Source organism: Tauraco erythrolophus, chromosome 15 (assembly GCF_009769465.1).
Source record: "Tauraco erythrolophus isolate bTauEry1 chromosome 15, bTauEry1.pri, whole genome shotgun sequence".
Taxonomy (NCBI): Eukaryota; Metazoa; Chordata; class Aves; order Musophagiformes; family Musophagidae; genus Tauraco; species Tauraco erythrolophus.
The window spans coordinates 17,942,487-18,083,823 of NC_141479.1; the positions used below are offsets into that span (position 1 = coordinate 17,942,487).

General features: G+C 44.1%; 5 protein-coding genes across 5 annotated transcripts in view; 4 read left to right on the top strand and 1 right to left on the bottom strand.

The window, feature by feature from the left end:
- The first annotated feature begins 1,701 nt into the window (after positions 1-1,701).
- On the top strand, positions 1,702-63,065 carry PLCG2 (phospholipase C gamma 2). The gene is made up of 32 exons (XM_086620684.1): positions 1,702-1,927; positions 16,771-16,911; positions 19,539-19,632; positions 22,215-22,262; positions 26,289-26,373; positions 27,136-27,219; positions 28,678-28,721; positions 29,916-29,988; positions 31,020-31,121; positions 31,299-31,417; positions 32,807-32,892; positions 33,858-33,978; positions 35,471-35,639; positions 37,523-37,627; positions 37,847-37,936; positions 38,961-39,139; positions 39,984-40,184; positions 41,461-41,580; positions 42,900-43,080; positions 44,386-44,454; positions 45,675-45,784; positions 46,578-46,674; positions 47,575-47,641; positions 47,889-48,046; positions 50,688-50,790; positions 51,764-51,973; positions 52,551-52,696; positions 53,702-53,816; positions 55,065-55,232; positions 55,854-55,942; positions 59,337-59,521; positions 60,313-63,065. The coding sequence occupies exons 1-32, from the start codon at positions 1,732-1,734 to the stop codon at positions 60,353-60,355; spliced, it is 3,798 nt and encodes a 1,265-aa protein (XP_086476810.1). The 5' UTR covers positions 1,702-1,731; the 3' UTR covers positions 60,356-63,065.
- A 4,710-nt stretch (positions 63,066-67,775) lies between these two features.
- SDR42E1 (short chain dehydrogenase/reductase family 42E, member 1) lies at positions 67,776-70,305 on the bottom strand. Its single transcript, XM_009988721.2, has 2 exons — positions 70,232-70,305; positions 67,776-68,883 (listed from the first exon to the last, which is right to left on the bottom strand). The coding sequence occupies exons 1-2, from the start codon at positions 70,297-70,299 to the stop codon at positions 67,776-67,778; spliced, it is 1,176 nt and encodes a 391-aa protein (XP_009987023.2). The 5' UTR covers positions 70,300-70,305.
- A 21,480-nt stretch (positions 70,306-91,785) lies between these two features.
- On the top strand, positions 91,786-100,166 carry HSD17B2 (hydroxysteroid 17-beta dehydrogenase 2). The gene is given in 7 exon segments (XM_009978280.2): positions 91,786-92,059; positions 96,517-96,729; positions 97,011-97,067; positions 97,070-97,132; positions 97,135-97,194; positions 99,621-99,758; positions 99,859-100,166. Coding segments are annotated over 7 exon segments (1,113 nt in total).
- A 25,535-nt stretch (positions 100,167-125,701) lies between these two features.
- Positions 125,702-135,949, top strand: LOC147527764 (maestro heat-like repeat-containing protein family member 7). Its single transcript, XM_086621260.1, has 19 exons — positions 125,702-125,786; positions 126,104-126,198; positions 126,409-126,534; positions 126,645-126,724; positions 127,051-127,165; positions 127,915-128,019; positions 128,440-128,620; positions 129,315-129,409; positions 129,578-129,727; positions 129,803-129,815; positions 129,933-130,086; positions 130,326-130,473; positions 130,649-130,786; positions 130,932-131,108; positions 131,504-131,659; positions 132,010-132,111; positions 132,311-132,419; positions 132,593-132,652; positions 135,843-135,949. The coding sequence occupies exons 1-19, from the start codon at positions 125,702-125,704 to the stop codon at positions 135,947-135,949; spliced, it is 2,196 nt and encodes a 731-aa protein (XP_086477386.1).
- Positions 135,950-137,122: 1,173 nt separating this feature from the next.
- LOC147527765 (maestro heat-like repeat-containing protein family member 7) overlaps positions 137,123-141,337 on the top strand; it is a 10,236-nt gene continuing 6,021 nt past the window's right edge. Inside the window, exons 1-10 of the mRNA XM_086621261.1 lie at positions 137,123-137,207; positions 137,525-137,619; positions 137,830-137,955; positions 138,066-138,145; positions 138,471-138,585; positions 138,869-138,973; positions 139,337-139,441; positions 139,862-140,042; positions 140,750-140,844; positions 141,013-141,162. Coding sequence (XP_086477387.1) covers positions 137,123-137,207; positions 137,525-137,619; positions 137,830-137,955; positions 138,066-138,145; positions 138,471-138,585; positions 138,869-138,973; positions 139,337-139,441; positions 139,862-140,042; positions 140,750-140,844; positions 141,013-141,162 — 1,137 coding nt within the window. The remainder of the gene's footprint in view (positions 137,208-137,524; positions 137,620-137,829; positions 137,956-138,065; positions 138,146-138,470; positions 138,586-138,868; positions 138,974-139,336; positions 139,442-139,861; positions 140,043-140,749; positions 140,845-141,012; positions 141,163-141,337) is intronic.

The following is a 141,337-nucleotide window of genomic DNA, read 5'->3' on the forward strand; positions in this document are numbered from 1 at the left end:
TGCTGCAAATATCTGTTCTTGTGTTGATATCTAGATTGTCAATACTTAGGACAAAATGGATTACCAGATACTTCTTATGGTGTGGAAATTAAATTATCCTCAGTTTCAAGAATGAAAGGTTTAACTTCCAGCTCACATAGAACTAATGAGATTTTTATGGAATGTAATTCTACACGTACCCTAAAACAATAGAGAAATTCCTGTAGGAATGGTGATTTCTGGTAAGAGCTACCTCTGTCTCTATAAGTTAAAGAAAATCTGCATGAGCAGAGGTATCTCACTGTATAAAATAAATAAAAGCAGATGTGATGCTTGAAAGGAATTTGATTGGGTTGAAGTGCACGTTTTTTGATGTCTTAGGAGACTCCTGAAGTAATCAAATCAAGATAAGGGTTTGAACTTTGTTTAAGGAAGTCTGTCTTACGTTGGACCTACCAGTGCTGGGTGCTCTTTTCTCAGGAAAAAACAGAATTGCTATTCGAAGGCTTCATAGGTGTGTTCTTACTTAGTGCTATGAGGGACTGTTTCGGTAAAAGTGCATTTGGACAGAATGTGTGGTGTTACGCTTGCATTTTACATCTGATACGTGTGTATAATTCGTGATACACTTACTACAGAAAACCTGCTCGATATTACAAAAGAGGATTCTATTCCTAATTGTACTGGGTATCGTTTTTGGCTGTCTAATCAAGAGTTGCTTTTGTAACCGTCCCATGAAGTAATCCTTCCTTGTCCACCTATGATATTGGCCAAAAAGTTGGAGGCTTTGTAAGTGAAATAAGCTGCCATGGTTAAAGCAATTTGTGCAGTATAATTGCATTTACAATTGCTTTTTGCTTAGGAGAGGATGTACAAAACGTGGCAGAAAATGCCACAGAGATACCAAATATCAAATATTGGTCCTTTAGAAGAAGTTTTTAACGTAGTACTGCTTTAGTTTGAACACTTTTTTTTTTCCCCAAGTTTCTGTTGTGTTCCTTAGTTTTACTTAAACGCCTTCTTTATTACGACTGAGGTATTATTTTCTCTGGCATTTCAGTGCTTTGCTTTCTTTGCATTTTGCTCTTTTGTCCTTATTACTCAGGTATACTTACATTCAGTGTTTCTTCCAGGTCTTCTTTTTTTTTTTTTTTTTTTCTGTTACAATGATAAGCCTTTAGAGATGTAAACCTGTATTTGTAGTGATGGGGGTGTACACACAGTTGAAGATGTGCATATGTAACAGCGCACAGGGAGTTACTCCCCTCAATGTAATTTTTGTGTATTTTGGCTAAACAGAACTTGGCTTACTTTATTTTGATCTGGAACACTGTGTACTTCTGTGTACTTCTTGGAAGACTGAGGAAGCAGTTAGTGGTATGGTGCAGCTAGAAGAGAGGCACTGGTCTTGCTGAGAAATTTATATCACAATTCATTGCATGCAGTAGCTGCTCCACCCAGCACTTTGTAATAGATTTTGCAGCAGCGTGTCTCCAAAATGTCACTGATACCACCTTACGTAAGACTGTTGGTACTTTCAGGATAAAACAGCAAGGATACTTTTACTGTAAGCCGTATATCTGCCTTGTATTTGAATGGGCAGGAGTTTCTATTAGGTAGCTTTAACTTACACAAATGTGATTTTTAAAGAAATAAAAATGCTGTTTTAAATATTCACTTTTCTCTCTTTTCTTTCTTTTTTTTTTTTTCAGGACACTGAAAACCATAGAAGTTTGATTTAAAAAAAAAAAAATGCCCAGAAAAAGTATAGACTATGGAGTGCTGCCAGAGTATGAGAAAAGCCAGATCAAAAGGACTTTGGAGTTGGGAACTGTTATGACAGTATTCAGTCTTAAGAAGAGCAGTCCAGAAAGGAGGACTATTCAAGTCATAATGGAAACCAGGCAGGTGGCATGGAGCAAGACAGCTGACAAGATTGAAGGTTTCTGTGAGTATTTGCAAAGTGTACCGTACTAATTAATCAATGTAATTGTCAAATATTGATTTTAATGAGCCTTTGTTAACATTCTGAAGTTTTTGGCTGAAAAGAGTTTGGTCATCTGCTGAGAATATTCTGAATTGTTGCAATGTAGGTGAAGAATCTTTTGCAGCTCTTTATTTAGGTGTCTAATGTTAGTTAAATATGATTAAGGTGCTTTTACCCTAAGCTCTGTTCTCCAAGTTTTCATCTTTGAATATGATGGTGCTTGTGTTCTTTGAATTGAGTTGCTGAGTGACAGCTGTTTTCCATCACTAAGCATCAAGATGTCTTGTAAATTCAAGTGAGTAATATTTCTTTACCCCTTCTCTCTCCAGAAAGAAAGAAACCTCCAAATACAAGGAAAATGGATTCAAATCTGTTTTCTTAGGGAAACTGCTGGTTTGGGATAGAAATCATTATTTAGGATTGTTATTGGAAAGTACCAGTGACTTAGGAGGATATAAAGCCGTGAGGTACAAGAGATGGTTTCAAGGTCTTGAGTTGATACTAGCTCTTTAGTTGATACCTGAACTGACTAAATCCACTATTTATAACAAGGTTGAGAAGTAGAAGGGCAGTAAAGCTACATAGGACTGCAAAAGCTATGGTAGAAGAATAAAGCGAGACTAATCCTCAGTTCCTACTGAGTATGGCTGACGTCAACCAAGCTCAGCCTGTGCTTTTTGGGATTTGTATGGCTCCTGTTAGTATAATGTAATTACGGTGCTTGTCTATGACTATATGGTAACTTTTAAAAAATTTACTACGGGCATGATTTTACTGTGCGACTGCTAAATGGTGATTGTCAGGGATTTCAGTGAGAAACAAGTTCATCAAAGCCTGAGAGAAGAAAAAGTGTTTATGAATATGAGAGAGACTGAGGCATAATTAAGGGGGGGGGGGGGGACACAACAATAGGAAAAGCCATAGATATGGAGAATAAAGCAGATGTTTCTCCTGTAGTATCTTATTGTTTTGGGGGTTTAACTACACATATGTGAATTCCAGGGGGGAAAAAACCCTACAGGGTACTGTTTCAGTGCTGCCCCATGCACAGAGTGACTGTGACTGGCACCAGTTACTCCTGTAGTGCAACAGACAGGAGCCATGCTCCTGGTGTTCTCTCTGGATGTGAGTACGCACTAACGTGAGAGAAACCGAGAGGGAGGAGAATGGGGCTTGTTTGTTGAGTTCTGGATTTTTAGAAGGTTTTTTTTTTGGTAAATACACAGTAAGTTAAAAATGCATTGATCTGTAAGGTTGCAAAGACAGGCACTCAGAAATTGCATGATTTTTGGATTGTCTGTGCAGCCTCCCTTCATGCTCCTTACTTACAAGTATTAAATCTCTGTCTGCTCCTGTTTCCGCTGGTGCCTGTCTCATTCCTTGTGCAAACTGGACCTAAAACTGGAAAAGTAATGTAGTAGAATGAAAGACCTGTTGTCTGGAGGATGTTTTTATTGTTGTTGGTGAAAATATGGTCATATGCAGTGTTCTGGGAAAAAGCAAACAGGTTTAGACACCTCAATTAACAGGTACTCTGGATCATAATCTTGCAGTGCCCCAGTTTATCATGTGGAAAATGAGGGTAATTATCCCTTCCTATAATGACATGTGTGAATGCAAGTACATTACTGGTTTTGATACGCTCAGATCCCCAAGTGAGGTGTTTCCAAAAAAAAAAAAATCCTGAGAAGAGATGAATAATTCAGTTATGAAAGCATAGTTTGAATATGTGTAGCAAATAGAGCCTGGGGTTACACACAGAGCAGTAAGATTAAAACAAAATAGAAAATGACCACTTAGTGGGTGAACAAGGCATTAGTGTCCTCTGGCAAAACCAGTATGTGATCATGTAGTTGAGGACTTACTGTAGCCGTTTGTACAGAAGGGCCAAATTTAGAGCTGTGCATTCCAGATTTTGGGGTCAGCTTTCTCAGTGCTTGACTTGTAATCTTCTTTTATGAAAGCTTCCTGGGGGTGGTGTGTGTTTGTGGTTAAATACCCTGATAATTAAATAGTTTGCTCTACGCATAGATTTTAACACTTTTAGAAATAGGTGATTATTGTAATTTGACTTTTACACCTGGATAATCCAGCAGGATAGTGACTTCCTTCCCAGTTACACAGGCAGTCATTACTAGAACTAGGGAATATAGCTATAGACCTGTGATTTACCCAAAAGCCATCTGCCTCTTTTCCCAAAAATTGTAGTACTGTAGCAGTTTTTAAATTGAGGAACATTAAGTAACCTTTGTAATGATGGAAACTTTAAGTCTGAGAATATGTCATACTCTAAAACATGAATATGCAAAATACTGTTTTTGTTGTCTTAAAAAGCAACAAATCTGCCCAAACCCAAAACATTTTGCAGACGTTGTTTCAGAATGTGATATGAACAGTTGTTAAAATTTACCATGAACTGTGTCTGATCTACTTGAAATGAAAGTCAGGGCAGTTTAACTTACTCACAGTGTTTTTACTGAAGAGGAAGGAAATATTTTATTTATTTATTTAAATTTTGCTATTATTTCTTTTGACTGAGACTCAGGATTCCTTTTTGCTTGAAAAGGGGAAAAATTACGGATTTGAAGCTTTCATATTTGATAATTAAATGGATGGGCTTCTTGAATACCAATGAGAGGAGAATTAAAATTTTAATTTCTCTGAGGCTATACTGAGGAGATACCAGCTTTGTGACAGGAGAAAAGTTGTTTTGGCTTGTATATGTGAATGACCCCAAGTGTTCACTGGTGAATTGTATTGAATTTTTGTGAAAAATAAACCTCATGTTTTTGGGGTGGTTTTTTTTTAGTGGCTGAGGGTATGGAATTATCATCTCAAGTACTATATTGTTTAATATACTTGTGCTGTACAAGAAATAATATTTGTGATGTGATCTTAATGGTTGTTATTTGCATGTGTTACAGTCCAATGAGAATTAATATTGAGTTTGGGTGAGAAAGTTAAGGTGGCTTCCTTTGTGTGTGTGTGCCTTTTCACTGAAGTTTGGCAACTGCTCTTTACAGAAGCTGAAAACTGAATGTTTGCATCTAGTATGGAGTTTATGTTTATAAATCAGGTAGTGAGGAGAGTTCTTAAGCTTTGGGACACAAAAATAGGCTGCTAATAGATAGAGAGGGTGGAGACCAACTTTATACTTTATTTTAACACTCTTCCTTTGGAAAGGCTAAAAAAAAAATTTTTTTTTCTCTCCCTAACTGCCCTGTATAGTGTTGGGAATTTTGGATGTTGTAGTGCTGATTTTGCTTGCTGGTGAACTGTAAACGTGTGAAGGGAACTCAAATTCCTCTAAGCTAGAGTTGCTTGTAGTTAATTACAAGAACCTTTTTCAAGTTTGGTTAATATTATTTTGGAAGTGATTTAAGTTAAGCCTCACAATTACAAAAAGGCAGCTACTGTTATTCTGGAATAAAATGACCTGTGCAAGGGAGATGTGGGATTAGCTATACTGATAAAAATGTTTAGACAACCTCATGGCCCCGAAAGTGGCAGTACTGTGTATTTTAAATTGCATTACTCTTGAAAGAGTCCCTTTAGTTAAAAACCTGTCAATATTTTGTTCAGAATAGAGCAAAAGAGTTGCTAAAATTATGGCTATTTCCTGCTCAGTGCAGATGTGTTTCTCTGGATGAGTAAGTAAAATGGAGATACCTTTCTTTAAAATACTCTTTCTAGACCCGGGCTTTGGTGTAGTAAAAAGCGAGGATTTGCAAAGGCTAGGAAATCTGGTTTAAACAGTCTCTGTCTTCATTGTGCGGCTCAGACCACACAGTATCTAAGTACTGAAGGTTTTACGTTGATCTTCTGAAAGACTTGAGTCACCATATCCAAAAGGGATTTTCTAACAAAAATGAACAGGGGAGAAATCTCTGTATTTTCCTCTGAATGAAACAATACAGGTTGTTTGTGTCCTTTAGGGAAGGATATGCTAGTTAAACAGTAGATCAAAAGCCCAAATCTTAAGCTAATACATGTCAAGTAAATCCTCTCATTTCAATAGAGCAACTGAGGTTCTTAGTTACTTTTTTTTTTTAGCTTGGGAGTTACTGTGGTGCTGAAAATGGTGCTACGCAATTTCTTAATTCTTCAAATACAAAGTCTTATTTTAGCTTCTGGTAAGTACTAGCTTTACAAATCAGAGAGGGAGCATTATGTACCAGCTCTTCTACTATTGCCAGTCCTCCCTGCCCCCCTGCGAGAGAGGGGAAGGAGCAAACCCATCAGTGTCCGCTCACACCCTTCCTGAGTTGTCCTAATTGTATTGGTAACCTGTTCACGAACACTCTTTCATGTAGAGCTATGCAGCCAAGAGTTGTTCAAGTGAGTTCTTGGATGGTATTGCAATTTTTGTGAGGTCAAGCTAGCTGTTGAGCTTGTCCAAGCTAATCAGACTTGCTGAAGACAACAGATATTGCCATTTGTAGGGAAACTGATCCTCTTGTACAATCTGCGTTTCTTGGTTGTGATTCTGATTGTGTACGGTCTGTGACTCTAGTGTTGTAAAATGTAATGCTTTGTAGGCCCAAACAAAGATTAAGTTAAGTGACTGTGGGGTGTCTTTACTTTCTCCTGTAAAGTTAGGAGAGACTGGTAAATGAGCATCTTTCAAGAAAAGTTAAATAACTTTTTTCCATGTTTTCAGTTTTGTGGGAGCTTCAGGTTTCCTTCTAGATGAAAGGAGAAAGATTAGCGATGGAAAGAGAGAGGCTGCCTGCCCTGGAGTGATTTTCAGGTTTAGTGGAGGCCAGGAAGGTTTTTAGTGCTGCTGCTCTTCAGTCATCTGCTAAGACTGAACAGTACCTTACGTATGCCTTTCCTACATCAGCTGGGTCCAACACAACCTGTTGTCAAAACTGAAATGGATAGAAGGGAGCAATGCACCTTCGAGAAGTGTTTTCATCGTGGATGTTTGGCATGCAGGGTTTCATTAGTGTATTGAAATGGATGCCAGCAACAAGTGCTTCCTTATGTAGGCCTGCAGAGAGCTATGCAAATAGCTGAAGGAAGCAGGTCTGAGCTAGATGTGACTGTGTTCACCCATGCTTGGGCTTCTTTTAGTCATCTTGCTATTGTTCTATACATAGAGACATTTTAGTTGCCCTAAGAGCTCTAAAATCATCTGAAGGAAACACTTGTAAACATTGCGTACAAAATGTCGGAGTTTTTTCTTCTGCCTCTTACTTATTTATGGCATTTCTTTTTTATTCTGCATTGTCTTTATTTTAAACTGTTAAAGATAACCTAAAGTTTGCTGGGTAGGCTGTGGGACTGCTTGTGGGGCTCCAAATCTCAGCGCCGTTGATCCGAAGTTACCTAGGTCATCAGTGCCAAAAGATTGGTTTAACCTCTGATGACAAATGTTTTTCCCTTGAGGAGTTGTGTGTTTTTCGTTTTGGTTCCCCAACCCCATTCCCACCCCATTGTGCTTTGTATGTTGTGATGTCATATTAATGCTTCATCAGATCACCCATGCTTTGAAGCCATTGTGTTTCATTCCTCCCCCCCCCCCCATTTATATTTCTTGGTATGCACACTAACTCTGGTTTTGGTGGAACTCCTGTCATTAATTTCAGTAGGACACATTTTCTCCATTTCTTAGATGAGAAGTAAGGTTTGGTGAGCATTGCAGCAGTACTGCCCCATGGATAGACTGACCCGGCGAAAGGTTAGTGACTGATGCAGAATGCGTGGGGTCTTGGGGACTGAGGGTCATAAACAGGAACGGTATTTTTGACTGTGTGTGAAATAACTCTGAGGTGATATTTCCACAGCCTCATATTGAGTGCATAACTTACAAGGATAGTGAGTCAGTTGGGAGAATGAAAGGCTCCTCCAGAGCAAAGTTTAGTTCCTACTCTGAATTACTGTCTGCTGGAGTCTCTTGCTCTGGCCATTGAATGTATAAAAAGCATAATAACACCAGCTTCCTAACTCTGAGGCTGTGTGAGGTTTTTGTACTTTATTTCTTTCATCTATACAGTTAGTTTGAGTATGTGAGTTCTGTTGCAAAGCATTGTAAATGTAAAAATGTAATTTGAGGAATTTTGAGTGTAAAAGCACAGAAATAAAGGAGTACTTTTTGCATGGCCATGGGTCTAAAACCCGTGGCACTAGTTCTGCAGCTGGTATCAGATACCATAGCTAGGAAGAATAAACAATCTCTTAGAAGTCTAGGGTGGACCACAGTCTTCCCCCACCACTTTTCCTCGCAGTAGCACAGCCTGACTTAGAAGCTGCTTGGATCTAGGGAAGGCATTTGTCAACTTTGATTGTGTAGCAGGGCAAGGTGTATGGTGAGGAATGTGTTTTTCGTCGAGTGCAGGTGGGACCCAGTATGACTTGGTATGGGTTGTTTACCCATAGGTTTTACTGACCGTTGTACGTTCATGTGTTTGCAATTTAACAACTACAGATCTTCATAACTATAGTAGAGCTAAACTAACTTTTGCTTTACAAACACGAGAGAAGGAAGCTTCAGTTTCCTTGTACAGAGGGAATTTATTTGCTTGTTTAGTTTGTAATGGGCCCTTTTCTTGCAGAAACTAATTTATGCATACTAGATACATGACTGTGAAGCTGTGACTTAACCAGCATGATTTATTGCAGTGTGTTGCTCAGCACATTGCTTCCTTATGGTTCTGCTGTGTATTTTTATTGTATGTTTACCCTTTACAACTGTGCGTGGGTCCACATGGTGGCCCTTGGCTCACGCACACCCTGGGTTGTTTCCCCCCACTTCAAACTGTCACAGGCTGGCCACAGAATGGATGAGTGTGTTGTACGTCCTCATGGTATCTGGCTTCTGCCTCCATGTCCCCTACTCTTCTGTGCTGTTTCTTTGGTAGGATCCCAAATGGCCCACAAACAAGTGTGCTGTCATCACTGAGATAGCAGTGGAGGGAACTACTGGGCAGTAGTGAAAGGCAGAGGGATAGGAAGGAGTGGCCAAGAGTGAGAAGTGCTTGTTAGTGCTCTGCTGAGAGACGTGTCTGTGTGACTGGCACCTGGGATTTGCTGACTAAGAGTACGTTTCAGTACTCCCAAATTTCCCTATATTGTGCTATGTACATTTATATGCATGTGAATAAATTAGGACCCAAAGAGGTTATGGTATTTAAGCTTGTAGAGCAAATAGGTGGCAAGGTGTAGATCTCCAGGAAGCTGATCCATAATTTCACTCTCTATCAGATGCAAAGTGCTTTAAGCATAATGCTTAAGGGAAAGTTTGTGGTGACTGGAGTTTGATTAGTCACTGGAAAATATGTGAGTTTCTGCATAATCTTCCATGAATCCTTATGTTAAGTGATGATTCACAGCCAGAAGAATTTATGCTCTGAGAAATCCGTGGTGCCTTCCTTGAATGTGCAAGTGTGTGTTTCTCTATGATACAAGCATGCTTGTTTCAACAAAGATTCTGTTGAGGACATAAGATGATTTCTCTTTTTTGATTACTTAGGAAATTTTTTTTTCATATGAAGAGGCGACCTGCTTTTGTAAAATGATTTAAACCATATTTTAATTCCTTAATCTTTGGAAAAGAAAGATCACTTTTTTTTCTTAATGTTCTTGATTTATCACAAAATACTCAAGAAAAAAAGTCTAGTGACCATTTAGTTGTGCAGGCACACACAAGAAGTAGGTTTAAAGCATTAGAGGGCCATGTTTAGGGAAAAGGCCATGTAATATATCAGCTGTTGAAATGCTCTTTCTGTATGTAGACCGAGAGGTTAGGGTGTAGGTAAGGTTGAAAGAGAAAAGGAAACAGATGTGTTTGTATTCATTTATTCTGAAAACTTTCTGTTTCTCAGAGGATGAAGCACCTGTGTTTGGGAATGGCAGAGATGCAGACCTCTTGTTAAAGTAATTGCAAAATTATGAAACAGGGAATAAAGGCTACTTAAATTGAGGCTTTTGATGCTAATGATATGCCTCAGTATAACACATAGTAATAATATCTTTTTTCTTGAGTCCAGACCTTTATTAATGCAGTAGGAGTATCTGATACCTTTTTTTCATTTTTAAAAGAAAGATATGACCGACAATGCATAACATTTTAGTTTAGGGTTAACATAGACTGCTAATTTCACATTGCCTGTCTTCTCTTGGTTTTTCTGTAATATTTTTTCCAGAATTTGTAGAACAAAATGACTGTGGCCCACTTTTAAAATACATTTACCATCTCAAATTTGTTTAGTGCTACTGATCTTTCATTTAGCCTATGAAAAAGAGTTGTTAAGTTCACTTGAGATTTTCTTCCTGCTGAAAAGAGGAAATTTTACAGAATTTATCCTTTAGAATATGATTTTTTAAAAACAAACATAAAACCAAGTTGAATTTTCATGTTTCACAGGTATATTAAGAATGGGAGTGAATAGAAGCGAAGAACTAACTTAGTAAATTCATGTTACATCTAGAATTAGAACTTGTGGGAGCTGCTCTTTTTTTTCTTGATCTGCAAGATTGCACTGTGTTTCTGTTTTCAGATTGTGTTCCATTGCCAAGCAGAATTCACTAGTTTCTGCAAAATGTTGCACCTGGATATTTAATGATTAAAACTTACTGGAGAAGCAGTAATTTAATGTAATGACAATCTTATGTATGTTGCCACAGGTGTGATGCACTTCTAGCTAACAAGTTTGGTTTTTTTTCTGATCATCTTTGTTGTATTTTGTGAATGTTATCCTGCAGCATGTTCTCCTTGAAATTAAATTTTACTAATTTTACTTTTAAAATGTTTGCTAAAATTACCTGTCAAAGAGAGCAAATTTTCGTTCCGTGCATCCTTTTGGCTGTCAGATATGTTAGGAAACTTAAAAAACTAACACCTAAAAGACCATTTGTGCAAGAGACTTACATTATTGAACATAAATATTTTTTTTTCCCCATAGGTTAAAAAGCTAAGTCATTAAATTAGTAGAACTGTTAATGCCAATGTGAACTTCCTCTGTAGTGGAAAGCTTCTTTCTTTCCTTCAGGAGAAGATAGTATAAACGTTTACAGCATCTGTACCTTTCTGAGAGAAGTGATGAATATCCACATACTTTGCTGAGGAGTGTGAAATGAGTGCTTCACATGGCTTGAATGTTAGACTTGACCTTGCTTGTTTCTAGTAGTGACTTTTATTTTACTCCTATCAGAATTTCTTTCTCTCTGAATTTCCTTACTGTTTCAGACCTAAAATAATAAACTTAACTCACAGTGAAAACCCGAAGTCCATATTCTGTCATTTTCTTTCTGTTTTGTATTCTGAACACTATTAGAAAACAGTATGTTATTGCAAAAGTGAATCCACTTCTTGGTCTTTGTGGAGTGTCTTTTCAAAGGAACATTAAAATTCACCTTTTTTCTGTTTTGAAATTGCTATTTTTTAGTTGTTACCCAGGGGATCTTTGTGTAAATCTTCAGCTGAGTATTTAGAGCTTGGTTTCTGTGGTCAAATGAAAAAATGAACATGTGTAGCCTTTAGCTGTTTTCAAATCATTTCTTCCCTTTAGCAGCTCAGTTCTGCAATGTTTAATGCTAACTTAGAACGACCAGACTTCCTGTCGTGGCCAGCCAGCGAAACGAGGATGGAATGAACTTCATAGGCCCCTCATGTGATTGATCAAAGTGAGCACAAGATGCAGAAACTCCAGTAGACTTTCCCCAAAGTCAGTTTTACATGGCAACATTTTTGTTTTGTTTTGTTGTGTGGAGTAGAATGTAAACTTTTATGGGCACATACTTAAATTTTACTCTATGTTATCTCATTTTGTGAAGGTGCCTTTTGATTTTTAATATGAAACCAATAGCCATTTGAGATGTATGGCCCCTTGAATTCAGAGATTGGGCTGGGAAGGGGTGTAATATGTTGTTGCCTTGCTGAGCAATTCAGTGAGAAGATATTAATTGAATGGTAATTTGTTGTTACTGTACATGACAGGTCTGTGTGACCTGATTACTTAAAAACTTGTGGATTTAAAAGGTGCACTTCGCTAGAGCTTATGTCAGACACACAGCTAAATCCCCAGAGGACTCCTTGGAAAGGTACTCGTGTGCTTTCTCAAAGTGCACTATACTGTTTCTCATATTCCACCCTGTAACTGTGTTTTCAGATAATTTTGTGGCTTGCCTGTAACGACTTCCTTGGGCCACTGAATGTCTTGCTAAATTTCACTGTTTGTATGATCTGAATTACTTTCCATGCCACATCTGTACTGTCATGCTGCAGAAGATTTCTGCTTTCATGTGACTTAGTCCTTGCCTGAGAGAAGCCTCACCTTGTTCCCTTTAGAGTTGCACAAGCTCCATGTTTTGTTGCTGCTCTGAATAAAACAGGCTGTTAAGACACACCTTGTGTAGTTAATCTTTAATTCTGTGGAAGTGAGAATAAAGCCATTGTCCTCACTAACCACTGTGAAGTACATTTGCAAAAGGATACTAAAGGCTTTCTTCATCCACTGGATGCTCATTCGCGCATAGCCTATGTTGCAGGAAGCAGTGTCTGCCTTTCTGAAATGAAACCTTCTTTGGAATATTTTGTAATGCAAATTGTTAAAAAAATAATAATGGGTTCTGAAAACTGGTTCTTAAGTGCAGAATGTTGCTATGTATATATACACACACATGAAAATGTGAATATATTCATATCAAGAGTGCCCACCCCATGCATCGATCCACAGCATTTAGGTGGTCAGATCCCTTATTTTCCTCTCTGAAACATTGCCTTCGGTCTTCTTGAGACTTACTGAAAATACCTGATGAAGTAAATAATGCTCATAGCCTGATTTCCAACTCTGTAAGCCTCCTTTGAATCTCTCTGTAGTCTTTTTCTTCTCCTATGTATGTAACTCAGAGCTCTGATCCAAGCATTGTTTGTGGCCATAGACACTGAAAGACTCCTGGATACTTTGGACTTCGAATCAGGAGCCTTATCTTAAAAGAATCTGTAGTCCATAATGCCAGTCTCAGCTGAATTTTTACACTGTTTATCAAGACTTTTCTGTGAAGGTTACCTTGCTAGGTTGACTGCCTTGTAGGGTTTTCTGGCATCCCATTTATATACAATCTGCCTGACTGTCCAGCCTACAATTACCTGATTTGGCCAAAGCTGATCTATGCCAACATGCCTTCTGACAGTGAACTTAAATGGGTATTTCCAGCTAACATGAGGTGTTCTGCTGTTGGTGTTGGCTGGTTTTAAGCAGGGACCCTTCCCTATCCCAGTTGCCTGTTTGGGTGCTGAACAGTTGCGCTCACGACTGGAGATGTGTGTTGCAAGGAGTAGGGCATAGAGAGGCACAACTACTGCCTTTGAAGAGCAGTGCTGGTTTGTTCTCTTCTTCTGGAATGAGGAGCACAGTGGTGGCGTGTACAACAATGTAATGTTCTTTGCAGTTCTCCTGTTCACGTCATTCTCTACCTGTGTTTACCTTATGTCTTGTCTTCTGCTCAGCTTGCGCAGCACCTACTGTAGTGGAATCCAAGTTCTGTTTTAGTGTCTGCCTCTAAGTGTAACTGAAGGAATGGTAACAGCAATTCATACCTGGAAGTGTGTGGCTAAATGCGATCGCTACTGCCAGATTGTCTGAACGGAGATCAGTGGAGATGTCGAGGACTGAAAGTTTGTTAAGTTCGCATCAGTAAAGAGCTCTAGCAGGAGTTCTGGAAGGCATTGGGCAATTAATCTGTGCAGTCTTTGGAAAGTAGCTATGTAGTAGTGTAATGATCCATTGAATTAACTGATCTGCCGAACAACACACAACAGCAGGAGCTGAATGAAGTACAGCAGCTTCAGGGTCTGAACTGCCACGAATACTGTGCGTCCAGATCAGAGCCTGAAACAGGGTGGTAATTGAAGGTGCCTTGGAGTCGGGTCTCGTTAAAGAGCCACTTGAGGGAGCTGTCAGAATCAATAGGTGGCTGATGAGGCTGCCAAGGAGATCGTTTTAACCCCTGGAAATAACCACATGAAAGAATGGATGAAATGTAAACTAGTATTGTAGGGTTTCTGGAGTGGCACTAGACTTCTAAACTCTTTGGCTGGGGACAGAATGCGTTGAGAGTGTCCTCCTTGTGTTGCTGGGTGTGAGTCAGCTTCTCTGCAGGGCATGTGTTGGTTTATGTTTCTTTGGGAAATACATTAATCTCTTGCACTGTTTTATGGAAATCGCACCTGTAAGCGTATTGGATTTGATCCAGAACTGCAACCTGCGTATGTCCTGCAACCTGCATATGTCCGGGTCTGTGCTTTGGAGTATCTGTCTGCCAAGCCACATCAGGATACAGCTCTGCAATTTGCACATGGGATTGAGATGGAGGAAGGTTCCAGTACTTCCAGGCAGTGAGCAGATAGTGTCTGAGGTGCTGTTCTTGTAGTTCTGGCACAGACATGAAGTTACATTTTAGTTGTTCAGTGACCGATTGTGCTATAAAAAGTTCACAGTATCTGCCTAACAGCTAAATTGGTACAGTTGATTTACTAATCTGAGTCTGAAATATGTTGCAGCTTTTCCTGGCCTGTTCCTTTCTCTGTTCAGTTGAGATCAGCCATTCTGGCCTTAGTGGGCGTCATGTGGAGGGTGCCAGGCGACTCCAGGCTACCTGGGGAGACGGCAAGATCTTAGCACGAGACCAAAATTTATGCTTGCTGTGCATGTTTCTCAGTAATCTCTTTTTCAAAGATCAGTTGGAGAAGCAATGATATGTTTACCAATGTGAAACCTGTGCATACAAAAATCCTTGTGCCTATATGTTCACACAGGAGAATGTGCTGGTAGGGTTGAAAGGTCGTAATGCAAGGAGAAGAACTGTAGTGAGTACATGTAACTGAGGGGAGACATTGGGTAAGTTTGTTCATTTCAGAGGTCAGTATGAGGTAAGAGCCACTTGAAATGACAACAGCAATGTAGGTTGTGAAATCTGTTTTATCACTGCTTATAGTTTATACTTTGAGGGATTATTAGTGGTGTGGTGTTTATAGGTGTGGATTTACAGGAGTCTGAAATGAAAGGTGTTCTTCACTTTGAAGTTCATGGTGCGCAGTCCCATGCCATTTATTGCAGCCGTGCAACCTCCTTCCCTCTCCATTTGAGTACTTTCTATCTCTGCATCCCGATTCTTCTTTGCTGATATTAACATGAATTGGTGGGCTTAGGTCATATTTTTCATATGGTGGCATTTTGGAATGGATATTCAGATGCATTTCTAGGGATCTAAGTGAGACTCTGGATGGTAAGGGGGTCAGAGTCATCAGTAGGATCTTTTGGTTGCTGATCTTTTATGGACATGTCATGAATTTATTTTAGTAGTTTGCACCTGAATTTAGGGCCTTGGCCAATCAAGTATGCAGATCTTGGGAGATGTTTTTATGGTTTGAGAGGGTGGCTGAGACATGGAAGTTGAGACATTAAAAGCTCTATCTTGAAGAAAATTACACTTGGAAAAATTAGTTTAAGAAAGATGCTTGTATCCTACGATTAGTTCAGGTTAACCTTTGAGGTCTCATTTTCCCAAGGTAAATTGTTCAATGCTTGGGAGAAAGGAGTGTTTGGTGGAAAGTTTGGCCTGGGATACTTTGCAGAGATTAAATTCGAAGATGATTATCAGGATTTTATTGATGAACTTCCTTGCTTGCCTCTTCCTCCTTTCCATGTTGGCATCTTAGAAACCCAGCGTTACACAGGCCGAAGCTTTAACCACTGTTCAGCTCCCCCTCCATTGGCTGTGGAGTTGTTTTTTCATTACATTATCAACTGTCCGCTGTTACTGATGAGGTGCTCATTTAAAACTGGCTTTTTATATTGCAGCATTCTTAAATGCATGGACAGAAACCTTCAGCTATTTTCCTTGGAACTTGCTAGGTCTGATAAACACATTTCAAGAGCAGCCATGGAATGTTTTTCTTTACTCTTCATCTTGTAGCTTGTAAGTCAAGACTGTCCAGAAGTAGGAAGAGCTGTTTATTTGTCTGGTCCACAGGCAGAACAAAACCACTTCCTCAGTTTTCTAATAAGTATCTTATCTTGAGAGTGCACATATTTCTATTTCAGCTGTCTCACTACTGTTACAGGCCATGTAGCAAGGGTTTGATAAAGAGAGAGCTGGCTTGAGAAAATGTGTGCTTGTTCAGGGTTAGTGCTATGCTCTAATACGTACCTGTGTTCTGCAGAAAGCATTGAGTTGAAAATGATACAGCAGGTTATATTAAATGACAGAGATCTCTTTGGAGTTCACCAGGAAAAAACTCACAATCGTTTTAATTGTTAGACTGTTTTTTCTCTTTATATTCCTACTTTAAATATTTTTCTTACAAGTGCCAGTGACTATACTAGCCAACTAGCTGACAAGATTAGCTGACTATCTAAGATCTGATGCGTGATTTTTAGGTGGCTAAGTTAGAAGTTTTGTCTTTTCTTTTATGTCTCTGAACAGTTGTCATGGCAATTGGAAATTTCATGCTCAGAGTAAATGCTGTTTGTGAAATCATGTCTTTTGTAACCCAGAGGGGCTATATGTATGCACTTTGCCTATGGATGATCAGTGATAGTGAAATGATAAAAATACAACAAGTTATTTTTCTTCTTAGTTTGGTCCTTCTCTACTGTTGGCCGTTAATAATATATTTAGTTGTGGATTCGTGGATTGTAAGCTGGTGCAATTTGCATTTCTTGCCCAATAAAGATCTGTAAGTTTATATATATAGATATTTTATATACGCGTGCAAGCTTTGAGTTGTTCATCTTATTGTTTCAGGCTCTGCTGGAACATAAGCGCAGTTGTACTGACTGAATGTTGTTTCCTTTCAGTGGATCTGATGGAAATAAAAGAAATTCGCCCAGGAAAGAATTCAAAGGACTTTGAGCGTTGCAAAGCAAAGCAAAGAGAAGAACACTGCTTTACTATTTTTTATGGTACCCAGTTTGTCCTCAACACCTTAAGCTTAGCAGGTACTTTTTTCTTCTTTAAACCTACCAATTGAACAAATCAAATATGTTGATAGAACATGATGCAAAGAATACTGCGGCTTCGACTTGTGCGGTCCAGGAGTGCACCAGATATTTAAAATCTGGAGACAGACCTTTTACTCGGCGTTCATGTCTGTGAGCTGCTGTACTTACACTATTTCAAAGCCAAACATTGCATCGTGTGAGTGTAGTTTCTGACATGCTCAGTTATTTCTAGCAAGGTAGGCTTTTACTGGTTAAATATCTCTAGTAAGGTTTTCAACACTGAAGAGCAGAGATGGCGTTGCCCTCTTTAAAGTCAGCAAAGGATTTCCTGTTGTCTTCAATGTGGTCAGAATATTGCCCTGGCATTTTTAGTCTGGCCAAATTTTTTCTGGAAACAGCCATAGAGAGTTAGACTACAGCTGTATCACAGAAAGTTTCCGATCACCTATGAGCAATTGCAGACTAATTTGGAAAAATGAAGTTCTAGTTTGGGTTATATGTGTGCCTGTCACCTGATAATACTAAACCTCTACTGAAGAAGTACTAGGGGACCATAAATAAAATTGGAAGGTGGTAAATTGAAAATAGAGAGATCCATCTGAAACAGAAAAGACGTGTCCTGTGTCTGTGGAAAGGGTTAGGGCATTTCTTATTTAAGGTGAGATTATTCAGGTCACAAAACCAAAGATTTTGAAATGAAAAGGGATATAAATTCTTGCAGTGCAGACTGAATACAGATTCTAACTAGTGGAGTTTACAAAGAAATTTCTTTTTTAAAAAGTTTGTGATGGATCCTTGGTTTAGAATCATACAGATGATTTATTTGGAGTGGTAGTTCTCTCTGTCCTGTGCAAGAACATACTTGTCCATTTAAATAGTTAAATTCATTGCAAAATCTTAATGGTAGACAAGAGGATTGCTTTGTAAGCGTTTTAATGCTAACAGTAGCTTTTTTCAAAATTGAATTAATTGCTTATAGATTGTAGTACTAGAAGGCAGTTTTTTAAGTCTGATGCACTGGAAATTGAAGACTGCTTGTGACTAATCCATTGTTACAGGCTTTTATCTTCATATAAGTTTTACTATTGTTGGCTGAAGTGTGTGAAGATTTTGAGTAAGCAGCTGTGCTTAAGTGCAGCTGTGCCAGGTACTTCAGATTGATTTCCTCTAAAAACCTTCCTGTCCCTCCTGCATGGCAGTTCTCAAACCAAGTCTCTGCCAGTGCTTTGAAAACACTTGGTACCACGAGATACGTTGCCGTAACACTGAGCTGCAGAACAACGTGATATAACTTTCAATTAAAGGGGAAATCCTTTTCCTTGTTAAAGTGCATTGTCGTGGTTTCTTAAAACAATGTAATTGTTACTTGAAGGGAATGATAGCTGTCATAAAGGGCAGAATTGTCTTGGGGGAAGAATTGGTTTGGCTGTGGTAGTGGGTGTGGGTGTTCTTTCTGAAATTGTGACTAATTGAAAAACATTTCCATGGGGAGCTGAAGCTGGGCTCTAGCTTCATCCTTGGGGGATAAAGCATTGTGTAAAAGTATGTTTAAATAAAATGTAATCTTCATCTTTTGAGAAACTGTTTTACTTTGAAGGCAGTTAAAAGAATTTACACAGATTACAGCTCCTGTGTGAAAATAATTTTTCAGAATTGGTTTGACTGGAGAATGCCTTTATGAAATTTCAGAACCAGCATGCTAAAGCAAATGGAGTTTGCCCAGCCGAAGGCTGTAATGATAGCATCTCTTCCAAGGCCCAAAAAATTGGTTTCAGCTTAACCAGTATTCCCTAGGGGAGGCTATACCCACATCATCTTGCTTTTATTGGATCAGAGCATTACCAAATATGATCATGTTAAATGATGTGGAGGACTATTCTGGTTCGGGAAATGGAAAGGCAAACTAAATTTTAAAACAAAACAAGACAGTGATAAACCAATTTGTGAAGTTGGGAGGAAGATGTACCCGGCTTCTAGTGTTAAGCCACATAAGGAATTTTAGACCTTTTCTTTTTTTTAACTGAACTTGTGTTAAAACGTGTTGTATATAAGCTACACCAGTTTTGTACATTGCTCCCTTCCTGTTCCTCTGGCCTAAGTCTAGTCTGGAACAATCTGTGTTTAGAGGCATGGTTAGGACAGACAAGAGGTGGTTACATCCATCAAAAACCAGTATTTTACAATTTTCTTGTAAGTTGCTTGGAATATAATAACCTAGCTTTATGCTCTAACACAGAGTTCTTTCGTCTGTGCACCTCAAGTTGGTCTAGATCTAGGTTTGGAGACAGAAGATAAGAAAATGAAGTTTGATTGTGTTCCTACAAGAGCTCAGCAGTAGTTTCATAGTTTTTCTGCTGAGATATTGGAACTTGCCTACCATGATAAGCAGACTTCTAAAAGGAAGTAGTTTGTGACAGAGCTTCCAGAATTAACCCTCCCACTCCCAAATTTGTGCTGGTTATTAGTTTTATTAATAGCAATATGAAGCTATGCAATGAGGTTTATCAAAGAGAAAGGTAAATCAGCGGCTTTGTATACTAGGGTTTAGATAAACATCACAAGTTATGTCTTGGTTTTGTGTTAATTTCGTTTTGATGTTTGTCATAGCATGTTATTTTTTTCAGCTGACTCTAAGGATGATGCTGATAAATGGTTGTGTGGCTTGAATATCTTGTATCAAGAGGTCATGAGCGCTCCCACACCTGCAATCACAGAGAGGTATGTGGACATATTTTCACTTTGTGAGACTTGACACTTCTTTAGAATTGAAAGTGGAAAATCTGAAAGAAATTTTTAGGGTGCAACAAGTGGTATCTGCCAGTTACCTTAAGAACAACTACTCTCCAGTTAGTGTATGATACAGAAAGCTCATATGGGAATTTGGTATATATGTGTTCTGGAATTGCACTCTGCTGCACCCAGTAACGTGGACTTGCAATTAACCTCGTTCTGTATACCAAAACCAAACCAAAAATCTCTTAATGAGATCATGTGGTGGGTTGACCTTGGCTGGATGCCAGGTGTTCACCAAAGCTGCTCTATCACTCCCCTCCTCAGCTGGGCAAAGGAGAGAAAATATAACACAAGGCTCATGGGTTGAAATAAGGACAGGGGGAGATCACTCACCAGTTACCATCACAGGCAAAACAGACTTGTCTTGAGGAAAAATTAATTTAATTTATTGCCTATCAAATCAGAGTAGAGTAATGAGAAAATAAAAACGAATCTTAAAACACTTTCCCCCTGCCCCTCTGTTCGTCTCGTGCTTAATTTGACTCCTGAATTCTCTACCTCAGCAGCACAGGGGGATGGGGAATGAAGGTTGCGGTCAGTTTATCACATATTGTCTCTGCTGCTCCTTCCTCCCCAGGGGCAGGACTCCTCACACTCTTCCCCTGGTCCAGCGTGAGGTCCTTCCCACGGGAGACAGTTCTCCATGAACTTTTCCAATGTGAGTCCTTCCCAGAGGCTACAGTTCTTCATGAACTGCTCCAGTGTGGATCCCTTCCATGGGCTGCAGTCCTTCAGGAACAGACTGCTCCAGTGTGGGTCCCCTGTGGGGTCACAAGTCCTGCCAGCAAACCTGCTCCAGTGTGGGCTCCTCTCTCCAGGAGTTCACAGGTTCCTGCCGGGAGCCTGCTCCAGCACAGTCTTCCCATGGGGTCACAGCCTCCTTCGGGGCACATCCACCTGCTCTGGTGTGGTGTCCACCACAGGCTGCATGTGGATCTCTGCTCCACCATTAACCTCCATGGGCTGCAGGGCACAGCCTGCCTCACCATGGTCTTCACCATGGGCCTCAAGGGAATCTCTCCTCTGGCGCCTGAAGCACCAACTCCCCCTCCTTCTTCACTGACCTTGGTGTCTGCTGAGTCGTTTCTCTCACGTATTCTCACTTCTCTCTCTGGCTGAAAATTGCGCAGTTTTTTTTCCCCCTTGTTAAATATGTTATCCCAGAGGTGCTACCACCATCACTGACTGGCTGGGCCTTGGCCAGAAGCAGGTCCGTCTCGGACCTGGCTGGCATTAGCTCTGTTGGGCATAGGGGAAGCTTCTAGCAGCTTCTCATAGAAGCTGCCCCTGTAGCCCCATCGATACCAAAACCTTGCCGTGCAAATCCAGTGCAGAACACAAGAACATCTGGTGTGAGTGTGTGTTGACTCCCTGGAAAATTCAAATGTCTTACGCAATCACAGTAGTCCCAATGATTCTGAGGTGCGCTTTTGTGGTTTCCCCTTTTTATTGGACCCGTTGCATTATGTGGTAGTGTCATCAGCTGACTCAGAGAGCCAGGCTGAAAATGAACTTTTTGAAGGATTACTTTTTAGCAGGCAGCCATACGATGGTGAAACCGCTCCCTTAATGCTTCTGAGGATGTTGCCCATGAAACTCCTCATGCTCAGAATGCCCGTTTTGTTTACAAGCTTCTAAGGTTGTCTCTGTACCTGATTGCTTTTCGTCACTGCTGATATTTTTGGTTTTGGTCATTGCTGTTCCCTGTTGTGAGGATACGCCCTGTTGTCCCTTGCTACCTGACCAAATTGTGGCTTTCACATTCATGTTACCTTGACCTACTTGCTGTTCCAGTTGGGGAGAAATATTCGTACCTTTTCTGATGTATTGTGTGGTGCTGCAGTGAGCTGCTGTACAGAGTGCCACTGGGTTCCAGGCTATGTTTGTGCAGCAGAGTGATTCCCACAGAGACTGAGGATAAGCTTAATAATGACATGCTGTGTTCATCCTTTAGATCAAAATTGTGTGGGTGTGTATGTTTACTATTAATGCTGCTAATAATATTTTGCTACGCACCTAAAACTGACATGCACTCTGATGAGGATTTTCTTTAAAATTCTCCAAACCCCTTTCCCTCCCTACTAATTTTTAATCTTTATGCAGCTAACAGATCTTTGAGCCAGCAGGCTCAGCTGGCATAAATCATTGACTTGATAAAGTTACTCCAGTTTAAATTAGCTCGCTTTATCCACTTTTATTTTTACAGCTTCTGGTTGCTCATTTTCTGTCCTGCCCACCCTTCCCCTTCCTGTGTTGTTTATGTGGCTTTAAAATGCAGTATTAAGCAGCAGACAAGTGTATATTTACAAACACAGTTATAAAATTGGCTGAATCCTTAGATGCTGCACTGGAAATATTTTTGCTTTATTAAAAGAGATGTGTCTTATGACTCTTAAATATTTCTATTGAATTTCATCTATGGATTTTGAGATTTCATTGGGCATATTGTCTTTATAATTCTTAGATTAACCCTTTTTTTTTTTTCTTTTTTCCCTCTTTCCCACAAGCTGGCTAAGAAAGCAGATCTATTCTGTTGATCAAACGAGAAGAAATAGGTAAGAAGCTCTCTCTTTGCTCAGTTTGTTTTTAGTGAACAATTGTTGCAGATTCTAACATGGAATGAAAAGAAATAAGTAATTCTTTGTCCAAGATGTGGAATATGGCACCCCTGAAAATGGCATTTGCTCCTGCTTTAACAACTTGAGTTTTGCCTTTTGCTAAACACAGCGTGTTTATAGCACTCAGTCCTGTTCATGTACCTGGTATAATGAGGAAGCAAATGATGAAAAATAAATAGTTTTGCTTTTGGCCTACAATTACCCTGCCAGAGTAAGGAAAGGAAGTGATCTTCTTCCAGTCTTACTGTAGAGATTCAGCTCAGCTGTGCAGGTATGTTAGGCTGCTGACTTTATAGAGGTCTTTGCCCTTTCGTAGCCAAGTTGAAGCCAGCAGCTCAGACTGTATAACCCGCTCTGAGCTTTCCTGTGCAGCTATGCCACGAGTTCTTCCTTCATTGCTGAAGCACGTTTGCGTTGGAGTGATGACACTCTACCAGAACCAGCTTTTAAAAGCTTGTTTGAGCTTTCGTAACAATGAAGCTGCATAAGCAGAGTTCAACAGGGGCTGCTAAAGATACAGGGCAGATGTTTAAGTGATTAGTCTCCCCATGTTTCAGTTCTGATGGGACCTGAACATGGCTAGTATGTGTGGTGTCTAGTTTGAAACTGGTCACAGCAGCAGTGTCAGCTGTATCCAGAGAGAGGGTTGTCCCAGCAATAATATGAATTCTTTTCTGGAGTCAGAGCTATGAGGAGAACAAAACAATATTAAGAAAAGGAGGAGATAAGAGATACCTGAGGATATTAGGGGGGAAGAGTAGGAGGAGGACTGGTGGTATGACAGGGTAGTATGCTGTGAAAGAGATACTTTAACAGTGGGAAACGGAAGATACCCTTGAGAACAGTTATAGAAGGAAGCCAAGTTTGGAATAAGGGAAAAATCTCTTTTTTTTTTTTTTTTTAGCAGTTGGCCTGGCTACATGGGCTTGTCTTTTGCCACATGTTGGAATAGACCAAAGCCAAAGAATCACCTCTGACCTGGTGCTTCTCATGTGAAAGAAGTCCCATGAGTTGTAGCTCCCAGTGTGCTGTGTAGCTTCATATGTTTGAGTTTCACTAGTTCATTTCAGGTCCATCTGTGATGTGGGTTTGTAGTTTTGCACAGCAAAGGAGACTTTTTTTTTTTAAATGAATTCAGCTGCAAACCTCTCCTTAGAGTTGCCAGAAATCATGTGATACTGAGAAGAATTTTAACCCCTCCTCCCCCATGTCTATTACTCTATTGCTCTTTGTCTGGAACATGCATTTTATTCTAAGGTGTAGAAAAGTACATGTGTTTCCTCTCATTTAGGCCTTTTCCTAACAGCAAAATAAAGTGTGGTGTTTCATTGTGTGAATGAGACCATGTTACTGCAGGAAATAACACCATTCTGCAGACAGCCTGTGGCATTGTGCAGCTGGCTTCAGTGTGAGCTGAGATGTCATTTCAAAATGGGGTTTCCTAAGCTGGTCAGAATGGTGATGGGGAAAGTATCATTCTTTACTGGATATTGGCTTGTACCTCCTGATGTGTTTTGAAAAACTAGCCCTGCAGTAAAGATACGTTGGTGGGGATCATGAAGCAAAAGCAAATGTTAAGGTAGAGAAGCTGTGGCTGACAGTATGAGTCTGCTGAAGAGGTTTCATTTGTTGCTTTAGGGTTGGTTCATCAGTACAAGGCAGTCTGGTTAGGATAAAGGGGACTTGCATTGTGGAGAGGGCCGTTTTTTGTTCTCTTGACGGATGATTCATGCTTTCAGAAAAAAATCAGAAAAGGAGTTTGGACTGAGTTTCATTGTGTTTAGTGTTGCAGTTTCTAGGAAGGTTAATTGTAAAGGTTAGGCATTCAGGCAAGTCCTGTTTCACAGGTTGAATTTTTTCCAGTGGTCATGAAGTTCCAGCTCTTTGTTTTGGCTTGCACTTGTTTGGCCAGAGGAAATTGGTGTTTGGGGTACAAATGGAGTGCTCGTTCTTGCTCCCAAAAGTAGCATTTTTTTCCAGAGGTCTGGCGACAAGGCGGAAAGCCAGGAATTTCCTGAGTTCTAATCTGGCTTTGGCATGGACTTTGGCTAAGTTCCTCCTTGCTTTGCCTTTTTCCCTCTCTACACAATGGAGATGAGAATATCTCACAGGGTAGCTGCTTGTATGGACACTGTAGAATAGAAGCATTGCTTTCATCTAGGTGCTAATTGGTTTTGTTGCTTTCAAGTGACTCTGTTCTGACGCTGTGTTTGCAGAGAGTTAATGGCTTATGAACTGCACTGTAGGTCAGGATGGAGTACCTTAGCCTTGTTTTCTCCAGTACTGTTGGTATTGCATTAGTGTTTTGTGGGCATTGGCAGTAGGACCCACAGATGTTGTGCCTGTATTCTCTTGGCTCTTCCTCACTTCCTTTTGCTGCCATGGATTCCCTTCATCTTCCACTCTAGGACTTGTCCCTGTGCCCTTCACATGTCCCAGTGTAATGCTGTGTCTTTCTCATTGAGACCTTACATCAGTGCCTACCCAGAATACCCAGAGTTTGAGACTCTGTCCTAGAACATGCAAGCTAATTTGCATTCTCTGCTATCCAAAGACAAGTTGAATAGCAAGTGACCAAAATAGGACTGGACTACAGGAGACAGCTGAATTGGTGTACTAGCTTGGTGCTGCTCCATGGATGAAGTCTCACTCTTTCCTTTTCCTCTGTCATCTCTACATGCTGCTAAGGAGGCACTCCAGCCCCTTCTGTTATTCTGGCTGTGACGCTGATCTGTGCATGAGGTGAGCCGAGTGACCTCTCGAAGCCAGTGGAAAACTTGGTCTTTCTCTCTCTCAGCCACATACTTTTCTGCTCACCTAGCAAGTCGAATCAAGTTAGCAGAAGGTTTAATAAGCATCACAGCTGGCCTGTGGAAGCAGTGGGACCATAGCAACGGGAGAATGGAGAGTGAGGCAGAAGGAGAGGAGTTGGGATTGCTTCTTGTAACAGCAGTGAGCTGCTAGATTGGCTCACCGGTACCTATGGTGCAGTTAAAGCATTTGGACACTCAGCTCCTTTAGATATCACTCCTCTCTCTGTTCATACAGGAGTTATAGTAGTATTCCCCTACCTCCTGTTTCTGTTTTGATTATAAGTATAGTAAATACTGCGAGCTACTCTGAGCTTGCCAGTGACAGATGCTATGGCAGCAACACCTAAGACACTGGAATAAAATCTGAGGTTGATGAGAAAACTGGAAGATGTGAAGGAAATTGAGGTTTTCCAAATAAGCTGTTCATAGGTTTGTTTCTAATACAAAGTGTTCCTTCAACAAAAGAAGTTTGATGTATATATCGTACATGATTTGACGTGTGGCCAGAAGGTATTGCAGCGATTAATAAATTTAGCTTTGTATGTAAGTATTGCTGAAATACTTAGTGTATGTGAGCACTGTGTTGCTTAAAGTCTGAAATGAGTATATCTTATTTGAAAGGTCATGCTGTTGTCTGGAAAGCTTTGTATTTTGAAGTGTTGCTGGTGTATCACTGGACATTCTGCAACTCTGCAAAAAGAGTCAGCAGGTCTGTGTAAATGGACCTGGAAGGCAATCCTCTCTGGGAAGACTTGGCTGTGAGAGAAGAGTGAGGTCATGTTCAGATGTCGCAGAAGCGGAGAGTCTTGCTGCTGCAAGATGTGTAACCATCTACGTTTGAGCTGATCATCTAGATCTGATTAATTGTTGGTGGAGGGCAGTGGGTGTCTCTGCAGCATGTCTCTTTTCATCCTAATACAGATGCCCGAATTAATTGAAATGCCTCTTTCTCCCCACTAACTAGAAAACATGTCTAGCTTGCTCACATGTAGGTGTTATGTTTATAGAAGTTTACGGTTATGAGAGATGAGCCCTACCCAAAATGTTTCAATAGTCACATTTTTGTGTTAATAGAAAATATATTAGTAGCTGACTAGATACAGCAGACCGTGGAGTTTTTGCTATATTTTTTTTCTTCTTCTTTTCCCAGTATCAGTCTTAGAGAGCTGAAAACTGTCCTTCCCCAAGTAAACTTCAAAGTGAGCAGCATGAAGTTCTTGAAGGATAAATTTGCGGTAATTACCTGATAACTTGTATCTGTTTGGTATTATCTGATAGGTGTTGTTATTTCTTTTCAGGATACTGCCTATATTTTTGCTTCTTATCATATACAATTAAATAAATGATATCGGTTAATTTCTCAGCTTGGCTTTGCCTATATCTAAGGCTATAAGAAAATATAGACATAAATGTTCCTTCTTTTCATTATATGGTTGATCAAAGCCAACATTGGGTTTTGAGCTCTGGTGCTGATACTGTGCAAGTTCGTAGGAAGTGGTTTTATGTTTAAGATAAAATTCATACATAAGAAAAAGAGTTTTTTTGCAATGTGATCAAGTAATAACCTCTCCATTCCAACTCGTGCTAATGTTAATAACTTCTGAAGGTCATTTCCATTCCTACAGGAATTTTAAATATCCCCACCTTTTCCTGCTTTCCAACTCTACACCCTGAAAGCATACATTCTTGCTTCTGTTGCACCAGCTAACAATGACTAAATGAGGCACTACTTCACTTCAGTAACAGAGTGGAAATGGAGTCAGACTTCAAAATGCAAGGCCAAAGATGTGAGCTAGGAGCACTATGTCACAACCCAAGAATCTGTTTACTTGTTTGTATTCTTAAAAAAATAAATGAATTAAAAAAATCCCAAGTGGTTGAAACAAATGAAGTTGGAAACAGAATGCATGAGAGGGTGGCAGCTGGAGTGAGAGTAACTTATTTGCGAATGCAGCTCAGGGAATTCTAAATTCACTGCCTGATACTTTCTATTGTAGGAAATAGGCGCTCACAAGGAAGAGCTTAGTTTTGAACAATTTCATTTGTTCTACAAGAAAATGATGTTTGAACAGCAGAAATCGGTAAGCTTTTTCATAAGTAGTCGTCACACTGTTAAAACTGCTTGATCAGAATAAAGAATTAATACTGATTATTTTTTGTTTCTATTTGTTACCAATTTCCTTTTTTTCCCCCCATTCTTGTAACAGAAGAAGGGTATATTGCTGTACTCGATGTGCAGATAAGAGTCGCCATCAGCAGTTGGCTCAAGGAGATGAATAAGTCATTCATGTTGCTTTTTGTGCTTTGGTAGTAGAGATATGCACAGATATAATGGGGTTTCTAGGAAGAACTTTTCATGCGAGTTTCTTCAGAATGTAGAATGTCTTTGCATTAGGCTTGGCTGATCCCTTTACTGATAGGAGCAAGGTTTTTCCATACTTGTGTTAATCTTTTATGACTAAGAACATTCTGGAAATCATGGGAATGTATCCTGAGCATAAAATAACAGCTATTGTTCTCATCATCTCTCATGCTTGGATATTACTGGTGGTCAGTCCATTACAAGACACATATCAGACAGTCCTTGGGAGGCAGGGATGCAGTGGAATTATGTTTTAGCTAATTTACATGGGCAACTGCCTGACTACTGTTTCCACTTATTCATTGCACAGATTCATGAAGCTGGTGGAAACTGCATACGTTTAGTAACTCTGAAAGTTAGGAACCCTTTAAAACTGTGTGAAAGCACAGAATTTGAAATTACTTGCATAAATGTGTTTGTTGACAACGTGTGCTTACTCTTAATTCAATTTGCAGTTGCTAAAATAGAAGCTTTGATAGTCAAAATCAGTGCTGTTTCTATTGGCAATAGAACTTTCTTGTACTGTTTAAAAGTGATGCTGAAATTATTGTGAAGTAATAAAGAGTCTCCATTTACTGACAGGGTTTTAGTTTTGACCATGAAAGTCTAGTTAATTAGCTTGAGCAGAAAGTTGAAGAGTAAAACACAGATAAAAGAGGCCGTCTGACTTCCTTAAACTCTTGTTATCACCCTTTGTGGATCATTTCAAAGAAAATCCTGGGTTTGCTCAATAACTGCTTTGGGTCAGTTGATAAGTTTCGTGCGATTTATGCTGTGCCAAGCTGGAAGCATTTTAGATTTTATATTCACATGAATAAATGTGATGGATGATATGTAATTCCAGTTTTCCTGGCATGTCAAACAATAAAAGCTCCCCAGAAACTTGACTGATCATGTGTATAAGGTGACTTATCAATAGCAAGTTTTTCGCCTGCGAATTGCATGTGTTCACACCGAAAGGCCTCAAGTGCAGTTGCCAGCCTTGGCAGTTTGTTTCTTCATGTGTATTTAATTCAAAATGTGTCTTGCCAACTTGTATGCAGCTTCTCCAGAGCAGACAGGCATATATTTCCCCTTCCCAAGCCAATGGACATTATTAGATGAAATTAGATAGAAAATTGCATATTTTATTATTTTTTTTTCTCCTTATTTTGTTTTTTTTTGTTTGTGTTTTAAGATTCTTGATGAATTCAAAAAGGATTCCTCTGTGTTCATTCTTGGGTGAGACTCTTCATTTGTATTATTTTTCCACATTTCCATATTGTTGTAGTGCTGGAGGATTGTTTTTTAATTACATCACTCTTTTTTTTTTTTTTTTTTTTTGTTCTGGTGCTTTAGCAAGTGAAAAGAAATGATATATCTTTTTGCATTCAGAAATGTGAATTTATCATGGAAATAAGTCCTGAATATAATTTGATGCATGTTTTTTACTTTCTGACTACAAAAATAGTATTGACTTGAACAAGCGAATTTGCCTATCCTCTGTACTAAAAGCTGAACTGAGCTATGGAAGGATAATTTGATTGAGAAATTTTAACTTCAGTCTGGAGAGTGGTGTGGTGCACAGGCTTTGCCTAGGCTTTATCATAATGCTGATAGTAACAGTTTCTGCATCTGTCATTTGGTGGACTGGAAAATTCAAGTAAGTTGTGTAGAGCACGAAAAAGGAGGTCACAGGCATTGCTAACATTTTGCCTGTGAATTACACCAGTTTATCTTGGTTTTGAATATTACACTAGCAGATTAATAAAGTTACTTAAAAAGTTTGCTCTGAGTGTAGTGCGTGTTTCCTTAGCCCTTGGTCATGTCATATATATGAAACTTTGTGAGACTGCTTAAAAGCACATATTTATCAAGAATGGGTAGGCTACAAATACCTTACTGGTACCAGATGATGCGGCATTTATGTCCTACAAAAGGGATAGTAGTTGTGCTGCTGCTTCTTGGTGCAGCTGCATCTTGCCTCCTTTTTCAAGAGGTTTTGATCTGTCACAGTAGATCATCTGAGTAATATATGGAAGGAGTTATTTATGGAAGTGTGGCTGTACAATAATTTAAAAGAACAGCGTCTCCGTATGCCTCAGCTAAACTTAACACCACTCCTGTCAAGTGAATGCTGCTCATTTGCTACAAAGCAGTGAGCCCAAATTTGGTACTTTTCCCAATGAATCACTATCGAAAGTACATCAGGAATCCAGGAAGCTTTATTTAAAGGCTCAAAATACAGTAATTAGATAATGCAATATTACAAGCCCAATCTAAATTCCATTGAAGTTCTAGAAACTTTCTTGCTGGTGGCAGCACATTTATACTGTAAATCCAGGATACAAATCCATGTCGTTTTCTGCTAAAACATCTGATGATGCTTGCTCTCTTATTCCTTTAGCTTCACTTTCCCCTTTTTTTTTTTTTAAGAAATACTGACCGTCCAGATGCTTCAGCAGTTCATCTCCATGACTTTCAGAGATTTCTGCTACATGAGCAGCAGGTGGGAAGGTTGCAGAAATTCTGAGTTCTTTTTCTCGAGCTTGTCCTACAGAATTCTATGCTCATTAAAAAGAAATGTGGTGTGTCATAGAATATGATTGATGTCAGCTATGACACTAGGCCTTGGAAAGATTTCTACTTCTTTGTTGCCATTGAAGTTCACAAGAACTATTATTTTTCATCTGTATAAAGACTCTGAAGGTGCACCAGAAGACAAGAGGGAGGACGAAGTGAATAAGGTTTTAGCAGGTCTCTATTTACTCGTGTAGATAAACAGACAAGGTTAGAGATAAACACTGGATGTATGTTGAAGATGATTGCCTGGCCTAGTTACAGCTGTCATCATAGGAACATCTGGGGCAATGCCTTGGCCATGGCCCCATTTTAGTAACATTTACATTAAAAACTGAGCTGACTGCCTGCATTCACGCCAAAGGTAATTTTCTGTTGAATGGAGCCTGTTTGATATCCCATACCAGCAAGCAGATGAGGATGGGGGCAGGTATTGGAACTGTGTCTTCATGATCTTCTATGATGTTATTTAGCACAAACACCATGGAACAAATTGTGTGATATTTGCTAGGTGCTGCTAAGCTCTAGGTTTGCAAGTATGATTGAGAAGTGAGACCTACACTTCCTGTATAAGCTTGCTACTTTCTTTTTCTCCTGATTTTACTGTGTTAAAAGGATGTTCAGATTGCGCTTAGAAATGAGAGAGATTATATATAGTTAAGGCCTTCAAGGAGGCCAGCTTCTTTCTCTGTGTGTGCATGCATATATATACATGTAGTATGTATCTTGTGGGCCTCCAATCTATATAAAGGTACTTAGAGGGAGATCTTTTTTCCCCCCGTAGATGTCATGGAGGAAACTCTTAAGATATCTGGGTACAATAAAATATATTGGCAGTAAACTAGCCAGATGAGAGAGAAGTAAATCGCATCTGGAGGTCTCTCTGTTCCTTACTTGATTTCATGTAGAATAACGCCACTTCTAAAGCTTCTTTTCCTACTGTGTTATTATTACCTGAAGGAATTTTGGGCACAAGATCTCAATAAAGTCCGAGAACGAATGACGAAGTTTATCGATGACACTATGAGAGAAACTGCTGAACCCTTCCTCTTTGTTGATGAGGTAAAATAATGATACTTTCTAATAGTTCCTTATGGACTTTTTTCTTTCACTGCTAGGTTACTAGTTTATTAATTGGATGCTACATCCCCTAGGCTTCTTCTCTTGCTACATTGCTGGGTTCCTTTTAGTCTTGTATGGTAAAAACATTTAAATTCAGTCTCTCTCGTTGTATTGTAGTTCCTCGCTTACCTTTTTGCAAAAGAAAACAGTATTTGGGATGAGAAATACGATTCAATAGATGCGCAGGACATGAATAATCCTTTGTCTCACTACTGGATTTCTTCCTCTCATAACACGTAAGTTACCAAAAGTCTCATTGTCTATTCCTGTTCAAACAGACCTAGCATGTGTTAGGAGAAGGCACTACTTCTAAATTATGCCAGAAATATACTGTGTGAATGAGTGAAACCTTCCTAAACCATGATATAAATGTGGCATACAGTTTGTGGGACTCTCTTTCCCCTTCTCTTAAGATCTTAGAGGTTTTGAGATAAAACTGAGCTCAGCTGCAAGAAAACCCAAACCCTGAATACTGTTACAAAAATAAAAAGAAGTCTTGAGTTGAAACTGTTCAGCCTCTCTGCTTTCAGAAATTAAAAGTTCCATTTTTTCCAAGCACCAGCTGTCTCGTTGAGCTAGTATCAGCATTAATTGTACTGAACATAAGAATGCCATAAGGACCCCACTTGTCCTGTGGGAAAATCCCATACTGTTAGTGTGATCTGAAGGGCAGTGGATTTGTTGCCTTGGGAAAGGAGGAAGTGATGTGCACTATTGATAGATACTCTGCCAGTTTACAGTGTCGCAGAGTGGAAGAGATTTAGTCCTGAGCAGGAAAGGAATATGAGACCTTGAATTAGCATATCTACTGATCAGGACTTGGCTATTCATGGTCTTTGCCTGGATGACAAAGGTGAGAGCAGACAGAGGTGCCTGAGCCAGAGGAAGAGTGCAATTTGCTTTCCATGCTCTTCTTAGATATTTTGAGTTAATTTTACAGCCAGAACTTTGAAGGCCTGGAAACTGTATTTTTGGTGTTACTGTTTTTAGAATTTTATGCTTAGTAACTTAGCTGCTGATTTCTGTAGTTTGTGTCTAAGGTATCCAGCCCTCTTCCTTGACAATCTGTGGTATGCAAGCTCTTTAGTCCGAGTAGAAATCTATGTGATAATGAGTTTGAACTGTCTTCAAATGAAGGGAATTTGCTCATCTAGCATTGTAATGAAAAAAAAGAAGGTGAAAAAGAGGGAGGAGAGATGAACAAATAAAATATTGCAGGGAATGGAATAAAGTAGATATGGATATAGCTTATAGGTGTCTTTTGAAATATAGGATGTGGTATCACAGTAAATACCCTTCGCATCCCTCCAGCGTAATTATGCCTCAGCATGATGAGGTTTAGGTATGTTTCAAAGCTCATGATTTGCTCTCCAGAAACATGTCAGTTAAAATTGGTTGATGTTTAGGTTGAGCCTTTAACCTCCTATGATGTGGTCCTCTCAAAAATATGGTAGCATCAGGTTCAGTGGAGTCCAGTTCTTCCATTGCAAGTTAAAAAAAAAAAAAATCATTAAAAAAGCCCAGCATACGTTCTCCATGACAGGAGAAAAAACGTCGCCTAGTGAGTGAGTAGAAAATGGTTGGAATTGACTGCTTGTCTTTTACAATTTCCTTTTGCTCCTTAGATATCTGACAGGAGACCAGCTTCGAAGTGAATCCTCCACGGAAGCTTACATCAGGTGCCTTAGAATGGGATGTCGATGTATTGAGTGTGAGTAAAGAGTTTGTGGCGTGGTTTGAAACATGCTGTCCATATAAGTAGGATTTCCCCTGTATACCAAGAAAGGAAAAAGAACTGAAATCAAGAACTAGTTTGTTTTCTGAAGTTGAACTTAGTCATATAAAAACCACATGATTCCCTAAATTGTTTTTCTGTGCCTCACTATTGCCTCGTTCATTTGCTCTGATTCTTGTTCTCTTGAAATTTTAAGCTCTTTCTAAATCTAATCTCACTGTACACCAAAAATTCAATCTTGGATCTACTGTATGAAAGCATAGGATTTAAACTGGAATTACTTGTGTAGCATAGATAGACAGTTTATTTGCCTTCCTTGTAATACAGACAAGCCTAAGGCACAGAGATTTTTGTAATTTGGTGCCATTTGTCATCTTTTTTAACTTTCTTGTAAATCAGTTGATATCTTGATGCAGTTATTTTCCACTGACTGTGTATGTGTCCTCATCTCTGTGTTTGTGTACCTTATTGAAAAATTTGACTTTAATTTCATGTTATTTCACCAGTTACTTCATATAATTAGTTGCTACTGCCTGTTCAATTTGGCTAAAGCAAAATGTATCTCAAATTAGAGTTTCAGGATTGAAATCCACAAAAGAGATGAGCTGTCAACTTGCCACTTGTTGGAGTGTATTTATCTCTGGAAAATTATTGTAAACTAGTAGACTGGCAATATAGCTGCCTGAATACCTTATTTCCAGATTCTCACATGATAATGCTTTGGGAAAATTTTATGTTGTATTTTATTTGTATTGCTCTTACTTAAGTGAACTTAATTTCCTCTGTGAGAGAGATAAATGTATCTAATAGAATATTTTATTAGAACATTAAAGTCTATGACTCAGTATGTGGAACATTGAAGATTTGGCTATATTCTTTCTACTAGAGTTATTTAAATAACTGCTTGATCTTTTCCTTTCTCCACTGCTTTTCCGTCATAGTGGATTGCTGGGATGGTCCTGATGGAAAACCCATAATTTACCATGGATGGACACGGACAACAAAGATCAAATTTGATGACGTTGTACAGGCAATCAAAGATCATGCCTTTGTTGCATCTGAGTAAGCTTTGATTTATTTTCCTTAAGGCTGTTTTCATATGCTTAGACCTTCCTGAACTTATTTTCTCTGTAATCTAGAGCAAAAAGTAGTAGGAGAATAATGACATTCCAGTAGTCTTCATTATTGCCAGATGTGAGTCTTCAGTAGATTCGTTTTGAGGAAAAGTCCCATTACATAACAATTTGCTACTAAGGAAGATAGTGACTACGCTAAAGTGGTTCCCATCTCCTCACTTGGGTCTTCTTTTATTAAATTGAAGTGTGAAACTGAATAGCAAATAGTATGTCTTAGTTTTTTTAAAAAATAATAAAATACCGCAAGTGACAAGCAATGTGTCTGTCAGATGATGTTCATGTTGTAGGAGCGGTCTTAGCTGTGAAGATGTAGAATTCGTAACATGTCTCCTGAACTGGTAGCAGGGGTTTAAATCCGCGTCTCTACTCTGACCTTCTAGAACTTGTGCTGAAATGTCCTTAGTGTGAAAAATACTGCCCAAAAATTGGGAAGGAGATAGGACTGTCAGTGTCTTGTTTTTTCACTTCACCAGCTGGACATAAGAGTTATTTTCTCACGTGGAACAGTGTCTGCATAGGTGTGTTGTGTTAGTGACACCCATAATACATGATGCATTATGGTTTCAGACCATCAGTACCATGAATGCAGTGTGATGTTGTCCCTACTTGCATTGAAGGACAGGCTACCCAGAAGGAACATTGAAATATTTCCTGGATATGCAGGGACAAAATTAGAAAAGCCAAAGCTTATCTGGAGTTTAAATTGCTGAGGGATATGAAGGACAGCAAGAAAGACTTCTACAGATATAATTGCAACAAAAAGAAAATTTAGAAGAATGTCAGTGTGCTGCTGAAGTGGACAGGAGACTTTGTGAGTGGAGAAGGCTGAAGTACTCAATGCTTTCTCTGCCTCAGTTTTCAATACTGGGACTGGAGCCCACGATGTCCAAGAGGAAGCTCACAGAACTAAATTTGTTTAGCTTCAAGAAGAGGTTAATCAGGGAGTTCGATTGCTGTCTTCCACTACCTAGTGGATGATTATAGAGAAGATGGAGCCAGAGTCTTGTGAAAGTGCATGTGATGGCAAACATTTTGTGGAGAGGAGAAACAAATTTTCACATTATGGTACTTTAGCACTGAAACCGTGCCCAAAGAGCTTGGAAAGAATCTTTGTACTTACAGATATTCAAATCTTGGCTGGACAAAACTCTGAACAATTTGACCTAGCCTAGGAATTTGGCCTTCCCACAGAAGGGGTTTGAACTAGATGGCCTCCAGAGGTCCCTTCTGACCTTAACAGTTCTATGATTGCACATCTTTTATTATCTGTTGTGTGTCTATCTCTATTCCTCTTGTCTTCTTGTTTGCTTTAAATATTTGCTTTGATCTAGGGGGTGAGGGAGGGTGCTGTGTTCCTTGCCTTCCCAGTTGTAGCAACAAGAAATTGTCTTCATTCACCTTTGTTTTATCCATCAAAGATACCCAGTCATTCTGTCAATTGAAGAGCACTGTAGTGTGGAGCAGCAGCGACACATGGCCAAAGTGTTCAAGGAGGTGTTTGGGGATCAGCTTTTAATGAAGCCTGTTGAAGCCAGTGCAGATCAGCTACCATCACCAACCCAGCTGAAAGAAAAAATCATCATCAAGGTAGGCTTGCTTTGGGGGCTGGTAGATAAAACAGGAAAGCAAGAGCAGGAACCAGAAATCTTCTGGCTTCACAGCTCAGCTGTTAGTTTATGTTGAGAGACAAGAAAACCCCATACTTGAAGTGTGTACTAGTAACATTTTCCAATATTGTATGGAGTTCTGTAAAACTACTTATTAAAGTGTTTTTGTGTTTTCTTTTTCTTTGCAGTAAGTGTTACTAGTTCAAGTACCACATGGAAGTGTCAGCTCTTTTCTGAAGGTCTTCCAGCTCCTGAAATGTCACTGCTAAATTTCAGCAAGGGTTCAGTGCTGCAGATGCTCATCATAGACTTCTTACACAAAGTGGCTTGCTTAAAAATTATAAAAGTACATTCCTGAATAGAAAGTTAGATTTCTATTAGGAACTTTTTCTTTTCCAAAGAACGCGTCTCATTCAAGTGAAACCAAAAGCACTTGCATGTTGCATACTTAAGTTGCCAGGATTGCTTGCAAACTTCAAAAACTGATGGGTGTTCACTAACTCAGTGTGATTTAAACATGAAATTTAGTGATCCACTTGTGGAACACAGAAGTCCTTCTATTAGAAGGCAGTCACTATTAGAGTGTTTTACTTTCTGGGCATCTCAGATGCTTTACTCGGTACCGTTGTGCAACAACATGAGGCAGGTAACCAAAAGAAGGTTTCTCAGGTTGAAACTGAGTAGATTTTTTCAAAAGGCAAAATTAGGTGGAGAATCGGAGGGCTGCTCATGATCTCTTTAGTAAAATAATAATTACCTTTGTCCATGCTTCACTTTTCCAGCTCTTGTAACAGTACTACATCCTATGTATTAAACTTCTGAACAGAAGAAATAAGGGTAGATAAATATAAGCATATAGGTCTTGAATATAAGACTGGAAATAATAGCACCCCACTATAAGGTGCAGAAGTCTGTGCTTAAGTTTTTGGTTTTGTTTTTGTTTTTTTTTTTCCCCTCCAAACTATCTGCTGTTACCTTGCAGAGCATAGAGGGGAGTTGCACAGGCACGTGGACGATAACATGACAGATCTGATTTAAAGGGAATTGCAAACTACTATGAGTCTGCACAAGAGAACAGCTATATCAGTCTGTCCTGTCTAAAAGAGCATTAAAGAGTCTTTAAATAGATCAGCACCTGCTAGTGAGCCAGTTGTGTTATTTGGCTTTTGTTTGGAAAATGTTGTCAGTAAACAGTCAGAGGCAGCTCCTACTTTAGGGGCCTGTGGAATTTTTCTAATAAGCCTGTCAAAATGTACCTACAGTAGGCTTTGCAGAACTGAATGTAGTTGAGAACTACTAGATGTGAGACCATTAATCCCATCATTAACTGCAGTTAAGTATTTGATGTTACCCTTAGCCCCTTGAGCCACTGTTTTTTGTGAGCACTCTCAAGAATGTAGAATTTATTTCCTCTTTTCATGAAAGATTTCTCTTCTACTCATTTTTCATGTAGAAGAGTGAATTCTCCATTCAATTCCTTACCTTTTTATTTTGATTTATTTGCTCCTTATATCTGCTGTGTGCAGAGAGATTCTCATTTTATCCTAGTTTCTTGGTGTCACTTTGTTTTCTGTCCTCTAAAAACTGGTGAGCTCAAATCAAACTAGTTGTTTCTTCATTGCTTGAAAGATAGCTCTACTAAATTTTTAACCTTTATTATGGAATTTAAATTTTAAAGAAAGAAATTCCAGCCCTGTTGCATGAAGCCTTGTGGAACAGCTGTTGTTATGGGAATGACGGAAGACGACTGTGCAATGGAGGGAAATAATTCCAGTAATACTGAGCATACTGAAATATTATGAATAATTTTATATATGATTCTGTGTGAGTGTATGAATGTGGTGGGTTTTTTTTGTTTTTAAGCACAAAAAACTGGGGCCAAAGGGAGACATTGATGTGAACTTGGAAGATAAGAAAGAAGAAAAAAAACAACAGGGAGAACTTTACATGTGGGACACAATACAACAGGTATCATTTATGTGACATTTGCTACAGTTTGTTACTCGGTTCTGTAATACTGGAAATTTACATGAGTTTTCTCAATATTTGTGTAAGTAGTATTGTCAGTTGAACAGATGTGAATAAGGGGAAGAAGGTTTTTTTTTTTTATTGTTACACTTTGTTTTGAAATTCTGGTTAGTGAGTTTCCCTCTGTCTTGTTAATGGTTTTATTATCTCAACTTTTAGAAATGGACTCGGCACTACTGTGCTATTGCTGATGAAAAGCTTTCATTCAGTGATGATATAGAACAGAATGCTGATGAAGATTCAACAAAGGTGATGGCTATGTTTTGTTGTTTAAGCATGTTCTTTTTATTCTCTCAGATTATTTCAGTATCTACAGATGCATATTTTTTTATGCCAATGTTGAAATTGTAGAGGATCCCAGTCAGATAACAAGTGTATCTGGAGGTAAAAAATTTTAAAAAGAGTCTTTTCCAAGGTACTCCCCTTAACCCTATTTTTAATAAAATGACTTTTTCCCTGGGCTAATTGAGGCCTCACAAAGAGGAGTACAAAGACAACGAAATATAATTTTAGTACTTAAATGCTAATGCTGATGCATGCACTGTCAATCAAGGTCTTTGCATGCCTTTGGCTAAGTGTTACTGCTGTTCTCAAACTAGACAGCATGCTGAACTGAGGTTTGTTGTGTCAGTAATACAGCACACCTCTTACATGCTGCATGTTCATTTCACGTTTGCAAAGCGTTTGTCACAGGTGAGCCTGTATTCATTGGAAGCTGTGCCTGGCAAAGCAGAAACATGAGGCTCACTAAGGGCTGCAATAGGAGTGATGTGCAGTATGGTTTCTTGTTCTGACCTTTTGGGTTTCCATGCATGCTCTTTCATTGCTCACATGTATGTGCATGGTTCAGAGATCTCACTGCACATGTCGAATGTTGTACCCATTCATCTAGATGCTCATGGCAGTAAAATAATTAATGTGTAAGGAACAACACAGATGAATCCTGGAAAAAGATGGATAGAAACTCTGTGAATTAGCAGTAGAGTGTTTTGCTTTGAAAATATAAATCGGTGTTTGCATTGCTGTATTCTTTCGCTTTTTGTCAGTTACATCTTTGAATAAGACTGAAGTTGATCCCTGCTCCAAAGAAATGGCTTGACTGGGGAGGGTCAAGGGAGACTATAAAGGTGATTGGCTTGTTTGTGGAAGAAGAGTTCAGGGCTTGGAAGAGCCGAAATCCTGAAATAGTAGATTGTTATATCAATAACAAGTACTTTGTTTCAAAATCATAAAATTAGAAATGCACTATAAAAATTTTTATTTTCCGGTCTAGGAGGTGAAACGTACTGAACTGCACTTAAAAGAGAAATGGTTCCATGGGAAAATGAAAGAGGGGAGAACGACTGCTGAGAAACTGCTCCAGGAATATTGTGCTGAAATGGGTGGCAAGGATGGGACATTCCTAGTCAGGGAAAGTGAGGCTTTCCCTAATGATTGCACCTTGTCATTCTGGTATGGTGATTGCCATAAAAATTTTATGTGGGTTTTGTTTGTTTCCTGGAATTGAACAAAAATGCGTGTATTTTTCAAGCATGCATTTATAGCTGAGAGGAAATAGAAATAACGAGGTGCTATAATTACTAGAATGTCACTGATGGGATTGTGAAAGACTACTTTCTAAATTAAACTTCAGTGTAGCATAGTATATTTTGGCAGAGGAGGCTTTATTTGAGATGTTGAGAGTTGTCTAGAGAGGACTAAGTGGTTTGATTCTTCCCCCACCCCCTGCAACTTTTCTAGTGCTCTGGCAGGTTATAGGATTTGTTATTTCCTCAATGAGTGGGCCAAAATTTGATCTTTTAGTTTAGGGATAAATTACTGGTTTCTGCAATGAAAATGTAGTCTCATGAGCGTGACTTCATTAGCAGAGGTTGATCTTTTCAATGAAAGCATCCTCTAAAGGGAAAATAATAAAGACTTTTTAGGTTTTGTTTCGTTTTGTGGGGCTTTTTTTGTGTTGTTTTTTTTTTTTTGTAGTCTGGGTTTTTTCTTCTTCTAGATGGGATATTATGAGAAATAGGGTATCACATGGATTTCAGAGAGCTGTCAGAGCACGTTTTGCAGGGAGTAAATGTATGCCAGATTTTAAACCATTGTGGATTGAAAATAATTATTTTCAGTCCTGTAAACTTACTTCTCTGGATTTTTGTTGCTGTTCTTATTTTGGTTGTTTCCTGAGATGGTACCGATTTCTTGCCCCTTCACAAGCTCACCAGGAGCAGGTGAGGAAACGCTTCCAAAGAAGAAAACCTGTTATAAACCCTTTCTTTCCCTCATGCCCCTCTTCTTTTTTCAGGAGATCAGGTAGAGTCCAGCACTGCCGGATCCGTTCTTCAAGTGATGGGGACACTGTGAAGTACTACCTGACAGACAACCTCACTTTTGATAGCATCTATGATCTCATTCAACACTACAAAGAGGCCCACTTGCGATGTGCGGAATTTGAGCTGCGTCTGACTGATGCGGTGCCTAATCCCAGCCCTCATGAGACCAAAGAGTACGTACAGCAGAAGGCAAGCACCAGGGCTGTTACGGCAGCCTCCTTTGCCTTGGTTTAGATGGTCTTGGATTTTTGCATGGAAAATGCCCTGGATTCAGGAGCACACCTAAGTGTTGCTTGTCCGTGGATGTCCTAGGAATAGGCTTCCCTGAAAAATGCTAGTAAGATCACCGACTTTGTGAGAACCTGGTACGAGAGAGCAGTCAGTGGGAAAGCAATTCACTAGCAGCAACTAGGAAGATCAGTGAGAACTGTAGTGCTGTGGAAGTGTGCCAATTCCTTCTTTCTCTGCTCAGTGTTTTACAACACCCAGCGGGTTGGATTAGATATTTAGTAATTGGCCGTGGTCTGGCAATTAAGTGGTCATGGTCTGTGCCATCTGGAAACTCTATTACTGGGGCAGTGAGCCCAAACAGTTACGTTTTCCTAATCCTGCCCTCCACCTCACCCCTGTCAGAGTTGGTTGGATTGACCTTGCCACATGCTGATAGGAGGTAGTATAGCTTGGTGTTTATTTCCAGCTGGTATTTGCCTGATGTAGATCCTGAGCGGAGCCTGCTCATGTTTGTTGGCATAACATTGTCATCACTGCCCTTTGTTCTGTTTTCTTTGCAGTGGGAAAAAGTAAATCTCCTTTTCATGTGAAATATTGATCTGTGACTTTAAGCTTCTTTTTTCGTGTCGCCTCTCAGATCTGGGAGTCACTGACCAACCATGGATAATTTTGGAAGCCAGTAAGATGGTAGGGTAGGGTTTAAGGGTTAGACTTTCCTGCCTTTCTGTATAAGGTGGAGATGTGCTGCCAGTATAGGTGGCCACAGCTTCACTGAAGACACATTAGATCCAAAATAGATCCATTCCTACAGCGAAAAATAAAATCAATCTCTGAATAAAAGAACTCAAATGTCTGGTGTTTATCTTTTGTCTATTTTCCTGGAATCTACTATGTCACAACTGAATAAACTACTGAAAATTGAATGGCAGACTAAAAGCAGGATCCAGTGCCTTTGTTTCAGGAAGAAATGCAGATTTCTGATTTCAGACAGACAAAGTGTTCTGATGTATTCTTGATGCTTTCATCCAAAATAAGCTGCTGTCTGACAATGTTTGTAATTAGCTGCTGACATTGGTGGCAAGACGGGGAAAATCTAATGCATAATTTTTCTTGTAATGTTTGAAACTCTATTGTTAGTAACACTGCCTGTTATTCTTACTGAAGGACATGTGACAAGCTTTATAATCCTTTGTCCATTTTGATTTTTAACTATTGTAGTTGGTACTACAGCAATTTGAGTCGTGGAGAGGCAGAAGACATGCTGATGCGAATTCCTCGAGATGGAGCCTTTCTGATTAGAAAGAGAGATGAGCCTAATTCATTTGCCATGACTTTCAGGTAAGGAAGGACAGAGATGACTGCATTACCTAGTAGCCCAATGATGTTTTGTTTTTCATTTTTTAAAAAATGCTGTGGTCTTTTTAGAGTCATAAAATTTTTGCTTTCAAACTTTGAGTACTTAGCATGGTTGATTTGTGCAGCAGGTCCCTGTATGAGAATGCGTCCGAGAGTTAATTTGTGACTGGAATAAATCTGTATGCTTTTATAAAGAATATTTAGGCACTGACTGCCCCTTTTTCCATTTCAGAACTGTGCATGATCCTTCTTCACCTCCTTGACACTCCTTACTGTGGAGTATTATTTTAAGTTTTCTTTGGTGCTGGTTCAGCAGTGATTCTAGGTTCTTATCCCCTCGAAATCCTACCCTGTCATATAACTGACTGAAATGAAATGTCAAAATGAAAGTATTGGCTTTTCTTGCCAAGGAAAATATTTTTGAAACTGTGGTTCTTGCAACAACATTAATAAAATGTGTAGAATTGTGTTGTTCTCCATTGTGCCTTCAAATCAAATTGCTTTTCTCTGAAAACGCATATTGGTGCAACATACAAAATTGCTTTGGAAAAACAAATACTTGTTTTCCTCTTATTTACATGCCTTACTGCGTATAGAAGATGTCCAGATTTCCCCAGTCCCTTGTGTACTTTGGTTCGAAGCTTTCTGCTGTTACAAGAATGGATATTGAAGTACCTTGAGCTGCACCATCTCAATAAAACCATTCCACAGTGGGGAAAATGAGAAGTACCAAAACTTCAGCAGCTTGGAATGGATGCAGGGGTCTTCTGTGGGTGGGATGGTTGTCAGTGGATGGTTTTACTGTTACCAGTGCAAGCACAAACCTTGTGTTCAAGCACAAGAGGTTGTTTGGTTTTTTTTTCCAAAATTGATTCCTGTAGTTACCAAAATGATTATAGGGAAGAGGCAGCTACCTGTTTTGAGGGGACCGTGGCTATTGTTTAGAGATAGTGGCAGATCATCGTCAGCAGATTCCAGAGGGACTCTCAGTCTGATCAGACACACTTGTGTTAGTATGAAGATGACAGAATACCTATCTGTAGGGGAAGAAAACAGGGAAATTTAATCTAAGCAAAAACACAGATTTGTCCCAAGGCCCTGTACATTGTAGAAAATTGAGAATGTCTTTTTGTGAATTTAGTCAGGCAACTGGAATTCAATTTGAATAAAAAAGGCTGTGGAAGAGGGAAAAATTATTTCACGTGATTAAGATGCACAAAGCAGTTTTGGTCCAGTTTACAGTACTGGTGCTCTCACTGCAAGTACCAGTAGCCTTTACAGCACCTGCACTTCTTTCACAGAGCGGAGGGGAAGGTGAAGCACTTCCGAATTCAGCAAGAAGGTCACCACTTTGTGCTTGGAACCTCAGCCTACTTTGAGAGTTTAGTGGAGCTGGTAACGTACTATGAGAAGCATCCGCTGTACAGGAAGATGAAGTTGCGTTACCCAGTGACCGAGGAGCTGCTGGAGCGCTACAGCGCGGTAAGAGATGGTCTGGGGACGAGCGCTGGTTGCTGTCACGGGCGGAGTCCCGCATCTGGACCTGAGGGTGCTGGGTTTGGTTCTGCCTTGGGGAGGTGACCTTTCGGGGAAGTTAAGCAGGTAGTTTTCTAATGTATGGAATTGAGATGGTTCTACTGACTTCTCTCACAAAGGTTTTGAGATGTGTGAAGGAAAGAACTTCATCTTTGATTACAAGTGAACTCATGCCTTCTGCATGATTTGATTAGAAAAGCTGCTCAGTGAAGTGGGGGATTGCTGCTCTGCTAAACAAGTTTTTGATAATAGCCTTGCCTGCAGTTGGCCCTGTCTTCTATTGCTGGAGTGGGCAGAGATCTTAAAATGAGCATGCAGATGCCAGTTGCTAAGCATTTCAGAAAAAAAGAAATACTCTGCAGTGCCTCTTGCTCTGGATGGGCAGTGGCATTCGCTTGACCGCACTGCAGCCGTCTCGGGGATGGTGTCCAACTGCCTTCTGTGGTAAAAAGTGAGAGGTACCTCTGAAGGCTCACTCTGAGATAAGCGTGAGGAAGTCTCCTCAAGATACACTTGTCTCTGTCCATTGGCTAAACTGTCAGCTTGGGATGGAGGCCTGCTTTCTGGATGGGTGTGTTTCATGACGAGAGCGCTTTGCTGTGGTAATTGGCTTTTGAAATGCCTGAGGTGCTATCTTCTGTTTTCAAATATATGTCTATTAGAAGCTGCAGGAAAAATGATGTCTGGCGTGTTTGAGGAAATCAGTGTCTAGGTTTTTGTTTCTTCTGGAGTGACTAAAAGGTCTTGAAATGATTTTATACCTCAGGATTTTTTGTTTTGTAATGTTGCTTATAGCTGAGGTCTGGGACTAGGTCCAAACGTGAACAAAGGAGAGAATAAAATGAAAAATATGACTGTGTATATTGTTTTAGAATTTTTACCTAATAGTGAAGCCAATATTGAAACTAAAGTACTGTAACACAGAAATCGTAAGCGTAGGTATTGTCTTCCCTCATTGCACACAGAAGGGTACTCACAATCTCGAAGCTGTTTCACTGATTAAGAAATACCTTTGTGAGGTATTGCTGTTTCGTTGTGGTTTACTGTTTGTTAAACTGAGGTATAGACAGGTCAAATAACAAACTCATGCTCAGCTATGTTCAACTACAGAAATAAGCATAATCTAGGTGTCTGGCTTCCCTCCTGCTTATGTATTGTCAGAAAGGTGGTTTCGGCAATAAATGTGCTATTAATGTTAAGTAATGTTTGATTCCCGTAACTTCATTATTTTTCTTCTGCTTCCTGTTTTAGGAAAAAGATATTAACTCCCTCTATGATGTCAAGATGTATGTGGAACCCACTGAAATCACCCCTACAGTGGTATGCTTAAAGAGAGATAGTCACACTTACTGTAGACTTTCGAAAATTATGAGACTTGTTTGTTGATTTCCTGTCAGCAGTAATGAAAGAGATAATTGAAAGCGTTAGGTTGGTTGATTTATGGGGGACTGGATCGCAGAAATTTAAAGGATGTGACTTTTTTCTAGCATCTCTTTAAAATTTGTACCCACACGTTTTCTTGTGTGCAAATCCTGTATTGATTCATCCATACTGGGAGTTTGGGCACTTTTGCAGTTGTGCCCGTGGATGTGATTTGATTTGACATGCATGCTTATGCAGGTATGCCCACAAATTAAATAACCTATGAGAAGATTCCATTTGAGAAGGCCAAACCTTCATGGAAAGAAAGTACAACATGTAACCCCCAAGTGTGTCTGTGCATTTATGAGCACTGTTACTTATCTGTGCACAAAGTTATTGCAGTTCTGTTAGCAAACATGGCCTGCATGCACAAATAGATGTGGAGTTTATTTATGTGCTTTCTGTATAAAAATAGTGTCTTTGGTTTATGAATGAGTTATTAAAGTTTGACTTCTTTTAAAATATATGTTTTAAAAACATCTACTTATCTCTAATTCTTGTTAGGGCCTACCTACTTGCAAATTCTTGTAAAAGTTCACCTGCTTGTAAATTTTGTGGCTGTAGTTCTTTTTAGGTTTTTTGGCCAATGAATTTGCATTGCAGCTGAAGAATTTGGGTAGTAGTAAATTCAAGATAAAGAAATTGCTTGTCCTGCTAAAACTGGGTGTCTTCCTAAAGGAAATGTGACCAGCAGGATAGCTGATGTGGTTTTGAAGTGGAGGCGTTGTAGGCATCTAAACCTACATAACTCCAACTGTGTATGAATACATGTAATGAAGGTAGAGGACTGATATTTTGGTGTGGTTTTCTATTTTTTTTTCTTCTTTATTTTTTTTCCTTTTTCCTACAGTAGTTGTGTTGCCGCACCCATAGAAGGAAGATTCTTTTTTTTTTCTTTTTCTTTTTTCCAAGCTGATACTTGAAGAATAGCAGTTAAGTAGCATCTGTTTGCTTCCACCAATAGATGTCACCCTGGAACTTTAGTATTATGTTTTCTAAGCTTCATAACAAAAAAGGGATCTAGTACCCTCTTTTTTTTTTTTTAAAAAAAGATTACATTATTGATTATTTTATGACCTGTCCCCCTAGATGACCCCTTTGCTCTGTTTCTCTTAAAGCCTCTGAGAACAGTGAAAGCCTTGTATGACTACAGAGCCAAAAGAAGTGATGAACTGAGCTTCTCTCGAGGAGCTTTAATTCATAATGTCACAAAGGAAACTGGAGGCTGGTAAGGACAAAGATTCCTCATAGGAGAACTTCTGTTGACTTACTAGATGGAGGAAAAAATTGAGCTTTGGGTAGTAGTTTTTAAAAACTTTGCCTATTGTGTGATTGCTGCTTATTAACTGTGGCCTTATAAACCCTAATGCCAGTGTTTTTTTAAAAAAAAACACACCAAACCCCCTCATCCTCAAGTCTTCTTTCATGTCTTGTCGATTTTTCTATCCTACAGCAGTAACAGCCTGCAGAACCTCCTTAGCCTAGTGTATCCAGTATTTTTCCTTTACAACATTTCTCCTTCCTGAACACTTGTGTATTCTGGGAAGTCATGCATCTATTACCGTTTTCATCATTGCTCTGTTTCTTTCCTTGCTCTGCTAAGTACTTCTCAGGAATCAAACCCACCTTTTTTAGTTATCTGTACAATTTCCGTTCATAAGAGGTTTTCTTAGCTGGCTTGTAAATTGCTTGGAAAGCTTGGGAATCTAACGTTTCCCTGTAGTTTCTGCAGGGTAATCAACCACATAATAGTATTTTTAGTACTGGAGGGGGAAAAAGCCTCTTAAGTCATTAATTGCAGTTTACAGTAACTGTAATCCCTCTGAAATCATCTGTTACTACAGTTAATGATCATTTTGTTAGAGCTTTTAGCTACTTCATCACTTATATTTTGGTGATAACCAGCTAGACAAGCTAGTATGGGGTATTAATGACTGATTTCTTGAGGATTATTGCTTCATTAACGGCCTGTTGAAGCGCTCTAACTATTTTTTTCCTTCCTATATACTTTTTAAATTCAGGTGGAAAGGGGATTATGGAGAAAAAGTCCAACACTATTTTCCATCTAATTATGTTGAAGATCTGTCATCTGATAATTCTGCTGAGCTTGAAAGCCAGGTGAGGGTTAAGGTTTGCCCGCTACGTTTCTCTAGAAGATGCTGCCTACGGGAAGTGAAAGTCTGGTTTATGGAATTATGACTGCATGCTGTGTTTGAGAGAGCACAGAGTAGAGAAGTGAATGCATTCTTACTGTTCTCTGCTGCTGAATGTTTTTGTCAGGACATCCCTCATAGAAAACTACTTAAGGAGATAGCTGATTTGGTGGGGTTTTAGGAGATTATAATGGTTTCCTGGTAATGAAAATCATACCAGTTTAGATTTTTCAGATAGTTTGGCCGAACAATAATGTGCCTGAAACTCTTAACTAGTTTACCTGTATAATTACTGTCTTAATATTTGTGAATAAGAAAACTATGTGTCCAAACACATCTTACTAGCCATTCCACGCTTCATTATTAAGTTTTTATGCATAACCAACCCTATACTGTTTGTCAAAAGTGTCTAAAAATCTAGTCCAGAGTTTTGGACAAAGATCTCTTCAACAAAAGAAAACGGCTCCATAGTGAGCAGTTCTGACATTTTTGAGTTTTAAAAATAAAACGATGAATTATTTTGTTTTTCTGAAGCACTTCTACTTTTTCTAGGAGTCTTTGGAGGAAAACGCATGTATTAGATGTTCCCCCTGGTCATTGCAGCCTTAAGCAGACTTGAAAAATGAACAGTTTTGTCAGGACAGAAGCTGAACTTCTCATTTTGACTGCTTTCACTATAGAGGTTCTCATGTGTTTCTCAAAACAAGAAATTCTTAATATGGGAACAGGCTTTTAAACGTTATAGTGAGCATGCTTTGAGTGAAACTGAGGTTAGATTTAATGGTGCGTGTTTATTATTTGTTAATGTCCCGTGCTTATTCGCTCAAGAGAATATTTAGGGTCAGATTTAACTCATGTTTTTCAGATTATCGAGGACAATCCATTAGGCTCCCTGTGTCGTGGCATACTGGTACTCAATACGTACAACGTTGGTATGTATTTTCTGATGCTTACACATGGACCCCTGAGCTTTCTGTGTTCAGCAGACTCTTTTATGTTTAGTAGGAAATACATTTTTTTTTTCCTAGAAAAAAATCCTCCAACTACTTGTATTAATATAGCTTATACAATTATTATGGTGAATATGATACTAACTTTTGCAATAAATCAACAATGACAGCTTAGAAGAACAACTGTTGGATTTTAATATACATTTCTTGCTACCGTGTTGCCAAACAGTGAAAATGCCACAAGGGAAACATAGAAAGCCTTTTGTCTTCATTCTGGAACCTAAGAATCCAGAAGATCCATGCATTGAGTTTGCAACTGATAAAGTAGAAGAACTCTTTGAATGGTACCAAAGTATCCGTGAAATCACTTGGAAAACTACAGAAGAGGTACTGATAAAAATCTATCCGTTGTTGTTTTTTATAATGTACTGCTATAAATGTACAACAGGATTTGTCTTTAGCTGTCATACACTGCTAAATCTTGCTAACACATGGTCCTTCACTCTCTTGCATATTGCTGTTTGTTCATTTTATTGATACTGTGAATCTTGTTCATTAAGCTCTTTTGGGAATGCTACGTAAATTAGTATTTTAGATAAATTTATGTTAATAGGAGTTTTTCAGCAGAGCACTGTCTGTGTTGCACCCTGCATCTCGGTGGAGAAGTGTGTGTAGCAGTACGAAGTAGATACCATTACCATTTTACATCTGGTTACACTGATTCAATCCTAGCGTTAAGCAGAAGAAACTCAGGTATCAGACTGTTCTGTGCAGAGTTGTGGATACACTACTGAGTGTGTGTGAAATCTGAGCTGCCTTTGCCTAAACTCCTCTTAATCCTCTTTACTAACTCTTCGTTCCAGTGAATGCAGTGGCACTGATAGGGAATTGTTTGGCTAATACTTTATTTATGTGTAACTAATAGGCATATTCTGGATTCACCAGTTCTTCAATAGTAGTATTTCCAAATCCTTGCCTAAAGATTAAAGGATTCTGCCTAAGTTTAGGTTCTATGCTCCTCTGTGAGTACTGCTGCTTGAAGTCATTCTTCAGGACTTGCTTTTCCTGTTGTGATGTATTAACTTACCTCCTTGTCATCTTTTCTGGTATGTAAAATGTCTTTTGACATGACCAAAAAGCCCTTACAATGACTGTGCTTAAGTCTACTCTTTCTTTTTTTGCTTTTATTCACTTTTTATTGTTAAGTGGATGATATGAATGATGGAAAATGTGTTTCTGTATCATGTTGGCTCATGCTGTTTATCTGTCATCTGGAGTGGTAATGCTCTGAGGGTCGTCATAATCCTATTTATAGCAGGCAAGTTGGTGTCTCCAGCAGCAAGGGAAAATTCAGCAAAGGAAGAAGCAACAGGAGCTGTTGACCTATTGTTGGGGGAGGAGAGATACAGTTCTTATGCCAGGCTTTCATTTAGAAATACAAATGTGAAAAAGAGAAACATGACCTAGAAGAAGTGTCTCTAAATTGAATGTTTTTTATGGTACATTAATGGCTCTTCAGGAGCTTGGCAGCTTTTTCTCCCTCTGTACAGTTAGAGAAGTATTAAGCAGTCTGTGTTCAAAGATGCTTTAAAACTCATTTCTGTCAATCAGGACGCCTTTCTCACAGTGTGGCCTCTAGAAAGTTCACATGATAGACTGCTGCATGGGAAGGGGAAAAAGACGAGGAAAGGCCATTTTAGCCAGTACAGTTAACAGGCTGAATTTTGGGGAAGGAAAAGGCAGAGTGAGTCAATGCTATGTTACAATATGATACAGGTTTTTTATGCGTTCATGTTTTGGGCTGTGTCCAGTATACACAAAAAGGAAGACTAAGCTTCACGTATCTTGTAATCTACATTTAATACTTGCCATGCTCCTAGGAAAGATTGTTCGTTGCCAGCTCTCCTGCTTGGTTATGTCAGTAGAAGGTTATGTCAAAAGATGAGCTCATGCCATCTAGAAGTGGTCCTTTGCTATTTGGAGCTTTGATTACTGTTGAGCAATGTCTGGGAAACTGTGGTGGATCACTAAGTACAATGAGATTCATACAACTTTTTCCCAAGGTTGTTTCCAAGTCTAAATGCCACGTTCCTCTTTGCTTTTCTTAGACTTCAATGTATAATCTCTGGTTCAGAGAAACATTCTGGAAACCATGGCTCCCTAGCTCTAATTTTCATTCCTCTTCAGTTTGTCTTGTTGAGGGAATTCTTTTGGAAGACTTCCTAATTGCTGCTGCTTCATAACCTCTTGTACCAAAGCTAATCGCTGTTCAGTATGGGACTCTCCTAACATGTTTTATCCTGTAATTGCTTCTTGTGTCTGAAAAGCCTCCAGCCCAAATGTCTACACTCAGGACAAGCCTTGCTGATTTCAGTAGTGCCCAATCTCTGGTTGCAGGGATCGTTGCTCAGCTTCCGCAGAGCAGGTGCTTGCAAACATGGAAGTAGATAGTGGGTTTATTACTGATAATGACAGGCACATGATTTTCCATACATAACATTATTGGTTTGATGTGGAAATAGAAAACTACAGGAATGATGCTCGTAGAGTTTGAATTTACCTGTTTGGGAGTTACTAACAAGACTTAAGTCCTGCTCAGGGTTGTAAATAAATAGACACTTCACTACCTTTTGCATTTTTTCTACATAGATTTGCATTTATATGAGGTATAGAGTTGAGAATATAACTAAAATTAAGTAGAGCCACAATAAAAGGAAAAAAAAAAAAATGTTGGCAGGATCCGGAGTAGGACCGATCAGGAAAGCACTCAAACACTTGCTTAAAAGAAAAAACCCAACACAACAAACCCCCGCCAAAAACACACCTCCAACTAAAACCCAAAACCATTTGAATTAGCCTGTTCTCTGAATTGGTTTTTAAAGTACATTACATCTATGCAAGTGTCTGAAGTATCAGATAGGAATCTGGGCAACAAAGAATGCATCAACTTTCTAATTTCCGTAAAGTATACTTACTGTACCAAAATACTCAGAGTATTGATAACCTAAAACTTTGTTACATTTTACAGGAGAACAGGAGAAAATACTGGGAGAAGAATCAATTGATTGCTATTGAATTATCTGATCTGGTAATCTACTGCAAGCCAACAAGCAAAACTAAGGACAATTTAGGTATTTCCTTTAATATTATATCTGAATTTTACCCTTTCTACTATCTTTACAGATGTTAGTTGAAATTTTAGAACTGAAGATAAAATCTATGCTTTCTCTACTGGAAAACAAAGTTCTGCCTCACCCATCCAGTTTTCAGTGGTACTTTGAAATTGTACACTAGGGGACACAATGCTATTCAACTGTCCCAAAAAAACCTGTCACAAATTTCTAACTAGTTAACTAGACACATCCTCTCATAGGTGTCTTTCATGGGGAAGCTCACTAGTTATGCGTCAGTTGACATTTTTGAGATGAAAAACTCTGTCTGAACACTTGTGATTTGTTTGTAAAAACCTTCACAATGGATTTGCTGTGCATTGTTTAATTTTACTGTAAGAACCTGTTTGCTGTTTATGTAAGCTATTGAAATGGTACATGGCTTCATAATATAAATGAGAACTGGGGTCTGTGCAAGTGCGGGTGTGGGATCTGACACTGAAATATGTACTTCTTAGTCCAGATTTTTGTCACTGCTGCTGGAGAAGCCAGCAAATGTGCCCTTTTTCTTTAAGTTTCTTCACAGACATTTTTAATAAGCTGTCATTGCAGTTAAGACATAATAATTATAGTCATTGTTCAAGGCGTTGACTAACCCTGGCTCACCCTTTTTTCTCCCCATTTAAACCCAGGAAAAGATGTCTCGTTTAAATATGTGTTATAGTGGTCAGAACTCTGTTATTAGCAATGATGAGATGAGAACATGACTATAGACTCTTATCTGCCCTGCTGCAAAGCATGTGGCAAGCAGGCAATTTTAACTTTCAGGCTTGATGCTCAACCAATTTTCCGTGTCTGCATGAAAACTGTGCCAATTATTGCATTAAAAGATAAAGCAAAACAAAGTAAAACAAAGTGTTAGGAGAAATACAGTATAAATGTTGACTTCTGTCTTCCTTTAGTAACTGCTCTTTTTCCTCCCTACCCTGTGTAGAAAATCCTGATTTCAAAGAAATCCGTTCCTTTGTGGAAACCAAGGCAGAGAGCATTGTTAAGCAAAAGCCAGTTGAGTTGTTGAGATACAACCTGAAGGGACTGACACGTGTCTATCCTAAAGGACAGAGGGTCGACTCATCCAATTATGACCCATTTCGCCTCTGGCTTTGTGGCTCCCAGATGGTGGCTCTTAACTTCCAGACTCCAGGTAATATTCTCTTTAAAAAAAGGATCTAATCCACCTTCCATTTCACCATAAACTAACCCTTTTCTGGCCCCATTCTGGTCACTGTGACTGTCCTATTTATTTGTAATTCCCAGCAAGCATTAAGTTTGTTTTCAAATGTGTAGATCACCTGATGGAGCTGGTCGCCAAAAATGAGGCTCCAAAAGCCCTGTCTCTGAACCTAACTATTCCCAAACTCTAAAAGGTTTGTTTCATCTTCAGCTCTTTGTGGTAGGCAAGCAGAGATATTTACAGTAAGTTTCAGGTGGATGAGCAGTTGTTCAGCCAGAGGGAAGGCCGTACTCCACTTTCTGGTAAGGGCCAGCTAGCTTATGGCACAATGATAGGAAATGAATTGTGAATTGGGATTAAAATTGGTGAGAAATGGCCTGTCAGGTTCAGATACTGAGGGAAACCAAGTCTTCCAACTTACCTTTCCAGCTCTTCCTGATAAAAGAGGTGACCAGAAAGAATTACAGAGAGAAGCCATTAGTCTGATACTTCCTTAGCTTTTTTCAAATGGGGATCTTCTGATACGACTGTTTAACTCTCTCCCCAGATAAATACATGCAGTTGAACCATGCCTTGTTTTCCCTTAATGGACGCACTGGCTATGTTCTGCAGCCAGAAAGCATGCGAAATGAAGAATATGACCCAATGCCAAATGACTCGAAGAGGAAATTGCAGATGATTATGACAGTGAGGGTAAATCTCTTTTGTAAATTATGTTTTTTACAAGTCATAAATATCTATAAAACTAAAAATAAAGCTATTATGTTTCAGAGCAAGATCTGACAGATTGTCAAAATACTGTTTTTAAATGTCAGTGTGTTTGAGAATAAAACCAATTCCACCGGTTCCTGAAAAGAAATATATATCTTTATCATGCTAATGAAGCACATGCTATAAGACTGAAAACACAATCCTGGGATAATTTTATATAATTGCTAATAAAAATTCCAAATGAACTAACTTGCATTTCCAATCTAATGACTTCTCAATAGAAGGGTCCTATTGCAGATTGGTAAGCAGCAGACTGGTTCAGAGATTTCCAGTGTGGAAGAAAGATGTTTATAATGAAATATAGAAACTATGCAGAAAAAGTAATAAGCTGATACCCCCTGCATCATATTTAGTACGCTGTGACTTAATCAGAATGTCATTGTCATTTTTCATGCGGAGATGGATTTATCATTTGAAAATTATGCTATGTTGTTTTTGATGCCAAACAGGAGTTGAGCTTGTTTCTGTTCTCAGTTGCTATACAGTAAGAAATGTCCTTTAAAAATAGATTTTCTGAGAAAGAAGAAACACGTTAACTGCTTTTCACTACAGTTTAGAGAAGGGATAAACTGGGGCTGTTAATGTAAAGCAGGAACATCTTAAAATAGATATGTAATAATTACTGAGGTTAGAACAAAACTTATGTTACAGGCCTAGTCTGGAACTGTGTACTGTGTGTAATGAATGTCAGCTACAATGTCTTATGATGAAGATTATGGGGTTGCCTAAACAATGGAAGATACTATTATTACGTACACAGATAGTATGTTTAATACATGCAAATGTATTCAAGAGAGGAAGCGTGTCTTTTTGCATGTTCTTCTTGATTTTTTTTCCCCACTCTAGTTCTGTAGGCTACCTTCTGTACAGAAATAATGGTGACAAGTTCCCTTTGGAGATAGTTATAATGTATAGTTGCTTTTGCAGGTTTTAGGTGCTCGTCATCTCCCGAAACCTGGTAGAAGCATCGCTTGTCCCTTTGTAGAGGTAGAAGTTTGTGGAGCTGAATATGATAACAGCAAATTCAAGACAACAGTTGTGAGTGAGTATCTCTGGTTTTCTGTATTGTAGGGATATGGTTATAATTCCACTGCACTTAAATAAAGTGAGTAGAGGATGACCATGAATTATGTTGTCTGTAATTGGCCAGCAGCCTATATAGGGAGGAATAAGTTAGCTGTTGCTCTGGACTGGTGGGTCATACAAGATTATTCTCTTGCTTATATCAGGGCCAGTTAATGTGAGAAACTTCAGTGTCTATCAAATTTAGAAAAAAAGTACTGTTGCAGTTTGTGGGGAAGACAAAAAAGTCACAGTTCTGTTATGTTTTTGCCTATGCATAAGTTTGTGTATTTGCATATTTTAAAAAATTGGTGTCTTGAAAGCGCTTCCAACAGTGCTAGTCAGTTCCCAAAAGTCTGGCCGAAATGGGGAGTTACTCCTGTGAGATCCAGACTGTGTTTATTTAAGCTTGGGTTCTAAGACTGGCATCCCCTCAGAGGCAGCTTGGATGTCTAGGGCTGTAAAGTAGCATAACTTGCAATGCAATAGAAGTTTGATCGAAGCTCACTCCTGGTGAGTGCTAGATAAGGGATGTGTGTTTGTGTGCACATGTGTTTGTGTGTACTTGAGCTTCATTTAAGCGCACTGAAATGGAGTGATATCTCAGCCACTTAGTATTTTACCATTTATTATTTCTGGGTGCAGCTGTGTTCCTCTAGTAGATGAGAGGCTTTGGTTCTAATTATCCAGTAGTGGATACTAGTGGAAAATAAACACAGAATCAGGAGCAGAATGTGGATTGTGGCTTTTCAGAAAAGATTATGATTTTAACTTTTTGTGGGAAAGGACCAAAACTTTAGAGAGCAAACTTCCTGGCTGTGTCACTCAAACCAAATTATGGTGTTCTATAAATGACTATAGGAATTGGGCCATTGTACATTAGTCTTCCCAGTGCTTTTCATGCTTTTACTCCGATACGGAGCATGAGGCTCATGAATGTGAGCAATAAATTACCTTTCTCTTACAAATACATGTCCAAGGAGGTTTTATATATTTAAATACAACTAATAGCTTTTCTTCATGAATTTCCATCCCTGCCAAGTTTCCTTCTGTCTCCTCCTCCAAATAAACAAATACAAACCTTATGAAGCAAGGTTACAACAGGAGACAGATGGTAAATAGGATTTTTGGGCCTTTATATCCTCAGAAAATGTCCTGGGACACATACCCATATGTGAATGAAGTGAAATTATTACTTCATACTGCGAATGTTTCCTTTTTGTTACAGATGACAATGGCCTTAATCCAGTTTGGGCACCCTGTCCAGAGCAAGTGAAATTTGAAATTTATGATCCAAATCTAGCGTTTCTGCGCTTTGTTGTTTATGAGGAGGATATGTTCAGCGATCCAAATTTCTTAGCACACGCCACTTTTCCCATCAAAGGAATCAAATCAGGTAAGATCAGTGGATATAAAAAGGGGCTAAGTCAGAAAGGTGCAGTTCAGCATTGTTGTGTTGTGACTTTGCTCTCAGTGGCAGCTACAACGTGCCAAAGGACAAGTGCTCTTTTGATCTGAGTTCCTTTAATCCGTTGTTTATTATGATACTGAGTGTGTAGCGTATAAGTATTTAAAACAATCCTCTCACACTCTTGAAATTCCTTTTTAAAAATTGAGATAGGAAAGCATTGTGTAGAATAATTTGCATTGTCTTTCCCACATGCTCTATTTCAGCAACAGGGTTATGTGCTCCGAGTAAAATCTGGGAACATTCTTCTTCTGTTTTGGTATCAGTGCACTTGTTTTGTTAATTATATTAGATGGGCATATACGTAGAGTAAGTTTTCTGCTTCTGCTTCTGGCTTTAGTTTTCAAGAGCGTGTGAAATCATGTGTTCCTCAATTTTGCCATTCTTGTCTTTTACTTCCCTGTTATTGTCCCAGTAAAGCCTGCTCTCAGCCACAGAGCATTTGAGCAAAGAAGGTTAGCCCTCAGGATTGTATGCACCGTTTTTGTGACTGCAGATAACCCTTGGCCTTAACTCTAATTGTCCTTTCTATATGCTCCCCCCACCCAGGTTTTAGATCAGTTCCTCTCAAGAATGGCTATAGTGAAGATATAGAGCTGGCCTCACTTCTAGTTCACTGTGAAATGCAACAAGTTCTGGTGAGAACCACTGCGGGGTTGTTTTTTATGCACTTAGAGTGTATGTCATCAATTCTTTGTGGAAACCGGGAAACGAGGATTTAATTTTCTGTTCTGTGTCCGATGTGCTGTTGTCAGGCATTTGTTCTGCAGGTACTGAGGAAGGGCAATAATGCAAATTGAGTTACTCTCCCTCTGGGTGGACAGTAGTTGCTAAAAGAAGTAATACACTAACAAAGCCTTATTACCTCCACTAGTTTTTGCTGGAACAGCGTGGTCCTTGTCTTCTGCTGTTAACTGACTGATGCCGTGCCAAGCTAGCTAAATTCAGCTTTGACTTTGTGGAATTATCTTTTTTTAAAGATGCTGCATAAAATGAAAGCACTTCAGGAAGAGAAGACAGTAATTTCTCCCAGTATTTCATTAAAATAAACACCCCACCACGTGGAAGGCATATTCTGATTTCTACAGAAGTGCTAATCTGCTTCTTTTAAGCCTCTCTCAAACATTAGTATTTTTAAACATACAGAGAAAAAAATAATGATGCATCCTTGCTCATAAAGCCAGGAATTAAAATGGCTGATCTGTGAACAGCATTTGTTGATATTCCAAAGGTGTTGCTGTATGTGTTGATTTGAAGCAGGATTATTCACAGACTCTATCTCAATAATATTTTATGTAATTTAAATACATTGGTGTAGAGGCTGTGTGATGAAAGTTTAAAGATATTTCTGGGAAGTGAGTATTTCAGGGTGCTTTCCAGTATCCTTCAGATGCAGAGGAAAGAAAAACAAATCCAACTTCTTATTTGTAGTTTTTTGCAACCATTCAGGCTTACACTGCAGTTCATACCAGTGTACGTTATTTTTCCTGATTAAAACACCAACTTCTGCTAACAGTAAGCCATTATGTCTCTGGAGAGATTTGTGCCTGCATTTGCGTACACTGAAATGGAAATTACTGAATTCAGTCACATTCGTCTTCTCAAAGGAGTGGCAGCCTTTTTCAAATATCTTTTGGCAAGGTTTTTACAAAGCCACCTTATCACACATGATGTAGAATGACTCGTGTGTAATGACAGTGTTTGGCAGCTATGGTATGTTCCTTCTGTTGGCTAGCAGGGTCATGAGAGCAGGAGAGGGCTAGAAGCTGAGACCAAGTGTGTGTGTAAACAAGAGAGACCTATTACCTTTGAAGGTACGTTTAGAATGTTTGTATTTCATGGACACAAGTCTGATAGAGGAGGCCTGATAAGCTGCTATTTTTTGGCTTGCTGCCTTTGAGAAAACTGGCAGCAACTCACCACTGCCTAATACGTTGCGCATGGACGTCACTTGTAGATGTATTACGCGTTCCTCCTGCCGTGGTTTCTCTTCAGAAATTCAGACTGTTACTCGCCTGGGGCAGGAGTAGCTCTTTAAGTGTTGTTCACAGCAGCAGTATGTCTCCCAATCTGTCAGCACCGACTCCTTTGACAGAAGCACATTTCACACTCCTGAAGCCCCTTCTGCTTGTTAAGCCAAATGAAGATGCAGCACAGCGCTGTGTTTTTACGATGTCTGATGTCTCTGAGTGGTAATGCGGTGGCAGGAGGACTTTCAAAAATTTCCCCTTTTGTTTGGCAGTCTACAGCAAACCAAGACTTGCCATAGTTAATCAACTTCTAGAACTTTTGCCAGAACGTTCAAGAAGCATCAGAAAAGATCAAGGCTGTCTCCATCTGTTCTTCTGCCCTTTTTTAAAAAATGATGACCCTCCATAAAATGATATAATTTAATAACAGGCCTGTTTATATACAGAACCCATCTGCATGCTCTTGGAGGTGAAATGCAAAATTATAAAGGGGAATTACAGATGGCTGTGGAATTTCTCAGACATAGAGAAGCAAGAATATTGTAGATGTAAGCATGCACATTTGTGAACTATTATGTCAGGCCTTAAGCATTTTCTGTTGAAGTTAAACCGTTTTTCTTGATGGTGTAGAAATTGTACTATACTGGGATGGTTGTTACACTTAGAAGCGTGCCTTATTTGCTCGAAAATTGGTTTACTTGCTTCAGAAAGTGTGTGTATCTCTTCAGCATTTTCTGATTACAATCAGCCTCGATGGTGTATATGTTTTTAACATAAAGATTGAAGTGGACATTCTTAAATGGGGTTTTAAAGTCTAGCTTTGTGGATACATTTATTTACAAGAACAAACAGTAGTATGTATGCATCTTGGTGATCGCACCTGCAAATTGGTAATTGGCAATCTGCTTTTCTCTTTGCAATTTGAGAATACAAAGTTTCCTTTCCTTTTTTTAAAAAAAAATAAAAATTACTTTTTAAATCTTAATCAGTGGCATAGCACTGAGGCTGTTTCAGTTGCTTCAGCCCATACCTGGGCAGGAGTGTGTTTCAGGAGGAAAAAGAAGGTTTAGGATAGGATCTTGTTGCCCTAACTGAAACCCCTTGAGTATGTTGTTAACCTATCAAGTTTTCTAGATCTGGACTGAGTGCAGAAAGAGGCATTCTTATTATTATGCTGCCTCTGAAAATGTTTAGATTTATTACGTTTATTGATTGCATGTCATTTCTTATACAATGAGTATCTTGTTTTGCTGCTAATGTGAAAATTAAGACTTCAGTCTTGCCAGTACAATTCCCCAGTAGTAACTCTATAAAGGAGACAGCTTTTGCATCCAAAGTTTTGAAGTATTTGATTATTTTATGCTTGTGGAATATTTTGAGACCTTCTGCTGTGGGCCACACACAACAGCAGAAACGCAGACTGCTGCAAATTATTCTTCAAATACTTAGTCAGTTCCTCTGCAAATACTGAATTGCCATGGCTACATAAAAACACAGGATCTGTCCTTCTTTCTTGATTACCTGAGTACTTGCTGGTGTTAGAGGTCCTATTTACCAGTCAGTATTTCAACCTACAGTCTAGATTTCAGTAGGAAAACACCAGGATTGGTAGTATGTTGTGTATTTGTATACAATGGAAGAGTCAAAAATTAAACTTTTTTAAAAAGTATTTTTAAAAACTCTTACAATCTTGATAACCTGTCATGATACACCATTTGCTGTCCTTTCCTCAACAGACTGACCTGCATTATTAGGGAAAAATATTCCAATAGAAGTGTTTAGTTACATGCATTTCATGACTTGTGCTGGAATGTCCCTGATGCCTCCATTAGAGGGTATGGCTGGTCATGCTGTGGGGCTGAGGGTTTTTTTTAGTGTTTTCTTAGTTAGTTTGTTTCCATAAACATCCCAGAATCATCTTATAAAACTAATTTCATAAAACATTCTATAAAGCTAGTGGAATGCATTTAGGAAAACAAAATAATCCCCCAAACTATGTAGATTCTGTGTCATTTTGGGCACGTGTCTTACAAGTTATGTTGTTTCTAATATTCTTTTGAAGGAAAATGAAGAAGAGCTTTATTCCTCGTGTCGGCAACTTCGGAAGCGCCAGGAGGAGCTTAATAACCAGCTGTTCCTTTATGACACCCATACGAATTTAAGGAATCCTAACAGAGATGCTATATTAAAAGAATTCAATGTGAATGAGCACAAACTGCAGATATATCAAGATACATGCAACCGCAGGTGGGTTGATAATCATTCTCCTTTCCAAGGCAGCTCTATCTAGACATGATTTATGGTAAGGAAATCTCAGATTGATCAGAATGAGCATCTAAAGAGTGGCAAGGGTAGAATGAGCATATCTGAAGCAAGGCTGGGCTGCAGTGAAGCAAGGCTGGGCTGCGTGCCACTAGGGGCCAGCAGATGCTGTGAAATGTCTGCTCAGTGAAATCTCAAGTTTCCGTGATCACAGTGAAACATATATTCCTGTGAGTTTACATTCCTCTCTCCTCCTGCTTTCCAGGAGGAAAGCTTGGAAGTATATACAGCCAAATAAATAAAGTGCCTCACTCCTTCTACACTGCCAAAGTTATGTCCCTGGAAATGTCGTTAGCATATTAGATATGTGGGAACAGAAGATGCTTCCAGACACACAAAAGATAAAACCAGTATTGAGTTGTAACAGCTTAGAATGGTCAGTTACCTGTCAGTACATCATGCAAAGCTTAGGGGAAGGATCTTTCTCTTTTGCTGTCCCTTTGGGGCTGGGTGTGAGGGACACAGACAGAGGCTTCATGTACCAGGAGGAGATCTTGAGTAGATCTCTAGATGGGATGGGAAGAAGACTTTTCTTTAAATATTGTTACACGTTTTTATGAATCACTAGTCTACTCCCATTTATTAAAGAAAAAAATGGCAATGCTTGTTGCTGATACATTACTCGCTGTTTGTATCTAAGTAAATCGAACTTGGTAGACTGTTTCCTCTGAGAAATTCCTAGTAGACTTGACTTTTTCCTTTTCTTTTCCCTTAAGATTAAAGGAGAAGAAAGTCAGTAACAGCAAATTCTACTCTTAAAGCAATCATTCTTTGATGCGTGCTTGATGGTGCAATTCAGGAAGAGATATGTATTTTTCCTGGTCATCCTACTCAATGATGGTCTCATCAGGCTGAATGACTGGAAGAAGAAGAGGAGGAGGAAAGATGGGTTTCCTTAATAATTTCTTGTTACAAGAAAAACTGTTTTAATTCTTAATAATTTATATTCTGCACAAAGCGTACCCTCGGTGCAGGCCAGACCTTCCGTGTAGTCAAGATTTTGAAAATTCGAGGGCATGTAGTTGGGTCGACCTCACTTCTTATTATCAATACCTGAAGTACAAGTATAAATCATGGACTGTATTTGTGTATGCAGGCTATAGATAAGACATTCACAACAATTTGCATGCATGGAATCACACCACTTTAACAACCTGGCTCCTTAAGATTAACTGGTAGTGAGTTTTTAATTTATTAAATGCTATAAAAGCACTTCTACACCAGCATTGTCACATCAGGTATGTTGCAGTGCCCAAGGCAGCAGATTGTACTTGTGATACTCTATAAAATATTTTGGGCAGCGGATAGCTTGTACCTTATTGTCTCTTGTTAAAAGTTGTCTGTTATATTTTTGAAAACTAGATAATAATGTTAATTTGTTGAAACCAAATATCCTCTGCCACTGTAGTTGTGTTGTTCCTGTTGAACTCTCTGTAAAGGTTTAAGAGAGGAATGATGTGTGAACCTGTATTCATAGCCCCTGTGAACCTATGCTCACAACCTGAAGGCACTGGAAGGAAAAGTTTTAAGATATGCAGTAGGAAATATGTTTGTTTGCAGAAAGGAAAGATATTTCAGATTCTGAAAAACATTTACTTTGGTATAGTATCATTTTGCAAATCTTTTCAGCTGCTAATGTGCTTAGAAATGAATTTTTTTAATGAACTGTCCATTTTTAATCTTGCAATCCTACTTAGACGAGTGTCAAATGATAGTTGTAAATGTAGACCATTTTCCCAAAATGTATCTAATCCAAGAATGATAGTGTGCATAAATAGAGGTACATCATTCTTACAGCTTTACTCAAATGAAGAACATGGAGCTACAGATGAGAAAACTTGTTAGATTAGCAAGTGTGTTTTCCTCCCAGAGCAGAACCAAAGTTCTTCAATGGCCTATTTAACGCCAGTTGTCATAATTTGTGTATGTTTTGGTTCTTTGTGCTGGTGCTATGTTATTACTATCAAATTCCTAGTTGCTTTATCTCTACGTGAGTGGAGTTTTGCTATCTGTATGCTTGACTTTAACTTTCAAATGTGTGCAGAGGAGTTAAGTTTTTCTGTTTAAGTGTCTGCCTGAGGCATAAAATGCTGCATCTATAGTGCTGTATTTCTGATCACAGAAAACTTGGATGGATTTGAGATTCATGGCCTGATGAAGCTGCCTCAGCAATTTCGGTTTCTCTTGCTCCCCACGCTATGACTTCTGTTGTTTCGAGAGGCACTTAATTGATGCCATTGTGCATTCACAGATGATGGTTTGAGGAACCCCCTTGAGGTTTTAGTTATTCTGTAAAGACAGTCTTGTCTCGAAGATGAAAGTGCTATAATAATGTGTCCCACAATGGGGTGGCTTCTGTAAATTTTTTATTATGAAGAAATTAATTACTAATCACTCAACTGAAAAAAAGAAGAGAGCAAAGTTAAAGGCAGTTCTTGACTTCCTTCTGCCTGAAATCTCTGCGGTACCCAGTTGTGATTGACCTGTTCAAGGATTAGATGGGGTGCAGACCCCCCTCAAACAAAGAAGAAGCCACATCAGCTGTGGATTTGGGAGGTGGAGCTGTAACCTAGACTGCTGTATAAAGCTGGGCTTTTCTGCAGTATCCAGGTGTAATGGGATGATCCAGTTGCTGTTCCTCAAGGTGGTGGGGACCTTCAGTGTGCATGCATTTTGTAGCATGTTCCAGGACTTGCTTAGTTTGTTATCATCAGTCCCTGTGCTATATATTTCATTCAACAGCCTCCATGATTCCCATTTAATGTTGTGAGAAGACTGTGTTATCAGTGTTGATCAGACAAGGTGGCTCCAAGCCTTGTCTGGAAGGTCCTGATGTTGCTACAGGTGGGACCAGATTTATAGGCAGCTGAGTACCAGCTAGGTTTGGACTGATCACAAAAAATAGGAGACTACAAGATTCTAGGGCTTAGGGAGATCAAACCCTAGAGGTCAAGGCTGTTGTTGTGGTGGGTTTTTTGTTTTGTTTTGTGGGATTTTTTTTTTAAGCTCTGTTCCAGAGCAGACATAACCAAATTGTCCATTTGTCCTGGCTTCTTTCGTTGATATGTGTATTCCTGACACAGGACAGCTATTGTGTGATGAACACCGGAGTTCCTTCTGCTGCTGCTGTGCAAATATTTAGCACATTCTGCGTGCATACGTCATGTCAAAAGTTGTAAGAGGCACTCCCTCAGTATTTATGAAAATGCATTTCATTTTACAGTAAGACTGTTCCCTAGAGTATAATGTTACACTGTATTCAGAAGGAAAAATACTCCATTGACTGTGTTGACTTGCAACTGATGGGCAAGGCTGTGTACTAACTCTTCTCTTGTTTCTTGCATTCTGTGTTTCAACTCCAAAACCTCACCTCTCAATTCTTTGTCAGGGCAGACTCTGTAGCAACTTTTTCACAGTTGCAGCTGTTTTAATATGAAAGTAGGTTTGAATGTGCGTGCTAATTTTATAATCTAGGAGGAAAAACATTTATAAATTTTTTGAATTAACAATCTCTGATAAATTGTTATATTCTTATAGAAACTGTTTTAAGTTCTTAACTTATTTTTAATAAATAATTTTTGATATCTCAGCAGTGATGCAAATGATGCCAGATGCTTCTTTGCTTAAGCATTGCTCATGGAATAGCATGATTTTTTTCCAGTCATTTGAGGCAGTATGAGTGAGTTCTTACTGAACAGTGGTCTGCTGGTGTGTTGTGGTGTGTTCTGCCAGAGGTTGGAGGAAGGGCATTTCTGTGTTTTTAAGATGAACTGACTTATTGATTGTTTCCATAGACATGGTTATTGTTGCACTTCCATCTGGCTGCAAACGAGCAGGGCAGAAGGAAAAAGTCAAAGATCATGTTTGACTGGCAACTCCTAACTGACCTTTTTCCATGATAGGTAAATGTAAACTTCAGTCCTAGTGAGCATCAGATTCGGATCAACTCAAACAAAGTCTGAACAAGGCAAAGATGGGTTTGTAGTAATTTGGAAGCACAGTAGTCTTGATGGTCACCATAAACTTATGTCAGCATTATTTCTGCTGGTAAGGTCACCTTAATTGCATGGGCAGAAGTGCTGCTGGGTGAATGTGCGCTGTCTTTGTTGTGATTTTTTTCATTGTTGGGAATCTTGGAAACACAATTTTTCTCAGTCTTTTGATAAAAATTATATGCATATTTAGCAGGAATCAATATGAAGTATCTGCAGCCTGGGCCTTCTAGGAGATCATTACATGAGCCAAATGGTCTTTATCACCTTTTAATTTGTGAATACTGGTATGCATGAGTTCTGAAGTCCACAAAATTGTTTCATTCAGATGTTTTGTTGCCTATATTCTCACTTCTTCCACCCCAATGCATCTGTAAGTTTCTCTGTTGGAAACATTTTTTAGTTTTGCAGTTCTCAAACTAACCTTCTAGGTGGTGAGATGGCATTAACTATGTACCAAAGGTTATCTTTGAATTCTTCCAACTAATTGTAAAAATCTGAATGCGGTGTGGAAGCTGAAGCATAGCTGTGGCATTCTGGTATAGTCTTGTGTCAGCATTTCCAAGTGCAGTCCAACTGGTTAACTTTGTTCCAGACTGAAATTCTATTTATATCATTAGAAACACAAGTTTTCATTATTATATAATGAAAATTAACCTTCAGAATCAGTTGGGAGCCAAATTTATCTTCTCATCCGTAACAGTATTTATAAACATGCCCAGCTATTAGTTTTAAAAGAATTTAAAGTGAGTTTCATTCATTGCTGATCTACATTCTTAGGGGTTGCTCCATCAAAACAGGGAATTGTGAGCTTGGCTAAAATACAGCAGAAGTAGTTCTCTTAACACTCGTGAGCTCCTGAATTGCCATTTCATCCCCAGATCTTTTACAATATGTGTAAATTATTAGTGTTCAGGACACTTTTTTGTGAAGATCACATCACATATTATTAAATGTGCCACTATACTGTTGAAAATATGTGGAAATTAGTAATAAATAGCGATGAAGGAAAATTTTGGTTGGGTCACTTAGGAGAAGACACTGTAAAAACCTGGCCTGCTTTAAGGATGATTGATATTTAACCTTCTCAAATAAATGTATTTATATATGTATTAGAAGTGCAAGTTGTTCGTGTATGTCTGGCAGAGTTGTACCTCAACATGCTATGTGTGTGAGGTTAAGCAGCTGACCAAGCATTCTTAACTGTTCACTTAAAACATCAGCATCGTTCTTTGTAGTGAGGCACCTAGCAATTGTTAAATAATTTTGAGGACTAGGAAAAATTGAAGCTGTGCTATATTTTCAGTTCTGCTTTTTCAATTTTTAGATGCATTTCTGGTAGTTCATTTCCAGGAAAGCAGGTAATAGATTAAAATTTGGAAACAGACGCCACACTTGAATGAATTACCTTAATTTACTCACCTATTTATGCAAGAGTAGTAATGACAAATAAAAAACAGGAAGGAGGAGAGAGAATTCTCATCATAAAGTACTTTAAAATAGAGCAGCTCTGACTGACTTTATACATACTTAATTTTCAAGCAATCTTGAAAGCATCTCCTTAAGCCACAGATTTCCTGTTTTCATTCTGGGAAGAGGAGAGTATCCTTCACCTCTTCTGTAGTTGTTTTTTGATTTGTTTTGGTTTGGTTTTTACTTAGATGGAGCTGGATGACAGGGAATTAATGAACATACTGACACGGTGTTGATGTGGTCTGGGCTAGCAATTGCCAAGCCCTGCCTGTTTCTCCTGTCAAGTACCTGATTTAGTACCCTGTGCTCAAGCAGAAGTCATGGGCCGTTAAGACAAAATAATGCCTCCTAGTCTCTTATCAGTGAGAAGTTCTGTCCTTGACTTCAGACAAATGGAAAGGTTCATGTGTTGAGCTCAGCTTCTGCAGGAGTTTTGGTATTTGTGGGGGTTTTTTTTTTGCCTTCTCAGGAGCTTCCTTTTCTGTTGTACCTAAAAAGCTATCCAGGGCTTTAACCTCAGCCAGTACCAACAGAGTGGATTTAGGCTTCATGAGTTTAAGACCCTTTCATAGATTTTTCCACCAACCTCACCATTGAGATAATTATGAGTAGCTGAGTTTTGCTCATAAAAAGATCACAAATAGCAGAAGAAATTCCTCTGGGGCACAGGAGTTATGTTCTGTATCTTCAAAAGATCTTTTTACAATTCTTAGCATGAAATACTGATGCTATGGTTCTGTGCAACAGGCTTGTGCAATTTCTTGTACATTTTGGTTTTGTCTATTGGTTCTGCTGGCATTAAAATTCCTTAATCTATTTCTGATAACAGTCTGTCAAAAACAGAGGAATTAAAGGGGAAAGTAACCAAGTGGTTTTCACTTGAAAAACAGGGCCTGTTTGAAAGAGAACAGTGGTCCAAAGCTTTCATAAGGTCATGACTATCTTCTTTCTGTTTTATTAAAAAGAAAGTTTCTTCTTTCTGCAGACTATGATGATGTATATTAATGGCTTCTGGAAACTGGCCCTCTTGCCATCAGCACTCTGTCAGAGGCACATAAGCTCTTTATAAAGGAGCTACACAAACATCTCAGCCCCAGGCCCCCTTAATTTATTTCCTATTCTAGGAGGAAAAAAAAAAAAAAAAAAAAGTTGAGTTCTCTCTTGAGCTGTCCCTCAAGCTAAGCAGTAAATCTAGTTTCTTTCATGGTGTACATACTGGTAGGTGAGTGAAGGAGAGAAGCCAGATCTCAAGCAAAATGAAACATCTCATCATCAATAGTGATTTTTTTTTTTCAAAAGGTAAACTTGTAAGGAAGAGAACTCAACATTCCAAAAAATAATGCTGTTTTCAGTCAGCATTAACTACAAAAATCTCCATCTTCTAAACTCAGGCAGCAGTGGAATTTTAGCTTGGTTTCTCTATTCAGGCATTTTTGTTTTCTGAGAATCCTTTAACAACGCAGTAGAACCACTGTCTGTCTCTTCCCCATTAAAATCGCAGTAGAGTTTAACAGAACTGAAGCAACTGGACTTACACAAAATTAATTTAAGATCAGTGTAGTTTCAGCTATTAAAATGGAAAGGCTAAAGTTGAAAGAGAAGTGTGAACTTCTTGAAGGACTGTCCTTTTGTCAGGAAGTACTGAAACTGTGATGCTGATGGGTTAAGGAAAAACAACTTTGTGATTTAGCGTTTTGATGCAAAGTTTCTCAGTATTTCTTCCTGTATTAAGCTAACAGAGATGAGAGAGTTGCTAGAGACAGTAGTGACCTGTACTTAAAAACTTATGGAGTTCTTAAAACTCCACAAAATTATGGGTTGCATTGTATCAAATGTTCATCATCTTGCTACAAAGGTGAAATTCTATTCAAATGGTGTCAGGTGTTAAAGAAATATTATTAAAGGTTAAAAATGTTTTATGAACAGTGGAATGTGAATTTAACCACTTACCAAATGTCTTTGATGGATTATCTGTTTAACCATTCAATAACACTGGGAAAAATCATAGCTGTTATTTATGAATGCACTTTAGCTAGCTCATTCATTTTAAACAGGCATATTTTATTGTTAGAAAAATCTACAAATCTGTGCTGCTTCAAGCACTTTGCTATAACTTAGATTAACCATTGTGCATTTTCCAGAAATGTCATTAGATATCACAGTTAACTCAGAAAAGCATACCAGAATGTATTAATTAAAAAAAAACCCAACACTTATTTATTGTCTAGCAGTTTATCAGTTAATCTTGGTTAGGCATATATACATCCAAGCCAGAAAGCAGAATTTAATTTTGGAATGTGATCAAAGAATAAGCTTACTCTCCTCTGGATCATGTGGCACAAACTTTTTAGGAATAAAGGGCAGGGATCAAGAGTATAATCCCATCAGGGAGGAAAAAGGGTCAGTCTAAGGACATTTGTTCCATTCACTGTAGTGTGCTGTTGTACCTGAAAATAAAATGCTGTTTGCAGTAATACTGAGCTTCATCTTGTTAGTGATATGATCGGTTTTACTCTGAAGAGGAAACATGTATAAAAATTAACCTTTTTACTCAGTGTTTCTGTTCCTCAGGGATAAAACTGTTGAAGATATTTACCTGTGTGACACAAATGTGTATCTTCTTGGTGGGTTTTTTTTTGTTACCTGTCTGTTAAAACCAAGAGTCCTCAGACAACATAACCAAATTCTGTCCTCCATACTCAGGGTTTCATCTTTCAGAGTGAAAATGCAACTGCAGATGGAAACCATGAGACCACCACAGCAACCAGCAGCAAGAGCAGTCCTCCGTCCCTCGCCAGATCCCTGACGGTGTACCTTCTCGGCTTTGGTCCGCATCCCCGAGATCTAAACCACTCAACCACTTCATTCAGGCTGTACTGCTGAGGCTCATACCCCAACTCTTTTCTGGCCTTCTCCACGCTAAAATAATGCGTGACGCCAGTTTTGTAAACCTCTGTGCGAGTGAGGAGAGGCTGAAAGTTATAAACGTGACCTACAAGAAAGTGAACTATTTCAGTAAGAAATGCAAAAAAATAGACAAGGGAGAGAGGAAGGCGACAGGTGGGGAACTTGTAACCCAAACCTTCCACTAATGGTCGGAAAAATTCAAAGTTATTTACAGGCCTGCCATCTGAAATAAAATAGGCTTGGCCTGCAGCTACGTGCTTTTTGTTGGCTTTCAGGGCCTCAGAGGCAAGGATATGAGCCTGAACTAGGTTGTCTACGTGTACAAATTCTACTAAACTAAGAGGATCTCCATATACAAATTTAAACAGCCCCCTTTCAATGTAACTAACGATTCTTGGAAGATGTCTTTGTTCTCCAGGCCCATAGATGCCTGCTGGTCGGAGAGCACAAGTTCTTAATACGCCTTTCCCATTTCCAAGCTCAGCACCATTTGCTGCCAGCACCTTCATTTCAGCTAAAGATTTGGTCCGGGAGTAATGATCTGGATGAAGGTGAAGAGGTAGGTAAGGCAGAGATTCGTCCCCATTTTCTATAATCTGGCCTCCAAATATCACGTTGTATGTACTTGTATAAACCAGACTCGACACTCCTGTGCTTTTGCAGGCTTGGATGACATTTTCTGTTCCTTTCACATTAACATCTTCAATAAGTTTTCGGTTCAGCTGCTCCCTGCCAGACATTCCATAGGAAGCGATATGGAATACGCAGATTACATCTCTAAGAGCCTCTTCCACTTCAGACAGGCAACAGACATCCCCTTGCATGAACTTTATTCCCTCTGGCAGGGTTTGAAGTGGCTTCACGACATCAAAGAGAATCACATCAACTCCCTTTTGGTATATGGCACAACCTAAACTAAAAGATGACAGAAGCCGTATGTTAGTGTACATAGCATGATGATGCATGAAACATTTCACCTGGAGGTAAGACAAGACTATTAATTGTTTTAATACTGATTTTTTTTTTCTCCCCTTTTTTTTCTGTTGGGAATCTTCTACATATTCAGCCATCTACTATGGGCAAGATTCAGCTGTGATACTTTAGGTACTAAACTAATTTCTTAGGCTCCATCAATACTTTGCAGGAAAAAAAATGGGGAAAAAGAGGCAGAACTGCTGTAAAGGAAAATTCAGAATAGGAATAACTGAAGGGCTTTCAGCAGCCTTCTGGAAGAAAACAGCTATTTCTCTGCCTCTGTCCCCTATGGATCAGATGTAAACCTGTAGCCAAGTATTTTTTAAAAAAATAAAAATCTTACTGGTTTTATCTTGCTGCTTTTGTGCCACCCAGTTCTGTCAGGACAAAAGCTTGGTCTTTGCCATTTGAAATTTAGGGAGAAGAGGAATGAGTGAGGTGCTTCTAAGCTGAATACTTTGTCACATGCCTACATTTTACTCCAAGTCACAGATATAAACACAGGTGTTGACACAAAGTATAAATCTGGTACTCCTCTCCCCGCTTCCTTATAACTTATATTTCTGTAGTGCTTAAAGGGGGAAGATGGTGGAGCCAAAAAACAAGCAGAAGTCAGACCAGGTCTCTTCTGAGATTCCCCTCCCTCCCCCCTTGAAATTTACTTTTTGATCATGACTGTAATCTCTGTCACCTGTGTAAGCAGTTATAACTCTGAAGGTACTCTAGAAGATAGTCTAGGGCTCAAAACAGGACTTTTTTCTTTACATGGTAGCCTGTAGAGCCATCTACAGCAAGAAGAAATGGATTTCACTGAAATAGGTACCTTATTGACAACTCTAATCCTGAAATATCACTGTCCATAAAAATATTCTTGAGAGTAGAGAGCAGCTGGAGTATTTAATCTACATAGCTAAGCACGTGTGTAGGTATTAGCAGACCATGGCTTACTGTCAAAAGAAAGATCTGCATACAAGTATAGCCTTGCTTTTGACAGTAGGCTGAAAGATTGATGATCTGAATCCCCGATACCAAGGTGACCAGGTAAACGTCTGCAAAGCCAGCTGATGCTTGACATTTGGAAGCACAGTGAGATATTTGCTTAAGGCATTTAGAAACAGAATAACACGTTTGTTTAAAAATGAGATTCAAGATGAATGGGAAGATGGGGTGAACTGGATCAGGCATCTCAGGCCCACAGTTTCGTCTTTTACAGATGGATTTTTATTGCCTTACCAGCAGCAATCTATTACATTTATTCTCGTATGTAATAACTATTTAATGCACTAACCGGAAGCCAAAATAACCACCTCCTCCAGTAATGAGGACTGTTTCCTTTGCAGTATTTTCTGGTTCCATCCTCTTTCCTTTCGCAGTATTTAAGGAAACTGACCTATAAAACACACTGTAAAAATGCACATTAAAACCAGTTTCAGTTTTCATACCACTACACATTCAGTTATTCACAGATCTAGTTCCCGTTTTAATTGAAGCCCCTTAGTTCTCCATCTGCTGGGTGAGGCAGAGCCACGTTCTGTCCCGGTATTCCTCCAAAGGGATGACACAGTCAGAGAAAAGATGACTGCTATGAAAAAACCCCAAATCTATCACTGCCTTGTGAAAAGCGAGGAAAGTCTTCCTTAACCTCCTTCCCCAGGCCTTGTTCCGCAGCTCCTCCGCGGAGCAGCGCGGCCGGGATCGGGCCCCTCGGCGCGGCCGCAGCCCTCTCGGAAATGGCCCGCAGGGGGCTCAGGCTGCGCGGAGGAGCCTCGGCGGCCGGGAAGGGGGTCGGGGACCGGCCCGGCCGAGGCCCGAGGGCTCGGCCCGTACCTGCTCTGCCGACCGCCGCCTTCCCGGAGCGCCGCGCTGCGGCCGCGGGGCCTCACGGGAAATGGAGGGCGGCGGCGGGCGGGGAGCGCGGGCTGGCCGGAGTCGCGCGGTAGATACTGAATATTCCCGGTGAGTTTTCCCAGCCGGTTCGCTGGAGTTTGCCGCGTTGTGTCAGTTGTGTGGGCCGGGAGATGCTGCTTTCCCCCTTCCCTTCCGCGGTGACACGCGACCGGCGCTCGGCTCACCGCTTGAGGCGCTTTAAAATGGTGAATCTCCTGTTGTCTTTGGAATCTGAGCCCTCTCGGGCTGTATCGCCTCGCGATGTTTGTGTTTGCCCCTTTGTGTGTGCCCGCCAGTACCAGCCCCGGAGGTGCGAGGCTCTGCGGAGATCTGGGATGTGCGAGAGAGGGTCCCTGTGGCTGAAGAGCCCTTCAGGCTCTGGTGTTTGGCAGACGGGGCGGTTTCTGGCCGCTGCGGAACACGCTGGTGTGAAGGTGTCGCAGCTGCCTTCGAGTAATCCACCGTGTCTGGCAGAGCTGTGCCCACGCAGCGGCTCCGGGCCGGAAACGTGGCTGTCCCGCATCCCGGTGCATCTGTCGGAAGCCCGTACGGCGTAACACGCTCACGGAATTCTGCTGCGCCTATTGCAGAGGATGAGATGCTTTTGGCAGTGGGAAAAGAACGCACAGTGCTGACGGACCACAGCGGAATTGCTCCCGAGTTAAGCGTCGGCAACCCACTGCAAGCTGTCTGCAAGAGAGTTCCGTAATGGCAAAACAAAGAAGAATTTCGCTACCAAACTCTGTTTTGTCGTGTTTTCCTCTTTGCAGAAGTGTGAGTCACTCGGGGAGTGTTAGAAAGAGCTCAAAAAGTGGATTCAGTGTCAAAACTACTCAAAAAATGCAAGTCTCTGTTTTGCAAAACCTTGACAGAAGTAGCAGCAGTATGCTGTGTTTTTATTTTGATTGACGGCTGACGAGTTAAAGCTGAGCAGATTCTAAAAAGAATTCTATGAGCATGAAAGATTTTTTTAGCAATAATTTCTTACTGGTGAACCTCTATGACTCTAAAATAGCAATTTCAAGCGTGGAGCTTGTAATGTACAACCTGACTATGCAGAGATGCTGCATCTCAGTAGGTGTGCAGAGTGTCTGTTTTGGAGGGCATCCTTCAATCGTAGCTAATTTCCCTGTCTGCAGAAGAGTGGGTTTGAGGCAGCCTTAAAGCGTCCCTTAAAATGCAGATGTATAATCAACGGTGTGTTCACAGAGGTATGAGAATTCTAGCTCATAAGCAGAAAAATCACTTATATATCCCTAAACACTAAATATAAGAATTCTGTAATGCTGCATATGCCTTCTGGATTTATGTGTAATACCTTAATCTACTTGATGAAGATTTTTAGAGAATTTTCCTAAGTGTTTAATCACCTGGAAAGTACAAGAGAGTCCTGAATTTTCCCTGAGAGCTGCTAACACAAAGTGTTTTATCTTTGAGGAGTCTCACAGTAGATTATGACAGTTGATGTCTGTTTTGGGATCGCACAGGTTGCGTTTGCATGGAGCGTCGCAGAATTGCAGAATAGTTGAGGTTGGAAGGAAATGCTAGATATTGCCTAATTGAACCCCCTACACAAAGCCAGAGAGGTGACTCTGGACCATGTTGATATTGAATATCTCCAAGAATGGAAACTTCTCATGTTCAGCAACTTTCTCCTGATAGCTCATAGAGCTTTGTACTACCTGAACAGTGTCTCTGACCTTGCCTTCCATGTTGTGTAGGTAAATCCTTGTATTTGAATCGGCAGCTGTTAACCTCAGGATGGCGTTTCATCCTCTGGGCTTTGTGATACATCCATGCAGGACAGTTTGCAGGATTGAGACCTCTCTCTGTTTCTACATTCTGCTTTTTCGTGCTTTCTGCCTGCTGTGTTATCTACAGTGAGCAAATTGTGTCAGATGGTCTCATAATTAGAGTAAATATTATGAATTATGTCATAATTAAAGTAAATATTATGAATATAATAAAGCAGTAGTTAAGATACTGTAAAGCTTCTGCTCCTAAACCACTATCATCAGTTTCTTTTCTCGTTATAGTAAATAGTCCTTTTTGTCTTCAAAGAATAGTAAGGAATCTTCATTCCTTCAAAACGGTGACATCTGTGAAAGCTGTTGGTAAATATTGTCCTCATGTTACATTGACAGATTTGATGTTAAGACCGGACTCTCTCAGATGTCATCGTTTTGCACAACCCATTTGTTCATGCTCTTTCATTTCCTATGAGACCTTGCTTTTCCTAAGACTTTGTGGACTTTCTGAATGTATCATAAATTCTGTGTTGCCATCAGATAGATGGACTTCCAGTTTTGCTTTGTATATAGTGGAATGTTTGTCCTGGGATTGTTTCTTTTTTTTAAAAAAAAGCACATAAGCTTGGTCTCCCCAACCAATTTGCATGAGAACAAGGCATTTTGGAGCATGCCTTGCATATATCCCAGCATGCAGAGAATCAGACTGTGTTACAGTCACTTGAAGAGATTGCATTGAGACGTGGAATTGCACGTTAGGGCAAGATGCGTCAGGATAGGAGCATTTGCAGTGTAAACTCAGCCACAACCTGAGTTGAAATGAACCTGAAATAGACTGTAATGAAATCCTTAAATCAGCAACTAAACAGAGCTAAATAAGCAGCCATAGTGAACAATGCAAGTTGGAAAGAATGAGCAATGAAATCATTAATTATTCTTTCGTAGTATGTTAGTTCATCTGGTTCCCTTTGCAATTTAAAATACTTAGCTAGTAAAACTATTGTTGTCATCAAAACACAAAATGTGCCAAGAGTAGTATCTCAGGAAGCAGGGTAATATTTCATCTGGGGAAGTAAACCTTAGTCTCCTATTTTTGTATTATTTAATTGATTTCTGTATTATTTGATCGGTTTCTTTTTGGTATTACTTAATCGTGCCCTTTTTTCATCAGTAGGGATAGGGAGAAGTGAACAAGGCTTAAAACTACGTCAGAACCAACTGCATCAATGGTCTTACTGAAACATATAAAACAAATTGGTTAGAATAGTACTAAAAAGATAAAAATGCTAGTTTGAGTTTTATTCTTGGCTCTAACAGAGGTTTCCCGGGTGACCTTCAGAAAATCGATTTCTGTTCTGTACCAAAGGTGACATTGCCCTTCTTCACTGCCGGGGGTTGCGGCAGTGCTTCTTTCATTTGTGTTTCTGAAGCTCAAATCAGGGGTGCAGTAAAAATATTAATAAACCAGGAAATCAGTTGTGTGGGGCTTAAAGAGTTTAGGCAAGTATGCAATTTACACCTCTGAAAATGTTAACGCTGACTTCTTCTTAGGACCCCTGCCCACTGTACAGTATTGGTTGTGGGAAGTGTTGTACATTTGGTGACGTGGAGACAACAAACAAAATACAGTTTCTTTATCTTCTTGGTTCCAGTGATGGAAGAAACTTAGCCTCTCTCTTCCACATTGAGAAAGGAAAAGGATGTCAACTTTAATTGTATTCACTGTTTAGTGAACACAATTCTTTAAGGCTGATTAAAATTGTTCATCTGAGCAGTTGCTTTATATCATTTTCCTAATCTAATTCTTCTGTATTCTTTCATTTTAGGAGATGTGACTTAATAAACATTTCTAGTCCTGACTAGAAGGAGATGGGAGGAGTAGTGGATTCCTTATCAAAGTAGGAATTCACAAAATGGAAAGTAGTTTCTACTCAACTGAGCTCTTGCAAAGGGTCAGACTGTTTGCAGAGTATTTTGAGATCCTCAGATGTAGGAAAAACTTTGGAATATGTTGCACTGAATATATGCGGGCTTTGTTATATAATTCTTCCTATAGAGTAAAAAAAAAATATCTCCATTTTATTTTAATTCTGGGAACATCTTGAATGTGGATGCAGATTTTGGGATGAATGTTAACCTGTAGCTAGCAGGTTTCTTTTCATCCACGACCAGAAGCATGATGCAACAAAGAACCTGTAGCAGGACTCAGACGTGCTGTTGGCAGCAGCAGTGCGGGGCTTTGCTCACCGGTTTCTGTCCCTCCTCGTTGGGTCAAGGCAGCTCTGCTCCAAGCTGTGCAGTCAGGAGCCTTTCGGAGCCTCCTGCCACCAGGCAATGGCCACAGCTCTGCCCTGTGATGTTGGGTGTAGAGGGTGCAGTCAGCTCTTCAGAAGGTACAAACTGCTCAAACTTTTGGTGTTTTCACCTCAAAACATTGGGTTGAGCAGAAATATCGAGGAGTTGCCAGTTGAACCAGCTTCTTAAAGCGCCTGGGCGATTCCTTTTGCAGGTTTGTATTCTTCATTGTGACCTGAGAGAGGGTGCTGTTGTATCTAACATCATTCGTACCAGCATTATATCTGATGTCATCGTGCCAGGCCTTACGCTTAGTTACCAACGAGGTATTTCATGCAACGTAAGCACACTGTGTCTTGTAAACAACAGGATTACTCAAGTCAGCTTTCTTTCCAGATAGCTGTTCACAGATCGGAACAACCTAGGCTTGGTAGTCACGCCTTGACTATCTTGAATTTTATGGCTGGATTTCACTGTGGTTGTCTTTAATGCATTAGCCATGAAAAATCATGACTATAAAAGACACTGAAAATGCTTTGAAGTATTTTTGCAAGGATTCTTAAAGAACAAGCTTGATTCTGAGGTTTCTATTCAGCAATGTGAAGTGATGCATGCATTCTGTGAAGTCATCAGTAATGAACTTCTTTTCCGTTTCTGTAATGCTTCAGAAATGTAGATTATCATATTTTCAAAAGTAACATTTAGTTATTTGTCCTAAAAGGAAGGAAGAAAGTTTACATATTTTAGGATAAGGGAATGGTTAGAGCACAGGACTGAGAATAACCTGTGTTCTCCCTTTTACTCAGGTAACAAATAGCTGTTTATGGTCTGTGCATCTCTTTGGGTGTTCTGCAGAGCATATCCATAACCCAGTTTTCAGAATGAGCGGATGTTAATCTTCATAACCTCCACGGAGCTAAACAGAGTCTTGAGGGACTCTTGACAGCCACTTCTAAAGCATTTCAGTCTAGGTGTCTGAAGTAAGTGATTGCTCCAGCAACACTGATCTTAAACTCCCTTAATCCTAGCGGTTTGGTTGTTGTTTTTTTTTAAAGTTGTAATTTGACCTGATGTATTACCTGATGTTCTGAGGTGCTAATATCTGTTTGCAAAATATGTGGCAAACATGTTAGTGCTTAACAATATAAAAGGATATTATCCCATATAATTGCAGCACCTTAGAGGTAGAAAGCCAAATTTTAGCCCATCCTGTAACTTCATGAATAATTTCAGTAATGCAGAGGAGGTACACAGGGCTGCAAGGTCTGAAGGATTGAGCATCTTTGTACCTGAAAGGATTATAAGGTTTAAAAGTTAGTGTCGTGGGTTAAGTTGAAAACTTTTTCCCCCACACAGCCGGTCACTCCCCCTCCCCCACCCCCAGGAATGAGGGAGAGAATTAAAGGATAAATGAAAACCCCGTGGGTTGAGATGAGAATGATTTTAATACAGATGATTTAATACACAAGATAGGTGCTCACCACCCCCTCGTATGCGAAGCCCGTCTCGTCCCAAAAACTGCAAATCCCGGACGAACGCGAGGCCCCGAAATAGAGAGGGGCAGAGAGAGAGAGAAAGAGAGAGAGAGAGAGAAAAAAAAAGCAGCAGAGCAACAGCGCAGCAAGCGCAAAAGAGCAAAAGTGCAAAAAGAGCAAAAGCCCCTCTTCCCGGCTGACCCTCGCTTTTATACTGAGCATGACGCTGCATGATATGGAATACTAATTGGCCAGTTTGGCCCTCAGTCTTAAGTTCCACACAAATCACAAGGGGAATCGTGTCCCCCTTGTCCCAGCTATGCTCCCCCCTTATCCCGCCGTGCTTCTGCACTCCGGCACACTGAAAAGTCCTTGGCAGCTTGTTATCAGCGTTCTTCTCAGAGTGAGCCTCTGAGTAAAACCAAAACACGGGGCTCTTCTAGCTGTTAAAAAAAACCCTCTGTCCCAGCTAAAACTAGGACAGTTAGTACACTAAGAAACATCTTATGAGAAGACTAGCAAAATATTCTTGGAAAGACTTTCACAGATGTTTTGGTCTCAAAGTGAGGGAGGATGGGTTTTGGAATGCAATGCTGAATGTCTTTGATTCAGTTACTTAAAGCAAGTGTTCTTGTAAGTTTAAGTAGGCAACTATTTCAGAGGGTAATGATGTACTTACATTTCAGCAATTGTCCGATTTGGTTTCAGGTGCCCTTATTTACCACACTAACAAGGAATGGCTTCCCTGTTATAGTAATTTGTAATTTCCTTCAACTATCCGTAGGTTTACAGAAATCTTACCCTCTTAACTAGCAAAACCAAGATGAGGTCGATCTGCTACGAATCATTGTCACTAATAATTGAACATCCAGTTGATGGTTGGAGATGTACTACTTTGATCTTTTGGAAGGATCTAAGGGATTTCTCAGCTTCACAGGCAGCTAATCATCTGCTGTACCGTATGTAGAACAAACTCGAGGCAAAATGTGTTCTTTAATCTGTATTTTGTGCTGTGTTAATTTTCTGTTTGTGAATATGGAATCTGCAGGTACTGGTATTGAGGATGAGAAGAGATGTGTCAGCAGGAACGCCAAAGCCTGAATTTGTTGTAGCATTTCTGTGGGTTTCTTAAAGGAAGCTGTATTTGCCCAGAGGGTGAGGAAACATATTTGCTGAGGAAATGTTATCCATCTTCACACTTACTTCTGGTGCTTTCATATTCATGATACTGTGTTCAAAGCCTAGGCAGTGGTATCCCATTTTCAGACACTTACAACAGCAAGAAAACAGAACAGAAACTGGCTTTAAAATGGTACTATCCGTTTTAGTTTCGTAATTACCTTGAAAACATTGCAAAAATTAGATCATTTTGCAGAGGAAGGATTAGGTAAGGGTTTGACCATGTAAGTGGAGGAAAACAACCTCAAAAAAAAGGATGCAATCTCTTTCTTGCTTCAGCCATGTTTAAATTAGATAAACTGTATAAGGCTTACTTAATGGCATCTTGGTATTTACAGTAGCACAGCGTTCTTATGTGTCTGTGATGCTATTTATTCTGTTCTGCGAAATTAATCATTGTAGAATTCATAAGCATTTTGTCATGGCCTGATGTGTGACTTAATTCTGAGCTATTTCAAATCAAGCAGTTCTGACACAAACCTGAGTTTTCCTTTGAAATGAATTTGTTCAGAACCAAAAATTTTGAAGATTCAAGTCACTTGGTCGAAACAAAATAAAACCCCTAACTCTGCAATGGGCCAAAGCTACTAAAGTTACACAGATGAGATAGTTATAGCATGCATTTATCTTCTGTTTAAAAGCCTTGTTTGGACATGTTTTGTCCTGGAATGGTAACACGCAGAACATGTTGAAAGTGGGAGCTATTCAACTGAGAGTGAGAGTGTGCTGTAACTTAAAGTAATTTACTGCAAGGTATTCTTGCTCTTAATCTTCATTCCACTTAACAGAAGTTGTGTGTGCAGCATTTGGTTATAACTTAATTTTGAATTTTTGCTACTTTGAGGGAGAAGCAAAATCTGAATAACGGGGGGATTCATGTATATGATTTTTTGTTTGATTCTTGTGAAAGAATTCTGACTGAGCTTTGCATTTGAAGTGCTGCTTCTTTATCTTTCAGAGCTTATCCAGCCCATTGAAACAGAATTTGTGCCAGTTGAAAATGCTGGATTAATTCCAGGACATACATTAGCTTAATTCTTTGTTCATCCTAGGAACATGGAAGAAGCAAACATGAAATGCATTATGGACTAGCTGTATAAACTGAAATGTTCTTCTAAATGACTTAGAAGTATGATGTGTTCTAATAACTGGATTTCTTGTATAATGAAGGTTTCTCAAGTCTAATATGTAATCTTCAAATTACGAAAAAAAAATAGTTTGTGCCTAAGGAATTCTTTATGCACTACCTGAATAAAATGATGTAGAGGAAACTTACTTGCTTAATCAATTTAGGTATTCAGCTTTAACAATTTAAAATTATTATCATTATTATCACGAGAATGCCTGTTTTAGCAGTTGTCATTTTAGCACTTTCCAAGAGAAGGCAGCATTTAATGCAATTCTTGTCCTGAGTCTGTCATTGACATTGCCTGAGCTCCTTTGCCCTTTTAAATGGGAAAGCCTGGGAAAGCAGTTTGAGTGGCCAGTGAGAATCCCTTGAGTGCCATATTGTTAATAGTAAAGCCAAACAGCCTTCACCATTTGTGTTTCTTGTGTAGTTTTGGTTCTAGTTCCTTTCCCTACTCTCATAAATAAAGGTAATCTCTGCTAGGAGCAGGCATCAACTGATGCAGGCAGTAAATCACACTTAGGCAACACGCATTTATTAGCTTATCTGGCAGAATCATCCCACCTCCCATGACGTTTTATCTGTTTGTGAAGAGAATGCTTTCCATAATTGTAATTAAAAAACCAAAATGACTCACAGTTTGCAAGTGTTAATGAGAATATATTCTGCAGCCAAACTCTCCTTGTATCTTGTTTGCAAAGAGGTCACACTGCTTTTGCTTTTTCAGTAAGCTCTTTGTCAGTCATGGACTTCTCATTGTGTCCTGAAGTTTATTAACTTGAAGAGAATGTCAGAGTTGGAATGACCCTTGTGAGAATAGGCTACAAGCATTCCTCCCATTTAGGTAGGAAACCTGTTCCCCTTATTATCTCTGGTAAGAAGTGAAGCAGCCCAACAAGGACTGAATAAGGAGGCAGGCCTCCAATTCCTGTAGATGATACTTTAAGAAGGCGTCTCAGTTAACATCTGCTGCCACTGAACCCAGCTTTTATAGGTAATCTTGGTGCAATATTACATCATTAATGTGTTCCATAATTTAGACTTCTTAAAATTAGAATTATTAGATTATTTGAGTTATTATATTTCTTTAACAAGTTGACTGCTGAGTGCTTCTGGCCATAATAGCAGAAGTTAATATCATGGCCTGATATATTGGGATGAAGGTGCTGTGGGTTATGAACTTTTAATTTGCTTTCTCCTTTTATGGAATAAAAAGAGGAATATTTAGTACAAAATTTAAGGCTAAACTAAACATACGTATGTAAATGCTACAGAACATACTTCACATATAGTGGCTATAACTTGTTTAGTGCATCATGCTGGAGGGCTGGGCCGCAGAAAGGTTTTTGGAGTAATTTTTTCTCTCTTCTGGTGCATGTGTTCTGTGGCTGCATTTACAGCCTTTGAGTTACAACTGTCATATTTCCGTCGCACTTTCTGAAGTCTCTGGGCAATGGAGCTGTCCAAGTTTGACTCCTTTGGTAGCTGAACTTCAGTCTTTCAGGTGGGATACCAAATGTAAACCTTTAATACCATTCAGCTAAGTCTTGATGTTCCTTTACTGTAAGTACTGATTTTATAAAAGCTTTACGTGTTCTCTGACATTTAGGGACTTTAGAGATTACAAAGAGACTTCTTTATAAGAGCACAACACATAAGTATGTAGAATGGATAAAAATAATTGTTGTCACTTTTAATCTTTTCATTAAAAGTCTTCGTATTTTCCTCTTAATATTCTGGCTTGCGTTACTGTAAACTCAAACTTTCATTTTAACAGATAATTTGTTGAATGTATCCCCATTTGTGCAGGTGTGTTACCATACAATGCTTGGCTGTGGTTTAGCCTCATGAGGTTGCAGTAGCTGTTTAACGTGCTGAAAAAGTTTCACAGAGTCTAAAGTTCAAGTTTTAAAGAATCCAGTATTACTAATTTCTGTCCTGTACCCAAAGATCTGAAGGGTCTTTTCCAACCTAATCGATTCTATGATTCTTAGCCCTTAAAGACACTCATCTGCCTGAGCTGAGGCTCATCTTTGTACTTCTTCCATTCAGTGAAATGCCTCCTCTCTGACCTTTGTTGGTTAAATCCGAAGAGTTTTGCACGGAGCATGCTTTCTTAAAAGGGACCCAGTGGGTGGCAAGAGTCCCACTCAGCTTCTTCTAACAGGACTTAGATTCAAGGAAGACGTGTGAAAGATGAACGGAAAAGATAAGAGCATGGTGCAAACAATTACTGCCAGACTTGTGGAATTGAGGCAGTGCTCAGGACTGAACCTGGGGCAGTTCTGCAAAACAGCATCCTGTAAAGAGCATCACCTGGCTTAGCATCTCACTGGTGTTTCACAGTTCCACAAATTCTAGCTGAACGTGGCTCTGCTGCCACGTAGATACAGTTTGTGCCTGAGTGAAGATCTGGGATTTGTGACTTGTTCTACTGGCAAGTTGGTTCAAGTCTGAACACGCTGTTCCTTCAAAACAAAGAGTAAGTGTGAAGAACCTCACATTTAAAACTTTTAGACTCCTGCCATGCTTTAAATTTAATTTGTTTATTTAGAGTAATTATGCTTGGGTATAGCAATACTGAAATTTAGTTTATGATAACAGATGTGGACCAAGTGGGGATGATAACATCAGAAAAAGTAAATGGGAGAGGAATATCTTGGATGTAGAAAACCCTTCTGTGAATCACACCAGTAGGCCAGGTGTGTCATCGTTAGCAATTGCCCATGGGCAATATCTAATACAATAACATCTTTTATTCGGGATTTTGGCATAATTCCCTTAGATTACTAATATCTTTCTTCCTTGGCCTTCTTCGTAAAAGCAATTTTTTTTTCACTTATGTCTGTCCATTTCCATATGTATTTATCTCTGATCCAGCAGAGAGATGCTAACAACCTCTTTTGATGAGCCTGCGATTCCAGTCTCCACTGCCTACTTCTTATTTTTTCAGCTAGGCATCTTCCTATTTTTTCTCATGTTTCTCTCATTCTCCAGAGGAATTCTGCACAAGCGTCTACAGCACAATTCTCTGCTGACCTTTAAACTCTGTTATGATGTCTGTAAAACATTATTTGAGGGTCTTTATGTTGCTTGTACTCAAAGAGCACTTCCTGTCAAGTTCATCACTACCAACAGAATATTCAAGCAGCAGGGTCCAGGACTGAGCACCGTGATATGAGAGTTTTCATCTATGATTTTTTTGACTAATTAGAAGATGACGTCTCTTTGCTTCAGTTCATTCATGTGTACTTCATGAACAGTATTACAGCATTTATGATAGCTAAGTGTTTAAATATTCCTGAGGGAAAGGAGCACCATTTAACGAGAAATCACATGAGTGCGGTTTTTCTTCAAAATACCTCTTTCCTCTCTATTTTCTGCTGTAGAGTCTGATATCTAGAGGTACTAAGGCTACTTAATTCTTGCCCGCTTTTCCAGGTATAGTTGATTGCCTCATTTCTGTTTGCCATTTTAAACAGATCTGTGGGGGCAGAAGACTGACAGATGAACCAGTTATCAGCAATTAAACATATGGAGGCAAAATTATACTCCTAAGTACACAAACAGATTCCATGGTTTAGACTCTTGTAATTTTTTAAATTTCATTTGAATGTGACTCGTGAAGTTTTGATTTTTATCAGTACTGCCTGTGATCCAGTTTTCCTGACTACTTTGAAAGCTCACCGCCTGTCTCTTTCCTGGAGTCATTGAATAGCTTTCTCTGGGAAAGTCTTTCCTTACTTTGCACAACTCATTTTCAAACTGCATTGTTTGATCAAAAGTAATAGTAATCAGCTCTTCTCTGTAACCTGTTATAAAGTTAAGAGCTTTTAAACTTTTGTATGACATTGAAATTCTAATTTTAAAAGCACAAAGATATATTTCACATGAGCTTTTACTTTATTTAAAAATAAAATAAAAACCCAGTTTAAAGGAAGCAAAAATTGCTCCTAGGCTGGTACTTTAAAATCCTAGTTTCAGTCCATAAATTTGATTGTGGAGTTAAATTGAAAAACCAGAATATTTAATAAGTAACATAAAATCCTTAAGAACTGGAGATGCTCTCTGCTTTAAAATGTTAGAACTCAGAAAAAGGGAAATTGAAAACACATTTGAGCTCATTATTATTAGCAATTGAGATCTAAAAAGCCACCTTGGATACTTTTAAAGTTAATAGAAATTGTACCATATATCTGAGACCTTTCCTCAAAACACCAGCCTGGAATAGTTATTAGGCATGAACCATCTCGTTGTATTCCAGTTTGTTAGAATATAACCCCTGTAACTCCGAACAGCTTCAGGTTGATTCAAAACACTGTCAATGAGTTAACAAAAATTTTTGCCCTTCAGTTACCAGTAAAAACATGGTTCAGCAGCGAGTAAAAGTAGCTGCCTTCTGGTGGCGATTTGCATCCCGTGTTTCAGTTCAGTTCCCAGAGACATTTGTTGGCTGCGGAGGTGATATCCTGACTTGCATCCCTAACAGAGAGAGAAAAAAATATACCTTATCATAGAGCACAGGTTCTCTCAACACTGCTGTCATTGTGATGGCTTAAGAGTGTGGGCTATAGATAGCTGTTAATTTTAATAATTCTGTCCTGAATCTGCCCATGTATGTATATATATTAAAAACAATAGAAATAAATATTAAAACGCCAGAAATCCCAGGGACAAGACATAGAACCTGTATGCCATCTGACATTTTTGACAAGCTCTCCAGAATTAATTTGTCTAGGAGCTACTATGCTCAGCTTAATTATAGAAAGGCTGCATCTGCGTTCAAAGCTGTTAAGAGAGAAAGAAGAAAGTAAAAATGTCCACTAGGTTTGATTAACTGCTTTCAGCCTGATGAATAAAGACAGATGGTTACTAGTTATTTTTCCTTAATGGATTTTGGAGCTCCATTTGGTGGATGAATTAAAGTTATAGATCCCAAATCTGCCTTTGAAGCTACACCTACACAGCCCTCAGTGATTCTAGCAAAGTTTGCATGCGTCCAAGGTGGTTTGCCCTAAGGCTGTCGTATATGTTGTTAAAAAGCAGTTTTGAAATGAAAACTAAAAGTCGAGTGATAGTTTACAGTATTAATAAAACAAGTTACAAGCTATGCACAGCGCAGGAAGGAATCCCCTGCAAGGGATGATTAGTATGAAGGGCCTGTGCAGACACATCCCCATAGAATCTGTGCCTGTTAGGCTATGACCTCCACCTGGGGCTTGGCAATATTTTAACACTGACTTTAAAACATGGAGAAGTTCATTAAAGTTACACTCAATAGCTGTGCAATGTGGAAAACGAAATAATCAGTTTTACGGTGTAGCTTCATTTGCATGAATCTGTTAGCGTGTCTCAAATCCAGGTGGAGGAGGTCTTTAAGACAGGGTCTAATTCTGCAGGTGTGCACACATTTAAATACATGGGTTTGAGTGTTTCTATCCTTTACTTGTGTATGAATATCTGCATTTATTTTTAAGAATGTACGTAAGTGTCTGTGGGTTTGGGCTCTCAGGGGACATTTAGACCTAATGTATTTGTTTTGGGACCATCATTCAGCATCCGATTAAGTCATCTATCTAGTTTTATGTGTGGATAGTCAAAGTGATTTTAATGGGATTAGATATCCCATCTAAACGATTTTTGAGTCAGGGGTTAAGGTTACATATAAAATATCTAAGATGGACAATATAATAAAGGGGAACAAAACAACAAAAAATGACACAGAGTGTACAGATTTTTCCGTAGTTTGTGGATTGCCTAAAGAAAAAATACCATTTAACTAAAATGCTACCTGCCACAGAACCATCAACCCCCCAGCCCAGATCCTGAAAGGGACCTTGAGAGGTCATCTAGTTTGTCCCCCTGCTCCGCGGGAGGATCATCTATCACTAAGTCATTCCCGCCGGAGAGCTGGTCTCGCTGACAACATGCCGACACGACTGGGGCAGTTTACAAGCAGCGCAAACGTTGCTGAAAGCGACAGGAATGCCCTTCGGATCAGCAGCATTAAAGGAGAAATCGGTGACATTCCGTATGTAGCAAACACACGTTCAATCAAAATAATAACGTTAAGTCATTGATTACACACAGAGTGAGGTCACGGTTCCTCAACAGGAAAAATACGTGGCTTCACCATTCGGAAGCGAGGGACTTGTCCTTCAAGTGACAGAAAACAGAACGCGTTTAGGGCAGGTGACACTTTGTCATGATTGATCACTTAATGCTTTTTGAATCATTGCTCATTTTTCCTCTCATTTTGCTTTGGCTTCCATTTCAAAGACTAGCTGATGTAACTGTGAGGAAAATCTAAAAAAAAAAAAGAATTCTGTTTATGAGAGGCAGAGGTGTTTTTAAGAGTTTGCAGCTGGAAGGGGAGGCATGTCGCAGATGTGTGTAGCTAATAACCCAAGTGATGATGATGAGATGCTACCACTCATTCTCTTTCATCCCCTTTGCAGAATCCATGCTGAAAGCTCAAAGACATGTTCTGGGGCTCCAAGTTGTATGTGATTTATTTTTAATGTTGCCACCGTGAATGACAAGTCATGTTGGTGATGTAGTAAATCTCCCCACTTTGAAGGGACTCTTTTCTGGGGGCAAAAGAGAGAAGTGCAGCTAGACTTGGAGTTGAGGATTTTTTTTTGGTCAAAATCTTGCTTTGGACAGTATTGGTTCATGTCTAGATTGCACTAAAAAGGTCTGATTAAAGGTGTGTGTTTATGTCAGCTGCAAGTTAGCACTACTCGGTTAAATATTTATAAGGGCGCTATAGGGCCCAGATTTCAATGGGAACTAACGGTCTACCATGTGTACCTGGAACCCCTGGTGAGCTGGGATTGCTGCAGTCTGCATCTCCATCACTATTGTTACCTGTCTTAGCTACTCAGTTTGTCCTCCCGTGCTTTAATCAGACCTTTGATTACCATGCCTAACTATTAACGTGCGTGGAAAAGGTCGGATGTAAAACAGATGTTTCTCCCTACCTGCCATTGTTTGGAGACATGCAGGAAGAAAAGTTACAGAAGGAAGATGCAGATGATTATTTCTTTCTGATGTAGATATGGTCTGTATGACGTGGTTAGGAGAAACCACTTAGAAGTAAGGCAGGGAAAGTTGCAGTTGCATTTCAGGAAGCACTTGCAAAGAAACGAGCAGACTGTGCGCTAGGAAAATGTGGGAATCCTTTGTGTTCTGGGAGCATAGATGCTACCATTAACTTCAAAGAAGCAAAGCTGCAGGAAAGGGAAGGGAATGAGAGATATAATAAAAATCTAGTTGGAAAAACAAACTAATCTCCCAGTCCAGAGTATAGATCACATCTCAATTTCTCGTGTATTGAGGTACCACTATGCTGTGCTCTCTCCTAGGCAGGGCTGGAATTTTACTCTGAACATCCTAAGGGAAATTTATGGAAGTCTGTTGCTGTCAGAGAAATGGACTAAGATAAACTGGTATCTTTTCTTCTCTAACACTGATGGTTCTGTGAAAGCCGTTTCATGTTGTCAGATGACAGAAGAAAGGCAGGCAGGTGTAATTTCTCATGGGGATAGCCTAGAGATGATTCCTGGCTAACTTCCTAAAGAGTACCTAATTGCCTTTAGGGGTTTTGGTTCCATCCTCTTTTTGGAAAATAATGACAATTGCATTGATAAAAAATGACTTATTTTGGAAAGAGTGCAATCCACTTTTAGCTGTTCTTGAAAGCCTGGAGATCCATAGATGTCTGGAGATTTAGAGAAGAAAACCTCCCTTGCAAATACAAAGGAGTGCTCATAATCTTAGTGATTTCTCTGATTTAAGATGTTTTGTCTATTGCAGAAAATTTACAAAGGGTATTAGAGTTCGTGTAAATACGAAGGCAGAACTTACAGCCATGGCTTCATTTCATATGGCACGTTATTACAAGACCTACTGCTTCAAAGCAAAGATGGAGCTGCTGCTGCAGGCATTGGATTCGCATGGGAAATGCAGACTGCAATTATTTCTTTTGAAGATTGTATAATGCTAAGTGGTGTGTTGCATGGGTACCTGCCAAAAGGATTTACAGGTCCAGTTTGGCCATTGGTACAGAAGTTCCTCACTCTGAGGTTCTTACACTTGAGAAAGTAACAAAACGTTTAGCTAAGGAAGTCATTATTATTGTTGTTATTATTATTGGCTTTTGTTAGGGTTGAATATTGAGAAATGAGGAGCTACAGCTGTTTCTTTGCTGCCAAGTGATCTTCAGGAATTGTTGTCTATCTCTGAATTTACAATCTTTGCGATTACTATATTTCTAAAAACAAAATCTTCATCAACCTAGAGGTAAAACATATTTCTTACTTTTCTTTAATGGATACATACTTTATTTGACAGGAGTTATTTTCCTTAAGGATCTATTAAAGAAATAGTTTGAAGACAAAGGAGAGGTTACGCAGCCTTATTTTTAGCTGCACATAATCTTTTTTTGCCCTTATTCAATACATGCCTGTGAGTTCAGAGGTCTTAATTCACAAAGATACTTGGCTACATTCCTAGCTTCAGGCAGACGAATAGTTTTATTGTCTTTACTGGGACAATTCATGTGCTTCAAGTTGAGTGCACAAATAGGTAACTGGCTGAAGGCAGAGGATTATCTCAACCTTTGTATAGGAGTTCAGTAGTATTTGTAAGAGCAAAGTCTGTTTGCCCAAATGAGTTTTGTGTATGCAAGTTCAACAGCTTCTTCATCCAGGACTTACAGCCTGACAAATGCTTGTGTAGCCATTAAGTCAACCAAAATCCAGATGTATGAAGGTGTTTATGTACTCTCAAAAGTAGTCAATCAAAGTAAATAATTTCATATTTTTTCTGCTCATAAATATATATTTACTTATGAGAATAATTTTTCTATCTCGGTTAATGACTCATTTGGTGAAACAGATTCCAACCTATTTTCTACTGTAATCATTTTCCAACAAAAGCCCTGTAGCCAAGAACCTGCCTACAGAACTTGAAATGCAGATCCCCCTACCCAAGCCCCAAAAGCGCACAAAGCACACGGAGCAGGGGCTCTCGCCAGCAACAGAGAAATTCTAGCCTGAACTGAAGAACAAATCTGTGACTAGCAGAGGCAGAGGAAGCTGAGATAGAGATTGGACATGTAGAAAAAATGATTTGAGCTTCTAGACAATGCTGGGACAAAAGAATATCAACACACAGCAACTATTGCATATGGTACTTCTGAATGAAGGGAAAGTGCTGAAAAGAAAAATGTTGACTAGTAAATTACTGAAAAAGTACAAAGAAAGCACATTAGATATGTGGCCAAAGAGTGAAAAAAAAGTGCAGGGAAAGGTAACAGAGACATGCTGAAGGTCTCATGGTTGAACTGGGAGCTTCTACTATGTTGGAAAGTCAGAGAGGCTTTAAAAAAATAAACAGTAGGAAAACTTCTGAACCAGAAATGGGGCCACAAAAAGCAAAGACAGAAAAGCGCTCCTTACCGAGGCAGAACAGAAAAAGAGCTTGGTGGTGCATTCCAAAGAAGTTGTGAACAGGCTCAGCTTCACCACATTTCAAAGGAACAGGGGAACCTGAACGTTTGCCCTTTTTTCTGTTAAGAACAGAAATTTGAAAGCATAGGCTGCAGCCATCATGCTGAAAAATGTAGAGCCAGCAAAGGATGACAGGAGAAAGCCTTAAAGAAATGGGAAGGAAGTAAATTATTATCTGGGAAGAAGTGATTGTGCCTAAAGAGTGAGAATGTGGAGCTCAGTGAGTGGATGCCTATGGTAAAGATCCCATACATTGGAGAGGCATCCTTGCTTTGTCCTGGGGAAAGTCTTCTGCAGTGATACTACACAAGGTGAAAGACTGTAGGATTTGGAGAAAAACAAGCTGGATTTGGACTCAAGATATTCTGTAGAGACTGGCCATTCATGTTGCAGATTACTGTGGAAGGATCGTTCTCCATGAAAGGCACCTTCTTTTGCTATTGCTTTAATTGACCTTCAAAAGTTATCACTTAGTGTGAAGAGACTTACATGGTGGGGCACACTTGAGGTCTGCAAAGTCCCAGTTAGGAACACCAGAAAGATGCACAGAGATCACAGTGTTTACTGAGGGTAAGTGATCGCACAATGGAATGGTTCAGCCAGGAGCCTGGTCTGAATCCTTTCTCTGCTGAGGTTTGGTGTTGGCATGGGCCGACTATGGAAGTAGTGTTCAGGCCTCGCTATAGAATATGTAGATTGCCAGGGCATGGAGGGACAGGGCACTGATGGCTTTGAAAAGCTGGGAAGACAGACAGATGTCCTGCCAAAGGTAGGTCAAGCTTGGCTCAAAATCAGTTAGCTCAAATCCGTCCTCCTTGTAACACAGATGTCATGTTGATGCAACATCCTGATAATTTGGCTGAGCCACATCGTTTCCAGAAAACCTGTCATGAAGGAGGTGAGATAGGGTGTATATTCACAGCATGAGTAGGCATGGCATAGAGAAACAGGAAATAATGCGAACTCAGTTGCAGTCTTGTGTTAATGTACAGCTGTGAGAACTGGAGACGTACCAAACTGGGAGAGCGGAAGGTAGATGCTTTCTTAAGATGGATAGTGGGCATGTGACGATAAAACTTACCTTGTTGCAAAATTGTGCTGAAAAATCCTCAAGCAGCAATCTGTCTCTGCTTTCTTCCAGTACCTCAAGGGGGCCTACAGGAAAGATGGGGAGAGGCTGTTCAGGAGGGCCAGTTATGATAGGACAAGGGGTAACGGTTTTAAAATAGAGGGAGGTAGGTTCAGGTTGGATATTAGGAAAAAATTTTTTACCATGAGAGTGGTAGAACACTGGAACAGGTTGCCCAGAGAGGTGGTGGATGCTCCATCCCTGGAGACGTTCAAGGCCAGGTTGGACAAGGCCCTGAGCAACCTGATCTAGTTGGAGATATCCCTGTTCCTTGCAGGGGGGTTGGACTAGATGACCTTTGAAGGTCCCTTCCAGCCCTAACCATTCTATGATTCTATAAAGTGCAGAGGGTTTGTGAAGTGGGTACTCCAAGTTAAAGTTTCTCAGGCGGTTTTAGATCATACCCCCATTTCTGATAGCCTGTCTCACGCTGTGTACGATCTGTGCATTTACATGTAATTTGATTCACACACCAGGGTGAACACATGCTCAGCCTTCAGTGTTTATATTTTATATTACAAATATAAATGCAACATTAAGTCAGACAGAGATCCGTCCCCATCAGCCTTTTCCATGGTCAAGTTCTGCAGTGTTGTGGGCGCTGACGGGTGTTGTGTCAGCGCGCAGCAGCAGACGTGGGTACAGTGCGTGCCTGTGGCATCCCCAGCAGCCCCTGTATCCCCCCACCCTCCGATTAGGTGTGTGAGGGAGAGAATGTGCACATGCACATATGCATCTCAGTGGGGGATGTGGCAGGGGAGCATGGAGCAGAGGGAAAGACTCAAATGGAGACGGCTCTGCAGGGCCCAGGCATGGCGACCATCATGGCGTGGCCCCTCGCCCACCTCTGTCCCCTCTCCACAGCCTCAGGGGAGCCCGGGTGGACGTCAGGCTGGAGGCGGTCACTTCTGCCCCTCATCCCACTATACGAAAACTCCAGCTCGCTATATCCTCAAGTGTGAGGGCGGATGCTTTAAATGCCAGTGAATTTGTGATCATCTAAATCATGCAATAAAAACCAATTAGGGAGAAAAAGCAGAATTCTCCAAGGAAATTTTAGAGAAGATGCCTTAACAGAGGGCACGGTATGATTGACCTTGAGACCAGCGTGCTACTAAAAGCAGAAGCAGCAAATGGCAAAGAGAAGTGAGAACAGTTTACACTCTGTGCACTCGGGGAGGATGGATGAATGAGTGTTCACAATAGGGGTGAATGACAAGCAGACCTTGAGGGTTATGTCCCTTTAAGGAAGTGACCTCATCTCTAATGTAAACTACCTATGGAGGTATGTAAACGTTTTCACTGGCTGTAAAAATTTGTGTTCAACAGATTTGTCATCCCATAAAACCCCAAAGGAATAATGGAACGGAAATGTGCTTGTGTCTCATGTTAGGTTTTCACCCTGCACATCAGTCTTCCCGTGTCTGTCTGAAATAAAATAGGTCAGCAGCACATTTTCTTTTGGAAAACCAGCTACATGATCTTAGCTGGGTGTGATAACTTCGACTCATTTCTCAAACCAGTTAGCAGGGATTTTTAAACAGGGTTAAATACACCTATGTTGTATTTCAGTCCTTTTAGCTGGATGAATTTTAAAATATTATTTTCTTATTTTTTAAGTAACTTTCAGAGGACACCACAGTAGGTGCTACATCTCTCAAATATAGTTAATGAATTGCTTTTTTTTTTTCTTCCGTACTTGCTGTGGGAATTGAACCAGTGATTCCTATCAAAAGTAAGGTGACTGTTGTCACTGGAGGTCAACTGAAGACTCAATCTCAGGTGTGTTACATGTGTTCACTTAACGAAGTGCCCTTAATGGAAAACCAGCAACCACCCCTTCCCAGCCTCCCAGACCCCCTTGAGTGTCTGTTAACCAGAGGTATTTACTGAATGGGGAGTAGGTAAATAGCCAAAGGTGTGTGCTAAAGCAGGGAAGGTCGTTTGGGGCTTTTTGTCGAAAGAGGAGGGTGGCCCACGTGTGATAAAGCCCAAGACTAACCACACAGTTTGCTCTACAGAGAGTAAATAGCCCTGTCCTGACCCACTTCTGTCACTGCCCATCAAAAATCACTTCCACTGAAACTACACCCTAAGCTTTCAGGCAGGAAATTCCAACTATTTCCCATAAAGGAAACTGTTCTTTTCTCACTATCTAGGAAAACATACTTTAAACGTATAGCAGTTATTTTTTTCCTGAAGGCAGCACTTGCTACACCATGTCCATTCCCAGCGCTGTCAATCATTATCCAGCCAGCATATTGTTCAGAAGGTGGAGCTGTCAGGCAGAAGGAATAAAAGGTAAGAAAAGGAAAGCTTCTGCTTCTTGCTGATGCCAAGAGTAAGTGAGATTATGTCAAACCTTTAAACAGAGTCCCCTTTCTCTGCCCCACCCCCTGCTCCTATATAACACATGCTGCATTTAGCAACACCTGCTTTTACCCAGCCGTGGTGGGGTGTGCGTGCCTGCTGCTTGCCCCTGCCGATGGATGCTCTGGCCAGCAGCCCCCTTGGATGGCTCTGTGCGGGCGTTGCTGCGCTCTTTGGGGTGGCTGTGCTCTGGGTGGCCAAGAGGAGCCCAGTGGAGAAGGTCGAGGTGCTGGTGTGGAGCCTCCTGCCTGCCTCGCTGGGGCTGCTGTGCGCGGCTGCGCTGGGTGCTGGCGGGGGGCTGGTGGTCTGTGCCGTCACCCTCCTCTCCTCCGTGTACCTGGGCGGCAGGGCGCTGCTGCCCGTGGGCGACAGAGCCGTGCTCATCACAGGTAAGGCGCTGCTGGGAAGCAAAAACTGGCTTTTCTCACAAGGGGGCTGGAAAACTTTGTGTCCTCGGGTTAGCTGTCTATGAAATGCATGCTCGTAAGGCTTCCTTTTATTTTTTTTTGCTTTTTTTATTTGCTTTGCCGGAGATGTTTTTTCCAGGTAGATAAGTGTACTGAAATTAAGTAGAAAAGCATCTCGATAGATGCATTTTTTTTTTTAAATGTCTCATTTAATCTTTACAAGTAGCTTTTTAGACATACTTGTGAAATTAACTGGTGCAAAAAGCATAAGAATACTTACGATGGTCTAATTTTTTAGGAGAGACATTAACTTCTGGAAGCCCTCAGAACACTACATTCATACATTATTTTTGTTTACTTGAATTTATTGCACTGGTTATGGATGTACAGTTACCCTTTGGTGTACACATTTACACAGTGCACACTCTCTATATCATGTATATATTTCAAGACACTGGTTTGGTGCCATCTCCTTGAGATGATGTTTGAAATCATCCGGGAGTGAGTAATTTTCTTCACTAGCAGTGAAAGTTCAGAGCTAATGAATTCAGTCTCTATTACACTCTGATCTACTCAAAACCCACTTCTAGTTTGCAGGGATGGCATTTTTGTAGTCTTATGGCTTTTCTCCTGTTTCTTCTAAAACTTTAAATGTTGTTTATTTGTGTTAATCAAACCTTTAAACCAAAGTGCCTGCCAACTGCTTCTTGCACTGTTAACTTGCTCTTTTTTTGTTGTTTTATTTTCTATTTTTTCCCCTCTGGAAAGCTGAATTAAGCTGCTTTGGTTTATATAGCTAGCTATTTCTTGCAGAATTTCATCCTGTTTTATAGGGACACCTGGAAATAATTTAACTTTGCCTAGCAAGCATTAATATGGGGGTTAAATATAAAAGTTAAGAGAGGACAAGATGAGCAGCACATTCTCCCCTCGTGGTTTATCTGCCAGCTGGGTTTCTCCCTGCAGATGTATCAGATGAAGATGGGGGTCAGGTGGGGGGAATAGGGAGCCCTCCTTTCCCACCCCTGCAGACCCAGGGGCTGTGCTTACACTTAGGTATCTCCTTGCTTTTTGTAAGACTGCAGTTCTTCAGGAAAAAAGCACTTTTTCAGAGCTTACCTGCTCTAGAGAATTTGAATTAGAGCAATATAGGGGAGTGAAGAACATTTGGGTCTATTCCAGCAAGTGAATGTGCTTTCTTTGTACCTGTGCCGTGACTGTCCTGAAGAGATGCAAGTTTGGAGACCTCTGACAGCTGACACATATGAGGAGGCTCTCGTTTCTTTCCTTGAATCTAGACTGGTATGCAATCCATCAAACCCTCCATCAGCTGAAACAAAAGTTTCACCCAACACATTTCTTGGTTAATTTGCTCTGATTGTAGTACTCTTCCCTTTACCAACTGTAGCACGTGTGTCCGCATGCAGGTGCAAGGTGTCTTTAAATTAATTTTGGTGTCATTTTCTCAATTAGACGAGACCTGAGGCAGGCACTTCATGGGAAATGGTGATTGATTTTTCTCCTTTCCCTCCCCTTTCAGCCCCGCAGGGTTGAGGAATGCTGCTGTGCTCTGGGCAGCTGCCACATATCACTCGTGAGACAGCTGCCTTTGGCCAGAGGATGGAGTCATCTCTGTGCTTCTCTCCCTGGCTTTCGTCAAATATTGTTCTGGTCCTCTTTGGATGTCCCTTGTGCGGGTGCTGCTGTGTGTTATTTAAGCCCTCAGTTCATTGGAGTACCATGATAAGGCAAAAATGTGCCCATTTGTCAAGATGCTTTTTCACATGAATAACTGTGGACATGTGAGCAGTGTTAAAGTCGTTGGTGAAACATTTCTATTGATCCTCTTGCTGAGAGTGAGTGCTTCAGTGTCCTTAAACAGAAGCTCCTGGGCATGCAAACACTTTAGTGTAGTTTGGTAGACCCAATAGCCAGTTTCCCTAAAAATTAAATTACCATGAAGATCTGAAGTAGCAGGAATTGTGAACTTCTTGCCTTGGTTACTCTGTGTGCAGTGGGATGAATTTTTCCAGTTGGTCTTTTCATTCTTGATATGTGACTTGGCGTTTCTGATGCTTAGTGTGATAAATTCTCAGTAGTGATTCAGTTACAGTCAGTAGTGACTGCCTTTCTTATAGTAAATCTTCTAATCATTCCCAAATTGTCATTTTTAACATGGAAGCAAGGGGTGGGGTGGGTAGAATTGTCTATTTCTTCCCTGTGGAGACTTAACTCCTGTTTGGATTTTGTGACTTGAAGGGTGGAATTTCTCTGTACTTCAATAACAGGTCTGAAACTCAAATCGGACTTGTTTTGATAAAAGCTGGGGACAAACCTAGCAGCAGGCACAGATAAATACTGCTTTTTATCACCTTCTCAGGGTTTCAATACCTGTCTCTGGTTGTTGAACACTCTGCCCCTTCCCTAAAGCTGTGTTGTAAAAACTTAAGTAATATGTAGTGCTGTGGGAGTTTTCACTAATGGAAAAAGAAGGAAAGACACCCCACCCCCCAAGCCCAGAAATCTGTCATGTCTTTGGGATATTTGCAGGCCTCTTCGTGTCTCTTTCGGGAATTCCAAGAATGCAGATTTTTTTCTTCTCTTCCCTTTCTGGTCAGGGCTGTGAAAAGCTGAGTGTGATATATGTGGTGCTCAGGTGCATCTTCAACACACTGCAGGCTTCAAAATGCCAAAAAGCTGCTTTTTTTTTTTTTTTTAAAAAGAATTATGTAGAGCATGAGTAATTTTTTTCAACATCTTGCACTGATTGATCCAGGCATTTAGTACGTATTTCTTTTAAGTCAGCTGGAATTCATTTTTTTCACCTTTCGGGACCAAAGCCCCAGGTAAAAGACAGAACCCAGGAATGAAGATCTAGCATGATTAAGATGAGCATCTTTGGCAGTCAAATTCTATTGGCTATGGATTTTAAGTGCAGGAGCAGGCCTGTGAGTAGCTATGATAATATCCATCTCAGTGTGCTGAAATCACAGATTCACCTTTAAGTTTCTGGTAGTATGAAGTAGGGAGTATCACAGCTCTTTCACAAAGGAGGAAGTAGTATAAAAACTGGCAGGAGCCCTAGCCCTTTCTCTCATGTTCAGGTTTCCAGCTATACAGATGGATTTGGAAGCTGAGCATTTATGTCATAACTTGTTGCAGGAGATAGACGCTATCCGTGGATAACTCCACGGATCTCGGTGCACATTAGCACCCAGGAGCTTTCTTTGCTGCAGTTACAGTGGAGGGTGCAGTGCAGTGTCGTGGGACACGCTGATGTATCTCTGCTTTACTGTGTAAAAACTGCATTAATTTCTTAAACTCCTCTTTTTCCTCCTGATATTGTCCTTTGCAAAACTCTTGCAGCACTGTCCCTGTAAATTCCTTCCCTATCTCTAGCAGAGCTCAGTGTCCCTTCATTGGGAATCTTGGTGGGCAGATGGGTGAGACGTTTCTTCCCTTGCTAAGAAGTGTCTCTGTAGATCGGAAGAATGGAAACAAGAATTAAGAAAGGCACCAGGAGTGAAAACACTTAAAAGTATCTCAAAATAACATCAGCACAATACTGTGTCAAAGGGAGAGACTTGTGAATCAATAGAATTACTTGTTGAATGTTTATCATTGTTACCTGGTGGGAGAAGTTGCACAATCATGATCACAAAGATCATTGTTGTGTGTTTCTTGCATTTGGCACTTCATTGCTTTATATGGACAAAGTTTGGGAATAAGTTTGGAAGAGGTTAGACAAGGTAAGAGAAATTCTGATGGGAGTACATGTGATTTAAATAGCTGGTGCTATTTGGTTTAGCCTAAAATGCCACTCTGAAACTTTCTTAGGGTTTGAAAACATTGACTCTTTTGCAGGTAAAGAAAACAGTTGCTTAGCTCCGGCTTGGTTGCAGCCTGGTATAAAAAAGTAAGTATCAGAAGGATTTGGATAGTAGATGCTTGAATAAAATAATGCTACATCTTTGAATTAAGAAATAGAACCCAACAATTTGAATTCTAATGCTCTATAATTGCTTTGTCCATCTGAGATTTCAAATTAAAATATTTGCGTGGTTTTTCTTGTGGTTTTTTTTCCTAGATACTTTTTTCCTAGACACTTTTTCCTATTCTGATCCCTATTCAGTCTGAATATTTGTATATACTCAATCTAGGGTTTTAGTTCCTCTATATGTATGAAGTAAGTCTTAGATCTGTCTGTAGTAGAGCTATTGCCATCAGCTGTGAGCCAAGAAGACATAGTCTATCAATCGTTGTGGAACATGCAAAGGTCCAGCTCCACAAACCTTCAGATCTGAACCTTTCTTCCTACTGTCATATGTATTTCAGTGACTTTATTTCATCATCTTATGGTTACATTTGCATGTATTTCCAATGTTTCCTGCTTTTTTTTAAGACAAACCTGCTTTTCAAGTGTCTTTTGATGCTTTCAGGAAGCGACACTGGGATTGGACATGCACTGGCTAAATACCTGGATGACTTAGGTTTTGTTGTGTTTGCTGGGGTTTTGAATAAGGATGGACCTGGAGCTGAGGAACTGAGACGGACCTGTTCTCAGAGACTCTCTCTTCTGCAGCTGGATATAACCAATGCCACTCAAATCAAGGAAGCCTATCTAAAAGTCTTGGAGAAGGTGCAAAATACAGGTACAGCTTTTTCCATTCTAATGGGAGTACTGATTGCAGCCGCTTACAAAGTGCATCCCTTAACTGTTGGCTGCATCATGGCTTGTGTGTGTAGGTCATTTCCACGCTGCAGTCTGTGGACATACGAAAAACGATGATGACTCTTCATGGAGTGGGTACTGTGTATCTGTAGCTGCAGATCATCTCTGCTTTGATCTGGAGGCACCATCCAGCTCATCCGTTAATCTTTATGGAGTTGGTTTACTGCTATATAGTAGCCCTGTGCTTTCTCCTCTTCCCAGGGCTCTGGGGAGTCGTGAACAATGCGGGCATCCTGGGCTTCCCCGCCGACAGCGAGCTGCTCCCATGAGCATGTACAGGCAGTGCATGGAGGTGAATTTCTTTGGAGCTGTAGCAGTGTCCAAGGCTTTCTACCATTACTTCGGAAATCCCAGGGGAGGCTGGTTAATATGTCCAGCATGGCAGGTGAGCCAAACTACAGCACCAAATAAATTTCTGGTGCCACAGAAAAAACCACTAACTTCCTTGGCAAAAATGCTGAGGAAGGCGTCGGTCGATCTTGCTTGTCAATACACCTAGGGAATAGTAAGCACAATGATAAAACACCTGCTGAAGAGAAACATTTAATTCTTCAAGAGCAGAAGCCAGTTTTGGTTTTTGCTGCATCTTACTGTTCTTTCCAGTCCTACAGCGTGGTCTGCTAATAACCCGGGACCTCAAGAGAGTGTGTGTTTGGACACACTTTATTCTTTATTCTAATATTTGGACACAAATATTTCTTTAAAAATATTTTGGACATGTTCTTAAAAATACTTTAGCCTAACTTATTAGCAAAATGACATTTTTCCCATGAATAAAATAACTTTTTAAAATTAACAGCATATAATATGCTTTCTAATTTTGTCCCATAAATCGGATCCTATGCTTGCTATTTATATGCCTTTATAACACGACCTTCTATTCTAGGAGGACAGCTGAGATGTTAAGATGTAGGAAGCAAAGTAATACAGTATCTGGTAGCCAGCAGCTGAGGAACAAGAATACTCCTTTGAAAATGAGTCCTGCTAGAAGCAGGATGTCATGACACTGGAGAGTATTTTGTCTTAAGACCTCTTAGGGATTTAGCGAATCTTCTGTTTCCCAAATTTTCCTTTGCCCTGTCTCCTTGGACTCTTACTTCTGTACAGTTGGTGTCCACCCAAATCCTGCTGTATTGCCGGGGTGGCTGGTGAAGGTGTTGCCTTGTGTTCATGGCTTGCATGGAGGATGTGGCCTCAGCCTAACTCTGACACTGTTTTCTTTTTATAAGCCCAAGTATGTTTGTTTAAAGAAATCAGGACTGAATTATCAGAAGGACCCTTCTGGTGCCACTCTACCCACCAGCCCTTGCAAGCACAGAGGCAGAGGACAGACCTCTGTTATCTCTGAGTATTCAAGTGAAGCTTGCACTTCTGGTGTTTTGGGGCACATGTCTTAATTCTTGGCATGAATCCCAAGCTGCCTTGCAGGGATAAATGGAGAGCTTCCCTGGGCTGAGTGATTTGCCCTTACAGGAGTTGATAATGACCCTGCTTAAACTATAGCTGCTCTCACAGATGGTCTTGCACACACGGGCTGGTTTGGGTAAATAGCTTCCTCTTAACACAGGGTCTGAGGATCCTTTGGTAAAACATTAGCAGAAAAGTTAGCGAGGTCTCGTCGTGCCGAATCTATTCCTGTCTGTGTAGAGCTAATTTAACTGGACTCGAGGTTAGCCTGACCTTAGAGGAAAAAAGTATGTGATTCAATTAGCTCAAACCAATTGAAACTCAAACTTGCTTGGATGCATACAGAAGAATAATTAACATATAATTGGCCTGACTTTGTTTCAAAGGAATGACTGTGTAAGAAGCTCCCATGATACCTTGATAGTTGCGGTCCAAATCCCAATAAATGGCACCAGGAGCTTACCTGAAAATTCCATCTTGAAGTATTTCCTTTTAAAGATTCAAATACATTGAGATAAGTGCCACTGTGTGCAGTGATAACACCAGCCTTGTGGAGAAAGTGAGGGGCTGAAGGAGGGGAAGATGCTCAATCAAAGTGTCTTTGGATTTTTCTAAAGCTGAAGAAGTGACAATCTGCCAGTTTTTGGAACAGAGGAAACCTCTGTATTTGGAAGATTCTTTCTGGAAGCTTTTATTTTGTAAACATATGGATTTATTTTAAATTCACCCGAAAGACTGTCTGTTTTCTCTTTTCCACCTGAAAAAATGCTGCTGGGATTGGAGAAGATGGGAGATAACTATAGGCAGGTGATCTGCTTCTGTGATGGGTCTTGAGGAGTTCTGTTGCCTGGAGATCATGATTGCAGCTTTGGTTTGTCCATATTGCAAGAGCAGGGAAAACCTCTGTTGTCTCTGGTCTTTCTGAAACTATCTGGAAAGAACTGGAAGATAAGTTGGCTTCATAAAGCTAGAATTGAGATTACTTACCCTGTTGTAACTGTGGTTTATAGTAGGAGCTTGAAATTCATGTTACGGTGACAAGAACAGCAGCATTAAACTATTGTTTCACTATTTATATGAACTAAAACATTATCTGTGTTTCTGAAACCAACAATCATAATTTTCTGCAGTTTTTATCCTTAAATGCAACACAGTTTTGGTTTTTTTTCTGCTGTACAAGTGTCTTATCAGGTGTTACTGAGCATAACTGCTGTAAGCAACTGCTAATTTACAACTTTCCCTTTTTTTAACCTCTAGAAAGAAACTATCCCCTCACTGACTTGTCTTTAACCTCAGCGAGAGCTGCGTAGTTTTGGTTGCTCTGTAATCTTCCTTCTAAATCATGAAAATAAAGGCTGGAAAGAGCTGCTGTTGTGCTTTATTGTGTTTATATTGCTCCTGCAGGAGGCATTCCACTACCAAGATACGCTGCGTACGGCGCATCAAAAGCAGCTCTGTCCATGTTTTCCGGAGTAATGAGGCAAGAGCTTTCCAAGTGGGGAATTAAAGTCGCTGTAATTCATCCATCAGGCTTCCAGACAGGTTGGTGTTTGACACTTCCAGTAGTTCCTTCTGCCTCGCCTCTTTCCCTGTAGTCCAGCATCCCAAACCCACTTGCTATCCTGTGATGTTGCTACTGCAGGTATACAAGGGACATCTGACCTGTGGGATAAGCAAGAAAAGGAGCTGATGGAGAACCTGCCAGCAGACACGAGAGAAGACTATGGTGAGGAGTACCTCCTAGGGCTGAAGAGCTACCTTCTGCACGTGCCCATGTACTGCGATGCCGACCTCTCCCCGGTTCTGAGCGCCATCCTGCACGCTTTGCTGGCCAAGAGGCCACACGGCTTGTACACGCCTGGCAAAGGGGCTTACATGACCCTCTGCATTTTCTGCTACTTTCCTCTCTGGTTCTATGACTTTTTCATTAGGAAGATGCTGATGTCCTGAGTATGGCCCAAGGGTGCTGAGAACATCAGAAGCTGAAAGTGAGAATCTCCCAGGTGTCCATCAGCGTTGGTCTTACTTGATGAGATAACTGGGAAAAACTCTATTTTAAGGCACTGCTATTTATTGTACTGTCTTTGTTAAATTGCATTTACACTGCCTTGCAAACGGAGGTAATCTTTGTGTTAAGAGTAATGTTCAAGAAAAGCAGTGGATAAACAGAAATAGAAAGCTATCCTCAGACAGGGCATTTTTGGAGGAATTCAATGTTTTCCTGATGTCTTTGTATCCTGCCTTCTGTGTAAGGTATCTCCTGAGGTTATATAGTTCCTGTCTGCTTCAAAAGGCATCACCAACACACAGGCAGATGTATAACTTGTTTTTTAAAGCAAAACAAAAATACCATCGAGGGTCAACAACCTTTTTAAACATTGTAAGGAGTTGCATATATTCCTATCATTGGAGAGATGTAGAAGTGTCTAAAGCAAATCTTTCTCACTGCAGCTTCCGTGTAATGTGTGTGGGTTTTTTTTTTCTTTTTTTTTTTGATTCTGGCGCTGTTGGACCTGAGAAATGATTGGCATTTTTCCCTGCAAGTTTTGTGAAGTATAGTTGTGATGTTTATAATGCATCCTCTTTGCTAGACTAAGCAACATAAATTAGTTGGAGGTGAAAAATAAGCAAAGACAGATGAAGACCTTCATGAAGACGTAAACGATCTCCTACCTACAGTATTAGAAAAAGTAATAGCAAGTGTATCAGCTGCTAATTGATATGACTGTCCTTGGTCATTCTGTGCATGCTGCCTGTATATGCCTGTGCTGCTTTAATTATTAGTAAACTCTGATCTCACTTGTGCTTTTTGTACAATTCCTTACTTGGTTCTGGGTTTATGAAGAACTCACATTTTTGCCCGTTTTCTCCTGACACCTTCCTGTGTCTCCCTCTGCTTTGGGCAGAGTTTGTGCTCACTCCTCTAAGATCAATCAGTCTTCAGGCTGGCTTTACTAGAGTCCAGTGTCCATCTTCTGATAGATTTTCGTTGTTCCCCTTCTCTAGATTCATTCTAGGAACATCAGGTGCCCTCCCTGCTGCTGGTTGTCCCTGTGCCTATACCCTAAAACCCTCACCAATGCCAAGAAGTTTGGCAGCTCACCTATATTTTTCCTACCCCCCTCCCTTTTTGCATTGCCCCATCACATCCTTGGGCTTTGGAAGGCTGGTGATATTTTTGAAAGAGAGGCCTCATCACTCTGAGTTCCTTGGTTTGGCCATCTGTCCTGCTGCCTTGCTTTGACAAGATGCGTTTCTTTTACAATGATGAAAATTAAAAGTCATTATGTTCTGGTCTTTAAATTTAGATGCTTTTTTTTTTTTTTTTCCTTTCCTTTCTAAGCAGCTTCAAGTCTTCTGTCATAATCCTCCTTGTGTGAGTACTCTGCGGTCAGCTGAACAAAATTGCAGTTCAATTTGCATCTGTAGTATTTCTTCCATCTCCTTCCTGCACCTATACATCAACGCAAGACGCCTGTAAACACACAGAGGATGCTCAGGAGACTTTGGTGCACCATTTTATTTTTGTTGCGTCACTGTGGAAATCCTCCTGTTGTGTATGTTTTGTCATGAGTACTGACTGCTTTGCTACTGAGGCTTATCTCCTTGTGGGTTTATATCAGTTCCCTGCTGACAGACTTTTGCTTTTCTTTGAGAAAGTGTGACCAAAGATGGTTTTACTCAGAAAATCCGGGACTATTTCTGTCTCTCTGCCCATTTCTTCCTTTATCTATTTCCCAAAGTTTTATTTTGTCAGCAAAAATGCATAATAAAAAATTAATAATTTAGTAACAGGATTGTTGTGAGACTCTGGTCTCATCTGACCTTTGTATTTTGGGGACTGGTGCTACAGGGCCTCCCTTCCTGGGCTGGCCTTGTTCCCATAGTAGGAGAGCACCAAGGTGGTGGGGTACCTTTTCCTGGGAAAAGGGACAAAATGGCAGTTGTGCTTTGTTTCGGGCAGGACGCAATCTCAAAGGCAGCTTGTGACGGAAAGGAAAGGCGGGGTGCGAGCTTGCGGCATGCTGGGTGGCTACATTTGAATTTGGCTACCTTCAGGTTGAGGGAACTTGCTGCCTGTCAGCCTATCTCTATCCCCATCTCAGACGGAGGTGGTTGTTTTTCACTTAACACCAATTAGGTGTGCTTAGGTGGGCTGGAATTTTGCCCTTAGGTGACCTTACATATTCTACAATCAAAATTCCTTTTAGCAGCCAGTTAGCTGTTTTGTGTAGCAATTGTCATAACAGTCTTTACTTGTTTGCTTTATTTGGCTGTGGTTACAAAACGAAATTTTTTTTTCTCTCCTTTACCTTCTTGATAGGAATATTATCTTGCACATTGCAGACATATTAAAACTAAGCATCTGCATGAAAGATTTGATTTTTTTTAAATTTTATTTCCCAGAAAATTTGCGTTCTAAATAGTCCGTTTTACATCTCTTCACCTAACTACAAAGATATTTTAGCAAGTCTCAAATAATTGTGGTATCAAAGATTGTTATTGTTTTGTTCCTACAGGGATCTTTGTGTTTTAAACAGAATTCTGTTGTAACACGATATTGAATTATATGTCGTTAAATGGCTGTAGTGTTAGAGGTAAATTTCTTTTCGCGATGGCTTGCATGGCAAATAATCCAAACTGTGAGGCTGGGAGAACTGAAGAATAAATTTGTAGGTGTTTGTGGCCAACATGCCCATGTGGGTGCTAGCTCGTACTCTCAAGGACCAGTGTCTAGGTGTTATGCTCCTTTGGTTACTAAAAGGATGATCTAATACAAGCTATTTTAGGTGTGGGAAGAGACAATGTTTAGTTCTAGCAGTGGAAGTTGATGCATTAAAAACCCCAAACTAATCCCGTGATTTGGACTTATTTTCAAAGACAACATTTCTAACAAAAAACATATGGCATGAAGAAAAGCATCTGAGAAATTAAGGAATTGGCTGTAACCCTAGAAAGGGCTAATAAATAATACTTTAAAATGTCACTTAATGCCCCACACTAATTGAGTATGTATATATTAAAAACACACACGTCTATAGTTTAAAAGGGGTTATATGCTGCAGAAATCATGATTAAAGAGTAGGGTTTTCTACACATCGCTCTGATCGAGCCTCTGGAATGCAGATTGTGACCAAGAAGTAAATGCTGTTGGATACTTTTTACCAAGCAAATCCCTGGCTGGTGTCCTGGGACTCCCACTCTCCTACTCTGTGTTTATTACTCTCTCTGACATCTGTTCTTACTTCATGTAGACAATTGATTTTAAGATATGTAGCTTTGGTGAGACAAAAGACGAGCTATAAAGTCATTTGTTTTTATAACTTTTTTTATTTTGGATGCATTCGCCCTCTTCACGGGGCCCATGATGACAACCCTGTCTAACACACGCTTCTCGCTCTGCAAGCTAGGGAAAATATCAGGTGTTTTTGTGGTTATGTCACTGGCTGGCCATGGCAGAAAGCCACGGTGGGGACGTTTTGGTGGCCACCTGCTGAAGGACCATCTGCATTTCAAGAAGCGTTAATGTGTGGGACTGTCCATGTGCCTGGAGGTAAGGAAAAGGGCTTCAAAAGTTTAAAATGTGTTCAAATAAGAGCTCTGACAGTGAGTTTTGGATTAGATAAAACTGATGGTGTAGGAGAGCGAGGCGTTCTGGGTCGCTGAGGATTACGGACTTGTAAGGACAGGGGTAATCTGAAACTGCTTTCAAGCCTGTAGGAGGTTGAGTAGCCCCTTCTCCATCAAACCATTTTATGCTGGCTGCCTTGGTAACGTTTATGTGCAACTTTCTTCAAGCCAAAGCCATCAATATAGCATCAAATACATGCAGTAGTCTTAAAGACTATTTTTCACTGGTAGAGGCCAAAACCAGGGATGGGAAGAAAGGGAGTAGTCACTTTTTTCTAATTTAATGAGAATGAACACAAGCTTAGCTATTTCTAACTAAGTATTTAAAATTTTGCTATGTAATTGTTAAAAGACTTCTTACTGTTAAGATATACATGAATATAGAGAATCTCCAGACTTGCCAGCTTGAGTCCTTCTGTCCTGAGAAGAGAGGGAATAACTTCCATGTTCCTATGAGTGCATGCCCTGGTGTGTATGAGTGGTTTTTTGGGGGTTTATAGTTGCATAAGAAACATCATTATAATTTTTGTATGTATTCTTTGTATCAAAAGGATGCTTCCAGGGAACTTTCAGATCTCCATGATGTCAAAACACATTGATCTGGCTGTAAATTAACTAGTCTGGGCACAGCATTGCACAGATACAACTAAAATGGGTCATATTTCATTCAGAGAGTCCACATCTGACCGTCAGCACCCATCTGTGCACCAATAATATTGACAGCAAGTTTGGGACAAGTACATCAGTTTGGTCATTTTTCCTAAGAGACTGGTTCTGGGGCCTTTTCTGGGCAAAACATTTCCTGGTTTTAGCCATTTTATGGTGATGTATTTGAAGCCAGCTGGATTCCCAAAATGATGCAACACCCAAGCGTATTGTTCATCATGGAGTCGTCATATTTCTAGGACGCTCAAAGAAATTCCTTTGAAATAAAATTCATGCAGGTTTCAAAGGAAAAGCATTCAAACAAAAGATCTTGGCTCTTTCAAGGAAATTAACAGGGTAGTGGTGTGTTTTTTTGTTTTTTCATTTCTTAAAGTGTTTGGATACATAAATGGAAAGTATGCCACTGCCAGGATACACCCAGCACATCGGATCCTGAGATGCTTGAGGTGCTATCATTCCTGCTGAGACTTGTCAAGCTGATGTAGTGCTCCCTGGTATGCAGGACACCATGGTAGGCAGCATTTCAATAGCCAACTTTTTTGTCATCCAGCTGAACATTAAAGCTGTTGCTGTTCAATTATAGATGTATTGTGGCAACCTTGATGGCCCGTGGGCTTTACCGTAGTAAAAGAGAGGTAATTGCTTTTATTTTTAAAGCATGACCAAATCATAAATCAACAATCGCTGACATGTCATGAAAGGAGGCAAGTTTTAAATCTCTTTAATAGGATAAATGGGTTTTAAGCATGTTAGGTCATTGTAACCTAAGCTAATGAATCTGGCTTTAACAACCTGTATGAAAGTAATTACGATGATATAAACAGTCTCCACAGGTTAATGCCTGCAATATGTAGGTAAACAATCCAAGTTTATACCCTTGTCCATCTCGTTGCCTTTAGCTTTGGAAGAGCATTGAACAAACTGGAAGCTAATCCTGTGAGCTAAGAATTTGAATCGTGCCAACTGCCGTGAGTGAGAAAAGTAAGGACTGCTCAGTGGTCAGAAGACGGTTTTTCAAATCCTAGTGGAGCAGCTCAGCCTTTGCTACTAGTCTGATAAATCAGGAGAGCTCTGGAAGGTGCAGAGTGTGGTATTTCTTTCTTCGGAGCCTTTCAGAAGTGACCTCTTCATCAGACTATTTTTCTTCCAAGAGTTTCATGTTCTGGCCATGTTTCCACCAGCCCAGCTGGATTTGAGACTTTACACTTGTGGTATAAGAGGATACGTTTCAAACTTCAAATAAGAGCTGAAGATGAAGAGAAGATCAAGGGATGTGAGAATGAAAGATCTAAAGAACACACACAACAGCTATTGGTAATAAATGGCAGACAGCGAAGGAGTGGAGGAAGGAAGGAAGCATGGTGATGCTCAGGAAATTGGTTTGAGCAGGTTCAACTCTGTTGGCAAATCACGCTCTCAGTTGTGTTAACCTACCTGCTGCTTTCCACACCTCCTCCACCACCTCCTTCAACACCTGACTTTAGAAAGTGCTATTTAAGAGACTGTGAACTGTGATAAAATAATAACTTGGAAGCCTTACTTATGTTACTTGGTTTTGTAGCATCGCATCCCACAAAACTCTGGGCCAGGGGTGACTTGTTCTGGCATGGGGTGTTGTGGTGAGGACAGGGGGTGGATGTTCCAAGCTTGACCAGCTCTCAGTGGCTTTGGGTGGTAACATGAGAAGCAGGCCTTTTACTTCCACATCCCTGGGAACAGGGAGAAGATATTGGCCGTGAGACAGTGCACATCAACACTCCCACACTAAGCCTGCACAGTCTGGCAGTGCTGACATTCTTTACTCTCTTTCTTTAGGGGAACGAATATCACACTGTATTTTGTTTTATAATGGAAAAAAAAAAAATTATTGCCTTTAGCCATAGTAATTTCCATAGCAGCATCTGTGAGATAGGCGTTGCTGTCTGTCCCAGGTTTCCTGTGGGCATGCACGGTCAGCAACAAGTGCTGACACCAATCCACCAGCGTAGGTGGAAAATCTCTGATGCGGGTATGACACAGCGAACAAAGCAAACAAGATGAAGAAGATGATGATGTGCATCTGAGAACGGCCCGAGGGTGATTTATTCCTCTGCTGTGTGGGTGAATCCTGCCTTTTCAGAAAAAGGATTAGAAATTGCTGTTATGGCTTCTGCATATCTCAGAAAGCATCTTAATGCCTTTAATTTCTCAAACAAACTCAATTCACTGCCTGAAGGACAAAATCCGAAAGGGCTAATTGAATTAAAAAAATGAATGGGGGAAAACAAAGCAGGCATGATACAATTATTGTGTTTTAATGTATATACAGCAAGTAATCACGTTGCATGCTTGGCATAGATGAAATTAAGGGAATAAGAGGCTTAAAAACTTAGCATTTTGAAAACATTTTATCACGTAGAATTGTGTTAAAAGTTCAGTTGGGAGCTGGCTATTTCACGTTTTCATTGGAATTACATGTTCATGCAATAATACAAGTGTTGTTTATATCCCTTCACCCTGAATGTTGCCCCTATATTTGCAAATGTGTTACCTTAGAGTAACCAGTTTGAGTGGGAAGCACTGTTCTTAAAACAAAACAAAACACAAAAATATCCCCGAAAAGACATCCACTCACAAGTAGTGACCCAAAGCCATGACTTTGGGCCGTGCCATTGCTCCTCTGCATTTTTCAAGTCTTTTAAGGCTAATAGTAATAATAAAAAAGGATAGATGTTTAAAACAAGAAGATAAATGATTCTGCTCAGCCTACTGGTTTAACATATGGTGTGGGAAGCAAATGGGATGTGGAAACAGACCCATGTGCACTGTAATGGATGTCTGTGTCCAAGAAGTAGCATCACCGCAGCCCCAACTGCGGTGGCATCAGCTGAATCTGAGAGTCAGGCAGCAAAAGGTGCCTAAGCACGAGTGAGGGCAACGTGGCAGATGTGCCAGTACCAGGCAGAGCTTTAAGTGAAAATCTAGCAAACTGGATTTGCTCAATGGAGATAAAGGGAGTTCCTGGTCTGGGAGTTGTGTCCTCGCTGGTGCTGAGGTGCAGCACTGGGGAGTGCTGCATCAAGGGGCAGGGGGCTGCCTGAAGTGGATTTTTTTTGTGTTGGTTGTTGGTTTGAAGTCTCTTGCAAGCAAAGCTAAGCATCAGAGAGCTCGTCTGTGAGGAAGGGAGGAAATGTGGCTTTCACCCTAAAGTTATCTGAGACTTTTTAGTTGCAATATGTGGTGTCTGCACCCGCTGTGTCTGTCTTTTAGGGGATTAACGACTTATGAGGTGAGTCTGTCTGTCTATGAGGAAAATTATGGGGAGTTTCCTGACTGTATGAGCTGAGAGGCAGCTCTTGTGGCCCTCTGTGTATTTTACTGCAATAAAATACCCAGTGCCAGCAGAAATATTCAGGCCAACTGTTTAAGAGATTGGGCTTAGAAATGCCAGATGCGTCTAGAAGACTTAATCTTCCATGTAAACATTTGCACAACCTCCTACTCCACTGAAAGTAGGTGCTGTTTCTCGCTCCATAGTGCTTCATCAGCTTGAGGATGCTATTTTCTGGCAGTGTGTGTATGGAGGTAAAGAGGGAAAATAGGGTTTGCCTGTGGTTGCCTCTCTATTGAGGTCTGATGGTCTTCTATTCCTCGTGTCACATATGCCACCATGGAAACTGGTTTCCCAGAGCTTGCTCTTGATATGGGCTGATCTTGAAAAGTCCTTGCTCCTTTGCTGTTTGGTGTGCAGCGATACATCTAGTGGAAGCAGCATTGCTATGGCTAACATGAAGGAACAGCCACTGTAAGACTGATCTTGGCTCTGCTACAGTTCATGGCAGCTGTGAGGTACCTGGCAGGGTCGTACCTGAACGTGTGATATACCTACACAGGTCTTTTTTCTTTCCACAGTGACATTACTGCTGTTTGCTCAAGCAGGACAACACTTGCACATCAGAGCTATGTTACAGCTGCCTCCATCTGACACCTCCTGTGTGTTTATCTTGAAGAGTGGAGTCATTAGGGGTGAAGATAAATGTTGGCTCTCCTACAGGGAATAGGCAGTTAGATTACGTTCGTCAGTATGTCCCTGGCAGACGTACAGCTTGGCAGGAATGCTGCCAGAGCACCAGCAACGCCTGTGGAGTCCCTGGCATCTGCACTAGGAAGCTGAGGGCAGCATCCACACATGCCGCTACTGCAGGAGCCCCTACAGATAAAGCAAACTGTGATGGTTTGATGTAAAGGGTTCTGGTGGCAGGAGAAGGGATTTGTTCCCTGTGACTTCCCTGGTTTTGGAACCGGTCAGACCCATTCTGGCCACCAGATCGGATCTCCCATCCCCCTTGGGGTTGAGCCAGTCGGCGCCTCTGTGAATTGCCCTATTTAAGTGGGGACAAAGGAACTGGAAAAGGTGCTTTGCCTGGGTGAGGAGAGGGGAGGGCACTGCGCCGGATCCGTCCGGCTCCTGGCCGGGGCTGCCCGCGCCGGGGCCAGATCCTCCTGGGGAATCGGGGGGCCCACGGTGGCTGAGTTCACCCAAGAGGGCTGAGATCTGAGAGAAACAGCTGCACAGACACCGGGTCCAGGAGATGGAGCGGGATGAGGTGCCGGAGCGGAGTTTCCCCTGCAACCGGTGGCGAGACGGCAGCGGCCCCCCTGCAGCCAGGACGGACTCGGTGGAGCAGAGACCCACTTGCAGCCCGTGGAGAAGCCCACGTCAGAGAAGAGATGCCTGGGCCTGAGGACGGTCTGGAGCATGGGACACACGACAAGGTAGAGATGCATCTAGAGGCCGTGGGATGACCCACACCGGAGTGATGGCAACAACTCCCTAAGAATCTGAGACTGGTAAAGCCCGCACTGGAGCAATCCGGTGGGGAAGGATTGCATCCTGCGGGTAGGACTCACGCTGGAGAAGTCTGTTGGATTTTCCCTTGTGAGTAGGGGATCCACTGGAGCAAGGGAAACTGGTGTAAGGACTCCTCTCCGTTAAGAAAGGTAGCGGCACGAACAACATGGGATTAACTGACCTGCACTCCCCCATTCCCTGCCCCCCTGTGCCGCTGGGGGAGGAGGTAGAGCTGGGAAGAAAAGGAAAGGGGGGGGGATGTGTGTTTTTTTTTTTAAGATCTGGCTTTGTTTCTTTTTATCCTCTCAAGTAACTGGTTTTGTTTGTCCTTATCCTTTTAAGTAACTCGTAATAAATTGCTTTGCTTTAAGAGAGCCGAGTCTGTTTTGCCCGGGGACCATGGTTGGTGGGTGCTCCTTCTCTGTTCTTGTCTCGACCTTCAGTCCTTTTATTATATTTTTTCTCTTCTCCACTTCACTAGGGAAGGAGTGAGAGAGCGGTTGTGTGGAGTTTAGTTGCTGGATCGGCCTAAACTACAGCACAAACACTTCCACAGAGAGATGAAAGCTCTTCAGACGTGGTTTCTTAACCTTTTAAAACCCTGTTTTAACATGGGTGGCTCCTGTTTCTTAATAGATCTTTCTACACGGTAACAAATTCCTGGTGCAGTAATTAGCTTTTCAATACTGAAACATTCAAGTCAAGTGTCTTAATTTTCACAGTAATGAACTGGGATTCCCCATGGGTTGTCACAAAAGCTGCTTCAGCATCACAGAAACCCTCCGCACCAAATACGGCTGGTATCTTGGGAAGCAGCAGTGACAGCGGTCTGTTTCCCCCTGTGACCCCATCGAGCTGTTTGCTCTCCGCTTGTGTCAAGGGTGGCTGAAGCAATCCAATTCCCTTTTGGCAGGGGAGCTGGTTGCTATGTTTTTGCTATGAGCAGGAAAAATTACCCACTAATCCTACCCACTTCCAACCTAAATGGAGTCGAAGCTCCTCTTTCTCTCCGAGACCTGCAGTTTGACTTGGGACCAAGGGTAAAAACTGCAAAGTGGGTGTTGATGGTGCACAAGAATATGTTCCTGCACCTCTGTGCAGGCGCTCATGGGGACCTAGGGGTAGGACATTGTGAGCCAACACATAGGTAGAAGTCCCTTTTCAGACAGTAAAACATGCTGCTGCCTGCTCGGCTGTTCAGACCGCAATCAGAGCCAGCAACTCTTTGCCAGCATGTTAACTAGAGAATTTACTACACTTTGCTAAATATTTACAGCATCTTTACATCTGCACTTTAGCGACAAATTCTCTTGTGTACAGAGATGCTTTGGGCTGTGAGGAAAGATGCAACTAATGAAAGAACAATGCAACATACTGAAAAAAATCCCCAGAATCCCTAAAAGTCACACAGGTTTACCAACGCAAGCACCTCCTCTGCTTTAGAGCTACGGTCTTTTTAACTCCAGTAATCTAATTGTTGTAAGATTTAAGAGAGAGACAAGCAGGCGATTTATAGCTGTTTTTCTGTTGTAGTGGTAGATGAAGAGGAAAACTGGGCTGGATTTGAGTGGAGGTAACCACTTGGAGAATACGAAGGAAAGCTAAGCTGCATCTGCGGGGACCACTGGTGTTCTGGGGACGTGTCACCTTGATGTGTGCTGCCAAGAGGCAGCACAAGAGACACAAGAGGCGGCAGCACAAGAGACAGACGAAACGGTTCCTGTCTCTGAATAATAGAGGTGAAAATGAAATGGGTTTCAATGAATTATATAGTGAGAACAGGGTTTAAAATAATTTTTACCAGTAATCTTTTCCTCTGTAGGTTGAAGATCTTTTGTTTACAATATAAATGCAATGAGGAAAACTTTAAAAAAAAATTCTTAGTGAAGGGTAAGCAAAAATACTGGAACCTTTTAGCAGGTAAACTGAAATAAGAGGCCCCCATTTTTCTAGTGCCATGGAGAGCATTGGGGTTTTTCAGAGTGACTGGCATGGGTGTGGCGTGGGTTTTTTTGTTGTTGCTGCTGTTTTTTGGACGTTTTCTAGCCTTTGTTAGTGTACAGTGTAAGATAGCAGTCCAATTGATAAGAAAAATTCAGATGGGGAACAGTGTAATCAATCTAGTGCTATTACTAGTAAGAATTCCAGCAAATAAATGGTGATAGGCTTGAATGAGTGACCCCTCCCTGAGCTTGGGCCGAGAGCGGAATCCAAGCAAAAACTTGCAAGAGCATTGAGATTCGGCTCGTATGAAAGAACTGATTGGCAGTTTCACCTTGAAAAAGATCACTTCAGCGACCTGATGTCACTTGCTCTAACTGGTGCCTTTGTTGCATCTGTGCTATGCGCAGAAGCTTTACAAGCAGGATCTACACATTAACCAACAACTGCTTAACACTTTCAAGTAACACAAAACATGGGTCAGAGTAGCAAGACATTATGCGAGGTATTAGCACGCTCCCTGAGGAGACTTCAGTTTTTGCTGGCCAGACTCCCTTCAGCCAGGAGGGTGAAGGATGGGGTCTGCTGCTCCTCCGTGCACTGGGCTAATCTGAAGTCTTGCTCAGTTCACTGTCTTCCAACTCATTGTTTATTTCCATTAGGATTTTGACATCTTTTTATGTAGATTTTCTCCTCTTGAAGTCTGGGGTTTCTCTTGGGTTCCTCACTATGTGGGTTACAACAATCCAACATCCCTCGGCATTTTACCTTTCTACACCTTGCAACTTTTGCCCTTCCTGCTTTCCTGGCCCCATCCCACTGGGAGCCGGGGAGCAAGTATGGGACCAGTCTGATTACTGGGGATAATCCACAACATTAACAAAGACCAAAACTGTTTCAGTCATTAATTAGCTGATGAGCTGCTAAGAACCTACAGCTGCATCCTTGAGGAGGGGCAGCCTGGTCTTTGTAGCTGGAACAAGAGAAGAGAGGAAATAGCCTCAAGTCGTGCCACAGGAGGTTTAGATTGGATATTAGGAAAAAATTCTTCACTGAAAGGGTCATCAAGCATTGGAACAGGCTGCCCAGGGAGAGGCTGAGTCACCATCCCTGGAGGTATTTAAAAGATGTGTAGACATGGCACTTTGGGACATGATTTAGTGGTGGACTTATTGTTGGACTTGATGATCTTAAAGGTCTTTTCCAACAGTAAATGAGTCTATGCTATTCTATGAGGATTATGCAGAGTAGAGGATGGCCTGTGGGACCATGCACATTCACTAACACGTGCATAGGGGAAGGGTTGAAGGTGGGGACAGCAAAGGAGAGGGAGGAACACAGGGTGGAAAATGGAGAGGAGGATGAATAGAAAGGCTGACTCTCATGTCATTAGTGGCCAGTTTGGTATTTCTGTCCAAGAGCCCTGTGTCTGCTCACCGCAGCGTATCCTAGCTGATGATATCCTTAACTGTCCATCTGTGTAATTTCACTCTCTGATCCATGTGTGCGTGCTGCTAGGGTCCGAATGCCAGCAAGTGTAGAAGAGGCCACAGGTCCCAAGGCTCACAGCTCCAAGTGTCAGCAACTGGAGAGAACAGCATGTATATATATGTGTGTCAGGTCAAAGGACCAGTCATAGGAAGGATCTGGGTGCGTTTATATTTTTCCCTAGCACATTTAACCTCATGCGTGTGAGTGTGCATGCACAGTTCGCTAGCAAATTTCACACCAGATTAGCCTGCAAGCAGGGGGAATCTGTACCTGGAGAGGCTCAAAGCCCCGAGCCTGATGTAGGGAGGGAAGGCCAGGGTCTGGGGGTGGGTATTAGGCAGGCTGAGAGCTTGGGCTCGTCTTTCGGGATGCAGAAGCGTGCAGGCTCCTGGGAGATGTGCTGGTGACTGCATGTGTCTGTTCTCTGGCAGCCGTCATCAAACAGGACCAGCTGGCGAGCAGAGGGAGATGCGCACACCAAGTGAGAGGGCCCAGGATCTTGGCAGGGATGTCAGATGGACAGAGGGCCCACAGCAGTGTTTGAGGGATCCGTGAAGGTGAGTGTGCTTGTGACTCCAGAGAGCGGTATTGTGTGCGTTTTCACCTGGTGAGTTTCAGTCCTGTTTAGCCAGAGAGAAGGAGCAGGACTTGACTGTCTCCACTTCTCCAGGTCTGCCTGAATACAGAAGAAAGCGAAACAGACATATTGGTGCAGTCAACGCAGCAGGTTATTGTCTCCTTTCCTGGTCTGCCATCCCCAGTGTTTTCTAACATTGTTATACTGTAAGTTTGACCTCAAGGTTAAACTTACTTGCACGTCCTAACATTTTAACAAAATGACTGCAGACATCATCAATCAGCGTTGGTCCTCTCTGCTGCCCACCTTAGAAATGTCCATAGAAATCTCTAAAGGCACAAATCAGGAGCAGCGTAGATCTGTTCAAAGGGCCCAACTTTTATTGCATCACAATGAGATCCACGTGTTTAAAGAGAGACCTTTCTGAACCACTCTTCAAGCTCTCTGTCCTCTTAGGCTGTAGATGAGTGGGCATACCTAGACGTGGGAAAATCGGCTCTGGGACACCTGGAGATCAAGAGGGAGGTCTCCAGGGAACATGAGGGGCAAATGTGGGGCAGCCAAGAGGCCCCAGGGTGCCAGGAGCGAGCGAGCCTTGTGACCTCACAGGGGACACCCCACCCTCCCGGTCTGGTGGCGGGTCACAGTGGAGGCCCTTGTTGACGCGCCTCTGCCACACGCCCTGACGCTGTGTATGGCCAGTGCGGCCACGGCGCCCACTGCGCAGTGTCCGACAGGACAGCGACGGGACAGGGCGGGAGCGTGGAGCTGGCGAGGAGCCCCTGAGCACAGCCCGTGTCCTTCCCCGCCGCCCGGCAGCCCCGCGGTGCCGCGGCGTTTCGTCGAAGCTTCCCCCTTCCCCACCCCTACCCCTTTCCCTCCGGCCGCAGGATGCAGAGAGACCTACCCCGCCGCCCCAAGATGGCCTGGACGAAGAAGGCTTGCCCGGAGAGCAGCTCTCCAGCGAAGCCCGGCGAGGTGCATGAGCCCGCCCCGCAGCAGACCGTTAAGTGAGGGTGCCCACCAGGGACGGCATTGCTGGGCCAGCGACTGCCCCCTGCTCCACGCCGCGGTCCTGTTTCCCTGGCGCACTGGCAGTGGGGGTCCCGTGGGGACCCAGCTCCTGCTGTGGGATGGGGCTTGTGCTTTCCGCACCGCGCTGCGCTCCAGCATCGCAGCCCATCTAGCCGGGCACCCTCCAGCCATGGGGATACTGTGCCAGGGGAGCGGGCACGAGGCTGGATGGAGGGCAGAGCTCCTTCCTCTCCTCGCATTTGCCGTGGGCGCCTCTCTACAGCCCTCCCCTGCTCTCCACCTTTTCTAGGCGCCGCCTCTGCCGAGTCCAGCTGGCCGGCTCTGTGCGGAGTGGAAAAAAGAATCCGTGCAGTGGATCCAGGCTTTTCTAAAGGGCTCCCTAAAGGTAACCACGGCCCTTTCCATGGGAGCCATGCCTGCATCTCCCGAACGCCGGAGCCGCCGCTCTGCTGCCTGTGCCGGGGGGCTTCTGGCCGGCACAGTTGCTCTGCCAGATCTCCGGCACAGCGCTGCAGCCCCGTGCTCCAACCCTGCCGGCCATGTGTCCAACTGCTCACGCTTCCGCTTGCCCTCTCTGTCCCCCGACGTGCCAGGAGGTGGCCCAGAGGGTGCTATTCCTAGAGACCATCTGCACCCTGTGCGCAGCTGCCCAGCAGGAGGGCTTGTCCCAGGACCTGAACGCCTTCTGCCACAATTGCATCTGGCAGAGAATGTCAAGGTGAGGGGGACCCCGTCGGGTCTGGAGGCAGGGACACCCAGGTTGGGTGGTGGGTCTGCCGACACTGGTTGCTGGCGGCTGCGAGGTCCCATCCTGGTTGTGCTCTGCAGGTGCTGCTGGAAGAGGAGTCCATGGACCACCTGGACACAGTGGTGCGGCAGAAAGCCATGCTTGCCATCGCTGCCTTGAGGTACCTGCCCAGCCCCTGGCTTGGCTGGCACCTCTCCACAGCCCCTGGGCCTTTTTGGGAGGGCGCAGGGAGGGACAGAGGGATCCTGCAGCTCCCCGCCATGTCTTGACTCTTCAGCAAAGCGGGAGGCGTGAGGCTTGCCTTACAGGACTGTCCTTTGGCTCAGGCCATGTCGGGCAGGGAGGAAGTGCCTCCAAGCAGGACTCCCTGCACACCTCCATCCCCTCTCAGGGACCTCTGCTCCAGAGGGTCCACCTCCATCTGCCCAAGACACTGAGGCACCGCTCCCAGCACCGATGTGTGACTGGTCCCTCTCTCTCTTTGCAGCAAAGTGGAGGACGGTGGCTGGAGGGCAAAAAGAAAAGCCTCTTGGAAACCTGCTTCAGGAGTGTCTTCTTGCTTCCTCCAAGTGCGGAGATGCAGGACAAGTCTCTCTACTTTGACGTAAGTAGTCATCTGGCCACCACGTGCTGAGGGGCAACCGGAGGATCCAAGGCAGGGCAGGCTCTCCGGCTTTGCTTTCCCACCGTCATTCCTTCGTCCTCTTCCCGTGGGCTATGTCCAGTGCCACAGGCTTCTCTGCCCACAGCAGCTTGTCTGCCCTGAGGCCTCCCCTTGGCACCCACCGCGCAGGCAGTGTGGGTGTGTCGGCATAGGGCGTTGACCTCTGTCTCTGGAGTGAGAGGGACTGCAGAAAGGCCTCCACAACCCTTTGTCTTCCTTGCAGACCATGGACGCATGGACTTCATGCTGCGGATGCTGGTGCTCAGATCTCCTACCTCCGGCTTCAAGGAGCTGCAGTCAATCATAAAGGTCTGGTCTTGGGAAAGAGTGAGGTTCGCAGGGACGGTTTCCTCACCCTGGAGAGAAGGGAGTGTCCACTCCTCAGTGTGCCCTGCACAGAGCACGCTGCAGGGAGGGTGCCCAGCTCCCTTGCCCGGTGTCCCCTGGCTGCAGCCCCAGTGGCCGTATCCCTGTTCCCCCATTGCAGACCCCCTAGGCCGGCTCCTGCTTAAACGCCCAGCCTTGAGGGAGAGGGGGACACAGGGCTGTGCTCTGGGTGAGGGCACGGAATGGCATCTGCCTACCTGCCTGGCCACAAGCCCTGCGCGAGGCCAGCCAGGACTTCAGTATGTGCTGCCCCTGCTGGCGCGAGCGCCAGCTCCCAGGGCACATCAGCATTTTCTCTCCTCCCATACGCTGCTGACCTTCACCAAGTGCCGCAGAGCAGCTGCGTGTGAGAGGGCCGTGGGGAGGATTAGGAGGCTGAGCGACTGGCTGGCCAGCCTTTCTGCAGAGGAGGTAAGGAGCCAGGCACCCTCCAGCCAGACTCTCTCCCCTTCCCTGCACACTGGAGCACCCTGCGGCTCAGGGATGCCTGCGAGGCAAGCCTGGGCACCCATCGCAGTTGCTCAGCAAAGCTCTGCCCTGGAGCCAAGGTCTTGGTGTCTTCTTTTTCCCCACGGTCTTCTCTTGCCAGTTCCCTCTCTGCCAGGAGCCAACTGGCCACCAGTCCTGTGCAGGACAGGACTGCCCAGGATCATGGTGGGAGCCCAGGCCTGGCAGCTCTCCCGCCCTGCTGCCCAGCTAGCTGCTTTGGGAGGGCCCTCCAAAGCTCTGATTCCCTGGGGAGCCTTTCCTGGCCAGACTCTTGCGTTCAGGGCTTTTGGTCGCAGGTGCTGCCGCTCAGACCCTTTTCCCTGTCCTGCTTTCCTCGCCCAGATCCGGAGCACCTTAGGAGGAGATGATGAGAGGCCTGCCTTCCGATCAGAGATGCGTATGCCCCCTCCTGGGCCAGTTGCTGGGACATCTCAGTCGTTGCTGACTTGGAAGAAACTGGGAGATCAAGTGGGGAGCTTGGATGCGCTTGACTACCTCTTCAGATTCATCCAGAAGCAAACACGTAAGAGAAGCTGCGGTGGGGCTGGCGTCCCCTCCACACACAGATGACATCTCCTCCTCCGCCTGCTCGTTTCCCAGAGTGTTTGCAACGGACCCTTCTCGTGCTTGCTGGAGGCTGTCCATGAAAGTCTGCCAGCTTCCCTGAGCTTCTTTGGCCCTCACAGTTGCTTCCCCGTAGCATCCCAGTTATTCTTTTGCCTGCAGAAGCTCATGCTCAGCAGAAGTCCATCACCTGTTCTTCACTGCTCTCCTTCCCCACTTCCTCTCAGGACCTCTCAGAACCATATGTTCACTGTCCCATACAGCCAAAGCTATCACTGATTGCCACATCCCCCAGATAACTATTCCCTGTTGGAGAAGAAAATCCATGCAACCGCTGCACTCCAGCCTGCGAGCTGTCCCCCGCATCTCAGTTTTTCCAAGAATGTTGTGCAACTGCACGCAGAGCTCTAGTTCCTTTGAGTTCCAGGCTGTGAGCATTTGCCCACTTGAGGCAGGTGTCCTCTCATCCTTCCCCATTGTCCCAGAGGTCCCTCTTGTTCCCTTCACCTGTCACCCTTTGCTTTACACCTCTGGCCCTGTCTGTGGGGCTAACCTCCCTCCTCAGCCATCCGAGGTAAAACTCTTCATCCTTTGGTAAGCTGTTGGCCAAGACGCTTTGTCCCACCGACTCTTCTGTCATCCCCTCCGCTTTAGGCACCAGTCAGCCACGGTATCCACAGAGTCTGAGGAAAGAGGAAGCTGAGAACACCTCCTGGCTGTCTCTGCCCAGCACCAGCAACATTACAATGGTACTGAGCCCCTCCCTTGCTGGGCCTCTTCTCCGTGGCATCAGCAGGAGACTTGTGTGATGGCACTGCGGGGCCATCTCTCACTAGAGCTGCTCTCCCTGCTCAGCTCAGCAGCACCATCGGGGTGCGTGGCGTGACACGTCTTCCCATCCTTCCTTCTCTCCCGTAGGCGTTTGAAAAATACCTGCTGCCTTCTGAGAAGACAGACGTCATCCTCGTGGCCATTGAGAGCATGAGAGACCGAGCGCCTATGACAAGGAGGAGGCGAGCAGCATCCTGGAGCTGGCCATGACACAACCCTCCTCCTGGCTGGTGGAGGTAAGTGGCCTGTGGCTGCCCTGCCCTGCCCTTGAGCCCTGTCAGGTGCTTTTCTCTTCCTCTCTCCCCTCCCTAAGCCGAGTGCCTCAGGCACCTTGAAGCTATTTTAAAGCAGCAGAGTGGGACGGCAAAGGCAGCCGTTTCAGAGCAGCTGAGAAATGGCTGCACTGCAGTGGCAGCACCATCCTCACCTGTGTGCCCCCATGTGCCAAAAATCGTGAGGGGCATCTAACGAAAACATCGAGCACATCCGCACGGTGTCAGCGCGGAAGAGCCTGGACTTGCTGCTTCTCCTGCTGACCGACCGTAGCCCCGGCGAAGTGGTCACGAGCCTGTTGAGGCTCTCTCCATCATTCGACAGGTGCTGACCCCAGTGGCCCTGGTGGGCCTGTTCATGTGGGGAGAGTGACCTGAGATTTTCTGGCTTCAGACCCCAGGAAAACCACAGGACATCCCCGAGGAGCAGGGCCCTCCACCCCAGCACGCTTTCCAGCCCTGGAAGGGGCCGGGGCTGCAGGACAGCCTGGGTCCTGCAGGGCTGGCCCAGGCACAGCGTGGTGGCCGAGGCAGTCCTGCTGACAGTGCTCTGTGCCCACAGTGCTGCTCTGGCCATGTGGAATGTGCTGCTTTCCCAGCTCCACACGCTGCAGAATGTCTTGAGGGAGCTGGTCAGCATGCTTGGGACCAGCGGCTGAGCAGGACGTTCAGCTCCGTCACAGAGACGCCTGCATCCATCACATGTCTGTGAGTGCCCAGAGCAGTCCTTGCTCACCCTCAGGGCTGTGCACGGGCAGAGCTGCCCCCAGGACGGGCTCTCTGCCCCGTGCCCGTGCCTCGAGCCGCCAGCGGGAACCAGGAGCCGCACGGTGCGGGAAGCCCTGACGGCTCGGCAGTCCCTCACTGCCGTCTCTGTTTCAGCTGCTGGCCTCCAGCGACAAGATACCAGAGGAGCTGGCTGGGCTCTACAGCTTCCAGAGGTACCTGAGGCGCCCCGAGCCTGGACCTGCTCTCGCTGGTGCTCAGAGGCCTCCGGACGCTGTCGCAGAGACCGGAGACGGTGAGCGGGGCCAGTCAAGCGGAGCCACGTTGGCATCACGGGGCTGGTGCAGCGGGACAGGAGACTGGTGCTTAGTGGCCAGAGCACTTCTGCCGGGCTGCTCTTTCACTGCTTCAAAGAAAGGGAATTCTGTGCTTCCTACAGGCAGGAAAATTCTGGCCCTGCTCCCGGACATCCTGGAGAGCCAGCAGAACGCCAACACTGACACCAAGATGAAGGCGCTGCTCATTCTCAAAAACGTGCTGGCTCACGTGGAGAGGAAGGAGGCCAGATCCATCACTCTGCAGCTGATGGAGAAGCTCCTGCCATTCTTTGATTAGGTACGGCTGCCGTGGGGGAAGAGCCCCACTCCACCAGGGACAGCTGCCCGCCAGCCCAGCCCTGCAGCAGCACTGGTGCAGGGCCGTTTCCCTCCTCGTGCCCCTGGGCTCTGGTGGGGATGGCTCCTGGGCTCTGTGCTCCAGCACGGCGTCTCCCTGAGGGATCGGTGCCTGCGGATGACCTGAGCCCCCCGTGCTGGGGCCCAGGGCAGCCCCAGCGCGAAGCACCTGCGGGCCAAGCGCTGCTCTCGGGTGCCGTTCAGCCACAGCGGCAGAGCTGCCCCACAGCTCCTTGTGCAGAACGGCCTCTGGAGCTGCTCCCTCGCATCAGCCACCTGGAGGCTCTGCTTGGGGAGCGGCTGTTGCTGAAGTCCCCCTGTCCTCCTCCCTGCCAGGTGTGCCTGCCTGCTGCGGGCACTCTCCATCAGCCTCTTCAAGGACATGATGCAGATGGCCTGTGTGGAAGGACAAGCAGAAGATGAAGAAGAACGTGCGGAGAAGCCTGATCCCACTGCTCTTCCACATGAGCGACCAGGTTGAGAGCGTGGCCGAGGTACAGATTTCCACTGCCATCCCCCTGCTGCAGAGGAGGACTGGAGGTGGGTCCCCTCCCATCCCTGCTCCCTCCATTCAGCCCTCTCCCGGGGGACCTCCCCAGAGGCAGGGTCCTGGCATACCCCGCGCCAGAGGAGGCAGAGAAGCTGCCACGGGCGTTGCCCACAACCTGCCCTAGCTGGTGCAGCAGGGCTCAGCAGCACCCATGGCCACCACGGCCTGAAGGACGAGAGTCCCCAGAGGCTTCCCAGCTGTCCCTGCAGGTGCTGGAGGCCTGGGCTTTGAGCCCCGATCCTTGTCCCCTGGTCTCTGCCCACAATCCCCCCGATCCCTGTTCCCCTCTGCAGGCCTCTCAGGAAGCCCTCCTGGTCGCTGCAAAGCTGCTGAAGTGGAAACAGCTCCAGCACCTGATCCGGACGCAGCAGACATGGAGAATCGGGGAGTGCTTGGTGAGGACAGCCCCCGAGCCCCGAGGCCCCGGCTGGACAAGGGGTGGCCCCGTGAGCCGCGCCTCACTGCCGGGCTCCTGGCTGGGAGATGGGAAGGGCCTGAGCTGGAAGGGGAGACACGGGGGGTGCTGGGAGGAGGGAGCGGAGCGGCCGACTGGGCAGGATGTGTGCCAGCCCCGTGCCCCTGTGCTCTCTCCAGGTGATGCAGGACAGGAGCAGAGTCGAAGACTATCTGAGTCACAGTCTGGAATACTTGCGGAACGATCGCGTCCCCTTCCGCTTGCGAGAGGAGGCCGTGAGATTCATTGGTGAGCCACAGCCCCTGGAGTCCCTCTTTTGGCTCCCCGACTCGGGTGCCGTCCCTCCCTGGGGTGCCCCTGCTGAGGGGGGAGAAGGGCGTGCAGCCAAACTGGCAGAGCCGCGAGCTGTGCTGCTGGGAGCATGCTGGGGAGTGGGAGGTCTGGACGGAGCTCTGTGCCCAGGAGTGGCCGCGAGGCAGCTGAGCGACCAGAGGACGGGGAAGCTGGCTGAGATCTACACAGGTGAGTAGGGGCAGAGCTGTGTGTGCCGGGGCTGGCGGGGCAGGGGACAGAGCCTGGGCAGTGCTCTGCTAGGACTTGCCCTGCTCCAGGGAAACGCTCCAAGGGCAGAGGAACGTCTCCAGGCCGCTTAGGGCATTGCTGAGCTGCAGCTTCCAGCTGATCTGTTTGCCCGCCCTGCTCCTCTTGGCCAGGGAAAGGGATGAGTGGGGCTGGGCTGGCATGGTCTGGAGGGGATGCCTGGGGACCTCTGCAGATGGGTGGGTTTCAGCTCTGTTCTCTTTCCTTCTGGTGCAGCCCTCCAGCTTGCGCAGCAAGATGCAGAACCCTCAGTCTCGTCCCTGGCAGCTCAGACGGAGAATATTCTGAGATGTCTAAGGCAGAAGCCAAGATCAACACGGAGCCTGTGGGCACTGTGCTGCTGGCCCTGAAAATCGGGGCAGAAGTGAAGCTCTCTTCAAGAAGAGGGCTCTTTTTGATTAAAGCTGGAACCACAAGCCCGAGGCCATGCTGTCTTTCATTCGGGAACCACCTTGAGCATACTGAGGAGATAGCTTTGTTGTGGGCCTCTACTGCTGTGCCCCCAGGGGCACCCTGCCCCACCTCCTCTGGGCCACTGGGGCCAGGCTCCCAACAGAGTAGAGGGGCAGAATCACCTCCCTTGACCTGCTGGCCACGTTTCTTTGGATGCGGCCCCGGATATGGTTGGCTTTCTGGGCTGCAAGGGCAGCTGATGCCGGCTCATGTTGAGCTTCTCGTCTACCAGCACTCCCGAGTCCTTCTCCTCAGAGCTGCTCTCAATCCATTCTCCACACTGCCTGTACTTGTGCTTGGGATTGCCCCGAGCCATGTGCAGGACCCTGCACTTGGCCTTGGTGAACTTCATGAGGTTCGTACAGGCCCACCTCTCCAGCCTGTCATGGTCCCTCTGGATGGCATCCCTTCCCTCCAGCACGTTGTCCACACTACCTCGTGAGACTGCCCCTATCTGTCTACACGGGGCCTCGTCCGCTCGGTCTTCCAGGTCAGGCGGCCTGCAGCAGTCCCCCACCGTAATGTCCCCTGTCCCTGCCCTCCCTTTAATGCTGACCCAGGAGCTCTCGGTCGGCTCCTCATCCATCCCCAGGTGCAGCTCCATGCACTCCAGCTGATCTTTGACACAGAGGGTGAAACCTCCTCCTCGTCTCACTGGCCTCTCCTTCCTAAGGAGCTGTATCCTTCCATGATTCCGAGACTCCAGTCATAGGATTCATCCCCCCACCAATGGGATCATAACCCTGCGGGCGCGCACACGCCTCTGGCTCCTCTTGTTTCTTCCCCGTGCTCCGTGTTATCCCAGCAGCTGCCGGGCCTGAGCAGAGCACTGCGCCCACAGCACAAGGCCGGGCCGGACCCGGTGCCATCACCCAGGCTGTGGGGGCCGGGGTGGGCCAGGCTCCCCACAGCCACCTGCCCGAGGGCTGGGAGGAGGGAGGACATCACATCCCCGGCAGGAGAGAGCTCCTCAGCACCCCTGGCCAGCAGCTCCCCTCTCTGGGCCCTGGCAAACCTCTCTGCTCTCCAGGGCCGGGCTGGAGGTTCCCTCCCTGCTTCCAGCCTGCCTGCTGCAGGGCTGTGCCCTCACCGGGGCTCTCCCGCTGCATTCCAGCGGCCTGCAGGACCGGTCATGCGAAGGATCTGGGTGCGTTTATATTTTTCCCTAGCACATTTAACCTCATGCGTGTGAGTGTGCATGCACAGTTCGCTAGCAAATTTCACACCAGATTAGCCTGCAAGCAGGGGGGAATCTGTACCTGGAGAGGCTCAAAGCCCGAGCCTGACGTAGGGAGGGAAGGCCAGGGTCTGGGGGTGGGTATTAGGCAGGCTGAGAGCTTGGGCTCGTCTTTCAGGGATGCAGAAGCGTGCAGGCTCCTGGGAGATGTGCTGGTGACTGCATGTGTCTGTTCTCTGGCAGCCGTCATCAAACAGGGACCAGCTGGCGAGCAGAGGGAGATGCGCACACCAAGTGAGAGGGCCCAGGATCTGGGCAGGGATGTCAGATGGACAGAGGGCCCACAGCAGTGTTTGAGGGATCCGTGAAGGTGAGTGTGCTTGTGACTCCAGAGAGCGGTATTGTGTGCGTTTTCACTGGTGAGTTTCAGTCCTGTTTAGCCAGAGAGAAGGAGCAGGACTTGACTGTCTCCACTTCTCTTTTATGCGAGTTCTTGTAGTCTTCTACGTGGGTCTTGTTCAAGGCAACGCTTTGCTCGTGGTAGTCTGTGGGGCTGGCCATATTAGTGTCTCCTGTATGCCTCTGTCTGTGTGTGTGTACACTGCTGTGGGGTACACGCTCAGTCATCCTACTGGCCGATCCTGCAAAGGGGAAAGCAGCAGCCACATCCATTGGGCTGGAACAGAGAGTCCTCAGGGTGCACCAGGACGGGCTCCAGTGGATGGAGTGCAGGAATCTGGGAGTGCTTGAGTCTGGTGGAGGCAGCAGCTTTCTGACAACATTCAACGCATCCTTTACAGGAACTTAATAAGTTTGGGAAATATAGTGTGACGAAAAATAGTAGGACTTCAGAGAACGACCTCCACTAATTGCCAGTGAAAACTCTGGACTGAACGGAGCACAAGCCAGTGCGGGATTTGTCTTTCCTAAATTTTGCCATCTGCAAGTTTGCTTTTGAGGTTAGATTTCTCCCCCACAACCCCGTCAAGGGATGGAGACTCCTCCTGCACCAACGAGAACGAACAGGGCACTTTGTTTCCAAGTTCTGCTTCTTACATTAACGTACAGTCATGTAACATCCTTTTCTAGAGCCTTGCCCTATAGTAGGATCATGCTATAAAGATAGCAATAGGGTGGGCTATGAGTTATCCCTCTCGTTATCCCAGGAATGTTAGATAAAAATAGGAATATCTAAAAATATATTAACATGTTTCACGAGCAAAGAATGCAATGGAATCCAGAGAAGAGTTGGTGTCTTCTGAAAGTGTACCTCAAGCTGTCCACACTTGGAGGGAGAGAGAGGAATGTGTTTGCGACTGCAAGCATCCTTCTGCATGAGTATGGCAAACGTTCATGCCCAGATCTCTGTGTCGATCTTGGCAGGGATGTTCAGAAGAAAAAGAAACAGAACAAGGAGAACAGAAAACAAAGTGCGCCCTGTGCTTAAGTTTGTGATCTGAACCGAGGACCATTTCTTAAGCAGACAGCAAGCTGACGTGTATCACAGTAAATAGGCCTGTGCATCAGCAGACAGTAAAGGAGAGCCCGTACCGGAACATAGACACAGCCAAATTCCAGCTGTGGTCCTAGCAGGGGCAGTCTTAGACCACCAGTGCAAACAGGACAGATTCACACCTTCCCTTTACAACTTCAGTGTGATTTGAAATGGCTTTGAAGACAGAGAGATGTAAAACAAGGAAACATTCACGTGACTTATTTGTCACTCAATCAATGAACTGATTTACTGATCTTTTCGGCATTCTTCATATCTACAAGATAACAGAAAACAAACGTCTCTGAGACCAAACTTATCTTGTCAGACATTAAGGTCTGAATCATTCAAGCAGAGACCAACAAAACCCTTGGTTAGGGAGGCTTGATCCCTCCTCTGTCCTCTCCGGCGTGCCCCTTTGCTGGACAGTGGTGGAAGACTCCAGGTCTGCCTGAATACAGAAGAAAGCGAAACAGACATATGTGGTGCAGTCAACGCAGCAGGTTATTGTCTCCTTTCCTGGTCTGCCATCCCCAGTGTTTTCTAACATTGTTATACTGTAAGTTTGACCTCAAGGTTAAACTTACTTACACGTCCTAACATTTTAACAAAATGACTGCAGACATCATCAATCAGCGTTGGTCCTCTCTGCTGCCCACCTTAGAAATGTCTAGAAATCTCTAAAGGCACAAATCAGGAGCAGCTTAGATGCTGTTCAAATGGGCCAACTTTTATTTGCATCACAATGAGATCCACGTGTTTAAAGAAGACCTTTCTGAACCACTCTTCAAGCTCTCTGTCTCTTAGGCTGTAGATGAGTGGGCATACCTAGACGTGGGAAAATCGGGCTCTGGGACACCTGGAGATCAAGAGGGAGGTCTCCAGGGAACATGAGGGCAAATGTGGGGCAGCCAAGAGGCCCCAGGTGCCAGGAGCGAGCGAGCCTTGTGACCTCACAGGGGACACCCCACCCTCCCGGTCTGGGTGGCGGGTCACAGTGGAGCCCTTGTGACGCGCCTCTGCCACACGCCCTGACGCTGTGTATGGCCAGTGCGGCCACGGCGCCCACTGCGCAGTGTCCGACAGGACAGCGACGGGACAGGGCGGGAGCGTGGAGCTGGCGAGGAGCCCCTGAGCACAGCCCGCGTCTTTCCCCGCCGCCCCGGCAGCCCCGCGGTGCCGCGGCGTTTCGTCGAAGCTTCCCCCTTCCCCACCCCTACCCCTTTCCTCCGGCCGGCAGGATGGCAGAGAGACCTCCCCGCCGCCCCAAGATGGCCTGGACGAAGAAGGCTTGCCCGGAGAGCAGCTCTCCAGCGAAGCCCGGCGAGGTGCATGAGCCCGCCCCGCAGCAGACCGGTAAGTGAGGGGGCCCACCAGGACGGCATTGCTGGGGCCAGCGACTGCCCCCTGCTCCACGCCGCGGTCCTGTTTCCCTGGCGCACTGGCAGTGGGGGTCCCGTGGGGACCCAGCTCCTGCTGTGGGATGGGGCTTGTGGCTTTCCGCACCGCGCTGCGCTCCAGCATCGCAGCCCATCTGCCGGGCACCCTCCAGCCATGGGGAGACTGTGCCAGGGGAGCGGGCACGAGGCTGGATGGAGGGCAGAGCTCCTTCCTCTCCTCGCATTTGCCGTGGGCGCCTCTCTACAGCCCTCCCTGCTCTCCACCTTTTCTAGGCGCCGCCTCTGCCGAGTCCAGCTGGCCGGCTCTGTGCGGAGTGGAAAAAGAATCCGTGCAGTGGATCCAGGCTTTTCTAAAGGGCTCCCTAAAGGTAACCACGGCCCTTTCCATGGGAGCCATGCCTGCATCTCCCGAACGCCGGAGCCGCCGGCTCTGCTGCCTGTGCCGGGGGGCTTCTGGCCGGGCACAGTTGCTCTGCCAGATCTCCGGCACAGCGCTGCAGCCCCCGTGCTCCAACCCTGCCGGCCATGTGTCCAACTGCTCACGCTTCCCGCTTGCCTCTCTGTCCCCCGACTGCCAGGAGGTGGCCCAGAGGGTGCTATTCCTAGAGACCATCTGCACCCTGTGCGCAGCTGCCCAGCAGGAGGGCTTGTCCCAGGACCTGAACGCCTTCTGCCAGCAATTGCATCTGGCAGAGAATGTCAAGGTGAGGGGACACCCGGCGGGTCTGGAGGCAGGGACACCCAGGTTGGGTGGTGGGTCTGCCGACACTGGGTGCTGGCGGCTGCGAGGTCCCATCCTGGTTGTGCTCTGCAGGTGCTGCTGGAAGAGGAGTCCATGGACCACCTGGACACAGTGGTGCGGCAGAAAGCCATGCTTGCCATCGCTGCCTTGAGGTACCTGCCCAGCCCCTGGCTTGGCTGGCACCTCTCCACAGCCCCTGGGCCTTTTTGGGAGGGCGCAGGGAGGGACAGAGGGATCCTGCAGCTCCCCGCCATGTCTTGACTCTTCAGCAAAGCGGGAGGCGTGAGGCTTGCCTTACAGGACTGTCCTTTGGCTCAGGCCATGTCGGGCAGGGAGGAAGTGCCTCCAAGCAGGACTCCCTGCACACCTCCATCCCTCTCAGGGACCTCTGCTCCAGAGGTCCACCTCCATCTGCCCAAGACACTGAGGCACCGCTCCCTAGCACCGATGTGTGACTGGTCCCTCTCTCTCTTTGCAGCAAAGTGGAGACGGTGCTGGAGGGCAAAAAGAAAAGCCTCTTGGAAACCTGCTTCAGGAGTGTCTTCTTGCTTCCTCAAGTGCGGAGATTGCAGGACAAGTCTCTCTACTTTGACGTAAGTAGTCATCTGGCCACCACGTGCTGAGGGGCAACCGGAGATCCAAGGCAGGGCAGGCTCTCGGCTTTGCTTTCCCACCATCATTCCTTCGTCCTCTTCCCGTGGGCTATGTCCAGTGCCACAGGCTTCTCTGCCCACAGCAGCTTGTCTGCCCTGAGGCCTCCCCTGGGCACCCACCGCCAGGCAGTGTGGGTGTCGTCGGCATAGGGCGTTGACCTCTGTCTCTGGAGTGGAGAGGGACTGCAGAAAGGCCTCCACAACCCTTTGTCTTCCTTGCAGACCATGGACGCAATGGACTTCATGCTGCGGATGCTGGTGCTCAGATCTCCTACCTCCGGCTTCAAGGAGCTGCAGTCAATCATAAGGTCTGGTCTTGGGAAAGAGTGAGGTTCGCAGGGACGGTTCCTCACCCTGGAGAGAAGGGAGTGTCCACTCCTCAGTGTGCCCTGCACAGAGCACGCTGCAGGGAGGGTGCCCAGCTCCCTTGCCCGGTGTCCCCTGGCTGCAGCCCCAGTGGCCGTATCCCTGTTCCCCCATTGCAGACCCCCCAGGCCGGCTCCTGCTTAAACGCCCAGCCTTGAGGGAGAGGGGACACAGGGCTGTGCTCCGGGGGAGGGCACGGAATGGCATCTGCCTACCTGCCTGGCCACAAGCCCTGCGCGAGGCCAGCCAGGACTTCAGTAGTGCTGCCCCTGCTGGCACGAGCGCCAGCTCCCAGGGCACATCAGCATTTTCTCTCCTCCCAGACGCTGCTGACCTTCACCAAGTGCCGCAGAGCAGCTGCGTGTGAGAGGGCCGTGGGGAGGATTAGGAGGCTGAGCGACTGGCTGGCCAGCCTTTCTGCAGAGGAGGTAAGGAGCCAGGCACCCTCCAGCCAGGCTCTCTCCCCTTCCCTGCACACTGGAGCACCCTGCGGCTCAGGGATGCCTGCGAGGCAAGCCTGGGCACCCATCGCAGTGCTCAGCAAAGCTCTGCCCTGGAGCCAAGGTCTTGGTGTCTTCTTTTTTCCCCACGGTCTTCTCTTGCCAGTTCCCTCTCTGCCAGGAGCCAACTGGGCCACCAGTCCTGTGCAGGACAGGACTGCCCAGGATCATGGTGGGAGCCCAGGCCTGGCAGCTCTCCCCGCCCTGCTGCCCAGCTAGCTGCTTTGGGAGGGCCCTCCAAAGCTCTGACTCCCTGGGGAGCCTTTCCTGGCCAGACTCTTGCGTTCAGGGCTTTGGTCGCAGGTGCTGCCGCTCAGCCCTTTTCCCTGTCCTGCTTTCCTCGCCCAGATCCGGAGCGCCTTAGGAGGAGATGATGAGAGGCCTGCCTTCCGATCAGAGATGCGTATGCCCCTCCTGGGCCAGTTGCTGGGACATCTCAGTCGTTGCTGGACTTGGAAGAACTGGGAGATCAAGTGGGGAGCTTTGGATGCGCTTGACTACCTCTTCAGATTCATCCAGAAGCAAACACGTAAGAGAAGCTGCGGTGGGCTGCGTCCCTCCACACACAGATGACATCTCCTCCTCCGCCTGCTCGTTTCCCAGAGTGTTGCAACGGACCCTTCTCGTGCTTGCTGGAGGCTGTCCATGAAAGTCTGCCAGCTTCCCTGAGCTTCTTTGGCCCTCACAGTTGCTTCCCGTAGCATCCCAGTTATCCTTTTGCTGCAGAAGCTCAATGCTCAGCAGAAGTCCAGCACCTGTTCTTCACTGCTCTCCTTCCCCACTCCTCTCAGGACCTCTCAGAACCCATATGTTTCACTGTCCATACAGCCAAAGCTATCACTGATTGCCACATCCCCCAGATAACTATTCCCTGTTGGAGAAGAAAATCCATGCACCGCTGCACTCCAGCCCTGCGAGCTGTCCCCCGCATCTCAGTTTTTCCAAGAATGTTGTGCAACTGCACGCAGAGCTCTAGTTCCTTTGAGTTTCCCAGGCTGTGAGCATTTGCCCACTTGAGGCAGGTGTCTCTCATCCTTCCCCATTGTCCCAGAGGTCCCTCTTGTTCCCTTCACCTGTCACCCTTTGCTTTACACCTCTGGCCCTGTCTGTGGGGGCTAACCTCCCTCCTCAGCCATCCCGAGGTAAAACTCTTCATCCTTTGGTAAGCTTGTTGGCCAAGACGCTTTGTCCCACCGACTCTTCTGTCATCCCCTCCGCTTTAGGCACCAGTCAGCCACGGTATCCACAGAGTCTGAGGAAAGAGGAAGCTGAGAACACCTCCTGGCTGTCTCTGCCCAGCACCAGCAACATTACAATGGTACTGAGCCCCTCCCTTGCTGGGCCTCTTCTCCGTGGCATCAGCAGGAGACTTGTGTGATGGCACTGCGGGGCCATCTCTCACTAGAGCTGCTCTCCCTGCTCAGCTCAGCAGCACCATCGGGGTGCGTGGCGTGACACGTCTTCCCATCCTTCCTTCTCCCCGTAGGCGTTTGAAAAATACCTGCTGCCTTCTGAGAAGACAGACGTCATCCTCGTGGCCATTGAGAGCATGAGAGACTCGAGCGCCTATGACAAGGAGGAGGCGAGCAGCATCCTGGAGCTGGCCATGACACAACCCTCCTCCTGGCTGGTGGAGGTAAGTGGCCTGTGGCTGCCCTGCCCTGCCCTTGAGCCCTGTCAGGTGCTTTTCTTCCCTCTCTCCCTCCCTAAGCCGAGTGCCTCAGGCACCTTGAAGCTATTTTAAAGCAGCAGAGTGGGACGGCAAAGGCAGCCGTTTCAGAGGCAGCTGAGAAATGGCTGCACTGCAGTGGCAGCACCATCCTCACCTGTGTGCCCCCCAGGTGCCAAAATCGTGAGGGGCATCTACGAAAACATCGAGCACATCCGCACGGTGTCAGCGCGGAAGAGCCTGGACTTGCTGCTTCTCCTGCTGACCGACCGGAGCCCCGGCGAAGTGGTCACGAGCCTGTTGAGGCTCTCTCCATCATTCGACAGGTGCTGACCCCAGCGGCCCTGGTGGGCCTGTTCCATGTGGGGAGAGGGACCTGGAGATTTTCTGGCTGCCAGACCCAGGGAAAACCACAGGACATCCCCGAGGAGCAGGGCCCTCCACCCCAGCACGCTTTCCAGCCCTGGAAGGGCCGGGGCTGCAGGACAGCCTGGGTCCTGCAGGGCTGGCCCAGGCACAGCGTGGTGGCCGAGGCAGTCCTGCTGACAGTGCTCTGTGCCCACAGCGCTGCTCTGGCCATGTGGAATGTGCTGCTTTCCCAGCTCCACACGCTGCAGAATGTCTTGAGGGAGCTGGTCAGCATGCTTGGGGACCAGCGGCTGAGCAGGACGTTCAGCTCCGTCACAGAGGACGCCTGCATCCATCACATGTCTGTGAGTGCCCAGACCAGTCCTTGCTCACCCTCAGGGCTGTGCACGGGCAGAGCTGCCCCCAGGACGGGCTCTCTGCCCCGTGCCCGTGCCTCGAGCCGCCAGCGGGAACCAGGAGCCGCACGGTGCGGGAAACCCTGACGGCTCGGCCAGTCCCTCACTGCCGTCTCTGTTTCAGCTGCTGGCCTCCAGCGACAAGATACCAGAGGAGCTGGCTGGGCTCTACAGCTTCCAGAGGTACCTGAGGCGCCCGAGCCTGGACCTGCTCTCGCTGGTGCTCAGAGGCCTCCTGACGCTGTCGCAGAGACCGGAGACGGTGAGCGGGGCACAGTCAAGCGGAGCCACGTCGGCATCACGGGGCTGGTGCAGCGGGACAGGAGACTGGTGCTTAGTGGCCAGAGCACTTCTGCCGGGCTGCTCTTTCACTGCTTCACAGAAAGGGAATTCTGTGCTTCCTACAGGCAAGGAAAATTCTGGCCCTGCTCCCGGACATCCTGGAGAGCCAGCAGAACGCCAACACTGACACCAAGATGAAGGCGCTGCTCATTCTCAAAAACGTGCTGGCTCACGTGGAGAGGAAGGAGGCCAGATCCATCACTCTGCACCTGATGGAGAAGCTCCTGCCATTCTTTGATGAGGTACGGCTGCCGTGGGAGAAGAGCCCCACTCCACCAGGACAGCTGCCCGCCAGCCCAGCCCTGCAGCAGCACTGGTGCAGGGCCGTTTCCCTCCTCGTGCCCCTGGGCTCTGGTGGGGATGGCTCCTGGGCTCTGTGCTCCAGCACGGCGTCTCCCTGAGGGATCGGTGCCTGCGGATGACCTGAGCCCCCCGTGCTGGGGCCCAGGGCAGCCCCAGCGCGAAGCACCTGCGGGCCAAGCGCTGCTCTCGGGTGCCGTTCAGCCACAGCGGCAGAGCTGCCCCACAGCTCCTGTGTGCAGAACGGCCTCTGGAGCTGCTCCCTCGCATCAGCCACCTGGAGGCTCTGCTTGGGGAGCGGCTGTTGCTGAAGTCCCCCTGTCCTCCTCCCTGCCAGGTGTCCTGCCTGCTGCGGGCACTCTCCATCAGCCTCTTCAAGGACATGATGCAGATGGCCGTGTGGAAGGACAAGCAGAAGATGAAGAAGAACGTGCAGAGAAGCCTGATCCCACTGCTCTTCCACATGAGCGACCAGGTTGAGAGCGTGGCCGAGGTACAGATTTCCACTGCCATCCCCCTGCTGCAGAGGAGGACTGGGAGGTGGGGTCCCCTCCCATCCCTGCTCCCTCCATTCAGCCCTCCTCCCGGGGGACCTCCCCAGAGGCAGGGTCCTGGCATACCCCGCGCCAGAGGAGCGGAGAAGCTGCCACGGGCGTTGCCCACACCTGCCCTAGCTGGTGCAGCAGGGCTCAGCAGCACCCATGGCCACCACGGCCTGAAGGACGAGAGTCCCCAGAGGCTTCCCAGCTGTCCCTGCAGGTGCTGGAGGCCTGGGCTTTGAGCCCCGATCCTTGTCCCCTGGTCTCTGCCCACAATCCCCCCGATCCCTGTTCCCCTCTGCAGGCCTCTCAGGAAGCCCTCCTGGTCGCTGCAAAGCTGCTGAAGTGGAAACAGCTCCAGCACCTGATCCGGACGCAGCAGACATGGAGAATCGGGGAGTGCTTGGTGAGGACAGCCCCGAGCCCCGAGGCCCCGGCTGGACAAGGGGTGGCCCCGTGAGCCGCGCCTCACTGCCGGGCTCCTGGCTGGGAGATGGGAAGGGCCTGAGCTGGAAGGGGAGACACGGGGGGTGCTGGGAGGAGGGAGCGGAGCGGCCTGACTGGGCAGGATGTGTGCCAGCCCCGTGCCCCTGTGCTCTCTCCAGGTGATGCAGGACAGGAGCAGAGTCGAAGACTATCTGAGTCACAGTCTGGAATACGTGCGGAACGATCGCGTCCCCTTCCGCTTGCGAGAGGAGGCCGTGAGATTCATTGGTGAGCCACAGCCCCTGGAGTCCCTCTTTTGGCTCCCCGACTCGGGTGCCGTCCCTCCCTGGGGTGCCCCTGCTGAGGGGGGAGAAGGGCGTGCAGCCAAACTGGCAGAGCCGCGAGCTGTGCTGCTGGGAGCATGCTGGGGAGTGGGAGGTCTGACGGAGCTCTGTGCCCAGGAGTGGCCGCGAGGCAGCTGAGCGACCAGAGGACGGGGAAGCTGGCTGAGATCTACACAGGTGAGTAGGGGCAGAGCTGTGTGTGCCGGGGCTGGCGGGGCAGGGGACGAGCCTGGGCAGTGCTCTGCTAGGACTTGCCCTGCTCCAGGGAAACGCTCCAAGGGCAGAGGAACGTCTCCAGGCCGCTTAGGGCATTGCTGAGCTGCAGCTTCCAGCTGATCTGTTTGCCCGCCCTGCTCCTCTTGGCCAGGGAAAGGGATGAGTGGGGCTGGGCTGGCATGGTCTGGAGGGGATGCCTGGGGACCTCTGCAGATGGGTGGGTTTCAGCTCTGTTCTCTTTCCTTCTGGTGCAGCCCTCCAGCTTGCGCAGCAAGATGCAGAACCCTCAGTCTCGTCCCTGGCAGCTCAGACGGAGAATATTCTGAGATGTCTAAGGCAGAAGCCAAGATCAACACGGAGCCTGTGGGCACTGTGCTGCTGGCCCTGAAAATCGGGGCAGAAGTGAAGCTCTCTTCAAGAAGAGGGCTCTTTTTGATTAAAGCTGGAACCACAAGCCCGAGGCCATGCTGTCTTTCATTCGGGAACCACCTTGAGCATACTGAGGAGATAGCTTTGTTGTGGGCCTCTACTGCTGTGCCCCCAGGGGCACCCTGCCCCACCTCCTCTGGGCCACTGGGGCCAGGCTCCCAACAGAGTAGAGGGGCAGAATCACCTCCCTTGACCTGCTGGCCACGTTTCTTTGGATGCGGCCCCGGATATGGTTGGCTTTCTGGGCTGCAAGGGCAGCTGATGCCGGCTCATGTTGAGCTTCTCGTCTACCAGCACTCCCGAGTCCTTCTCCTCAGAGCTGCTCTCAATCCATTCTCCACACTGCCTGTACTTGTGCTTGGGATTGCCCCGAGCCATGTGCAGGACCCTGCACTTGGCCTTGGTGAACTTCATGAGGTTCGTACAGGCCCACCTCTCCAGCCTGTCATGGTCCCTCTGGATGGCATCCCTTCCCTCCAGCACGTTGTCCACACTACCTCGTGAGACTGCCCCTATCTGTCTACACGGGGCCTCGTCCGCTCGGTCTTCCAGGTCAGGCGGCCTGCAGCAGTCCCCCACCGTAATGTCCCCTGTCCCTGCCCTCCCTTTAATGCTGACCCAGGAGCTCTCGGTCGGCTCCTCATCCATCCCCAGGTGCAGCTCCATGCACTCCAGCTGATCTTTGACACAGAGGGTGAAACCTCCTCCTCGTCTCACTGGCCTCTCCTTCCTAAGGAGCTGTATCCTTCCATGATTCCGAGACTCCAGTCATAGGATTCATCCCCCCACCAATGGGATCATAACCCTGCGGGCGCGCACACGCCTCTGGCTCCTCTTGTTTCTTCCCCGTGCTCCGTGTTATCCCAGCAGCTGCCGGGCCTGAGCAGAGCACTGCGCCCACAGCACAAGGCCGGGCCGGACCCGGTGCCATCACCCAGGCTGTGGGGCCGGGGTGGGCCAGGCTCCCCACAGCCACCTGCCCGAGGGCTGGGAGGAGGGAGGACATCACATCCCCGGCAGGAGAGAGCTCCTCAGCACCCCTGGCCAGCAGCTCCCCTCTCTGGGCCCTGGCAAACCTCTCTGCTCTCCAGGGCCGGGCTGGAGGTTCCCTCCCTGCTTCCAGCCTGCCTGCTGCAGGGCTGTGCCCTCACCGGGGCTCTCCCGCTGCATTCCAGCGGCCTGCAGGACCGGTCATGCGAAGGATCTGGGTGCGTTTATATTTTTCCCTAGCACATTTAACCTCATGCGTGTGAGTGTGCATGCACAGTTCGCTAGCAAATTTCACACCAGATTAGCCTGCAAGCAGGGGGGAATCTGTACCTGGAGAGGCTCAAAGCCCGAGCCTGACGTAGGGAGGGAAGGCCAGGGTCTGGGGGTGGGTATTAGGCAGGCTGAGAGCTTGGGCTCGTCTTTCAGGGATGCAGAAGCGTGCAGGCTCCTGGGAGATGTGCTGGTGACTGCATGTGTCTGTTCTCTGGCAGCCGTCATCAAACAGGACCAGCTGGCGAGCAGAGGGAGATGCGCACACCAAGTGAGAGGGCCCAGGATCTGGGCAGGGATGTCAGATGGACAGAGGGCCCACAGCAGTGTTTGAGGGATCCGTGAAGGTGAGTGTGCTTGTGACTCCAGAGAGCGGTATTGTGTGCGTTTTCACTGGTGAGTTTCAGTCCTGTTTAGCCAGAGAGAAGGAGCAGGACTTGACTGTCTCCACTTCTCTTTTATGCGAGTTCTTGTAGTCTTCTACGTGGGTCTTGTTCAAGGCAACGCTTTGCTCGTGGTAGTCTGTGGGGCTGGCCATATTAGTGTCTCCTGTATGCCTCTGTCTGTGTGTGTGTACACTGCTGTGGGGTACACGCTCAGTCATCCTACTGGCCGATCCTGCAAAGGGGAAAGCAGCAGCCACATCCATTGGGCTGGAACAGAGAGTCCTCAGGGTGCACCAGGACGGGCTCCAGTGGATGGAGTGCAGGAATCTGGGAGTGCTTGAGTCTGGTGGAGGCAGCAGCTTTCTGACAACATTCAACGCATCCTTTACAGGAACTTAATAAGTTTGGGAAATATAGTGTGACGAAAAATAGTAGGACTTCAGAGAACGACCTCCACTAATTGCCAGTGAAAACTCTGGACTGAACGGAGCACAAGCCAGTGCGGGATTTGTCTTTCCTAAATTTTGCCATCTGCAAGTTTGCTTTTGAGGTTAGATTTCTCCCCCACAACCCCGTCAAGGGATGGAGACTCCTCCTGCACCAACGAGAACGAACAGGGCACTTTGTTTCCAAGTTCTGCTTCTTACATTAACGTACAGTCATGTAACATCCTTTTCTAGAGCCTTGCCCTATAGTAGGATCATGCTATAAAGATAGCAATAGGGTGGGCTATGAGTTATCCCTCTCGTTATCCCAGGAATGTTAGATAAAAATAGGAATATCTAAAAATATATTAACATGTTTCACGAGCAAAGAATGCAATGGAATCCAGAGAAGAGTTGGTGTCTTCTGAAAGTGTACCTCAAGCTGTCCACACTTGGAGGGAGAGAGAGGAATGTGTTTGCGACTGCAAGCATCCTTCTGCATGAGTATGGCAAACGTTTCATGCCCAGATCTCTGTGTCGATCTTGGCAGGGATGTTCAGAAGAAAAAGAAACAGAACAAGGAGAAACAGAAAACAAAGTGCGCCCTGTGCTTAAGTTTGTGATCTGAACCGAGGACCATTTCTTAAGCAGACAGCAAGCTGACGTGTATCACAGTAAATAGGCCTGTGCATCAGCAGACAGTAAAGGAGAGCCCGTACCGGAACATAGACACAGCCAAATTCCAGCTGTGGTCCTAGCAGGGGCAGTCTTAGACCACCAGTGCAAACAGGACAGATTCACACCTTCCCTTTACAACTTCAGTGTGATTTGAAATGGCTTTGAAGACAGAGAGATGTAAAACAAGGAAACATTCACGTGACTTATTTGTCACTCAATCAATGAACTGATTTACTGATCTTTTCGGCATTCTTCATATCTACAAGATAACAGAAAACAAACGTCTCTGAGACCAAACTTATCTTGTCAGACATTAAGGTCTGAATCATTCAAGCAGAGACCAACAAAACCCTTGGTTAGGGAGGCTTGATCCCTCCTCTGTCCTCTCCGGCGTGCCCCTTTGCTGACAGTGGTGGAAGACTCCAGGTCTGCCTGAATACAGAAGAAAGCGAAACAGACATATGTGGTGCAGTCAACGCAGCAGGTTATTGTCTCCTTTCCTGGTCTGCCATCCCCAGTGTTTTCTAACATTGTTATACTGTAAGTTTGACCTCAAGGTTAAACTTACTTGCACGTCCTAACATTTTAACAAAATGACTGCAGACATCATCAATCAGCGTTGGTCCTCTCTGCTGCCCACCTTAGAAATGTCTAGAAATCTCTAAAGGCACAAATCAGGAGCAGCTTAGATGCTGTTCAAATGGGCCAACTTTTATTTGCATCACAATGAGATCCACGTGTTTAAAGAAGACCTTTCTGAACCACTCTTCAAGCTCTCTGTCTCTTAGGCTGTAGATGAGTGGGCATACCTAGACGTGGGAAAATCGGGCTCTGGGACACCTGGAGATCAAGAGGGAGGTCTCCAGGGAACATGAGGGCAAATGTGGGGCAGCCAAGAGGCCCCAGGTGCCAGGAGCGAGCGAGCCTTGTGACCTCACAGGGGACACCCCACCCTCCCGGTCTGGGTGGCGGGTCACAGTGGAGCCCTTTGTGACGCGCCTCTGCCACACGCCCTGACGCTGTGTATGGCCAGTGCGGCCACGGCGCCCACTGCGCAGTGTCCGACAGGACAGCGACGGGACAGGGCGGGAGCGTGGAGCTGGCGAGGAGCCCCTGAGCACAGCCCGTGTCTTTCCCCGCCGCCCCGGCAGCCCCGCGGTGCCGCGGCGTTTCGTCGAAGCTTCCCCCTTCCCCACCCCTACCCCTTTCCTCCGGCCGGCAGGATGGCAGAGAGACCTCCCCGCCGCCCCAAGATGGCCTGGACGAAGAAGGCTTGCCCGGAGAGCAGCTCTCCAGCGAAGCCCGGCGAGGTGCATGAGCCCGCCCCGCAGCAGACCGGTAAGTGAGGGGGCCCACCAGGACGGCATTGCTGGGGCCAGCGACTGCCCCCTGCTCCACGCCGCGGTCCTGTTTCCCTGGCGCACTGGCAGTGGGGGTCCCGTGGGGACCCAGCTCCTGCTGTGGGATGGGGCTTGTGGCTTTCCGCACCGCGCTGCGCTCCAGCATCGCAGCCCATCTGCCGGGCACCCTCCAGCCATGGGGAGACTGTGCCAGGGGAGCGGGCACGAGGCTGGATGGAGGGCAGAGCTCCTTCCTCTCCTCGCATTTGCCGTGGGCGCCTCTCTACAGCCCTCCCTGCTCTCCACCTTTTCTAGGCGCCGCCTCTGCCGAGTCCAGCTGGCCGGCTCTGTGCGGAGTGGAAAAAGAATCCGTGCAGTGGATCCAGGCTTTTCTAAAGGGCTCCCTAAAGGTAACCACGGCCCTTTCCATGGGAGCCATGCCTGCATCTCCCGAACGCCGGAGCCGCCGGCTCTGCTGCCTGTGCCGGGGGGCTTCTGGCCGGGCACAGTTGCTCTGCCAGATCTCCGGCACAGCGCTGCAGCCCCCGTGCTCCAACCCTGCCGGCCATGTGTCCAACTGCTCACGCTTCCCGCTTGCCTCTCTGTCCCCCGACTGCCAGGAGGTGGCCCAGAGGGTGCTATTCCTAGAGACCATCTGCACCCTGTGCGCAGCTGCCCAGCAGGAGGGCTTGTCCCAGGACCTGAACGCCTTCTGCCAGCAATTGCATCTGGCAGAGAATGTCAAGGTGAGGGGACACCCGGCGGGTCTGGAGGCAGGGACACCCAGGTTGGGTGGTGGGTCTGCCGACACTGGGTGCTGGCGGCTGCGAGGTCCCATCCTGGTTGTGCTCTGCAGGTGCTGCTGGAAGAGGAGTCCATGGACCACCTGGACACAGTGGTGCGGCAGAAAGCCATGCTTGCCATCGCTGCCTTGAGGTACCTGCCCAGCCCCTGGCTTGGCTGGCACCTCTCCACAGCCCCTGGGCCTTTTTGGGAGGGCGCAGGGAGGGACAGAGGGATCCTGCAGCTCCCCGCCATGTCTTGACTCTTCAGCAAAGCGGGAGGCGTGAGGCTTGCCTTACAGGACTGTCCTTTGGCTCAGGCCATGTCGGGCAGGGAGGAAGTGCCTCCAAGCAGGACTCCCTGCACACCTCCATCCCTCTCAGGGACCTCTGCTCCAGAGGTCCACCTCCATCTGCCCAAGACACTGAGGCACCGCTCCCAGCACCGATGTGTGACTGGTCCCTCTCTCTCTTTGCAGCAAAGTGGAGACGGTGCTGGAGGGCAAAAAGAAAAGCCTCTTGGAAACCTGCTTCAGGAGTGTCTTCTTGCTTCCTCCAAGTGCGGAGATGCAGGACAAGTCTCTCTACTTTGACGTAAGTAGTCATCTGGCCACCACGTGCTGAGGGGCAACCGGAGATCCAAGGCAGGGCAGGCTCTCGGCTTTGCTTTCCCACCAGTCATTCCTTCGTCCTCTTCCCGTGGGCTATGTCCAGTGCCACAGGCTTCTCTGCCCACAGCAGCTTGTCTGCCCTGAGGCCTCCCCTGGGCACCCACCGCCAGGCAGTGTGGGTGTCGTCGGCATAGGGCGTTGACCTCTGTCTCTGGAGTGGAGAGGGACTGCAGAAAGGCCTCCACAACCCTTTGTCTTCCTTGCAGACCATGGACGCAATGGACTTCATGCTGCGGATGCTGGTGCTCAGATCTCCTACCTCCGGCTTCAAGGAGCTGCAGTCAATCATAAAGGTCTGGTCTTGGGAAAGAGTGAGGTTCGCAGGGACGGTTCCTCACCCTGGAGAGAAGGGAGTGTCCACTCCTCAGTGTGCCCTGCACAGAGCACGCTGCAGGGAGGGTGCCCAGCTCCCTTGCCCGGTGTCCCCTGGCTGCAGCCCCAGTGGCCGTATCCCTGTTCCCCCATTGCAGACCCCCCAGGCCGGCTCCTGCTTAAACGCCCAGCCTTGAGGGAGAGGGGACACAGGGCTGTGCTCCGGGGGAGGGCACGGAATGGCATCTGCCTACCTGCCTGGCCACAAGCCCTGCGCGAGGCCAGCCAGGACTTCAGTAGTGCTGCCCCTGCTGGCACGAGCGCCAGCTCCCAGGGCACATCAGCATTTTCTCTCCTCCCAGACGCTGCTGACCTTCACCAAGTGCCGCAGAGCAGCTGCGTGTGAGAGGGCCGTGGGGAGGATTAGGAGGCTGAGCGACTGGCTGGCCAGCCTTTCTGCAGAGGAGGTAAGGAGCCAGGCACCCTCCAGCCAGGCTCTCTCCCCTTCCCTGCACACTGGAGCACCCTGCGGCTCAGGGATGCCTGCGAGGCAAGCCTGGGCACCCATCGCAGTGCTCAGCAAAGCTCTGCCCTGGAGCCAAGGTCTTGGTGTCTTCTTTTTTCCCCACGGTCTTCTCTTGCCAGTTCCCTCTCTGCCAGGAGCCAACTGGGCCACCAGTCCTGTGCAGGACAGGACTGCCCAGGATCATGGTGGGAGCCCAGGCCTGGCAGCTCTCCCCGCCCTGCTGCCCAGCTAGCTGCTTTGGGAGGGCCCTCCAAAGCTCTGACTCCCTGGGGAGCCTTTCCTGGCCAGACTCTTGCGTTCAGGGCTTTGGTCGCAGGTGCTGCCGCTCAGCCCTTTTCCCTGTCCTGCTTTCCTCGCCCAGATCCGGAGCGCCTTAGGAGGAGATGATGAGAGGCCTGCCTTCCGATCAGAGATGCGTATGCCCCTCCTGGGCCAGTTGCTGGGACATCTCAGTCGTTGCTGGACTTGGAAGAACTGGGAGATCAAGTGGGGAGCTTTGGATGCGCTTGACTACCTCTTCAGATTCATCCAGAAGCAAACACGTAAGAGAAGCTGCGGTGGGCTGCGTCCCTCCACACACAGATGACATCTCCTCCTCCGCCTGCTCGTTTCCCAGAGTGTTGCAACGGACCCTTCTCGTGCTTGCTGGAGGCTGTCCATGAAAGTCTGCCAGCTTCCCTGAGCTTCTTTGGCCCTCACAGTTGCTTCCCGTAGCATCCCAGTTATTCTTTTGCTGCAGAAGCTCAATGCTCAGCAGAAGTCCAGCACCTGTTCTTCACTGCTCTCCTTCCCCACTCCTCTCAGGACCTCTCAGAACCCATATGTTTCACTGTCCATACAGCCAAAGCTATCACTGATTGCCACATCCCCCAGATAACTATTCCCTGTTGGAGAAGAAAATCCATGCACCGCTGCACTCCAGCCCTGCGAGCTGTCCCCCGCATCTCAGTTTTTCCAAGAATGTTGTGCAACTGCACGCAGAGCTCTAGTTCCTTTGAGTTTCCCAGGCTGTGAGCATTTGCCCACTTGAGGCAGGTGTCTCTCATCCTTCCCCATTGTCCCAGAGGTCCCTCTTGTTCCCTTCGCCTGTCACCCTTTGCTTTACACCCCTGTCCACCACCTCTGGCCCTGTCTGTGGGGGCTAACCTCCCTCCTCAGCCATCCCGAGGTAAAACTCTTCATCCTTTGGTAAGCTTGTTGGCCAAGACGCTTTGTCCCACCGACTCTTCTGTCATCCCCTCCGCTTTAGGCACCAGTCAGCCACGGTATCCACAGAGTCTGAGGAAAGAGGAAGCTGAGAACACCTCCTGGCTGTCTCTGCCCAGCACCAGCAACATTACAATGGTACTGAGCCCCTCCCTTGCTGGGCCTCTTCTCCGTGGCATCAGCAGGAGACTTGTGTGATGGCACTGCGGGGCCATCTCTCACTAGAGCTGCTCTCCCTGCTCAGCTCAGCAGCACCATCGGGGTGCGTGGCGTGACACGTCTTCCCATCCTTCCTTCTCCCCGTAGGCGTTTGAAAAATACCTGCTGCCTTCTGAGAAGACAGACGTCATCCTCGTGGCCATTGAGAGCATGAGAGACTCGAGCGCCTATGACAAGGAGGAGGCGAGCAGCATCCTGGAGCTGGCCATGACACAACCCTCCTCCTGGCTGGTGGAGGTAAGTGGCCTGTGGCTGCCCTGCCCTGCCCTTGAGCCCTGTCAGGTGCTTTTCTTCCCTCTCTCCCTCCCTAAGCCGAGTGCCTCAGGCACCTTGAAGCTATTTTAAAGCAGCAGAGTGGGACGGCAAAGGCAGCCGTTTCAGAGGCAGCTGAGAAATGGCTGCACTGCAGTGG

What these genes read in the sequence shown, in the direction of transcription:
- PLCG2 (XM_086620684.1), top strand. Translation starts at nt 1,732, where the DNA reads ATGCCCAGAAAAAGTATAGACTATGGAGTGCTGCCAGAGTATGAGAAA. An exon ending in ATTCAAGACAACAGTTGTGA is followed by an intron (nt 53,817 to 55,064) that starts GTGAGTATCTCT and finishes TTTTTGTTACAG; the next exon opens with ATGACAATGGCCTTAATCCA. An exon ending in CATCAAAGGAATCAAATCAG is followed by an intron (nt 55,233 to 55,853) that starts GTAAGATCAGTG and finishes CCCCCCACCCAG; the next exon opens with GTTTTAGATCAGTTCCTCTC.
- SDR42E1 (XM_009988721.2), bottom strand. Translation starts at nt 70,299, where the DNA reads ATGGAACCAGAAAATACTGCAAAGGAAACAGTCCTCATTACTGGAGGA. An exon ending in GGTGGTTATTTTGGCTTCCG is followed by an intron (nt 68,884 to 70,231) that starts GTTAGTGCATTA and finishes GTCATCTTTTAG; the next exon opens with TTTAGGTTGTGCCATATACC.
- LOC147527764 (XM_086621260.1), top strand. Translation starts at nt 125,702, where the DNA reads ATGGCCTGGACGAAGAAGGCTTGCCCGGAGAGCAGCTCTCCAGCGAAG. An exon ending in CCAGCCTTTCTGCAGAGGAG is followed by an intron (nt 128,020 to 128,439) that starts GTAAGGAGCCAG and finishes TTCCTCGCCCAG; the next exon opens with ATCCGGAGCGCCTTAGGAGG. An exon ending in ATTCATCCAGAAGCAAACAC is followed by an intron (nt 128,621 to 129,314) that starts GTAAGAGAAGCT and finishes CCTCCGCTTTAG; the next exon opens with GCACCAGTCAGCCACGGTAT.